Source organism: Diadema antillarum, unplaced genomic scaffold, assembly GCF_040938485.1.
Source record: "Diadema antillarum isolate AM-2024a unplaced genomic scaffold, OU_Dant_1.0 seq00000313_RagTag, whole genome shotgun sequence".
In the NCBI taxonomy this organism is placed as follows: Eukaryota; Metazoa; Echinodermata; class Echinoidea; order Diadematoida; family Diadematidae; genus Diadema; species Diadema antillarum.
Genome location: NW_027271333.1, coordinates 94,568 through 238,746, shown reverse-complemented (window position 1 = coordinate 238,746; position 144,179 = coordinate 94,568). Strand labels below are relative to the sequence as shown.

The 144,179-nt window shown below is 39.1% G+C and overlaps 5 protein-coding genes and 1 long non-coding RNA gene across 6 annotated transcripts in view; 2 read left to right on the top strand and 4 right to left on the bottom strand.

Annotated features, from left to right (window-relative positions):
* Positions 1-12,309: 12,309 nt before the first annotated feature.
* LOC139730448 (pre-mRNA-splicing factor ATP-dependent RNA helicase PRP16-like) lies at positions 12,310-44,445 on the top strand. Its single transcript, XM_071641291.1, has 24 exons — positions 12,310-12,647; positions 13,803-13,957; positions 14,849-15,082; positions 15,456-15,681; positions 16,415-16,512; positions 17,642-17,706; positions 18,329-18,484; positions 19,608-19,793; positions 20,205-20,363; positions 20,649-20,876; positions 21,603-21,764; positions 22,703-22,849; positions 26,931-27,029; positions 29,164-29,338; positions 30,754-30,909; positions 33,298-33,445; positions 34,128-34,290; positions 35,139-35,303; positions 36,276-36,424; positions 36,967-37,156; positions 37,621-37,746; positions 38,175-38,270; positions 43,198-43,319; positions 44,327-44,445. The coding sequence occupies exons 1-24, from the start codon at positions 12,310-12,312 to the stop codon at positions 44,409-44,411; spliced, it is 3,828 nt and encodes a 1,275-aa protein (XP_071497392.1). The 3' UTR covers positions 44,412-44,445.
* A 3,962-nt stretch (positions 44,446-48,407) lies between these two features.
* Positions 48,408-54,299, bottom strand: LOC139730452 (uncharacterized). The gene is made up of 6 exons (XM_071641294.1): positions 54,261-54,299; positions 53,268-53,367; positions 51,543-51,713; positions 50,597-50,781; positions 49,895-50,039; positions 48,408-48,917 (listed from the first exon to the last, which is right to left on the bottom strand). The coding sequence occupies exons 1-6, from the start codon at positions 54,281-54,283 to the stop codon at positions 48,408-48,410; spliced, it is 1,134 nt and encodes a 377-aa protein (XP_071497395.1). The 5' UTR covers positions 54,284-54,299.
* A 1,692-nt stretch (positions 54,300-55,991) lies between these two features.
* LOC139730451 (uncharacterized) lies at positions 55,992-78,199 on the top strand. The gene is made up of 11 exons (XM_071641293.1): positions 55,992-56,188; positions 56,915-57,050; positions 57,770-57,923; positions 58,238-58,314; positions 58,775-58,884; positions 60,277-60,373; positions 73,988-74,070; positions 74,237-74,423; positions 75,010-76,203; positions 77,461-77,559; positions 78,065-78,199. Exons 1-11 carry the CDS (start codon positions 55,992-55,994, stop codon positions 78,197-78,199), a joined length of 2,469 nt encoding a protein of 822 aa, XP_071497394.1.
* A 7,720-nt stretch (positions 78,200-85,919) lies between these two features.
* LOC139730449 (maestro heat-like repeat-containing protein family member 1) lies at positions 85,920-132,700 on the bottom strand. Its single transcript, XM_071641292.1, has 37 exons — positions 132,649-132,700; positions 130,725-130,870; positions 129,413-129,544; positions 128,723-128,885; positions 127,838-127,936; positions 126,826-126,977; positions 126,130-126,270; positions 125,202-125,294; positions 123,904-124,096; positions 123,137-123,210; positions 122,194-122,316; positions 121,238-121,345; positions 119,428-119,613; positions 118,812-118,953; positions 117,972-118,030; positions 117,361-117,468; positions 116,036-116,155; positions 115,132-115,254; positions 114,367-114,516; positions 112,689-112,891; positions 111,103-111,239; positions 110,220-110,323; positions 109,468-109,578; positions 108,432-108,567; positions 107,791-107,903; positions 106,694-106,846; positions 105,247-105,401; positions 103,915-104,080; positions 102,919-103,139; positions 101,712-101,852; positions 100,710-100,824; positions 99,677-99,823; positions 98,233-98,421; positions 97,206-97,361; positions 87,539-87,673; positions 86,712-86,880; positions 85,920-86,002 (listed from the first exon to the last, which is right to left on the bottom strand). Exons 1-37 carry the CDS (start codon positions 132,698-132,700, stop codon positions 85,920-85,922), a joined length of 4,998 nt encoding a protein of 1,665 aa, XP_071497393.1.
* LOC139730446 (uncharacterized) lies at positions 91,580-93,846 on the bottom strand. Its single transcript, XR_011710930.1, has 3 exons — positions 93,635-93,846; positions 93,073-93,216; positions 91,580-92,118 (listed from the first exon to the last, which is right to left on the bottom strand). It is a non-coding gene; the product is annotated as an uncharacterized lncRNA (long non-coding RNA).
* Positions 132,701-137,509: 4,809 nt separating the features above from the next.
* LOC139730447 (mitochondrial inner membrane m-AAA protease component paraplegin-like) overlaps positions 137,510-144,179 on the bottom strand; it is a gene marked incomplete at its 5' end in the record, with an annotated part of 14,120 nt that continues 7,450 nt past the window's right edge. Inside the window, 8 exons of the mRNA XM_071641290.1 lie at positions 137,510-137,956; positions 138,656-138,733; positions 139,361-139,521; positions 140,156-140,228; positions 140,708-141,018; positions 142,159-142,321; positions 142,796-142,925; positions 143,726-143,964. Coding sequence (XP_071497391.1) covers positions 137,741-137,956; positions 138,656-138,733; positions 139,361-139,521; positions 140,156-140,228; positions 140,708-141,018; positions 142,159-142,321; positions 142,796-142,925; positions 143,726-143,964 — 1,371 coding nt within the window. The remainder of the gene's footprint in view (positions 137,957-138,655; positions 138,734-139,360; positions 139,522-140,155; positions 140,229-140,707; positions 141,019-142,158; positions 142,322-142,795; positions 142,926-143,725; positions 143,965-144,179) is intronic.

The following is a 144,179-nucleotide window of genomic DNA, read 5'->3' as shown; positions in this document are numbered from 1 at the left end:
TGACTTAATGAAACTACAAACATTATTATGAAACAAAATTAAAGAAATCAATGTCAAATGACATAAAATCAACTTAGGAAGTAACACAAGAGGAAATAAGGAAGACGATTCACTTTAAGGAAGACCATTCACTAATTAATATGAAATGGAATAGTAAATCACAATGAAAGTGAGATTGTAATGATATAATGCGATTTTCTCTAATTCCCCGAAACAATACATGCACATTATCGTTTGTCTCGCAGAAAAACAAAACAAAACAAAAATGCTTATATTTAAGCAATTGAAAGATACAATATTATGGCAAGAACGAAAGTTGACATTTCAACACAACAAAGACTATGTAGAAAGGAGATGTAATACAGAAGGACCCATGCAGTTACTTCTTCAAGAAAACATGATCGTGAAATTAATAGTAATTAGTATTAATAATGCACATTTTTTACCCCGCTTGATACAAAGTTTCTAAACGTCTTACAAAATTTCATTCAAAACGAACACGACATGTGAGTGACATGGGTCATGACTATCACAACCAACCAACCAAACAAACAAAAATACATACAAACAATAATATAAATCAAAGCAAAAAGAGTCCCTATATGAGAACATAACACATTGGATACTCACGTCCACCCCGCTGGGTACGTAAAATCCGGTTTAACTTTGGAAGGACGTAAGAGTCTTCGTCAGCGAAATCAGATCTTGAGAGATCGACAGTGGAAACAAGGACGAGACATGCTAGTATCAAACTTGATGTAATCATCCTGGATATGTTTTTTTCCCCACCTACTCAGAGATTCGATGCTACGAAGAATAAAGTCGGTTTCAGAGATTTTGAAAATACAGGCAGAAAGGCGAAAGTGTAAGATTCGATAATCGCTTTTAAGGTGCTGCCAAGCTTACAAGCCAAAGCCGTGTTAATGCTGAAACTGAAATGTGTGGATTAACAACTGTTTAAATGTCGACGCAAGAAATGGTGGAACATTGCCGCGGGATCTAAATTTATGCTGTTTGTAAGGATTTTTTTCTCCTAACACCGTACAAATAATCAGAATTTTGGCGAAAAGCTCTGTCGCAAGGCAACAACGCTATGTATTATACGCATTGACAACCACTTTCATTTTTTTCTTCATCTATTATTACTAACCCGGAGCCGTGTGGAGTATACATCAAATATGTATGATGCTCTCTATGACCAATCCATTACTTTTAAACTGTCGTATTTACTACTTTGAAAGAGTGTATACTCTTCCAGGAAAACGACACGAACAAAAGCATTCTATTTTTCTTTTTCTTTTTCCTTTTTAAATGGAGGATCATTGGCAGTGCGGGAAAATGATGCAGGAGTCAAACGTTATGCCTGAAGTGATTTCATCGGAAAATTCATCCGGCTTTCACGGACACCTCAATTATTCATGATAGCTGATGATGTCAGAAATTTCGGGAAGGCATTTGCGTTCACTGTTAAGAGGATATAAATTATCGTGATAAATCTGTGTTTTGGTTGAGTGCGTTTAATACTCATCGGCTCTGATAGCCCAATCGTGTGGGTCCAGGTCGGGACGATTAAAAATATCGACATGGCAACAATGCTCAACAGCCAATCAAAATCAAGAATTCCAATGAAGTTACCACTGGATGGCAAAGTTACTATAATTGTAACTTTTATGCAACGGGCCCCTGGACGATAATGACAGCCAAAGCAGTAAGTCGCCATCAGTGCTGAAATAACAGGTGCATGTTTTACAAGTTGTCAAGATGAACGTAGGTCCGGTCGTGAGATCTACCGTAGTCAAACCTTGCCTTATTATAGCGGCCACCTGTTTAACGCGGTCATCAGGTACCAATCCCGTGGTAGATTTTCAACTGCAACTTGGATTGTGTAGCGGCCACAGACCCGTGACGGAGCCGCTGCCAAGTCGATAATTGTTGTCACAGCATGGTTTTCTGATTCAGTAGATAATTAATATTTACAGCATGCAATGGTTTTCTGCTTCTGTCGATAATTAATAGGCCTAGGTCTATTCACGACATGGTTTTCTGCTTTGGCGAACCAATGATCGTTGCAGTGTTGCTGTCAATCACTTCCCCACCTATCCCCCCCCCCCCCCCACATACACACACACTCACGCACACACACACACACACACCCTTGCGGGCAGGGTTCAGAAATTCAGTTCCATAGGTGGGGGTTGGGGATCCTCAAAAGGAGGGAAGTAATGAACTGTGATACTGTACAGAACATGAAGATTAAAGGATGAGTGCACCAAGATTTGGATGGGATGAGCACCGGGATGGGTAGAGAATCGCAAAGAAACTTACAAAGTGAGAAGTGAATTGTTTATCACAATCCAACTTCTTGCGATTGCCGATGGCATGGAGAGACACCCGGTCCGGGGCCGTGGTTTTTGTGATGGTTTCGTTCAGTGCAACGAGACACCCTTTGATTCGTTGCGCCAACTGGCTGTGTGAATAATTCTGATCCAAATTATTCTGAATTTCTAGTCTAGAGTTAGTAGGCAAATTTGAGCCTACATCACTCATTAACCGGGCTGTAAAATTATGTTTGTTAAACATAAAAACGACAAACAAACAAACAAATAAAAACATTAAATCAAGAATAAGCTGAACCTGGTATCCTTTGGATAAAATCACTGAGTTTTGTCATTGCCAAGCAATTATGACATTCTTATGGCAAAAAGTTGCAGATTGAGATGATTAATTCATGTAGAAGAAAAGTTATTTTTGTTGATACTTTTTGCCTAGGCCTATAGGCCCCTCATGCATACAGGCCTATATTATTATTGATGGTGCTAGACCGAAAAGACGCCGTACCGTGCCGTACCGTGCCGTGCCGTACCGTGCCGTACCGTGCGTGCGAAACGACTGTGAGAGAGCCTCAAAAGCTGGCGCTGTCCAGCGTTTCATCACGCATAAGTACGTCCTACGTACGTCTACATGCACAAGCTACCCATGGTGTTTATGTACGAACGGCCTACAGCAACACGTATGGAACGTAAGCTGCAGTAGTCCTAACAATGAAGGTATGAATTGCAGGCATTCTTAGTATCCCTCTCAAAAACGTGGGTAAGACTTTCAGTTGTTATTACCGCAAATATGTTGAACAAATTCACGTTGCCTTGATTTTGATGATACGTACGTAGTCACACTTGTAATAATGACACCGAAAGGCTTTAACAAATTGATTCAGTCCCATGTATTGTAAATTGTGTGTGCTTCCGTAAAACGCTTTTTATCTCCTCGTTCAAACTTTTAAACTTTTAGTTTGTCTGCTTGTCTTCTAGACAGTAATCACTACTACTAGATTGGTACTACTACTAACTAATACTAGCTTGTGTTGACCATTAGTTAACACTAGAGTAGGCCTAAACTCAGTCCGGGAAACCCGCTCATGAGGACCGCCCCCGCGTACGAGGATGGTCCCTCCTCATGAGGACCTCCCCCCTCCTCATGAGGCCCCCCGGGGAACGCCTCATGAGGCCCCCCCTTCACTTCTTATTCATCTCACATCTGACGTATAAATTGTCGCAACTTTGCACGGTGATTTTTTGTTACACACACATGTCCACTATCCATGATGAAAAGAAGAAAAAATCCTGTCTGTTTTTTTTTTTTAAATCGAGTTTTAATCACCCGATGCAGAGCGCCCATCAAAACACGGGCGCCAACGCGTTCGCACAATGCAAGACTGCCGCACCTAGCGGCCTGATCCGACTAAATATTTTCGATGCTTTTTTCTGCGGCTCTCACCTCTCCGCGCACGAATCAGCCTCGTGAAGCTGAAGTCTGACATCTTTTTACACAAATTCGTAACGAGAAAAATTAAATCAGTACTAACCTGATCTTGTCCATATATTCCAAATTACTATTCCACACTGATAGAGTAGGTGGGTAGATGACATACTCCAGTTTGTTAGCAAAATAATCACTTTGTAGGTATGACGAGTTCACTTTCTTCGTCAATTCCGCCCACGATTCCGCCGCCCGCGCCGCCCGCTTACCGTTTGGGCGCTTTCTCTGGAATCATCCCGCGACGCGACGTACGTCGCATCACATCACGCATCCAGCACATACCAGTCTGGTACTTAGTATGTGCTGGATGCGTGATGTATGCGACGTACGTCGCGTCGCGGGATGATTCCAGAAAAAGCGCCCAAACGGCGGAATCGTGGGCGGAATTGACGAAGAAAGTGAACTCGTCATACCTACAAAGTGATTATTTTGCTAACAAACTGGAGTATGTCATCTACCCACCTACTCTATCAGTGTGGAATAGTAATTTGGAATATATGGACAAGATCAGGTTAGTACTGATTTAATTTTTCTCGTTACGAATTTGTGTAAAAAGATGTCAGACTTCAGCTTCATGAGGCTGATTCGTGCGCGGAGAGGTGAGAGCCGCAGAAAAAAGCATCGAAAATATTTAGTCGGATCAGGCCGCTAGGTGCGGCAGTCTTGCATTGTGCGAACGCGTTGGCGCCCGTGTTTTGATGGGCGCTCTGCATCGGGTGATTAAAACTCGATTTAAAAAAAAAAAAACAGACAGGATTTTTTCTCCTTTTCATCATGGATAGTGGACATGTGTGTGTAACAAAAAATCACCGTGCAAAGTTGCGACAATTTATACGTCAGATGTGAGATGAATAAGAAGTGAAGGGGGGGGGCCTCATGAGGCGTTCCCCGGGGGGCCTCATGAGGAGGGGGGAGGTCCTCATGAGGAGGGACCATCCTCGTACGCGGGGGCGGTCCTCATGAGCGGGTTTCCCGGACTGAACTGCGACCAACTAGACTACAGACTAGATCTAGGCCCTACACAACTTTTACAGCCCTGTCAGTTGCTGTAAGTAGCTGTATTTATTCGCATAGCGTATTAACAGCGTCTGGTCAGGCTAAACTGCGACCAGCCCCAACGCTACAGTCCACAGTGCACAGTAGGATCTAACAGTTAGTCTAACTAGAGTAACTGCGGCAGTAAGCAACCGTGCGCCCGTTCGCGGCACATACAACATACTCAGTAAACCGCGAAACACAGCATTGGGCCATTGCGCTGTACATGCACAGTACACGTATCATCATCATCTCAATCATCATCATAATCATCTGCACGGGAGTTGAGGGTATCCTGTACCTGTAGTTCTCCTGGTCGAAATGCCTTCGATGCAGATGTCTCGAAAAAACTAAACTTTAACATTGTGTGCAGCGTGTATGGATGTCAGACATAATTGAATTGCTTATCTGCCCAAAATTTGTCAAGACCATTTGTGGAGATATTCAAACTTGAAGCAGTAACCAATTGTTCTGGCAAACTATTCCAAGCATTGATAGTACATTTGCTGAAAAAACTGCTTCTAAAGATTAAGCCTGCAACGGGTGCTGAAGAGTTTCATAGAGTGACCATGCGTGCACGGGTATGCTGATACTCTGCTCTCTTGAAGAAATGTTCAGTGCCATGGAGAATCTTATAAACTTGGATCATGTCACCCCTCTCTTGACAATAGTGGAGGGAAAGCAATTTAAGATGTCGTAGTCGTTCTGAATATGGCCAGGAACTCGTACCAGGGATCAAGTTTGTTGCTCTTCGCTGTATAGCCTCAATCTTGCGGTCATCAGTTACAAATCTGGGACTCCATGACATGTTACAATATTCAAGATGGGGGCGCACCAAAGTTTTGTACAATGGTATAAATGTATCTGCAGAACAGAGCAGCGCGTTTTGTTAGAGGTGATTACTCTAGACACAGTAGTGTTACAAAAATGAAGCGTGAGCTGGGCTGGGAGCTGCTGAAACATCGACGCAGAGTAGGCCGCATCACCACATTCTGCGAAGCGCTTGTGGGTCGCCTATCCATCCCAGTTTGAAAAGCCCTGCATCCAGTCCGAAGGGTTCTCCGGAAATCATCCACTACAAGCTTCATCCCAATTGCTACGAACAAAAACTGTTATAAATACTCGTTTATTCCAAGAACAATCATAGACTGGAACTCACTCCCATCAACAGTTTCTATCATCACAAGCAAGGACTCTTTTAAAGCAGCAACCCTACAATACATCCAGGAGCAAAGCAACTAAACCCCACACTTCTCTCTCCGCGCAACTTTAACACCAGCGCACCCCCTGTCCGGTTGGCCCCTACTAAGGGGTGTTGGACAGTACATACGAAGAAGAAGAAGAAGAGTTGACATAAATGAAAGTGCGCTTGATAAGCCCAAGCATCTGGTTTGCTTTGTGTATTGCGGCTGCAATATGTTTCCGGAAGGAAAGTTCTCCATCAATAATAACTCCTAAATCTTTCTCGTTCGTGACATTTTCTAGCAGTCCATTATCCATAGCATATGTCCAATTTTGGTTATTGTTTCCAACATTGGGAGTTTTGCACTTTTGTGTGTTTAATTGTAACTGCCAAGTACCTGACCAATTTGAGATGCAATCTAAATCATCTTGGAGTGCTGGCAAGAAATTTGGCTCGTTATTGGTGCATAAAGTTTGGCATCATAAGCATATAACTGAGCATGGCAAGTTGAGGTTATACATCCGGCAGGTCATTGATTTAAACATAACGAAGAGAGTAGGGCCCAGCACACTTCCTTGGGAAATGCCGCTTGTCACATTAGTCCACTCGGAGTTGCATCCGTCCACCACGACTCGCTGCACTCTTTGTGACAGGAAGGCTTGTTTCCAAGAAAGAAGATGACCACTAATTCCATATGATGCTACTTTCTTTAATAATCGAATATGAGATACAGAGTCAAAGGCTCTTTTAAAATCCAAATAAATTACATCAATGGAATCTCCTCGATCAATATAACTGGTCCAGTCCTCCAGTTGACATAAAAGCTGAGTCATGCATGATCTGCCAGAGACGAAGCCATGTTGAGCCTCACAAAAAAGGTGGTTCTGACTCATGTGATTAACGACAGCATCTCGAATAATGGACTCCATAATTTTCACCACCACTGAAGTGAGACTGATCGGTAGGTAATTACTGGGATCTTTCCTGCTGCCCTTTTTCGGGAACATTAGCACATCTCCAGTCATCTGGCAAGAAACCTATGTCCAGTCATCTGGCAAGAAACCTTTGTCCAGTGATAAGGAAAAGATGATTGATAACAGAGTACAAATCTGGTCGGTAAGTTCTTTGAGAACACGAGGGTGAAAAAGATCCGGTCCTGCAGATTTAGAATTCGTCAAAGCTATAAGTTTCTTTCTGACAACATCCGGTGTAAAAAGTACAAAATCTATATTCTAACCATCATAAAGTCACAACAGAGGAATGCAGGGAATGCATTGATAGCCAATCTTGATTTAATGAATAATCCGAATTTTCGAGGAACCTTCCTCTTCTTCAGGGATGACCATCATCCCTGAAGAAGAGGAAGGTTCCTCGAAAATTCGGATTATTCATTAAATCAAGATTGGCTATCAATGCATTCCCTGCATTCCTCTGTTGTGACTTTATTATTGCTATTTCTAGTACTGCCAATACGCGGAACAACTACAATGTTTCTAACCATCATAAGATATAGATGCTTCAGGAATATCATATACATTTTCATCTGTGAAGACTTCACTGAACTTGCAGTTTAAGAGATTGGCTTTTTCCTGAGCAGAAGTGGCTAAAGTTCCATCAGGCTTTGAAAGGTGTGCGATCTTTGATCTGCTTTTAGTCTTACTATTCACTTACCTCCAGAAAGCCTTGGGATTTGTTTTGACCTCTGAAGCAATATGAGTCTCAAAATCACTGCCCAGATCTCTTGTCATTTGTCGCAGATTATCCCTTTCACGAGCATAGGTAACATAGTCCCAGATGCTGTTTGTGCTCAAATATCTCTTCCACAGTCTTTGTCTCTTCTTGGAAAGTGTAACAACTCTATGTGTTACATAGATTTTCTTTCTCCTGTCTTTGTTTGACATCTTCCTAGAAATATTGTTATCCATTTACTTCTTTAATTTTTCTGCCATTATTTCCCATGCTTCAGCACATGTCTTGTTGGCAAGTAATTCCGACCAATTTTGGTTTTCAAAATCATATCTCATATTATTATAATTTCCCTTTTTGAAATCAAAGGTAGACTGTTTTTCCTCCACTTCATGTTCATACACAAGAGTTAAGTCGATTCTAAGACAGACGTGATCACTTTTGCCAAGTGGCGGAAGGTATTCAATGTTATTAATTATATCAATGTCATCAGTAAATACAAGATCAAGAACATTTGATTGCTGGCCTTCTCTATGTCTCGTTGGCTGAAGGATATGCTGGATGAGGAAAGCATCCTGCGTTGCCGTCAAAAACTGTTGTACCAGATGATCGTCATCAAATTTTGTATAACAGTTAGACCAGTCAATATCTGGATAATTAAAATCTCCAATTAAAAGTACATAGATGTTCCTTCCTTGAAGAAATGTCTCTTATCAATTTACACAGATGTTCATTGTTTGAGGCAGAAGAGGAGGCGCTGTGATAAATGCATCCGATCAGGATTGATACATCTTTGGAAAAAGTTACAGAACACCACACAGATTCAGCGAATAGCAAACAGGACTTCCGATATCGATGCTGAAAGTGACTGCTTGATGTAAAGAATAATTCCACATACTCCAGGTTTTCCAGATTGCAAATAATGTCATATCCATTAATATTGACTGATTGAGGCAGAAATGGAAAAAGTGACTTTTTAGCACAGGCTTCAGTTATTAAAATACAGTCAGGCCGTTGGAAAGAAACAAGCAGTTCAAATTCTGAAAACTTATTAATTAATGAATAACAGTTTGTGTACAGTACATTAAGACCACAAGAACGATTACCTTTCTTCGTATGGCAATTTATATTGTTCACAGTTCCAAGATTTCGTAGTCAAAGACCTGACGGAGCACCTCCACCATCAGCGTTTGAGGGTGAGGTGACATCCTTTTGACTGTTTTCACCATCACTGGAAACCACATTGTCATCACATACATCTGGAGACTGTCTTCTCTCAATGGGGGGCCCATCCAGCGACTGTGGGATGAAGTCTCCAAGCTTCAGTTCTGTGTTTGCGCATTTCTTTGACACAATCTTTCCATTTTAGATGAAAAGATCAGTTTTTTCCGAGATCATCTCGGCGGCTTTTTAGTTCTTTCCATAGATCATTGCATTCTCTTCGTTGAATCTTAGTCAAGTCCTGCGAGATGTCAGTGTTGTGCCACTTATCGGAGTCACGTAGTTTCCTGGCTGATGAAAAAATTTCACCCTTGCACAGATCATCCTGGAGTTTTACGAGTAAAACTCTTGGCTTATTACTATCCTGATGACGACCACCAAGTCTTGTCACCCTTTCCACTTTGACGCCAGAGATTTTCAAGAAATTGACAATTCCTTTTACGGCATTGAAATCCTCCTTTTCACAGTCAGGAGAGGTAACTGACACAGCTTCTGATAAGTTATATATAATGAGATTGTTTTTACGTCTATCTCTGTCAATGATTTCTTCCATCACATTGACACTCTCAGGAACAGGAGGCGTTGCTCCAGGTTGTTGTGGAATTTTGTCCATAAGAGATGAGTATGGTCCACTACCAGCATCACTAGCGACATGTGCATAAGATTTAACATCTTTCATGCATTGTATGTCATTTTTTCATTTCACCAGTCTCTTTCCTCACATCTGCAATCATGCGCTCGATTCTGGTAGATAAAGGTTTAATATCCCCATCAGCATCACCGGCATCACTTCTGCTGACACCAGGCTTATGTGCACTCTTTGCTGCTGCCGCAGCGCTAGATTCACATTCTTTACAGAACCAATGTAGGCTCGGGGAATTGCACAGTACACTGTACATTTCATCCGTTACATGCTGACATTGTAAACAGGCCCATCTCATGCATGCGTCACATTCTACCATCAATTTGATGTTAGTTTTCTTACAGTACACACATGTGAAATCTCCCTTATTTTGTTTGGAGTCTGTAGATTCCTGCTTTTTTGACTTTGCACTTGTCTTCCTTCCTCCTTTTCGGGTGTTTTCCTCCGACTTTTCAAGCGATCGTTTAACTTATCGATATTGATGGACTTGAGGCTCAGGTGCGGGTGCTTGATCCTCCTGATGAAGAATCCAATTAATCCGAGATCAAAGATATTCCTTCCCATTTTTCCTCTTCCTTCCCAAAAGGGGAGATTTTTGTAAGAGTCTTCTGTATTTTTTCCAGGGTAGAAATATCCTGACCGCTTGAGGTATCGTCATCCATCATGGTATAAAGATTCTCAATGACGAGACTGAAGCAATGATGATTTTGCGGCAAGATGGTCACGCGATCGCGATCGGGCATCCACCCGCGAAGTACAATCCAATGTACACAGACCAGTGTACAGATGATGCGATAGAAAAAAGGAGCTCTGAGAGGTTGTGTCCGTCATCCAACGCATGCTACACAAATGTGCTAGCACACTACCAATCAACAAACATCAACCAATAAAATGGGCACATTCTCCAACAAAAGTGAAATTTTCTCACCTAAATGACAACATAGCGCATCCAAAATTCCAAAATCTTAACATAAGATTAAGAAACAATGGTCTAAGAAACTGGATTTTTTGTTGTTTTCCTGATGTTCATGGATTTTGAAAACATATCCTCACGTAAAATAGAACTTTTGCAAGCCAATGTGGGCCGCCATTTTTTTTCAGAAAGTGGATGTTGCCATCGAAAAAAATGAGAAAAATATGAGAAAGACATCAACAACACCGCCAGAACTGCAATCCCTGTTTGCAGCCAGTGCATACCTGTATGCGCCCGCTATTTTCATGTGCTTTCACAATTGGAATTGGGGCTTACGCAGTGTTCGCGAGACATGAGAAGACGTTCAGCTGAAGATCGCGGGATTGTACATCGTGCCGCAAGCAGAGCTACTATGGCGCATATCGGCAAAAACTGTGCCGGGTTTTGCCCTGGTAAATCATGAAAACTGCGTTTGTCATTGGTCAATTTTTTATGATAACAATAGCCTTTATGAATAATATTGTCTATGATATATGAAATGGTTGAAAATAATTTGTTTACAGTGTGGAAAAACCCTTAAACTCCCACAAACGGGGTATTTTACTCTAAACACAGCCCAGTCGCTGTATATTAGAAGTGTACTAACAGCGTCTGGTCGGGCTTGATCTAGTCTACAAATTAACGAACGCCAAACCCCTCAGATACTCATGCAGGCACAAAACTGCACCCACAAACACGCACCATCACATACCCTTTGATATACACATATGCCACTATATACCACATACACACGTAAGCATACAGGCACACGTATACACACAAACAAACCACTACCACTATACAACCACCACACACGCACAGTTTCTACATATTGTATTATTATACTCCAAACACACACACACACACACACACACACACACACAACAATACGGAAACCCATACACAAGTCACTTATTGTACGCACCTACAAATCATACACATCACATACCATGCAGCTCACAACAAATACACACACACACACACACACACACACACACACATATGCATAACTTACCAGTCATACCCATCCCACCATAGATTATCACCGGAGTAATTACCCTGTGCCAAGGGCGAAATTCTTGACGGGGCGACAATCCGTGTCGCAACAAATTTTTTGCCATCATGGATTGTCGCCTTCGAGGTAAAAAACTGGGAACTGCACAAGCGTCACGGATTGTTGCCAGACGACAATCCGTGACGGGGGCGACAATCTGTGCCGCCAACTCCGTCACGGATTGTCGCCTCGAGCCGGGGGCGACAATCCGTGTCGCAACACTGTCCCCTAAAGATACAGGGTGAATCTGTGGGAAAAGAGGAGAACCTGTTTATGCCTAGAGAGGTTCTTTGTGAGTATTTGTTTAGTCAGTGAAGCACATGAATTTATAACTGCCCTCACTGAACTCAATATGTTCAATTCTTGGAGAGAATATCTTGTTTGTGTTTCCATGATAAAAATAATATCAAATGAATCTCTCGCAAAGAGAGAGGAGAGAAGAGAAAATTAGAAGTGTTATGATAGACATCCCATGGCTCTTGCTGCAATGTTGATACAGGGTTGAAACAAGGAACACTCAAGATTGCTTTTCACATTCCTTTTTGCCAGATTATGCCATGAATGCACCAGATCTACTTCTTTAGTCTATCAGTGTACACACAAGATATTGAATCTATACAGTAATCTGGCAGTGGGTGTGATGCCTATCTCTGTTACTCTGATCTTCTTTCTCTATGCTTTCCAGTTTACGTCGTAACAACTCAAGTACAAAGTGGAATATGTCCGATTCGGTTCACCGCCTTGAAGGCCTGTCCAACCAGACTGGTGGCCTGATTGTGAAGAAGAAGAAGAAAGCCGACCCAGAGGCCGACCACACATTCAAGATCCCAGCACAGAGGACCTCCCTGTTGGGCCTCGATGTGCTGGCTGCCCAGAAGCGCAGGCTGAAAGATGTGTCGGAGAAGGAAGTGGAGGAAGAGAGGAGCAAGAGGTCAAAGGTCACTTCCTACAAGGATGCCTGGGAAGACAGGGGGGATGACTCCAGCGACAGTAACAGTAGCGATGACTCTGACGAAGAGGACAGGAATGGCAAGAGGAAAAGCTCATCTCACGAACGGTAAGGCAGTGCTCGACACTAACGGGTACCCGGTGACCAGGGGCCACCAAAAATGAAAGTCAAGGGACCAAATTTCAAAAAAAGGGCAAATTTGGTGGCCCGCCTCGGGCCACCAAGTTTTTCGAAAGTTATGTCAATAAATTCATAACTTATTGCGCCGGAAATTAGCAGTTAAATTTGTTTAAAGGATGGATGAAAAGGACTGAATGAGTGCCTGAGAGTGAGTGTGAGTTTGTTGGGGTTTATATGAGTAGATATGTCCAACTTCCAAGTCTGACTATGATAAAACTTATATATTTGACTCATTGGAAAAAAAAAAACAGGACTTTTAATGTTTTTTATTGTTTTTTTCGGGCCACCAAATTTTTCTCTCGGACCACCAAAAGTTTGAAATTGAGGATTTTGATGGCCCCATCAGGCCACCAAACAAAAAAGTTAGTGTGGAGCCCTGGGTAAGGGCATCTCATCGTGGCATTTCTATAGAAATATCTCTATAAACAAAGTTAGAAGCAGCAGGGTGTGCATGACATGTCATGAATGTTTCAAAACAAAATATTTCAAAAGGTCCTTTGGTAATTTTTAGCTTTAAGTTGCAAACTGATTGAACAAAAAAACAACAAAATAACAATTGTTGGAACTAGTACACTAATGTTCAAGCCCATTTTATTTGCAGATCACACAAATGTATGTGATTGAGACTGATATCGCAATGTCATTAGAATTATGGAAGCATGACACTTCATCATTTCATAGCTTCCTTCATGCTTGTTCAATTTTGATGAATCAACAAATATTTTATTTTTTCTGAACTAAATCCTCTTTTTTGTTTAAGTCAATTTGGCAATGAAATGGAATTTTCCTAAACAGAAAAGTTAATCAAGGCAGGTTCATGTGCTTGCAATCCTGTTTGTGCAACTGTTACATTGGGAAGATTAGGACAGATACGGCAGAAAAAACATTATGAAAAGAACCATCTTTGTTTGAAGCAAATACCCTAACCCAAGCCAGATCATTCTCACAAACCTAATTGCCCACACTGCTGCGTCAATCTCGTGGACTGGGGAACTTATCCTGACACTCGGCTGCTGTAAGTGTTAAGCAGTGACATGGGAGCACTTTGTTTTAAACCGTCTCCGTCCACCGATAATTTGACAGGCACTACCGCGCACCCCGCATTGAGACGCCGTCCCACACGGGAGGGGTGAGCCTGGAGGCCAGAGAGAGACAAGAGAGGAGGGAGAAGGATGGCCGCAGGGGAGGAGTGTTCGCCTCCTCGTCGAGCGGGGCTGATAAAAAGGGTCGAGAGAGGGGTAAGTGGCCAAGAGACTTGATATCTTGAAGCAAAGTTGAGACTAGTTTGTTTGTTTGTTTGTTTTTGCAGTGCACTCATGTTTCTCTATATCGTGTACTTGCATTTCTCACTCTCATTTACAGAATGTCCCCCAAAAAATTACAACGGATTTCCGCATTGATAACTTTTAATGTGACTAAACTTTATGAATGCTATTGCAGGGTCTACAAATGTAACATTTTACCTATATTTGGCAGAAAACCCCATTCAATTTCGTTAAGCGGTCACAGAGAAATGTGGATTGTTGTAAAACATGTCGTGGGTCTGTTTCTCCCAAGTTTAGCACTTGGATGCTCTTAGAACTGCATATCAATGTGTGAACACATGGACAGAACTTGGACTGAAGGGATTCCTAACATGCTCTATCTTTGACCACTGAAGCAAATCAAATGTGGTTTTCTGTAAGACGTGGGCAATGAGCTATAGTTTCATACCCTGAAATTGTATCTCGATTGATTTACTGTTTTAAAGTTATCATTGCAAAGGGTACTACCGTTGTAATTTTTTGGGGGACATAGGGTATTTTGCTCGTGTGATTTTAATTCTTTGCCTGGCCTGTTCAGTTAGAGAGGGGATATTTTATGAGTGTACAGTGTGAGTGTGGTAGAATGAAACTTATGCCAGGTCATGAAATTATTATTATACTTCTACATTGATATGAGGTTGCTTGAAACTCTCTGTGTTGGTTTTATGAGTCCTCTTAGATCACAGCATAACACTGTTCTGGAAGAGCTGTGAGTCAGTTTTGCTGCAAATGTTAAAATACATGTTGGGCGTGGTGCAAACTTCGCGTAATTCTGTACTTCTTCATCTTGCAATGTCTTTGCTCCCCCTTTTCCAAATGGACAAGAATGGTACGAGAGGGAACGGTACAGGAACCATGACAAGGATCGGCACAAGGATGGGTCCAGATACGGTGGAAGGCATGGCGACAGACGAAGCGGCGACAGAGACCGCGACAGAGACCGCAACTCCCGGGGTTCTCGGGAGTCCGAGAGAAGTAGTCGAAGCCACCGTAGCGACAGGAGCAGCTGGGAGAGAACTCCACGAGATGAGGAACCATTCACTCCACGAATATCAAGAGGTATGTATCGAGTGTGGAATGTGGTCAGAAGGTGCATGTCCTGGTAGAAATATGTCACTTATTCTTTTGCTGAAAGTGTTGGGGTGGCAAATTAAAGCAGAAGAACCTTGGCTGATGCATCTAAAGACTGTTGTACCGAGTTGGATAAGTGAACAGTACTTTTAGTGACTATAATCAAACTTTGACAAAAAACTAGCAATATTGTGTGTTTTTTTTTTTCATGCTAAATTCAGTTTATCATTGATCATCTGGTTTACTCTTATTTAAAGTTCATTCATGTGTTTGGTATGCAGGCAGGTCCCGACAAACATTTAAAAGTGCAAATGATTGATGCAACTGACAAAAAGTGCATTGACCTATTTTGGAACCCTAGGAGTTGCCACGCCCTCACGCACAGCTTGGGATGAGGACGATGACGTGCCCAAGAAACCGGTCTCCCAGTGGGACCAGCCGACTCCACGCACCAGCCGAGAGAACGACTTCAGCGAGAGGCGGGAGAGGAGGGAGCGCAGCGAACGCAGCGAACGGAGTGAACGCAGCGAACGGAGTGAACGCGGCGAGGGCAGCGAACGCAGGGATCGCGACAAGGGCTCTTCGAGGTCATCGGGCCAACGAGATGGAGACAGGTATAAATGAGCGGATTTTTCAGTAAGAAATTTGTTGCAACTCTGGCTTGTTTTGTGTTTGTTATAGCTTTTAATAGTTCTTGTGCACAATTTTTTTTTCTTTGACCTAATTGGCTTGTGGGTAGTTTTTCTAATTCATCATAATGGACTTGATCAGGAATGAATGCATTTTTAAAGATATTACATGTGGTTGCATGATTTGCTGAGGTGTGACATTTGATCAGGTTCTTATCTTGCCACACAAGCTCACAGTATTGATGGCAAGTTACTAGGTGACCTGTTTGATACCCTTCATTGAAAGCTAATAATTTGGACAGATACATATGTGTGGCAATGGGTCAATATCAATGTAATAGGCCTTAGTTTGTAGTAATTTTGGAACGAGGAGGTACATTGTACTAGTGCTCAGCTAGTACCTCCTTGTATGGAGTAGCAAGTGTTTTACACATATAATATATATCCATCATGCAAGTTAATCACAGTCTGTACTTATGAAATGTACAAATCCCATTGGTTTACCACTTGAAATTCAGTCTGTCTCAAAGTGAATGGTGAGGTGGATAATTCTTTCTCTTGCCCACACTAATGTATGTTACGTGGAAGTTATCGTGGTGGAATTGCCTTCACCCTCAATATATATGCATTGCCCTCATGTTGATTCTTGGGTGAGTTAGATGTTTGTTCTTGCTCCCAGATCAAGGCAGAGACGGAAAGAAGATGATACTCCCTTATTAACGCCAGCCCACCGCTACAACTCCTGGGCTACCAACCGCAAGAAGAGTGGGGCAACACCCCAGGTCAAAGGTGAGCTACTCACACACCATTTCCTCTTCTCGAAAAAGCCTTTCTGTAGTTGTTTTTCTTCATAATGAATGCTAGATCCTCTTGGCACTACTTTGGAAAGTCAGCTCACATTACGTTATCATCTAATTCCTTATCTTTTTCTCCTTTTTTTTCTTCATTTTTCCCTCCAGCCAGTTTACTTGTATTTGTCTGAGAACTACAATATTTGTATCTAAACATGCATTTCATTGTTGGCACATTGGCTCAAGAGAATGGACAACTCCTGAGCAATACCAGAATAGAATGATAATGTTCACTGGTTTATTTTGTGTTACTGTAAAAGTGGTTTCTTTCACGGTGCTTTTAATTTCACGTTTTTCGCGCTTTGAGGTTGAACCGCGAATTTAACGTCACGCGAAAATGTTTTGAACTCGCCGCTTGTTACAATGCTATTGCGCATTTGCACAGATGAAGATTCTGCGCATTGAGTGTATTGATGGTCAACATACACACAGCGATACTGCGTAATGTAGGTACAAGCATATTATAAAGTACTCGAAAGATGGAATTTCAGATAAGCCTGCATTTGATTTTGATTTCTATTTGATAAATAGAAAAATAATTGGATTATAGTTTGGGTTTTCATGTGCAAAATTAAACAGTTTTTGCCGACTGTGAATTCACAGATTTTGCCGACCGCGAATTTAAACACACGCGAAAAAGTCGGCACTGATGGAAACCGCGAAAGTATCTGTATGCGAAAGAAACCACTTTTACAGTAACTCTTCTCCTCGAAACACAGATGTTGTTTGCTTGTTTGTTTGTTTTTTCAGATACTGTTTTCCATGTATATTAATGACACACTGTTCATGAAAAGGCAATGCAAAGAAGAGCTGATGGTGATTTATATAGAGATTAGAGATGATTGTTTCTATAGTACTTTGTCAAATATACCTGAACATAAGTCGAATAAATCTCAATATATGTGCAAGATAAACTTATTCCTGTGAAAGGCAGCATAAAGCATTGTGAGTAGTTTCCTTAACCCATTGAGCACCACTTGATTTTGCTATGACACATATTTTCCAATAAACGCCTGCCCATATATACTCTGGACTAGTCTTCAGCGGGTTAATTTTTTCTTTAACAGGAGGGGACACCGCAGCTCGATTCAGCTCAGAGGCTGACCGTGAGGAGTGGGAGGAAGAGCAAAAGGTTAGACTACTTCTTGTGCCAGTTACACCTATATTTGCCACTGAAGGTCACATCTTCCGGCTTCCACATTCGTATTGGTGCCTGATGACTTCTGGCAGTTCTCTTTTTCCATCAGGTTCATCCAATTGGAGTTTTGTATAATAGCATCTTTCACATTAGTTTGTGTTGCATATGAGTGGTAGCATCTCTGTCCTACGAGTCGATGCTGAGTAGCCCCGTGACATGTATGACATGAGTAATTACATCGTAGTCCAGCATTAGTACCAGTACCATTCTGCCTATATTTATACGAAAGTGAATAGTCGCATGTATCACCTACTATCAAAGGCCTCATCTCTATCTCTATCTGTATGTGTCTCTCTCTAGAGCAATCATTCGCAAAAATGCTCATCTATTGTATATTAATGTGCCTTTTGAATCATTTAAATAACTCTTCGATATGAAGGCCATTCTTAGTGTTGTATGGATGGCGTACATGACAGGCAAACATTTCAAATTAAATATATTGTTCATTTTTGTCATGCTGTGAGTGGAACCAGAGAATAGAACAGTACAGTCATCCCATTAGCGGTCAGCAGTAGTGTTGATGGGCAGTCTTTTCTGCTATTTGTTGTTCTACCAGAGATTGGACCGTCAGTGGTACGGCTCCGACGAGGGCTACGATGACACCAACAACCCGTTTGCCTCCGTCCCTGCAGAGTACGCGGCCAAGAAGGAGAAAGACCTGGCGACGCAGAAGGCCAAGAGAATGTCGGCCCAGCAGCGCCAAATCAATGTGGTAGGTAGCACACTTGTGTGGAGTTTGTAGAGGCAGGGCCTTTTGGCTGATGTTTGACGCTGGTCTAACTTCATTCGTGATGATTTAAATCACTCAGTATCAGGTTATACTTTACTGAATGGCAGATGAATGTGATGGCAGCCATGGTTTGGAGTTGAATGTTTGGAAGTCATTTTTGTCCTTTTTTTTGAGGAGCTCTTTCTTTGCATTATTGATATGCTCTGTTTCTGCTTTGTAGTCATTGTACAATGTTTTAACTGACAGCAGTAAATGGTGAGGTCACCAAGGGTTTTGATTTAAAAAGTTGTAAACGCTTTTCTCCTTTGCCAGATATTCAATGTATCAATAAAGATCTGTCACGTTATTATGCAGTATACAAATAATGACTGCAATGAGGGGCACAGTTAAAATTATGGGCCAAAGGTGATGTGAAAACTGTAACTATGCCCGAAGTGAAGCTGAGGGCATGGTTATGGTTTTCACATCACCGAGGGCCTACCTAATTTTAAGTGCGCCCCGAATATCAAGCAGTCATTATTTGTTTTATATACCGAAAATATAGATTCCGAAATGTAGATCCCGAAAATATAGATTCAAGTCTCTTTTACAGCACTTGTAATCAATGCTGATTGACAGCGCGGCGGTTGTATCATTGGTGCGTACATATGAGTGATCATTTATGTGTACAGTGTACGGGGTTGCGACTGTCTCCAAACCTGTCCTATTTACAGGGCACCAGTGACTGCTAGTCTCTTTTACAGCACGCTGATCGAATGCGCGGCGGTCGTATCATTGGTGCGTACATACGAGCGATCTATGTGTACGGGGTCGCGACTGTCTCCAAACCTATTTACAGGGCACAGTTGATTTACTGTGCCCCGGTGCCGGGCACAGTAAATCAAAAATGGGGCACAGCTATTTTCATGACTGCTTTTAACCAATCAGATGAGAGGATTCTATATATTAGGTATATAATAGTGTACACTCCCCTTACTTTGCCTTGAATAATGTCACAATATTCTTTTGTTTGGTAGAGGGGGTATCAGTGATTAGCTTTGTAGAACCTAACTATTGAAATCATTCCCATCATGCATCTGACTGAAATCTCCGCCAATCACGACAGGACAACGAGAAGTGGGAGACCAATCGGATGCTGACGAGCGGCGTGGTCCAAAAGATCCAGTACGATGAGGAGATCGAGGAAGAGACGGTGAACAGGGTCCACCTGCTGGTGCACAACATCGTCCCGCCCTTCCTGGACGGCAGGATTGTCTTCACCAAGCAGCCGGAACCAGTGGTCCCAGTCAAGGTTAGTGTCTGTACCTTGCCCATTCCTGTACCTTAATTCTTTTTCAGGGCAGTGATGCTTCAGAATTCACTACCCATCACAGGTTAGTGCTGGATACTCACAAGCCAAATTTATATCCATAAAGAAATTGATCTCAAAACTGATTAAGCCCATTCTTGTCAATTAGAGATACACTTGTATCTGGGATTAAAGCTGCTAAACACAAATTCAAAAGTAATTATACGAATAAGGATATTCTCAATCAAAATTTCAAGAATATTTCTTGTTAGGTATGAATGGAGAGGTCTAGTTTTGTTCTGTCTTATGATGGACTTAATGAATGGATAGTGTTTGTATGTGATTATTTGTGTGTATATATATTTCCATTTTATTTATTATTTTTTCTTTCTTATCTTTTCTTTTCTCCTGCAGGACAACACGTCCGACATGGCCCAGATTGCCCGGAAGGGCTGCAACGTGGTGAAGAAGCACCGGGAGCAGAAGGAGCGGAAAAAGGCCCAGCACAAGCACTGGGAGCTGGCGGGGACCAAGCTGGGGGACATCATGGGTATCAAGAAGGAGGATGAGAAGGTGAGAGGCATGGCTCAACTCGGCTCGGGGCTGGGTAGGGTCAATTTCTTGAATTAGAAGTGGCACATGAGGAGTTCCCAATGTGATCATCGTTTTGTCTTTCATTCCAGGAGAGAATGCTAGGAGGGTGAGAAGGTGAAAGGCACATCTCAACTCAGCTCATTTTCTGATATACTTGTGTATTGCAAGCAAATTCCAAATGGTTGAAGATGAATTTTGGGTCCTTCTGAGTCCGATATTTGAGCTTTAAAGGCCTTTTCTCCACATTACTTTTTCTGCATCCAGGGAAATGAGGAGAATGTGAACTACAAATCTCAGCAGCAGTTCGCCGATCACATGAAGGAGAAGACGGAAGCTTCCAGTGCCTTCGCCAAGCAGAAGACCATCCGGGAGCAGCGCGAGTACCTGCCCGTCTTTGCCGTGCGTCAGCAGCTCCTCAACGTCATCCGGGACAACAACGTGGTCATCATCGTCGGCGAGACAGGCTCAGGCAAGACGACACAGCTGACCCAGGTGATAATACTAACATCAGCAGTCGCAAACATCAGTCGCAAACATCACTACATTCGCAAATATCATTCCATTCAAATCTCACGAACCCATTACCTAGTGATAGGGCACTCTGTTCACCTCTCTGTATTAAATCAGAAAGGTTTTTGCTGGTATGCTTTTTAGGCAGTACGTGGCAAGATGTTTCTTCTGCACGTATTGCTAGTGCAGACTTGCCGCAAAAGTGGAAAGGAGGTGCTGGCTTCTGCATGTGTTGTTCGTTTGTTTGTTATAACATCTTCCTGTGTTCTGTTTGATGTAGAAACAAGTCTACTACTAGAGTGTCCTTCTGGCTTGTCAAAACGTGGGGAATGCTACGCTTCTATATGTTCGCATAATATATGAAACATTGCAATGCAGATGTTTTTCAACAATATTGTGGCAAAAACAAAGGAAGAAAAGAAATCATTATCTTGCAGGCCATGATTATCTTGCAGGCCATGATTGTGTGACATACTAGTATTCACATCATGATGAGTCGCTTTAAGTCTATCGGCTTTCCCCTCACAGTAATCTCCAAACCATAAATGCCTTTTGTAATATTACTTTAAAAAAATGTTATGTGTAGGTATTTCATGCTGCTATTATATACATTGTAGTAAGGAGTGCGTTTTCTCAAGGGGAGGGAGGAGAAGGGTAGCACTTGATCTCATCAGTAGTTTATGTTTGTCGTTGTTTTTCTTTTTCCAGTATCTTCATGAAGACAGCTACAGCAAGTACGGCATGATAGGCTGCACCCAACCCAGACGTGTGGCCGCCATGTCGGTGGCCAAGCGAGTCAGTGAGGAGATGGACGTCACCTTGGGCGAGGACGTCGGCTACGCCATTCGGTTCGAAGACGTCACGAGTGAGGTAAATGCCGGACGGGATTTTTTTTTTTTTTGTCATGATTTATCTTCAAGTAAGCAGGACAATAACAAACACGGTTTCAGGAATAAATGAGTTTCACTTTCAAGCAACGTAAATCATGATATTGTAGGTACTATTGTCATTCTTATACAGCACAAATTTACTGTTCTCTTTTCTGCAGTAAACAAAATTATTCCATACTGCAATATGTTGTCCATGTAAGGAACAGTTTTTAAAAACACATTTACTGTAGTTCTGCTGTGAATGGCTCTTATGTGTGTACATTCAAGTCCTGCATGTATTTTTATGTAGTGTTCTAGATGCTTACCTTTAAATGTGTGTGACCAGCACACACAGTGCTGCCTGCCACTGTATGGCACATTCAGTGCTCTCCTAAGTTCACCTTGTTACCCACCATTATACAAAGCACAAGTCATTAGCTGCTGGTGAAGTTCTGAAAACATGTTGCCAATCTTTTTTTTTTTCCTAAAGCAAGAATCCTTGTTTGTAAATATCAGCAAAATATTCGGAAATTGTGTAACATAATACTGAATTTTGGTAACCAAAGTTTGTATTAAGAATCTTTACTTGCCGATTTGCAAATCATGAAGAAAACAAAACCAAACCCTGAATCCAGAGCCATAGGGAATATACATAGTACCACCGTTCAGTGGAGTTTTTTGATTAACAAATATAGAAATAATGGGGGAATCATTGAAAAAGAAAAGAAAAGTGAAATTTGTTTATAATGTCCAAAATAAAAGTATGAAGACCATGGGAGTTTTTTGTTTTGATTTGTTTAAATGAAGTACGTTTTTAATAACATGAACTTGAATTGATTGCCATGTGTTTATATCGTGTCCAATTTTAGTTTGACAAAAAAAAAAATCAAATACCTATCCAAGAGATTGTCATGCATTGCCCGGACCTGTTCCTTTCAGAAAACTCTGATCAAGTACATGACTGACGGAATACTGTTGCGCGAGTCCCTGCGCGAGTCGGACCTAGACCACTACAGCGCCATCATCATGGATGAGGCTCATGAACGCTCCCTCAACACGGACGTCCTCTTTGGTCTTCTCAGGGAGGTCAGTGCCGTTTTCAAACAGATGCCCAGATCTCAGAGACATTAATCAGTTGCAGAAGGAGTATCTTATATCATCAATTTGTCATATCAAAAGACACAAGCACTGCTTATTGCTTTGTCCAGTGTGAAACAGTGAGATAGCATGAATGATCATAATGGTCGCAGTTTGAATTTGTTGCTGTTGTTGTGTTTTGGAAGGGGGGCATGGGGATGGGGGTGGGGGTGGGACAACAACAGGACAGCACCACACTCAATTTCAGCATGTACAATGTCTTGCTAGCAACTAGGGCAATATATTCTGGTGTTGTTTTGCAAGGAAGTGTTTTTTCATGTGTTCCCAGTAACGGATGGAATATGTCACTATGAAAGGACAGTGCATTCCTCAGACATTACTACCTTTCCAAACTTGAATTTTATAATCTAGCACTTAAAATGTATTGTCTCTCTTCTCTCTCTCTCTCTCATCTTGTACTTGTATCATGAAATGAGTTCAGCATCAAAGTGATTGCAGATGGCCTTTGTTTGATCACCCTTTGTCCGAACAGATTTGAATTTGAGCAAGTAGTTTGGAAGTCAACACTAGTTGGAATAGGCATTGTACCATGCGTCATAATGTGCAAATTTTAGTACTTTTTTATTCTGTGCAAAAAGTTGCATCATACTGTCGTTTTAGTGAGTGTCCCTTCATATGTGCCATGATTAGAGTAACATTAAAATGTTTTGATATATATGACTGCAATTTGACAATACGATAATTGCCCAATTTGTCATAGCTGCCCTCAAATATTTATTGTGGTGTAATCAGTGTAATGAGCGGAATATGATTAAAGATTGATGAGCTCTTTCCACAGGGCGCCAGTCAGGCTCAAAAAGGCGCATCTCCGCTTGACATACAGTCAAACTCGGATACCTCGAAGTCGTCGGGACTGAAGAAATTGGTTCGAGGTACGCGAATTTCGAGGTACGCGTACGTCGAATTTTCTTCGACTTATCCGATTTTTGTCGATGTTCAACATGGTATCTGTTACAGTGCCTACCGATTGTTTGTTAGCTTGTCAATTGGATTTGAATCGACTTTAATATGAATGAATTGAATGAAAATCGATGTTCTTCTTTCATCAGTGTTTTCTGGTGAACAATTAAATGACTTATCACCATAAAAACAAAAAGAAAATACCGGTACGTAATCGAGCGCAAGACAGGGTTGCAGAACATGCGTGCTGAATGTACATTGTCGCGTCGGCGTAGGTACCCCCTCGATCACTATTCGTTTTTCCTCCTTTTCTCTCTCTAACTCATCATCTCGTACACAATATCCAACACAAGAATCAGTCTTAGCTTTGCAAACTATTAAAATTTCGCACAACTATGGGTGTACATGTAGCTCACCAAGACTGTGTAGAGCTACAGGGAGCGACGGCAATGTCGCACCGCTACGCACCGGTCTTCCATGTGTCTACCAGCAGCACTCACAGTCAGCAGGCGATACCGTTAATCATTTCCAAATGTAAAAGCAACAATCAGTTATTTATTTTAGTATCATACGGAGCAGAATATTACTGTTATTCATTTCTAAATTTCCAAGCAAACATCCGACATTCGTTTTACTACCATACGGAGCCCAATATTACTGCTGTCCACTTCCAAAAGTGAAATGAATTATCTGACAATCATTTTATCATCGAATGGAGCTGAATGTTACTGTTATTAATTTCGAAATAGCAAATATCCGACATTTATTTTAGCATCGTATGGAGCAGAATGTTACTGCTATTCACTTCCAAATGTAAAAGCAATCATGACTGTGATATTTATTTTGGAATCTTCCGCAGCCGAATGTTCTTGCTATTTACTTTCGAAAGTAAAAGCAAACATCCGACATTTATTTAATCATCGTACGGAGTTGAATGTTATTGTTATTCATTTCCGAACGTAAAAGGGATCATTCGACATTCATTTTAGCCTATTCCGGAGCCCAATGTTATCGCTATGTACTTTCGAACGTAAAAGCAAACATCCGGCATTCATATATTATCATCGTACGGAGTTGAATATTATTATTTATTTCCGAACGTCAAAGCAAACATTCGAAATTTATTTTAGCATCTTCCGGAGCCGAATGTCATTGCTATTTATTTTCGAATATAAAAGCAAACATCATACGGAGTTGAATACTATTGTTATTCATTTCCGAACGTCTAAGGGATCGTTCGACATTTATTTTTGTATCTTTCGGAGCCGAATGTTATCCTTGTTTATTTCCAAACGCAAAATCAAATATCTGACATTAATTTAAGCACCGTACAGAGCTGAATCTTACCGTTATTCATTTCCAAAAGTATAAGCAAACATCCGACATTTATTTTAGTATCGTATGGAGTCGAATATTACTGTTATTCATTTCCAAAATCAAAAGCAATCATCCGACATTCATTGTAGCAACTTTCGGGGCCGATTGTTACCGCTGTTCATCTCCAAAAGTAAAGGCAAACATCCGACTTTTTTTTTTGGTGGCCCGACGTGCGTTTTGGTGGCCTCGGGCCACTGTAAGTGTCGAGCCCTGAATAAGTGCAGCACAGTACATTAAGGATGGGCTACTAGTGAGTGATATCGCTAGATCAGATTCCGGCTATGGCTTCTGAGGACAGTGCTATTGCTGTAATCATAAACATTTACCGAAGAGGATTGTTCGCATTAAAAAAAAAAAAAAGCGAAACAATCTTAGGGGGCCTTGACGATTGTGCTAGAAAAGAAAAGAAAAAAAAATACCGAAAACTCGAAAAAGATTCAATTCAAAACAGGGGTAAAATACATGATGATTTCTTTCTTTCTTTTTTTTTTTGTCTGAAAATCGTAAAGCGTATTATTCCGTTACTTCGAAATTTATCAAAATAAACTGTTGTTAAATCATATCTATACTATTCTTTATTATGCTAGGCCTATACTTCCAGATCATATACCACACTTATGCTTCATAATCGCATTGCTGGAAAAAAAAATATTCAGAGCTTGCGTTCTCGGGGAGAATTAATGAAACAAACTTCGTGAAAGGAAAAAAAAAACTAGCGGGAGATTGATGTTTGGACAGTGGACCTTGATTAATGCCAAAGATATAACTGTTAACACCTAAGCAGGTGCGCCACGACGGTTAAGAAATGTACGCGCACGGCATGACTATCACGATCGCAAATCAAAACAGAGCGTAGTGCTATTGTAAGCTCTCCATTTGCACGGCTGCTACAAGTATATGCATTCCGGGTACGTGTGTAGGTACAGTAGGTGTTGGGGATTTTCCTTATCAGCTGTGTATCGGGTATTTGAGCGCACGATCGTTCTGGGGCTCAGAATATTTACAATCGAGTGTGAAAAGATTTGTGACATGTCTTCGCTGTCCACGCGCGCTTCATCGGAAATGCTGAGTGATGTTTGCAATTTCAATTCGAGCAACATGCTGGGAAAAACAATAAGTTAATTAAGATCGGGACATGAGATTTCCTTTCGAGGTAACCGAACTTCGAGTTAGTTTTTTTCGAGCTACGCGAATTTTAACACACGAAAACTCCATAGGAACAATCGGGACTTTCATTTTGCCTTCGAGGTAAGCGATATTCGGCTTATCCGAGTTCGAGGTATCCGAGTTTGACTGTATGATTAAAAATGAATGCAGTCATAACAGCCATATCACGATTATGAATATTTTGTAAATGGCATGGGATATGTTTGTGTGTACCATCTGTATTTTCCCCTCTTGCATATCTCTTTTAATTTTATATTATCAATCAATCTACTCATTTATCCATCTAATGGTCTATCTGCCCTGCTGTGCATTTCATCTATGGGTTTATCTATCCATATATTTGTCTGTCTATCCATCTATCTATTAATTATAAAAGCACAGAAGAAAATATGCATTTGCTATTCAAAATCCAAGTTTTTATAGAATACATTGCTCTTGATGAATGCAGTTCCTTGCAAATTTTGTTCCTGCATGACTTTGAAGAGTGATGGCAAAGTATATCTAAAAAGTTTGAATGTACAGAGTTTTTGTTTTATGACTTGTCTTCCCTTGCTGCTCATTGTAGGTTGTAGCCCGCCGCACAGACCTGAAACTGATTGTCACCTCGGCAACAATGGACTCCGAGAAATTTGCCACGTTCTTTGGCAATGTGCCAGTCTTTGAGGTGAGATAGCTTGCTGTGCAAGAGAAGGTGTAGGTGGTGATTTGGCTCAGTCGATAGTGTGTCTGCCTCAAGATCCATGGGTGCCGTGTTTAATTGCCAAGCCTTACTGAGCAATGTTGTGTGCAAGCATTCAGGGCCCCTCTAGTAAGAGGCAAAACACTCTGTTTGCTCAGATAGGACATTAAATGAAGGTCCTGTGTATGAGTTAGACATGACTCACCTAAAGTCATGCATGTTAAAGATAAAACATAGTTCTCGTACGCCTGCAAAAAGTGAAATTTCGCTCCAAAATGTACACATATGCATAAGAAATGTGTGGAATGACACTGTAATAACAAGATACTGTAAAAGTGGATATTTTCGCGCAACGAATTTTTTGCGCTTGGCCAGGTAGGAGGAGTTTAGCGTGTTTTTAATTCCGCAGAATCAAGACATCACGCACAGGAACATATGACAAGGAAAAATGCGAAATGCGCGAAAATTTCAACACCGTGAAAATTTCCACTTTTACTGTATTCGTTGGGTAACGACAAAAATGCAAAATATTAATTAAAAAGGTTCACCAGAGTCACAATCTCAGGACTTACCTGATAGGGGTCAGGCAAACTCGGACTCGGGGACAACTCGGCCTCACTTTGACAGCGGGGCTGAGTTGTCCCTCTGAATTGTACAGTTGTACTATGGAAGCACTTCACATTCTGGCTGGTCACAGTTAGGGGCCGAGTTGATACGACGCGCGCATCAAGGAAGTTCTGGAATAGAATCTCTTTGGCGCACTTACAAAATGAACATGCACCTATGTATAAAATATGGCGATCATGAACTGCATGTAAATTGTCTGAAATAGGGCCGAGTTGTCCCCGGGTCGGAGTTAGCCTGGATCCTCCATGGAATAAAAGTCGGTAAACCAACTTTTATTATTCTATACTTTTAATTTCAAAATACTCCAAAACAACTCATCATCCTGGCAGATTGTGTCAGCCAGGTACAATAAGTTTCTTGATAGACCCTTATGTTAAATTCCAAGCAAATATGAAATGGTGCAAGATGGGTCCTCAAACTATTACCAGAACTATGTTTTACCTTTAAAGATTCCACTTCATTCATTCATCTCAAAGAGCAGGCCGCTTACCCAATGAAGTATTCCCCCTTCCCACACCCACGCATGAAAATGTGAGCGAATGATATGCCGACTCCTCGTGGTTCACCCCAGATGATTAGCAGTAATTAGCAAATTGTAGCAATCAGACACACTGTGTCATATATGCAAGAATAAATGAATCTTTTGGTGTGATGCCTGAGTGAGATTACAATTGCAGCGATAAAGTAATGCTTTCATGCTTTGCAAAACAGAGACATATATATCCATCATGGCACATGCACTTAAGCAATGAATTTGAACATCAGCTTCATATCGAGTCTCATAATTGCTTGTTAATCAATTATAGACCAAGGCAGTTCAACCCAATCAGTATAGCACTTTGCATTATTCAACAGTTATACTTCGCGGCACTGAAGATTCGTTCAGTTGGCTTTTGTATATTTTTGTTCAAAATAAAGAGAAAAAGTGTTGGAACATCATTAAGAGCACAGCATAAATTGAGATCAAATGAGTATAGTGATGATGTCAATGTGTTGTTGTTTTTGTTTCTTTTATACAGCAATTTGTCATTGAAGGATGGTTTGTGGAGCTGAATATTATTACTTAGGACTTCAGAATGACATGTGATACCCTTGTCCAGTTTGTGGCGTTGATAGTGAAAGAGAAAAATACAATTGTGAGTGATTTTATTCGAAAAAATAAGAATATGCCAGCTGATTAACACATTGCCCTACATCGATGTAAATAAGCACTGAATTGATCAGTGTTTTAGTAGTAGCAATGACACAAGAAATTATGGGCATACGTCCTCAGGCAGGATTCAAACCTACAACCTCCTGATAAGTAAGAATGTGCTTATGCTGTGGGTGTTATCAATATGCAAAATAATGCACTTACATGTACACAGTGGCCAATTAACGAAATAATTTCATACTAAAAGAGGAGAAGTACAAAGAGCATCATCTTCTTGGGATTAGAGAACGAAACAAAACCGAGCTGATGCAGTCAATGTCTATGTCTCGGTTGCCATAGATACCAGGCAGGACATTCCCAGTGGACACCCTCTTCAGTAAGAATGTGGTGGAGGACTATGTGGATGCGGCGGTCAAACAGGCCATCCAGATCCATCTTCAGCCGCCGCCTGGCGACATCCTCGTCTTCATGCCGGGTCAGGAAGACATCGAGGTCACCTGCGACCTCATTTCAGGTAAGGTCGGGGTTTGAAGGTCACAAAGAACGTTTGTTTGTTTGTTTGTTTGTTTGTTTGTCGTATTTTATTTAATCGCGGGATAAAGTGTCTACGATCAGCTAGGTAAGGCTGTATTTCAGAGAGGCTGTGAAAGGAATGTTACAACAACAACAAGAATAAAAAATAACCTTTCAAGACAACAATGAGCCTATCAGTCAAACCAAATTAACAACAAAAACAGGCATAGCATAATGAAATACATTGCCACATATATGATAGAAACTGAATACAACAATTAAAAAAGTACATAGACAAAAATTCCCTGAACACAAATTGCTGTAAGAGATGGTGAAACTCACAGTGATGCATAAATGCAAGCTACAATGTATTGCAGTAGCCTAGCACAATGCACTGTAGTGTGTGCTACATAGAGGGAAGAGTAGGGCACATAAAAGCATGGAAAATGCTGAGTTCGGATGTGATGTTACATTCATGATATGATAGATATGTTATGTGCATCATTTGGCATTACTTCAGTGTGTAAGTACAAAAAAAAGATCGAAAGGAAATTCCACTGCCTCAATTTTCCACTGCAGCAGAATTGTCTGTGTGTTGGTAAAGAAAACTCCAATTTCCCCTGCTTTCACATTGATACACAACCGTGAGAGGTTTCAGTAATCAGGCAAAGAACCTGTCTTGCTCAAGAGAATGATGTAAAACAGACAAAGTCCTGATTTATATGTACAGTATTCACAAAAAGCTTTATGATACATTTGACTTTCACAAGATGAGGAAGATAGTGTAAGAAATTATCTGAATGTACTGTAGGTTCAGAAACAGAAAGATGTTGACCACTTTATGCTGAACCACCGGGGATTGCCCCTCTAGAAAATCACTACCTACTGCCTGCTCACCACCCCCTTTAATAAATGTTGTGTGTGCATTGGTGTGGGCAAATGTTGGGTGTGGTTGCAATGTGTGTGTGTTTGTTTTGCCTGGGCCATATCATCACCTTATCACCCCTCTCTGCAAGTTAAAGTCCCTAAAGTCCCGAAAGGCACAATCAGATCATTGAAACTCATGCAAACTGGTTTGAAATTTACTACCTTCCATTAGTGAGGAGAGAGGGGTTGACAATGGAAGAAACCATAAGGTGCTTGAGGATTTGCAATGTTTGTTTGAAATATAGCTAGAAGTCATCTGGTTCTCAGCTATTGTAAAAGTTGTTTGTTTGTTTGTTTTTACAATGAAATCATAGGAAGTGTTTTCATCTCGAGGAGTATGTGAGCTGACCTGAAATGTACTGTACATGGCTATAACAGAAGCTCTTCCAGAATTTTCACTATGACATGTAGTTTTGTCAGATGTTTATTGACTCAGTGCTGTAATTGGATGTTCTGATGAAATGTCTTCCCTTCACTTCCTAAAACCAGAACGTCTTGGTGAGCTGGAGAATGCCCCTCAGCTGGCTATTCTACCCATCTACTCTCAGCTGCCCTCCGATCTCCAGGCCAAAATCTTCCAGAAGGCCCCTGATGGGGTGAGGAAGTGTGTTGTGGCCACCAACATAGCAGAGACATCACTGACAGGTGGGTTGGCCTCTTTGAATGGCTCCATTAATTCTTACTGTCTATCTATCTGTCTGTCTGTCTATCTATCTATCTGTCTATCTATCTATCTATCTATCTATCTGTCTGTCTGTTTGTCTTTCTGTCTTTCTATCTATCTTTCTATCTATCTGTCTGTCTGTCTGTCTTTCTGTCTATCTATCTATCTATCTATTTGTTTGTCTGTCTTTCTGTCTTTCTGTCTATCTATCTATCTGTTTGTCTGTCTGTCTGACTGTCTATCTATCTATCTATCTATCTATCTATCTATCTAAATTTATATTCCACATACTAAGAATCTTGCTATAGGATTGGTCAAGAGCTGATCACGTGATAAAGCGCAGTTTTGCCCATCACATCAACTGAGAAGAAAAGTTTGTTACACTCTATGATGATAGTCATTTTGTTTCGCTGATCTCTTTGTCCACACAGTCCTAACGTGTGATATAACTTACAATTATGAGTATGCGCGAAATAAAAGTGCGTTGCACTGTGGTCTATCATTTGACCTGGGTCAAGTGATAGACCACAGTGCAACGCACTTTTCTTTCGGTGCCACACGTGGGGCGCGGAGCAAATTCATTGTTTTGTCATCTACGCGCATACGTCTAAAGTAAGCTACCCAGCCTAAGCCCTGAAGATACCCTAAGAGAGCTAAAAACGGTTTCAGATGTGGAATAAAATGGGAATATGTAGGACCCTAGATGTGGAATATAAAGCAAATAATCAACTTTTAGTTTCAGGCAATGAGACAAACTATCACTTCCTCGGCGATCTGAATATGTACGCTATCTTTCCTCAGCTGCGCTTCGGAAAGATAGCTACATCCAGATCGCCTCGGAAGTGATAGTTTGTCCCATCACCTTAACCAACGTTGATTATTTGCTTACTATCTATCTGTCTATCCATCTATTTATCTATCTATCTATCTATCTCTATCTATCTATCTATCTATCTATCTATCTATCTATCTCTATCTATCTATCTATCTATCTATCTATCTATCCATCCATCCATCCATCCATCCATCCATCCATCCATCCATTCATCCATCTATCTATCTATCTATCTATCTATCTATCTATCTATCTCTATCTATCTATCTATCTATCTATCTGTGTATCTATCTATCTATCTGTCTATCTATCTATCTATCTATATCTATCTATCTATCTATCTATCTATCTATCTATCTATCTATCTATATCTATCTATATCTATCTATCTATCTATCTATCTATCTATCCATCCATCCATCCATCCATCCATCCATCCATCTATCTATCTATCTATCTATCTGTCTATCTGTCTATCTATCTATCTATCTATCTATCTATATCTATCTATATCTATCTATCTATCTATCTATCTAACTATCTATCTATCTATCCATCAATCTCTCTCTCCTCTCTCGCTACCCATCTTTATCCTTCTTTCTCTGTGTATGTAGTGTATGTCTCCATATTTCTCTATCAATGCGTGTCTCGTAACTGTTATATTCCTATCTTTCTTTTTTCTCTCTCTCACACTCCATTTCTCTCTATATCTTCATATCTCCCTCTCGCTTTTCACCTTTTTCTCTCTTGCTTTCTGTATACCTAGTGTCTATATGTCTCATTTCTCTATCATGGTGTGTCTCTTTCCATCTGTTATATATTCTTATCTTCCTTCTCTCTTTGTCTTACTTTCTTCATTCTTCCTATCTTTATCTGTGTCTCTCTAAAAATGCAAATGCTTACTGTAAGAGTATGTTCAGCTGGTAAAAAGAAGTGCACCATATCTGCAGAGACTCCAACCCCAAGCACCTTCTGATCTGGAGATTCTCCCGCCTGAAACCCTTAGCAAATGGGAGACTCCAAGTTGATGTGCGCTTGCACATCACGAGCGCGAAGTTCCTTGCAAGCTCAAGGGTTCTAGATGCTCTCTCGTGCTATCTAAGGCTTATTTTTCAACATACGATGGCAGTAAGTAAGAAATCCTTTCTAACAGGAGACACAGAGCCAGGGCGGGAGGAATTAAATCTCAAGCGGGAGAACGGGAGATTTTGCAAAAATGGGCTTTCGGCGGGAGATCTCCCACCAAAAGCAGGAGAGTCGGAGTCTCTGTATCTGATTTTGTTTATTTCAACTGAAGGAAACTAGCAACTACATGCAGACATTCAATTTCATCAAGAAAACACTCAACCCCCCCCCCCCCCCCCATCATGATTTGACAAGTAAAGTTTGACAAGTAAAAAAAGTGAATAAGAAGTATTAATCTTTGTGATTCAATAACTCCCCAGCAATAAACAAAGTAAAAAATAAAGGTAATGCTGAGGTTAATTCGAGTTTCAAGTGTGTAAACTCTGTGTTCATGCCTCCCTCTTTGCAGTGGATGGGATCATGTTTGTGGTGGATGCCGGATACTGCAAGCTGAAGGTGTACAACCCTCGCATTGGTATGGATGCCCTGCAGGTCTACCCTATCAGCCAGGCCAATGCAAGGCAGAGATCTGGGAGGGCGGGCAGGACTGGACCAGGGTAAGAGCATGATGATCTCACATATCTTTTTTTTTATTATTATTATTTGTTATTTTTGTCTCTTTCTTGAGCACAACTGTCAATTATTGTTCTAAAATGTACATTGAAAATGTATGCATAAGAAATGTAAAAAATATGCTGTAATAACACAATATTACTTGGGTAATGACAAACATGCGAAATATTAGTCGAAAAGGTTCACCACAAGTCCACAATCTCAGAGCTTACTCCATCATGGTTGCTATGTAATTTTTCATGATTGATTAACAGTAATCAACAAACCAGGCCACAGGGATATCCATCGATCTTCCGTGCTAGAGTGAATCGAATGCAGCTTTATGGAAAATACAGCTGCAAGGGCATGATCGATCATCACGTTACCCTGTACCATCCCATAATCCTGAATATGTGGTTAACAGGGAGGGCTCTTCTGGAAGAAAAGTTGGGTAGTATGATTGAAATTATTCCTCACTTTTGATCTCGAAACACTCCAAAACGACTTATCATCCTGGCAAATCTCATCAGCTGGGTAAGTTTCTTGGTAGACCCTTTGATATATTGGAAGCAAATTCCAAAATGATGGAAGATGAATTCAGAGCCCTATTGATAAGTATGTTTTGTCTTAAAACATGAAGAGCTGAGATGTTTCTTCTCATGTCTTGAACCACTGCCTGTCCTGCAGTCAGTGCTTCAGGTTGTACACGGAGAGCGCCTACAAGAACGAGCTGCTGACCACCACGGTGCCGGAGATCCAGCGGACCAACCTGGCCAACGTCGTGCTCCTCCTCAAGTCCCTCGGGGTCGACGACCTCCTGCTCTTCCACTTCATGGACCCGCCTCCACAGGTGTGTAGTACCACCAGCTGGAGAGAGCAGCTGTAGGAGAGTCACAATGACAAAAACGATTGTTGCACTCGAGTCGGTTATTGTGATAACCATTCTTGATGACAGGGATGTCGATGATGAATTCCACAGTGGTCATACTGAGGATGATAATGATAATAGTGATGACGGCAGTGATTATAGCAGAGTTACAGCAAGAATGGTTATGTGAGGTTAAAGGTAATAACTAATGATGTCAGAGAAGACAGTGATGATGATGATGATGATGATGATGGTTCCAGTGATGATGATGTCTGGTGGTGATAGTGTTACCAGTGATAATACTGTTACTGGATGTGATGATGGGACCAGTGATAAATGAAGCAGTGATGATGATGTGAATGGTTGTGATGATAACGGTGGTATTGATGATGATGTCAGTGGTGGTAGTGATGATTATGTTAGTGATGATGAAGATGATAGCAGTGATGATGTCATTGGTGGTAATTATAAAGGTAGGAGTGATGATGTCATTGATGATGATGATGGTAGCAGAATGATATCAGGTGCCGTGATTATGATGATAGCAGTGATTATGATGATAGCAGTAATGATGGCAGTGATGGTGGTGATGATGGTACTGGTAATGATGTCATAGGTGGTAGTAATGATGGTAGAGGTGTTAATGATGTCATTGGTGGTGGGAGCTGCAGTACAAGATGAAAATTGTAATTAACATGTGAATGGCTACATAAAATATAAGTTATCAAGTTGTGCTGATTGTGTAGGATGACACATAGGCTTCACATGACCAATGCAATGTAATCTTGATGTTATGTCATAAAACACCTGTTCTCTTGCTTCCTCTGCAGGACAACATGCTAAATTCCATGTACCAGCTGTGGATCCTCAGTGCTCTGGATAACACAGGTCAGCTGACCCCCATCGGGAGACAGATGGTGGAGTTTCCCCTGGACCCAGCCCTGTCCAAATTCCTCATCGTCGCATGTGAGATGGGATGCAGTGCAGAGGCCCTGGTATGTATGTCTACAAGCAATCTGAATTTCAATCCTGTGTAATTGTAAATCTTATGTCAGAAAATTAAGGGGGTGCTAGAACTCTGGCCAAGTCTCCTTTCTTTCCAGAAAATGATCCATTGGTGAAATTGATTACTCATCATTATTTTTTTTTCTGAAAAACAGATGTATTTTCTTTTACAAATAGCCTCTTACAGTTTCAATGATCAGAAATCTCAAGCATGTTCATTCAGAATGATGCAGCTTAAAGGGACTGTACAGTACTGGTTGAGGTAGGGATTCATGTTTTGAACATTCCTAAGTGAGATAATGAGAAACCTCTTATGAAATATGAAAGAGCATGTAATTTTAAGAAGGATTCAACGTTTATTTGATGAAAATTGGTTTTCAAATGGCTGAGATATCCAAAAAAGTGATAATAATAAAAGGCGACAGGCCACGCCTTTTATTAGGATCTCTTTGTTTCACCATGTTTTTTTGGATATCTCAGCCATTTCAAAACCGATTTTCATCAAATAAACTTTTGATACCCCTTAGAATTGCATGCTCTTTGACATCTCATAGAGTGGTTTTCGAATATCTCGCAAAACTTTTAAAGCTAAATCCTCACCTCAACCAGAACTGTACACACCTTTTAAGATGAATCAAGATGTTTATGATAGAGAGAGGATAAAGAGATTCCTACTTCAGAAGAAGTAGGATTAGCTTTTTAGCCATCGATAAACAGCTCTATTTGGCTATCTTTGTTTGATACCTATTTAAAAATTAACTCATAAGTCGTAACACACGTAAATTCATCTGCAGCATATATCAAGTTATGCTTTAAAAAAAAATTATAATAATGATATGCTTCACTTGGTACAACTTTCTGGACACCGTATCTTAAGATTTTGAATGAGCTTAAGATTTCTGTAAGCCATTGTTAGAGGTACCATTTTGTAAACTCTTCCATCCTGTATTGATGTCTTGCAGACTATCGTGTCGATGCTGTCCGTGCCGTCCATCTTCTATCGGCCAAAGGGTAGGGAGGAGGAGAGTGACCAGGCCAGAGAAAAGTTCTCTGTCCCCGAGAGTGACCATTTGACCTATCTCAATGTCTACCAGCAGTGGAAGAACAACCAGTGAGTGTCAAAAGATTTCATGTCCTGCTTTCCAGGCTCACTTTAGGATTTGTCTGCTTCTAAGCCTTGATCAGCTGTGAACATTTTTTCACTTAGCCTTTGTGGTTGCATCATGCATTTTAAGAATGGCTCGTGATTCGAGTGTCAAAAATGCAGTGTACAATACAGGCAACTTCTGGTGTAACAAAGTCCTCAGGACAAGCAATTTTCATATCAAAATTTCTTTATAACCAGAGGAAAATTTGCATCATAGACTTCAATGATAATAATTTTGGACCTGAAGTTTTACTTCATTGTAACTATATTTTGTTATATTCATATTTTTTATAACAGGAGTGCCCTGCATTTGAAAATTTCTGTGGTAATTTGCAGGGGAACATTTTGAGTTGAAAAAAAAAACCCCAGCAACAACCAAATGCAGCATAGCTTTTGTACTAATGGAGCCCAAGGATCATTTCATTCCCCTTCTAAGTTTGATACACTAGAGTCTTTGAGAAGTTGTCTCTACATGCACGCATTTCCTAAAATGTCGCCCTCTACAGCTACTCGTCAGTGTGGTCGTCCGAGCACTTCATCCACGTCAAGGCGATGCGCAAGGTGCGGGAGGTGAGGCAGCAGCTGAAAGACATCATGGACCAGCAGGGGATGGAGCTGGTCTCCTGTGGCTCTAGCTGGGACTTGATACGCAAGTGCATCTGTTCCGCCTTCTTTCACCAGGCGGCCAAACTCAAGGTGAGATTAAAGAAAACAAAAACAAAAACCTTGTCATCTGAGCCTTATCATTCAGCCTTTTGTCTTTTTTGTTTCGTCTGTTTTACTCATGTTCCTCTTCCTCCTCCCCATCTTCGTCCCTCTTCTTCTGTTTTCATATTTGTCCATTGCCTGCCTCCATCCTGCCCTCCACCTATTCTTCATCATCATTATCATCATCATCATCATCATCATCATCATCATCATCATTTTGCATGTGGGACAAATCCCTCACATATTTCCCTACAAATTGGCTGTCAGACAACATTAACTTGGGGACCACACGCACACACAAACAGACACACACATCAAAGAATGATCTAGAGATTGGTCATCCGTTTGCTTCTAATTTCCAACAGGACACATAGCTCGTGTGTTGATGGCTTATTTTGTGTTATTTACAATATATGTATATTTTTTCTTGTCCTTTTTTTTTTTATTGCCAGGGTATTGGAGAGTATGTCAACGTTCGCACGGGCATGCCGTGCCACCTTCACCCGACAAGCGCCCTCTTTGGCATGGGATTTACACCAGAGTACATCATCTACCACGAACTTGTCATGACCTCCAAGGTAAACTCTCCTGCACTTTGCTCTGCAGCTGATATTCCAGTTAATCTGCCCTCGTTTAGAATGCTGTTGCATGTTGATACTGTAAAACATGATATATTCGCGGCATGAATTTTTCGCAAATTGGAGCCGACAGCCTTTGTTGCGGCATGAAATTTTCGCCAACTACCACTGGCATTCAATGCATATAGTGTAGACAAGAACTTTCGCGTGCATTTTAATTTCGCAAATCTTGGCGCTCGCGAAATTCGCGAAATTAAAATGTTGGCGAACATTCTTCGTTTTACAGTATCTTGCAGTGGTACTTTGTAGCAAATGTCATGTGATGAGCAGTCGACCAATCAGATGGCCAGAATTCTTTGGTATTTTATAAAATATGATATCATGTACTCTAATGTAAATCTGTACATGTTGTGTGTGCCGTTCTACAGGAATACATGCAGTGTGTAACAGCAGTGGAAGGGGAATGGCTAGCTGAGCTGGGTCCCATGTTCTACAGCATCAAGGAGAAGGGCAAGACGAGAATGGTGAGTAACCATAGAAACCTTTTTGTTCCTCATCCAAATAGATTATTTCCCTCCTCCCCCACTGACTTATACATTTTTCCAAGCGCAAAGAGCAGAATGTGGAAATGAATCCCGTGAGCTTTAATATGGTCTTTATGAAGAATAGCCTGTGGTTATGCTGTTATCTACTCAACCTATATTAGTCCAGGCTAGAAGGCACCCAACCTTGTTTTTTGATATATACAATGTTTTTTGACGGTTTCTTGTCAATTCGAGGGTGCTGATTCCAAATCCGATTGATGCCACTCGCGTAACCTTGAGCATTTTCGGCAAAATGCAGAAATCCAAAATGGCCGCCAGATATGCTAATTCGGCCATGATAAACACAAAAATGTGCATTATATGACCAATTATTCCGTCAAACTTTGTACATTTCTGTTCCTAGAGTTACTCAATCTGCATTTGCAAGAGAATTTTCATTTCATATAGGTTCATTTAGTATTTAAAGATCATTTTTTATTCAAAATGGCCGCCATTCCTATGCTTATGTACTAAATGAATGGCAAAACATATACATGGACAGTCATATAGAACAAAATTACTGTATTTGCAGTCCCGTACCTACGCTATCATAAAGTGATGCAGGTGCAATACAAATATGTTGGGTGTCACTTACAATATAGAGGGCCTACATGTATATTTGAGCATTTAATATTCATAAACCTTACGATGTTTAACACAATATCTTATATATTCCATTTTGTCTCAACAATGAATATAAGTTCACTAAACGTCTCGCAAGAAATCAATATGCCATCATGTTCTACATGCAGGTTGAATATAAAAATATAATACTAACCAGGGAGGTGTCTCACCTCCCTGGCATACTAACACAATATATTAAGAAGCCTAGATACGCAGTATTTATCAAATAATGTTGAAAATGGAGGGGAAGCTAGAAAGCAAAGCTTCTAATATGCATTCCCCTAAAACCATGGTAACAAAGTACAGAAAAATCCTGTACAGTAAATGCAGAGAAACATGGTTTCAGACAAAAACACATCGGACATTAATGACACAGCTAAATACCCTTTACATTGTAGATTTTTTTTTTCCAGCAAGGAGTTGGGGAGGGAGGAGTCCCGAGGCGAGTTTGAAATGGATCATAACCTCCATCGCTTTGATATGATATAATTTAGAAGTACCGCCTTGATATTATCGAGCAAACATGATTTTCTTATTGAAGTAAAACAACAACAAAAACTGGTGAAGGCATAAACGAAACTGTCCAAACACGGCAATACCGTACAAAATATTCATTGAACATCAATCGAGGAGCAATGTGAGATACCTCTTTCAGTTCTCTCACAGTTCCCAAGTGTTGATAATATACACTTTGACATCATGATTTCATTCAGTCTTGTCTTGAAACTAAAACTGTCATTTTTATTGTCTTTAAAGAACCCTTTAATTGGATGTTTGGCAGTAGGCGACATCAGCCCCAAATTTGCAGAATTCTCAGACTAAAGATGCTTATTGGTCCTGCAATTTCTTTAATTGCAACCACATCTTATGATATGTTCAGCACTTCCTCAGGGGTCAGAGGGCGATTATTTGCCATAGAAACAGAATGAAGACATGAAGACTTGCTTGATCACCACCCATTGAAGCCCTATGGCTTTGTTGCCAGGCCAGAGACAGTGTTGTAGGTAACTTGGGTGGTATCAGAGATGACATCAGACCAGCATCTGCACCAACCTGTTTAGGGGTCAAAGCTTTCAAGTTACGGGAGGGAAATCTAGGCTTGTGGGATTTCAGACGCATTGATGGCAGGTTGTTCAAGGGGACCTTTCATGAAGCGTTTTGTCAGATCTTTTCTTATTGACAAACTGTTATAAGCTACTAAAATCCTTGCATCTGATTGGCTGAGAGCAACTTTGTCAGACAAAACGCTTCATGAAATACCCCCATGCTATCGTGTTTGGAAGGTCAGGGTATGCGTTGACGGCACTGGTGACACTTGCCATCCTTTCCTTCCAGCGTGAGGGAGAGTGATCGAGTGCCATTGAAGGAGGGTGTACTTCCTTAGCCTATGCTTGGAAGGCTTGCCACAGAGGGCTACCTTGAACATAGCGTTGGCAAGATGGTTACTAAGATGGAAGGCATGATGATAATCTTATAAAGATTGGGGCAAAGTCTCCAGAAGGTGAAGTACTCCTCTATTGTCTTGAGATGGGTCAGTACTCGGCTCATGTCATCCAAGGACTTTCTATGAAACGTAAAGGCAAGATCATGTTCAAACTTCCTACGCGAAGTGAATGTTATGTCACCATGTATATGTTAAGAAGAGCTCTAGTGGAGTTAGTTTTATACAGCCACCTTCAGGAGGCCATCATTCAGAGTCCTAACACAGTTGGTCTGGTTACCTAGAGCAATCCTGAATCTGCAAGTGCTGTAGATTAAAGACAAGCAGTGTGAAGGGGTGCACGTCACGAGACCGACACCCATGAGTCATACAGCTCACGAGTAATATAACCCATGAGTTATACTGCTCACGAGTCATACAGCCCATGAGTTCGACACTAAGCTAACAAGGCCCACGAGACCGACACATTAAGCCCCGTGTTGAGTCTGTCGAACTCGTGGGCTGTTTTTGCCGATTGTCGAACTCATGGGCTTTATTTGCCTAATGTCGAACATATGGGCTGTATGACTCGTGAGCTGTATGACTCATGGACCTGTTTTCAATGTCGAACTCGGAGGCTGTATGACTCGTGGGTGTCGGTCTTGTGGGATGACCCCGTGTGAAGTTGTTATAGCACTGCTTTCAGAATGAGGCAGCACTGTACATATCTCAGAGTCTCCGTTGACATCATATTATACGCAAACACATTCACTCCGAAAAAAAAAAAACTGGTGGTAAAATTCATCTACCATATATAATTCATCTGGGTTAACATGAAAAACTTTCGGCCATTGTTTTCATTTCAGAGATTTGACGACAGGAAGTGAGGTGGTCCCTTTTTTCCAATTTCCCCTGCCTCATGTTCTTTCTCGGATGAGGGGACTGAAAAGTTTGTATAATATCGCTTTTAGAAGAACAGGACAGTTAATTGGGAATTTCATTTGTGTCATCATCTAGGATTCAGCCTTTTCATTCAGTAGAGTGAATATTATGATGTTGAACATCTCAAGGCAATTAAGTGTCAAATGTTCATATCTAATAATTCCTGATAAACGATCTTGACGTTGGCATCAATTCAAGTTTTGGTGGATTTTTCCAAATTCCTAGGGGAAAATTCAGATTGAGGGAGTAAATTTGGATGTTTGCATCAAAATACAAAACAGCTTTTATTAGGATCAACCTTCTGATTTATAATCAGCACACAAATTGATAAACAGTGTACCTGAGTGACAGGAAAAAAAAGAAGAAAATTTGTTTATTTCCATGCACACTTTGCCGTCCATAATTGTGATGGGGTATGTGAGTGGCATCCATTTTGAAGTGTTGTATTAAGGATATAATAAGCCTAAAAACAATAAATTTTGTGCTTGTTTGCTTGTTTGTTTGCTTGTTTTGCTAGTGGCACTCATCAGATTTGCATTGCACATGCAAAACTTGATAAAAGCGAAGGTATGTGACTGAAAATTCGTCTTCTATTTGTGTTTTGCCATTCATAAACATGAGTATAGGAGTGGCGGCCATTTTGAATTGAAAATAAGCTTAAAATACTCAATGCACCTCTTCAAAAGAAAAAATTTCTTGCATGTGTATGTAGAATTACTCAAGGAACAAAAATTTAAACAACTTTGATGGAATAATTGGTCATAAAATTGACGTAACTGGGATTATGATGGCCAAATTAGCATATCTGGTGGCCATTTTGGATTTCTGCATTTTGCCGAAAATGCTCAAGGTTACGCGAGTGGCATCAATCGGATTCGGAATCAGCACCCTCGAATTGACAAGAAACCATCAAAAAACATTGTATATATAAAAAAACAAGGTTAGGTGCACTTTCTATGGAGCCTAGCCTGGACTAATATGGACTTTTTGGGTTTTTTCATGAGTGATGCAATGAAAATTTGATACATGCTTGTCTTGAACTTATATCATAACCAGTTTGAATTACACATATGTTGTGTCATTCACAATCACAATCAATGTAATCACAAAGCTGTGAAAGAGCAGCTAACATATGCTCAGCGTAATAAGACAAAATGAACAGAAGGAAAAATAAGTGTTTGTTTATCTCAGGAAACAAAGAGGATGGGCTCAATCTAAGCAGGATAGAGCTTGTATACCCCGAGTTTTGTCAAATCTGTGATAAGTAAGACTTTGCCAACTGACTTACACTATACGTCACATCACTGCACAGTATTTAAACTAACTACTTTTGTCAGTAGGTGCAGTATATAGCTTTGCTTGTTTGTTGTTTTTCAAAGACATCTCTTAGCTTTGGTGAGCGAGATTTAATGGGATCAAAAGTACATGTTGGAGTATGACTTTGTGACTGTCCAGAATTGGATTGGTCAAACCGTGTTGCAAGGGATTCTGTTACTTGTACCAGAAGTCTGGCTTGTCTTGAATTTCTGCATTTCACTTTTGTAATTAAGAAAGTCTGCGCGTTTTGAATCGATTGCAAGGGTTGTCCATAATGTGCACAACTTTTTAGTAGACCCCTCTTTTTTTTCTTTCTCAGAACATAGATGATAGAATAATTTTAGTACATGCTTTTCATTTGTTAATTACCATTAATTTTCATCTTCAAAATATATTATGCCAAAGACCATCTGTGTTTTTCTTATTTTTATGTTCTGTGGAAGAAATATGAAAATAATTTGAATTGAGGTACTATGCCTGAAAAGATGCCTTGATAATTGGAAGGTGGAGGAGGGAAGAGTGCGTTGACATTGTTCCTGCTTCTGTCATTTTCTATTTTTCCAGGAGGGACGACAAGCAGCCAAGGCTGAACAGTCCGCCATGGAGGAGGAGATGGCCCTAGCAACGGAGGAGCTACGGGCCAGGAAGGAGGAGGCTACACTGCGGCGCATCAAGACATCCAAGAGGTGGGGCATTCCTTTTAAAGACAACTAATGTAGCTTTGCAAACCCCGACACATACAAACCATAAAGCAGTTAATGATACATGAATATAATACAGCGGAAACTCCTCATGAGGAGGACCTAGAAATCAGGACAATTGCCTTGTTATTGCAGGTTTCTCACTACTGTACAGCAAGATACTTTCGCTGCTTGAAATATTTGCAAAATGCCACTGGCATTCAATGCATATAATGGAGACAGGAACTTTCACGTGCAATTCTAGTTATGCGAAATCAAACTGCACGCAAACACTTCTGGTTTTACAGTACATCAAGAGGGTTTTGTTATAACGCGGTTCAACTGTATACAAGCCTTCATTCATATGTTTTTATTTGGTTTCTCCAAACAATTTATTTGTCAAAACATGATGTTAAGAATTTGTCAATTCCAGTGGATACTGTGTCTTTATAAACTGCTTATATAAATTGGTATCATCTGCAGTGATGTCAAATTTATTATTTAGTTGATCAAGGTCTCTCTTAGCTTTTCTAACAATGCACTTACAATGTAACCCCCCCCCCCCCCCTCATTACTGATATCATCACTTTCTCAATTGTGTGTTAGGAACTAATATGAATATTTTGTGCTTAACATGTGAAACTTAAAAAATGCCAAAGCTTTTTTTTTCTTTTCTTTTTTTAATTCTGACATGCTATAGCTTTTTTGTTCTGATTTTGATATGGTATGAAATAACACTTACGTAGACACAGGCACAATGTCATTCAGAAAATCAACCACAGAAACTCTTCTTGTAAGCACTTGGAATTTCGATGGTTTTTGCCGATTGCTATTTTTAACCCCGAGCTTCTATTCAGTCTATAATATTCGTGAATTTCCTTGTCACTGCAGTTTTAATCAACAAACCACACGACGATACCTACAATACGGCCAGGTGTCCTGATTTTAGAGGTTTCTTCTGTGGTTACTCACTGGTCTGCTTTTCTGATTATTCATCTGTGTTTTCTGACTAGGTTGAAGATAGCCACCCCAGGGAGGAAAGAGGATTCCAGTCTTGCCACACCAAAGAGGAAGCTGCCATCATCGTTTGGACTATGATACCAGGGTGTGGTCAGCATAGGGGCTAAAATCTTACCCGACACTGATATAGATTCATACAAGCAAATTCCAAATTATGTAGTGTATGTTCTTAAGTTTGTAAACATTGGCATCTTCTTACATATTACGATTAACATGATGATATTCTTCTCCTGAAACTAGCGGCAGTGAATGACAAGACATGAACATTCACCTTTCCATTCCTTTTTTCAAAAGTAACTTGAAAATTAGAAGAAATTACTAGTAAATCTTACTGAAGGTGTATATTCTTCTACCTCTCCATCCTTATATTATGTGGGTTACCAAGGATTCAAAGTACTCAATATTGCAGGCCAATGTTTGAGACAGAAGCAAATCTTCCCAAGACATATTTTCTTAATGTCAGTGTACCATCCTGTAGTGCTTTTATGTCATTGACGTGGAATCATAGAAAGGAGTCGAAATTGATGTCCTCTTTACGTGTTCTATCGCTCCAGGAAGACATCAGTAAAAATGGTTATTACCCCCACCTGTACATCAGTGTCTCAGCCTAGGCTTGTCATCCACTATTATATAAACAAAGTTCCTCGTTCCCTACCAGATATCCACATGTCCTATAGTGTCAGATGGTATGAAATCTCCCCTGGCAACATAACTGCTGTATGTGAGGCTTTTGTAACAGGATTGCCCTTATTGGTATCAATCAAATGCAAAACAAATTTTCAGCTATTGGCAGTCTTACACATACTGTCACTCCTGATTCTTGAGTACATGCTAGTGAGTGTAATTGATGTCATGAATGCCAGCACTTTTACTGTCACAACTATGTGTACTTCCCAATCACTGCAATTTATGGAATTTCCTCCAGTGTAGTGCTCCGAGTTCTGAAGTGCAATTTGAGCGCTTTCAGAGCTTTGTAATGTCAGGCTGGTGACAAAGACACCTGCTATATTTTTGTGGTTTTCCGCACAGGAAAAAGAGACTGGAAGCTTGATCATTGTATAAAGTGTATTTTATTCTGTAAATTATAACAATCTGAATAAACATTTGTATGAGTGTAAACAAGGATTCAACAAAGTCTGGTTTTTCATTATCATTTATGTGTTAAAAGCCTGCTGACATAAAATTCCCATCCTGTGTCCATGATTTTGCTGATTTACTGTAAAAGTGGAAATCTTCGCAGTCTTAAAGTTTTTGCGCATTTCCTGCGACCAGAAGCTAGCTTGAAAATAAAAGCACATATCTTTGCTTGTTATGTGGCTCACTATTAAATGTCTTGATTCCACGGAATCAAAGCACATGAAATTCATCTTACCCAGCCCAGTGCTAAAAAAATTCCTTGTGCGAAACTGTCCACTTTTACAGTCAATGTGTTTACATCACAAATTCAGGAAATGTATTATTGATGTAATGAAATATGCAGCAAATCTTTTAAAAAATCATTAATATCAATTTTTCTGCACTTACTAAGTTGAACTCCTGGAAATTTTCTCATGGCTTTCATGATGTACTGGGTGATGTAGTCAGCTGAAATGTGAATAACAATACCCAGTGACATGCAACTTGCCACAAACTGGTGCTCCAGCTCACATAAGCTATGTTCAGACGGAGGCAGTTTTGGTCAGAGTAATTTCGGAGGAAGGGTCGGAGGAAGCTTGTTCGGAGTAACTTCGGAGGATAGGTCGGAGTAGTGCCCGTCTGGACAAGGTCGTTTAACTTCCTTCGATCGGAGGAACTTACCACGACCTCTTCCTCCGAACGAGATACTACCGAGTTTTCTCAGGAGTATCTCGCTACCACGACTAGCCGGTAGGAGTGAATTGCCAGTGCGGACAAGCCCTCGGAGTATCTATGAACTTACATACCTAACGTTACGACCTAAGTAAAACTTCCTGGGTTAAATCACAATGTTGACATTTTGCGAGTGCACATGCAATTTTAACCTAGTCGATCGCGACGAAGAAGCTAGCGCTCATGCAGAAATTTCCATCAACAAAAATGGAGAAGACAAATACTATTGGTAAAAAACAATCGCATGGTCGACGTGCGCGGCGCTACTTCCGAAAGTTACACCGACCCTCGCACGTAAATTGGTCAGAGTTTCTTCCCACTACCGTCATGTGGACACAAGGGTCATGGTAGGATATACATTTACATTGTATTTAAATATCAATTACCGTGCCATAAATTTTTACTCCGACTAGAAATACGTCTGAACATGGCTAATGGCGAGACAGGTGATACTGTGTCATTAAACAAATTCACATTGTTGCAGCAGATTGTCCACAGCCCTGCTATTAAATAGGGATTCCATCCCATGGGTATCCTTTTGTAAAGTTCTATGTTTAAGCAGGTGTGGCACCCCTGAAATTTGATCTGCTAGGCTCTCTGAGGAGAGGGGTGCCAGTGTGCCACACCATCAGTTTGCCCATGGACCTAGTACACACGGACATTCGTCGCTCGTTAATTAATTCGTGCACCTGTTTTTATCAAAAGCGTCACAAAAACATTTTGAGCATGCTTTCCTGCTTTGATCTAGTGTTGTCCACCGACAGCCAGCCTGGATAAAAACAAGACGGCGCTTTGAGAAATCTAAAAACTACATGCGCAGAAGATAATAGCTCTCTTAAATCAAGAAAAATGCATGTGCAGTTGTAGTGTATATAGCGAAATCATCGCTAAAGCAATTTCATTTGCAAAATACAAGAACTTTACAAGAGAAAGCAAATAATTAGGCAGGTTGAATGTCGCACATTGTTTTAGAGTAAACATGGACTGTAACAGTAGACGACATGCTTGTCTTACCATTCAGGGACGTTACATGCGTGGCCGCAAGTGTCCGCTTCGGTAATTACCAATTTTGTGACCCTAAATTTGTCCTTGTCTGAGGGTTGCTGCTCCCCATCATTAGTGTTTATTCAAAGGCAGTTGAGTCTGAAAAGGCACCTCAGCCAAATAGGACCGAAATGAGGGAAACAGTTCTTTTGACAGTGACGATGCACGATTACACAATTGTCATTGTCCAAACGTGTGAATGTACTCATTAAGATGCACATAATCAGGTGGCAGTGGTGAACACTGGATCTAAGAAAGACCTGCGTTCATAGTTCATATGTGTAGTAGGTCCATGGTTTGCCCAACATATCTTGTAAGACAAGGAGTGCTCGTACACCACCAGCATAAGAGAAAAGGCGGTGAAAACTTGGGAGGAAAAACATTCACGAAAACAGGCAAACTGACACCCACCCACCCACACACACACACACACACACACACACACACATCAGTTCGCCGCAGCTCTTGTACCAAAATGCAAGTTACTAAAGATATTAATTAGTGCCTGGACAGTAAAGAGATTGAGTGACTTGTGCTCCCAGTGACTGATGGGTAGAGAGACAGATTGGTGCACACCTGTATTGTGATGCTCATTTCAGCTGACCTTGTGCTTGATGATAACATGAAAGACAAGTGAATTGTTTTTAGGGGCAGACCCTGGTATGCAGATGCTAGTAGTGGGCACAGAAAAAATAGAAGGATTAAGATAGAAACAAAAACTTGTGATTACATAATATATTGTTTACACTGTTCCACAGATCGTGATTTGCAGAACTAGTCACATCAGCAGAAGTCAAATGTACTGGATGTCAGGGGACCTTTAAACAAACTTTAGAGTGTTAACATTGGGGGAAAAAAACACATGAGAAAAGATTTGACATCTTGATGTCATTAAAAATTCAATATTTGTCTAGCAAGTGTATTGATTATGTTCATTCTCCACATTTGCACACATGATGTCTATTCAAAATGTTTTTTTTCCCACATGCTATGACTTGACAAAGCAACCTTACATATACATGATCACCAGGATCAAACTCTATTAGATATGAAAGTCCATTCAATAAGTTACAAATTGTTTCCTTTAGTGGCAGGTGCACATTTGGTCAATGAAAAACCACACATCAAGTATTTTCCTCTGCTTCTCCAAACAGTCCCAATCCTCCAGAAGTACGTGAATGTCTAGAACAAGGTCTGTTTTGGCTGGTGCTTCCTCGCCAAGTGAGGGTTAAACTGGGAATTGTACCGTCCATCAAGTTTGTCGGTGATGCTCTGCGTCACAGGTTTCTCCTCGAGTGGTTTCCCCGACAACAGCCTTTCTGTTTTCGCCCTCTCGGCCGCCTCTCTCCTCAGCCGCTCCGCCCGCAGCTGTTCAATGCTCGGTCTGGATGGAGCAGACTTCTTTGCCCGTGGACTGTCGCTCTCTGTCCCACTTTCACTAGAACTCTCCTCATCACTGTCACTGCGCCGAGACCTTGATCTTTGTTTGTGCTTCTTGTGCTTTTTGTCCTTGTGAGATTTTTTGCGGTGTCCCCTGGAGTCTCTGTGGGATTTCCGGCTGGTATCATGTCGCTTTTTCTTCTTCTTGCTCTTATGATGTTTGTGGGAATCCTTCTCTTTGCTGCGATCACCCTCTGACTTGCTCCTGTATTTGCTGAACATAGACAGGATGCTCTCTGCACTTGATGTATCCTGAAAAAAAAGGAAACACGGATGCATTATTGCACAGTATCTGGTATAAGAATTGTAAAAGTATGTGATAACGAAAAAAAGAAAAAGAAAGAAATGTCCTGTATGATAACAAATTGCACACAACTGGTTCCACACCACTTCACATTGTACAGTGGTGTGAATATACATGTATATTGCATGAACTTGCCATTCAGTAGTTTCAAAAGTTGCTTGTGAGGGATGGTACAGAGATATCTGGAATTTCTTTATCCCACTGACAGGGCGCACCAGATTTAACAGCACAGCCATCTGTTACCGTAAATGTTGTGGGTGTACATACATGAGGAGTAATGCAATCTCTTGCTAAGGAAGACCAGTTGAGCCATAGTCATCATTTATTATTGAAAAATGCTGGAGAGTGTATTGCATTGTAATGTGAGCAGAGCATGCTCAATTAGCCATAATACTCATGTAGCATTGACATTCCAGTTGATATTCACAATCCACTTTCACAAATCATAGTTATCACTAGCATATTTGTTTGTTAATACAGAAAACTGCAACACAAAAAGAAGGTTTCACATTTTACCACACATACACACTTGATCATAATATCAATTACAGCCTAAATTCAAATCAAATACTATACAGATCCTCATGTAACTGATCGAAAAGTACAGAATATTTCACACAAACATAATTACCCATAAAATTGTCCAGTTGTCCTAATATTTAGTAGAGTAGAAAGGATACCATCACTGTATACCAGACTGCTACATTCTGCATACTATGTGTTTGCTGGGGAGTCTACCCCCTGAAAGTGTTATAGTATATAAATTTTCCTCCACAGAGGATCTTTGGTTTAATGGAAGAAAATTCTGTGATGATAACTGCAGCTTCTTTTTCACAGATATAACACATTGTGAAACTAAAATTATATTTCAGACAACAAAAACATGTCATGTCTACATTCATATCTATTGTGATTCTGTACTTGCCTTAGGAACTGATGTCTTTGTCAAGGAAGTAGTTTGATCAACAGTAGTCTTGCTCCCAGTACCATCCTTTTTAGATTTCTTCCCAAGAAACCGCAGCATGTCATTCATCGGATCCAGAGATGCTTTTCTTTTCAAGTCATTTGTGCTGAAATTGATAAATAAATGTACGAAAAGTAAAAATTGAGCATAATGCTTCCCACAAATTACTGCAGAATGTAGACTGACATATAGATTAATACAGTCAACCTTACTTAAGTCGACCTCGCATAAGTCGAATAATTGCCTAAGTCGAAGGTCTTTTTAAGTCCCTTCTCTTTATATTCCGTTGATTTGAATCCCTCATAAGTCAAAGCTATTTCTTCAGTCCAAATAGACTTTGGCATGGTTGAGTGTAGATGGATAGATCAGATAGAGAGACAAAAAAGAGAGGAAAGACACACATGTGCACATACGCATAACAAGTCTGACATTTGTGCAGAATACAACATTACACACACACACCCACACACACACACACACACCAACAAAATAGTGTGTTGTTATGCAAGGGAAATAAATTCCCTGCCAAAGAAATCACAGATCAGTGCACAAGGAGAATACCATTTCTTTTTAATCATGAAATTTACACATACATATTTTGTTTTCCCTCAAAACATATAATCATTTTGATATTGGTAGCAACTGAATCTCTTTTGATCTCACTCTATGTCGTTTGTTTCTGACTGGTCCTGTTCCGTTTGCCTCCCCTGTTGGTACCAAGGCTTGACGGTCTGAGACTCCGCAGAACTCTGGCCAAGGTAGGTCAGGAGACCAATCTTCTTCTCATAGGCCTCCTGCTCCTGCTTCTTCTCAGCTTCATTGTCTTGATTGGTTGTTGCAGTCTTACTCTGTGAAAACAACAAGTTTGCAAAATGGGTTAAGTACCATTTTCAGGTCTGCCAACATTCCCACATCAAAATCAGGGAGATTCCACATGGCAATCAGGGAGATATCTGTGTGTTATATGCATTTCAATGGGCGAAAATAATTCCCAAATCAGGGAGATTTTAATATTCTCTTATTCAGACATGAACAGATTTTGACATTATCAGGGAGACTTGGCAGCTCTGCATTTTCAAACAATTCAAAGCCCATCATCAGACAGCTAAAATAAAACCTTTCCAGCGATACCTCACTTGTTACATAACCAGGAATATTCTTGAAGTTATGATTAAAAATATCACATATTTTATTTTTATTTTCTTTCTATAGCATACAGAATGCAGTTAACTCATTATGCAATCAAACTCTACAAAATAATACAATCACATTTACTGCACCACTTTGATACATTCCAGTGAGCAACGACAAAAACAACTACAAAACTGTACAGAACTTCCCAGAGAAATATTGCACTTGCTTGACAGACTCATATTCTATCTAAAATTTTCCTATCCGTCTATGTATGAATCTATGTGCATATCCTAATATCTCCCTTTATGTACATGTACACACAACAAACATATTTCTTGCAAATATATTGCAATTTGGATTGGCCTACCTAATTTGATACAGTCAGCATCATACTGTAGAAGGCCAATGCACACAGTTGCAGTGCCACTCTGGAATTTATTTTTCGCACTGTGCACTTGACTCTTGGAAAGCTTACCCCTGACTCAATGTCCGCAAAGAAGTTGATATGATCCCCTAAAAATGCTTGAGTAGGTGGCACATCCTCTGCAGCTGCACTGTTGAGGGCTGGTGGTTGTGAGTGAACGAGACCTGCTGAGGGCTTGCTTCTAGCTCTCACTCGCAACAGTTCTGTCCGTGCCTCTTGTTCCTGAATTGAAAAAGAAACAAAGAGGAGATTTTAGAAAATAGGTTGTTTCATTATACGATCAAAACTAACATCAGGTTAGATTATAACTCTACTTTTAATTGAGATGCTAAAACACATCTGTAAATCATGTTACAATTCCGAAATCAAGAAAAAACAAGAAGAAGAAAAGATTTGTTCCCTGCCATTTGCACAAATCAAAAATAATTTATGATATTAATTTCATCTCAACATTTACTGCAAATGATTTTATTACTTTTTGATTAGCATAATGCACTTGTCAATGTAATGACTCATTTGGTCCGTCAAATTTGTGACCCAGGTGTGCGTCATTTTACCAGCTATGTCCGTCAAATTTTTGACCGAGAGGTGCGTCAAAATCCCATCATTGTTGTCAAATTTTTGACCGAGGGGTGCGTCATGGTACGTCACTTGGCTATGGAAAATAACACGCATTATTCTGAACCGAGGGGTGCGTCATGGTATGCACTTGGCTATGGAAAACTGCACGCATTTTTGCACGCTACCAGTACCGGATACACGTACGTACCGCGAGTGAATTTACGGTGAGCGCTTTCCCGCGGCAAGTGAAAATCAAAGTCGGGAAGCGTTTTGGAGTAGGCCTAAGAGGGAAAAATGCTTGCCCGAATCTGGCAAGCAAATGATTTAAAAGCCACCCTTTCTCCTCACATTTTCTTTCCAACAAACTCATGAAATCACGCATACTCAATCTCAAGCCAGACGGACTGTTTAGCTATATAACGATTTCAACCTCACAGTACTAAATAGAGATCGTATACGGAATTCCGTATACGATCTTTGGTATACCGTTGCGTGGTGCGTACTGCGCGTACCTGCAGTATATATTAGCAGGCAAGTCGAGTGTTAGTGGTGCGCGACTCGCTCGCTAACGCTGTCATGGCTGTGCAATTCGCAAGTGAGCAGCGTGCTCGTTATTCCTCATCGAACGTACATCGTCCATGTGTTGCATTCAACCGGACTAGAAATGGCCGCGCACATACAGCGCATCTGCAGACAAGTCATGGCCAGGTGACTATGGATTGCATGCACATACATTCGGAATATCGTAGCAGCAGAGTGATGTACGGTGAATGACGGTACGGTGCTTACAGGGCCAGGGTAAGGGAAACTTGCCGAAACTTTGACAAATTGTGTTTACGAACCGAAAGAAAATGAAATTGCGTGAATAAAGCGTATGCAAAAATCCTTTCAGTATTTACGGGGTGCGTGAAATGTACCGAGGATGTCCGTCAAGAGAGTGACCTAGGTGTTCGTCAAAAACCCTGTGTTGTCCGTCAAAAAAGTGACTGTGGTGTTCGTCAAAAACCCCGTGTGGTCCGTCAAAAAGTGACTGTGGGGGTGCGTCAAAAACCCCGTGTGGTCAGTCAAAAAATGACCATGACGCACCCATGTCCGGGGGTAGTGGGGTGCGTCATTACATTGACAAGTGCATAATTCAAATAAAAAATAATCCATGTAATACCATTAAATGTCTTTCTTGATGTCATAACATGAAGGACATAGTCACATACTCACAGCAAGGGCAATTCTTGCTTCCTTTTTCTTCTCTTCCTCCGCTGCTTGGGCTTCATCTCTCTTCACTCTTGTGATATTGTCTCGATTCCGCACATGCCAACTAAAAGGTAAGACAACAAGAGAATGGCAGATGATTTCACCGCAATACTTCAATTTGTCTACTTTTTACGACCATTCATAACAACTTTCTCCCTGATGACTTTGAAAGTACAATTGTATTTGATATTGGGACATACGAGCAAGGTGGTATAATGAGTTGCTCATACCATTACCAGCACTCAGAGCAGTGTGTACAGCCTAAAAATATGATGCTGCCATATCGTCTTTACATTTCTTTATAAGTAGTGTGAAATCTTGTTTATTTCACATGTAAAATTTTATTCACAGCATGTCACACAGCAATAGGAAGTCTTGTAAATTTAGTCTTTCATCAATGTGCCATGCACAGCGCAGGTAGAGACCAAATGTAACAGTCGACGAGGTCATTTCTTAATAGGCACCCTATATAACTTACAACTTAGACTCTACATCAACAAGATCAAGGACACACACAAGTCACAACAATCATTGATCAACACGTTTTATCATCTTGAGAAAATTTCGAAGACCCTTTGACTTCTACTGTTCTCATGGTTCTAGCGTTATAACGTAAATTTAGGTGAATTTCAACATAGGTTCTACAAAATAAAATGTACGCGAGGTTCACTATAACCAGTTTACAGACTCTACATTTTAGTGCTGTTGTGGCAGTGACATAGGTCTAGATTTATAGTGTTGTCGCTGACTGTTTTTATTTTATTTATGCAATTTCATAAACCAGCATGATAGTGAATGTATGGGACCACATCATGAACGTGAGTATGTTCTTTTGATAATTTTCAATTCGTAAAAATACGTACATTGAAACATCATATGGGTACTACTAATACTATGGCCAAAACTTCAGGCTTTTCAGTGAGTTTGTAAACGTGAAGTTCAAATAAAATCCCCTACCTTTTCTTCGGTAAAATATTCATTCTGCTTTTGTGATAGCGACGCGACGCTCTCCAGCTCCAGTCAGTTGGTTGATCCCATTCATCCCAGCGTAAATTTTACGTACTGTACGAACACAACTACACACTGTACGCACACACACACGGTACACACACACACGTACACACACCGATGTACTAGTAGTGCATTCACCAGTACACGTAGAACTCAACAGTAAGATGTGGCGCAACCACGCACGATAAGTACGCGATTTAGCAGACGACATGGACATGATCACCCGGACCCGTCGTCCAATTGACTTATTTGATACGTGCTGGGTAAGATAGACGGGATTAGCCAGCGCTGCGGACTGACTGTAAGGCCAGTCGTTCAACCAACATCCTGTTTCATTCTGATGTCGTAGAGATCGAGATCTATGTTTTTGCAGGTAATCGCAAGAAATGCATTCTATTACCCATGTGCTAAAACTGACTGTCACTCAATCCGCTCATGACATGTTTCACTGACACTGTGTGACAGCTGACTGTGCATGTATTGAAGGGACGATCACGATCGGTGTCCTATTTTTGTAACGTGTAAAATTAGTTTAACGTTACTCTAACAAGTTAGTTTGTATTACTATCTGTAACATTCCACTAAAAAATCTTTCCAACTGTTGGATAAAAGCCTGCGTTCTGTTTCATTAACATCCATATATATGTATCCATAGCAGAGACTCCAACCCCAAGCACCTTCTGATCTCAATAGAACAATAGAACATTTATTTCCAGATCAATTCGTGTATTAAACAGCAGTAACAATTCAGTAATGACAAACTGGAGGTGACAACTCAGTAAGCACAGCTTGAAGTGAGTGCACCTTTAACATTTGAAAATGTAGTTGAATCTGATTGAAACATAGCTAAAAAGACATTTTTTTTTTTTAATATACATATTTACAAGACGATCTGGAGATTCTCCCGCCCGAAACCCCTAGCAAACGGGAGACTCCAAGTTGATGTGTGCGAAGCGCGAAGTTCCTAGGATTCTAGATGTTCTCTGGTGCTATCTAAGGCTATTTTTTCAACATACGATAGAAATAAGTAAGAAATCCTTTCCACCGGGAGACACAGAGCCAGGGCGGGAGAAATCAAATCTCAAACGGGAGAACGGGAGATTGTGCAAAAATGGGCTTTCGGTGGGAGACTCCTGTCGAAAACGGGAGAATTGGAGTCTCTGCCATAGGTAACGTTAGACAATTTGAAACACACCAAATTATAGCAGCCCTGCAAATGGGTGCATTGATACTGTGACATTAACCCCGGCCCGGGGCGCTCCTTGCGCACAGTTCTAACGACTAACATTAGAACACTGTCACTGGGCGGCTGGCCCAAATGCTCACAAGATCTTTCATGGTAATTTTTCGTTGGAGCCTATGTTCTAGTACATTAGTAACATTAGAATCTGTAATAAAGGTGGATCTAAAGAATATAACGATTCTTTGAATTGATGGTCAAGGGAGCGCAGATTTTGTTTTAGGTATCAATATATCTAACAGTTAATGTTGCATTTATATTGTCTTGTATTTTGTTTGAAAATGAAATTCGTTTCTAAATTTGTATCATATAACCGTACCAGCGACCCAAATTACAGCACCCCAGGGTTTATATCACTGTTCTACTAGCAAAGATTATGGGACTTACTGAAGCTATCTCACCTCCCTCGATCCCTTTCTAATGCATACCAGGTGATAATGCCAGCCAACAACAGTTCAGGAGAGTCCTCCATATTCTTTGCCAAAGCTCCAGACCTCTGCCAGCTGTGCACCATCACCTGTAGGGTTTCTGACAGTGACAGTGATGCACCATCCAGTTTCAGCACGCAAGCATCTAGCAATTCTCATTCTCAGCAACCAAACAGAGGCAACCAGTCCACTGTACTCAAATGCAGGTAGATGCCAATGCCATGAAATAATCCTTGCAACAAACTTTTCTGTTTATCTGTTTGGAGTTTTTGTGTGCTTGAACACTAGTTTTGTTTGTTTGTTTTTAATTCAGTGAACTTTAACTCACTTGTGGATAATTTTTTTTTGTGTGTGTATGATCTTGAAATGATCTCAAGTCATGGAAATAAACATATTGATGTTTTGTAGTCTAACATCAAATACCGGAATAGTCATCCTAAGACAGGAAGTTGGATTATTTTTGACTAGAAATGAGATGTCATGGCATATTACTTGGTGTGTCATTATGGCTGGGAAGTAATTTTTTTTTATGGTTGTTTACCGGTATTTTTCTAGTACAAAGAGTAGGTCTTATTCATAAAATTCAGTGATGGTGTTTTATAGTGAAGGTAAGGCACATATCTTACTTGCTATCATATAAACAGAAGGCTAATACAGTTGCTAGTATGCCATTCTCATAAAGCTTGAGTAGCCACCCAACTGAAAGACTTTGGGGCTTGCCACATTTTTTCATTTGATGTTAATGCCCTCAGACGTAGTGTAATTAAATTCAAGTGTATAATGACCCTCGGTCAACATGTCATATAAGAAACTTAAATCCATAAAATACAAGACCCCTCATTTTTTTTATCATCCTCTTGAATACATCCTCAATGCTTAATGAGACAGGACTTCGGTATCAAGATATCAAATCCACTTGCTTCTGATTTCAGACAGTTGATCTTCACTGAGCCTCGAGTCTTAGCCTCACCATCTCTGCCAGATGGAGGCTACATCAGTGTTGTCTGCAGTCGGGCTTTTTGGTCGACGGGAAAACTGCAGGAAAAATGCCAGAAGATGTCTCTGCAGGTATCATCTCTTTATTAACTCTCATAGCAAAAAAACAAACAAAAAAACAAACAAAACAAAACAAAAAAGAAAGGCTACTGTATAATGCTCATCCACTAGTGATGAGCCAATGGCGTCCAAAGGGACCTGAGCTTTCAATCCTTAGATTTTGCCTGACAAAGACTCTGCTAGGATTGAAAGTTCAGACCCCTTTTGACTCCATTTATTAACACTTGATACCTTTCACCAGTGGTGTCGATGAATTGTGACACACCTGTACAACATTACAATCAGTGATTTTTCAAAGCCATGCTGAATTCATGCTGGTTTTATGGAGAGCCAATCATCTCGCAATCATGGATCATCTTTGTTAGAAAGGGCACTTGTTACCGATGACCCCCCTCCCCCAAAAAAAGAAGAAAAGAAAAGAAGAAAGAATGGATATTGAACCTATACTCAAACTTGGAAGGAAAAAAAATCTTTGTCGCTGATGAAGACAATGGTATCTCATCTTTATTCAAAAATGTTCTTTAAAAAAAGAAAATTGTGTTATTGATGAAGAAAATGTCATGTGCAGAAAGTACTCAATGGAATTATTCTTTTGAAATCTCTCCATTACCTTGTGTATAAATACATTCAATCATAGAGCAGTCGGTCATTTAGGATCACCAATTTGTTAGAATATATTCAAGATGGGCACAGAAATGGTTGCCTTTCTGTTGTGATTTTACCATTTGCAGTATGGGGAACCCAAGAAAGTGTATGCAGCAGTCTTCCAGGTCTGTTTCTGCTATACCCTGAAAGCCAAGCTTGCCCCTCTGTGGAACAAGGTCGGAGAGTACTATGTCCAGGGCAGGGACTTCATAACCAGCACTGGACTGCTAGGGGCTGTCAGTAAGCCAATATTTCAATCACTTTTACTCAGTATCCCAGCCATGGAGTGATCCCTTATAACCAACCAAACTTTAGCCAACAAAGCCGTATTGTAATTCTTCATTGAATGAAATTGTACCATACTGAAGTTTCTCATTACATGAGTGACAGAATTTCTTAACATGTTTCTTCTAGGTGACTGTTATTTGAAGACATTATGTGAGTAATTCACAGAGAGGATAAAGTGTATGGAGCACTATGTTTTCTACAAGTGCAACCTTGTGTCATAGGCTTCTTGAAAAAGACAATTATTTTGTTTCTTTCTTGTTCCACAGATCTAGAAATCAACATTTCAGAAGGTGAAATAAGTTTTGCCGTCAAACCACAGACAATCAAGCTTCCGCACTGCACTGTAAGTTATACAAGTATTGCCTGTCTGAAACTTAAGTTGGTATGACTATAAAGAGCACTGTAACAATGCAATTTATTACCAAAAGAAAATCAACATATGGAGCTAGGGGGAAACACCTTCTTGGTCTTGATTGTATGAAATAACCTACAAGCAGTGGCAAATGTTCATGACAACAAAACAAAACCAAAAAATTCTGTATTCGTTTGCAATATACCTGTAATGAGCACCATTTTTTGATTGACTATTGAGACAGCCTATAAAGAATTGTAAGAATCCTGTACAAAAAAAAAAAGATAAATAGATAAAATGCAGCATTCTTTGGGGGTTTGAAAAACTTATTTGTTGGTATACCTTGTTCTTCATGGCATGCATTGTAGTTGTTATTATTTAAAATGGATCTTGATGGTATGATGATGGAAAGAATGTCGAAATTTTGATTTTGATTTTAATTTTGATCTAGCTCCAAGAGTTTGGCATCTCCTCCCAGAACATCGCTCAATTTCTGTGTGACACAAGCTCTGTCATCTCAGAGTACTTCATTGGAGACAGGTTCTGCTTTGTGTTACCAAGGTAACCACTTTGATGTTTTTGAATCATTTGCACTAAACCCCTTTCCTGAAAGTACGGTAAAATTTGACTGGATTTGTGCTGTTGCAAAATGAGAAGTGTAAAACAGAGAAATGCTAGATTAAAAGTTTCAGTACCTTGAGCACCTCAATGATTATTCCAATGTTCCTGTAGAGAAGTCCACTCCTTTATTCCTTTATTATAGGTCATTCTTGATGTCCATCTGATTCAAATACATGTAGTACTATTTGAAGCCGATGTCTTGTTACCCACAAAAGGGATTCCAGATAATTTACACAGTGGAAAATCATAAATGCATGCAGCATGCCCTATTATCATCTATATAGGACGTTTTAGCGGCGCATTAAAAACGCGTATTGTAGTCCGCTCAATTTTTACCGTTCAATATCAGAGCTTATTGAACGAATCGCATAGACCAACGTATTAATTCCCCATAGGCTACCGTTGTTACTTTCCGTTCAAGATCACACGATATTCAATTATCTGTCTCGTTTATTGCGTGAGCGCTTGCTGAATGCGCAAACGCTCGCTACTAGTGCACGTCATTTTGTTACATTTTTCACAAGCGCGCAAACATCTTGCTAGTTGTTTGTTTCATACGCAGTTTGAGGGGCTTCCCCTTTTCAGCGCTGGGATGGGACTGCCGAGTCAACTTCAAAGACGAGTATATAGTAGCCGGGTAATTTTGTGCAGTTTATGCTTGCTCTGCTTGATTGTATAGATGATAATAATTATATTGGATGGCCTTGATTCATGGAAAACCAGGGAATATTGCACTCGTTAGGATCAATATTGCACTCATCTTCGATTCGTGCAATATTGGCCCTAACTCATGCAATATCCCCTGGTATCCCATTCATAGCCATCCAATATAATATAAATCCTATCCCCCCCCCCCCCAAAAAAAAAAAACAAACAAACAAACAAACAAACAAACAAACAAAAAAAACAAAAAAAAAACAAAAACCCAGCAACAACAACAATCCTAAAACACTCATACAACACACAAACACATAAACCTGCAGATCATATCTAATGAAGATGTGAAATGTGTTACATCGTACAAATCATACTGTGACTATTTTTTGTATGGTTTCTTAGTGGCACATTCTACATTATATGACCAGTTATAGGCAACAAGTAGATATTTTGTTGATTATACAATGTACTTTGGTGCTCAAGGTGGCAGTGATGTCTATATTAGGCTTTCAATAGATATACAATATTTTGTGTGTTATAAATATTCAATTGTCATAGCTGTCTCAAGTTTTTGTTGTGTGTGTGTGTTCTGCTCCAAATGTGCCATTTGTCAACGTGTTGTTGAGATTGCAGCAAGAAAAAAACATTGTGTCTTTGTTCTGTATTTCCATGTAGTATGAAGAAAGGAAGAGTGGTAAGCCTCATGCACAATTTACCAGCCTCGAGTCCCTTCAAGACTTATAGTGATCTCAGGAGATACTGGAAGAACACGGTAAAAGAATGTCACTTTGTAGTTCTTTGAAAAATTTTCCATGGTTTTATCTCACATAGAGAGTAGTGAGTATAGTTTGCAAATTTTAATAGAAATGGAAAGATGATAAAATGCACTGTATTTCTCTCTCTTTCATAAAACACTAAAAGAAGATAAGACATATTTCTAAGTAAAGCTCTTACAAAAATTTATTCAAGACCAAATATGACATCTTGCAACACTCAGAAAAGGAAATATTTTGTTAACTCATTAATCCAATGCACGCATGTTTGTGTATTTTCTCAGTAGTGTGTGGAAGTTTCCAAGTTATGTATGGAATGTATAGTTTCTGAGTAGTGTGTGGGAGTTTCCAAGTTCATGACGAGAACACCTCGTCTAAATTGAACTCACCGTTTTGAATGTTTACACAAGAGAAGCTGCTATCCTAATCCTATTAGGATTTAACTGCCATACCCAGCATTACCAACGGTTAGCTCTCTCATGACAGAGACCCCCCCCCCCCCCCCCCCTCCTTTGTTTTTATCTCAGTCTGGCAAGTGTAAAATGACTGCATGCATGGGTGCACGCACACATTAGAGTGCTTTGCCGCACATTGCTGTTGCTATGTTGTCATGAGTATTCTCTGCCATTTCTACATGCCGGGGAGGTTGGAAGGGACTTCCCCACCTCTCAGAATATGATTTCTTCATACAATTCAGGTTTTAGACCTTGCAATCCCCTAAAACAGTGTTGAATCAATCCCTAGACTAGAGTGGTAAAGAACTCTTGCAGAGAAAAAAAAAATTCCTGCACAAATAAAGATTGCACTTTCTTTAATACGTAATAAAAAAAAATCGTGCAACTTGTGTTTGGTAGAAAATTAACACAAAATTACGATGCCCACATCACAATCATGCAACAAGAAGTAATTTGGTCATCAGCAATGCATTTCCACTGCCGCAAATGTATAAGTGTCTTTGATGTAGACTACACATCTACAAACTGGTGCTGAAATAATCCTCAAACCCGAGTTGGAGGAGGAGTTGCACGTCTAAAATCTCTCCTAACTCGGGTCTGGGGATTATTTCGACACCGTTTTCTAGATAAGGGTAGTCTGAATTCCAGACCCTTCGCCAATTAGATCAATTTTGCCACTCGTGTATGGATTCAAAGGAGTACTTTCTTCTGTTATAGGTCAATGTTTGTACAAGGGATTAACTGTGTAGATAAGAAGCTTGGCTGGTGAGACAAAACGGTGTCGAAAACCCTAGCTAAGCATTGTTTTACTTGGGTTGCTTTAGACGGACTGTATTTCTAATGATTAACACATTCTGTCCATAATAAATGCCAACTTTTAAAGCAGTAGCTCTATTATTTCAAAAGTTATTAGAGTTGAAAGTGAAGAGTGAGGACAAGGTTTTTCAGAAATGAAAAAGGCATTCTAAAGATGCACCTAATCACACTATTCTACCAAAAATGTTCGAGATAAACTGCTAAAAAAAAACACTTTCCTGGCCTTTTTATGATACCAAATTTTAGCATAATGTAAAATAAGACCTGCTCTGTCAGAAAATATGAAAAAGTCAAGTTCGGCTAGGTTGACCCATTTCACTTATTTTCAGTCCTCACGCAAAATCAGTGTGTGCGATTTTATGTTCGTTTTGAGGTGCACGGTCACATATATAGACCATGATATATAAATTTATATTTATATATATGTATATATATATATATATATATATATATATATATATATATATATATATATATATATACATATTCTTTTCAACCATTATGGCACCATTTGCAATTCTTTGTCAATGCTTGTCTAAATGTTGAAAGCTGTTCTCTAGTGTTTGCGTTTCAGGATGTATGTCACTGTGCTTGTGTGAGTGTGCGTGCGTGTGTGTGCAAAGACAGAGAGAAAAAAAAATCAGAGACTGAAAAGACCAGGGAAAATAAAATATTTTATTGCATTGACCAAATGATACTTGCCCCCTGTGGTATTTGCAGCGATATCAGAATCTTACAGCGAAATTCACCCAACATTTTATATTTATCTATTAAAGACGGTTTACATCATTCTTGATATATGAAATATAATACATCTCCACAAATTTCTAGGAAAGCTGAAAATAAACTCATGTGTGTTCATAGGAGGAGATATAGAGGATACTCAAAGAGTGACGTGATCTCTCGCTTAGTCTAAATGTGCTGATGCGATATGCCGGAAGTAGGAAGACACGCCCATAGACTCTATTTGTAAGCACAGTCGCACGCGCCCGCCCGGCCAGGGACCGCGACTGTATAAAAAGGAGTGAAGATGACGGTGGTATCAATAGTTCCTCGAGAACGCGCTTTTAGGGCTGAGACAAAAGACGAAATCTCATACTGCCGGATTGAACCACGTGCACAACGAATCCATATCAATGCTATTTTAATTCCAAAACAAGAAGAAGAAAAATCAAGTTAACACGAGGACGGCATACTCTGAGAGAGAAAGAGAAAAAAAAAGCAACGGCAGATACGGGAGGAGAGTGTCATTTGAAACATTACACGCGGTGAAAGAGCATTTACAAGATGGTGCTCAGACCAACACGAGTTTGTGACATGCTCTGCAGAAAAACGTCTCCATCGTCGGCTCCAATTTCTCGGCCACCAACACGAGTACATTATTACTGTATCCCAATACAGAGCAGAAACATCAGTAATTGGTGGAAAAATGGTAAGTACAGATTTTCCTTTGACTCCGAGTCCTTTATATGACCATAAAATTGGTTCAAATGGAGTAGTTTTGAATAAATGATTAGATGGACGATGCACGTTTTATCTGACCTTAAAGATAGAGCTTACCTCCTTTCTGAGCATCAGAACATTGTTATATCACGATGCAGTGACATTGTCTTAAAGTAATTCCGTCTTTTTATTTTGGAAGAAACTCCCACTTTGAAAACGCCGACCAAAAAATCTCATGGTTACTGGCATTCTTTATTCCTTCAGCAAGTCAGGACGTCCGGTTGTGGGAAAAAATGAAACTATTAATCCTACTTTTATACAAATCTATCATGTTCGGTGACTGAGAATTTGAGTGATGTACTCGTTCAAAAGAAACGGAAGCGCGATGGCTTGCGGCTTGTGCATGCATTCCATACTATTGTGTTCCGTTTCGAGTGTAACCGTTGTGTAAACTACAGTTCGTCGGTTTTGAAAAGAAAATGACAAGTCCAAAGTTCAGCCTCGTATGAAATGATATTCTGTGTTCTCCTTCTTCTCTTTCCGTCTCGCTCTTTTGGTACCTTTGTGATCTCACATGCAAAAACTGGATATGCTTTAGTTGCCGAATGCTTTGAAATATCATGAGAAGCTGGCAGATTTTGAAAGGGTTTTAAACAATAATAGAATAGAAATTGAACTTCCGTGATTCAACGTCCGCACGGTTGGAAAAGCCGACGGTGGCATGCTTTTATGATAACATAATTCTAGACAGCATAACGGTACAGACTGTACTCTGTAGCAATGATAATGTTTGTACGAAGCCTGATATAGGTAGAAAGCGTGTCAACTAAGTGTGTATTATTCTATCACAGGTAGGCCCTAGATGTAAGGCCTTAGCGGATTTGTTTTATTCAAGATTATCAATTTTTGTATGATAACGCTGGGTAAAGTGCACTCTCAGAGGCCATAAATTATTATCTTATATTTGTCCAATTCCAAAATGTTTATCATGTTGTTTTTATTTCATGAATTAATGACTATAACAGCAATATCAATACACCTTCGCTGTATATACTCATGTACAAGTATACGAGCATGCCCCAAACGCCTTCGTTATCTTTTATATGCTTTATATTTACATGATATATGTTTGTACACAGAAGCATGGAAGCATGTTAGCAAGCACTTAGACCGATAAATATGCCTCTTGTTCGGTGGCCCTTGAGGAGCCGACCGTATTACCGACAGCACAGTTAACAATTAGAGGCCGACGAACAAGAGGAAGATTTAATGGTCCAGCATGTACGCACAACAACACTTCGTGGTTAATTTTGAGCACTCGTCGGCTATCTTCTCACTGAGTGGGAAGCGTATGTGGTTGCTGTATAATGATTGTAGTTTGATAGTGAGCGTCGACTGATTTGCGCCTTTATGTTCCTCCCACTTGGGAAGGTATAACATCCCTGGCATTCCTCATCGCTGCTGTGTCGACACTTCACGCCGCCGATGCCTCGCCGGTACAGTGGCACGGCAACAGACCGCCACACGGGTCCTCCTGTACTTGCGATCACAACATTCTACAAAGGCGAATTGATTCTTTGTGGCACTCAACAAACGATGTCTTCGAAAATTTCGTAAGTACTCACAATCTTTAATAGACAAGATAGCATTCTCTCTCACAAGTACGCACAAACAGAGAGAACTGCTCATGCGGATAGCGTGCATGGACACTTGTTTAACCCCTTTTGTGCCAATGAGCCAAATGTGAACAAATTCTGCACACATACCCATGGGTAGGAAATAATATGTCATGAAGAGGGTTAAAAGGAAATGGAGGGGTGAAGTGCTGCCCTCTACAGGTGCAAAGTATGGTTTCTTGCACAAATTAGATAGTGTCATGGTAATTGTGGTTAGAGAGAAGGTGAATAGCAGCTTTTAAAACAATATGGCTGATGGTATTGTGATCATAAAGAATAACAACATTTGTAATGATGATGGAAACACTAACGGTGACTTTAAATGTCAGTAAGCTCATGTCGACACATGCTAAGGAACTGGATAGCTTCAGCAATTGTTGTTTGTGTTTTCGTAGTGTTCTATCATCAAACTATACATGGGTGTATGCAAGGGGGGGTCGGGAGGGTCGTACGACCCCCCCAAATTTTCAAAAGGTCCACTTTTTGTAAAAGACATTTTTGTTTTTTGAGGGCTTTTTACTCTATATAGGCCTACAACAGGGAAAAAAAGTGACCGGTGTTCCAGCAAATTGTCAAAAACCTCGTAAATTTCGTAACTTAGTTTTAATATGCCATAATTTACCTTATTTCTAAGCCGCACTGCCATGCCGAAAAAGTCACTTTTGTATGCACCAAATGGCCCCATTTTAAGATACAAAATTCAAAAACTCCCTACCGTGGGAGGGGGGACACCCCCCTCCCACACCCTCCCCCCGCTCGCTCCGCTCCCTCGCAAAGGCAAAGGTCCAAAAATTTTGATTACGACCCCCCCAGAAAAAATCCTGGATACACCCCTGCTATACCAATTACAGTGATAAGAACCCCTCCTAATGGACGAGAATTATGTCAAGTTTCTATTTTGGCATGTGGGAAGAGAGATTCGGACGAATGCAAGTTAAGAGTTTGTGGTCCCTATGTGAAACCATACTGGTTACATTGATACAACTAAGCTTTTTTCCCACGATGCTTTGATAATCATAATTCCAAGTCTATGAAGCAGTGTCATTTAATTTTAAGAAGCTTACACTCAATGCAGTTGTCCACCAATGGCAATGTATGTAGGATCTTATTATCACAGTGTGCCACGTGTTTTGTTTCTTTGCCATGAAGAAACGAGATCGTCCATCGCAAGATTCGGAGGATAACGCAAGTGTTCGCAATCTGCCGGAGATCATAAATGAAAATCATGATGCAGTTTCAAACGTAAGAATCTTTTCACTTTCTTTTCCATATCTATATTATCACATAATATCTGTATGAGTCACATGGAAAGGGGAGAGTGCCGTAAATACATAGACTGTTATGCTTCGTTGTTCTGCATTTTTTTTTTTTTTTTTTTTTGCTCAGAGAAAGATTTTGGCCAAGATGCTTTAACTCTCAAATTAAAGTGAGCACTGTAATTTCCCTACAGAAACACTCTGTAGAAATGAATATCTTATTCATAATGGAAAAAAAATGCAATTTGTGCAGTGCTATATCAATCAAATACACGCACGCCTACGTGCTCCAAAAGCATTTTCAAAGTCAGTGCCAAGTCTCTTGTAACAGCACCCTAATTGTTAAAAGGGGAAAATCCAGATGATTTTTATAATATCATATCATGTTGTACATGAATCGAATTGAATATATAGATTTGTTGAATTCAAACGAGTTCCTTGAGCAGGTAAACCAACAATATGACACATGAAAACAGAGTAAAACAAACAACGATGATGGCAAATAGAAGGTTCTCATGCTTCAAAACAAAAATAATATGCTGTAATGTAATTCCATTATAATGACATTTGCTTAACAAGGTCACCTGTGAGAATTAATGCATGCTTATTTCTTTTGTTCTACTTCCTTGAGCCCCCACTCATGTTTTGTTTTTTTAGGCCATCATCCTTGCTCATCGTCATTGGTTATAAACTTTGGAAACATCACAATTGCTGAAAATTCTGTAACTCTGTACACAATATGTCAATTTCAGGCAATTTGTCAGTGAGTTGCAATAACCCATAATGTACTTGTTCAAATGCAAAAGTCTGAAAATAGTTCGGAGGTCTCATATAGAGACAAGCCATGTTGTACTTCAGACATTCCTTGACGGGAAAATAGTAACGGTTTGTAATTGATATCTTACACCTACAGATTCCAGTCAGGTATGGTCGTTACCATAGAGACCTTAGACGCTACCAGAGCGCCTATGAGCAGATGGAGGATGACGAACACTTTCTGCAGACCGAATCTGAAATCCGCTTCCATGAAGAGTTCAGCATTATTCAGGAACTGATCACAAATGTCGTACACTGCATTGAAAGAATCGTAAGTAATCATGGTCGTATTCGTCCAATGATGTCAGCTTTAAAAGAAAAGAAACACAAAAAAGCAACAACGGGAACAAATTCATCATAACAGAACTACAAAACGAAAAATGTGAAGTGGTTAGATATTTCCTATAGAACGATGCATACGGTGAGTAGACACCTGGTAGAGTAGAGTATCTTGTAAGATTTCATCAAAGTAAAATTTGTATAACTAAAGACATTCTAAACCTCTGTTTTTGGAAGCTTTAACTCCGATTGTGAAATGAATCTGAGTCGAGCTAATGACACACAAGGTATTAAATAACAACGTCCAACGGGGAAGATTGTTGCCCGTGATAAACACCGATATTTAGTATAGAGCCAGACTCGGTGACTTATAAACAGAAGTCTCCATTCATATTGTAATGGTTAGTGTTTCAGGACAAGGTGGGAATAAAGAGTAAGTGGAAGGGGAGAATCTTCGCTTACTTCCATGTTTCTTTTTGACATCATTTTAATGTAACATACTATATTTTATACCGATTATTTCTTTTTTTCCCATTTCTGTCAATATTTCATACTTTATAGTGTACCCTATTCAGGGAACTGATTTAACTTAAATAAAATCAAATTCAAGAGGAGGGGCAAGCCACCCTCCCCCGATAAGGACACATCTTATATAACAGGAATACAAGAAAGTTACCCGCCCCCTTTAGTTATATTCAGATATAAAATGTTACTCGGATGGTATATTTTTCTTTTATATTTGGACACGTACTGAATTCTTATTTCTAACGTTTTTCTGTATATACGATTCTTAAGAAAGTATCAAACCAGAAGGTTTAATGGCGCCTGATGTTTTCTTCTTTTTTCTTGACATGCAGGAAGGGATAGAAACGAACACCAGCGACATCGAAGCGCCTACCTTTCCTTCAGCGTCAACACCCATTACTATCTCACTGCGGTCACGTTTCGTCCAGAAGCATTTCCAGACATACTTACGGTCAGTGAAGACCACTGTGCAGTCTTTGATCGACGCTCAGGCTGATACTCACACAACAAGGCAACGGCGAACTCTGACTGACGACCTCTTCGCTTACCTAGGACGTTGATCACTCTCACTTGTCTTGAGTTAATTATTACGCTCTTTTCTGCGTTAATTTATTTATTTTCTTCTTCTCCGGTCGGTAAAGGCCTGTTCAATTTTTGTATGGCGATATTCGTCCATTTTGTTGTTCTTTCACTAATTCACCGCAGTTTACCTATCTATAGTGTTTACCTCGTTTGGCATGGTTTATCTTATTGTTCATGAGGGTGTGCCTTCCTCTGGTAAAAAAAACAATGACTATTTTCCCTAATCGCGTATTAATGTTAACTATGTCTTAGTATAATATTATGTATTATCTTCAAAGCACTTTGCTTGACGATAGTTTCACGTCTAATTTATGCTTATATAATGTTCGAAACAGTACTTAGGCCAATTAGAGATACTGTGCATAAGTTTCCACAAATTGGCAATGATATCCATGTATATATATTTATCTATTTATTTGTATGTTTCTGATGTCTAAAGACGCGAATCTTTAGATCCCCACATTTTCATAATCCAGCGAGTGACATGACATGGTGAAATTGTATTCAAATTTGATCGAGTACCTATTAATGGCGTAAATCATCAAATGGCTCTTTTGTAGTTAAACGTCTGCTTTTGCAGTAGGTATGTCATTGTTTTTCCTATATTGTTTTCTTCTATTGAGAGAATATTAAGAAACAAATGGATGCACAAGACTCTTCGTTTAGTTTTCTAAATTTATTCCAGTATTTTCACCGAAAACTTGAAGAAACTGATCATTTAGAAAGACTATCCAATCTATGTTGCTTAAACGGGGCAGAAAGGTAATAGTAAGTGTGCTGAATATGTTACTGCTTTAAAGGAAATTGTGCATTCTATAGTAATCGTAAAATACACGGAAATGAAACAGCGCATGCCAATGGTGACTGGATCATTAAGGTACGTTCTCATATTATCAGTGCTCTGTAATGTTCTTGTTTTCAAGCTAAAAGATGCGCGTCACAGTACTTTGTGTATATTTGATTCTCTATAATATGAAAATATATTCTATTTCTTTGCTTATGGCTTTTGTGATGAAATGATTATGATCGAGATTCAACGGTGTTGTAATTTCAATAATGAAATTCATAACGCCTCAAAATTACAATCGTATTTTTATTCTCTACTTCATTGAAATATTATGATAAACATGCATATATAACATATATATATATATATATATATATATATATATATATATATATATATGATAAAAACCTAAAATGGCGTTAGACTATTTTAGGGTTTTTTTGTGAGTGTATGAATTTGTAGGTACTTCTCCTTGTAAGAATGTAAGGTTGAATTGTGTATTGTTAAATAAGATTTTTTTTTTGGGGGGGGGGGTGGGGGTTTATTTCAAGCGTCGTTTGAAAGAAAATACATGTTTATCTTGTTCAAGTCATATCTAAGTAATTGTCAATTTACACTTCTTTATCAATTACTACTTCATCAATGATTACTCTCTTTACTCATACTGATGACAGTTGAAAGGGAAATGCTTTTTTTTCCTCCTAATGTGTACTCACATCAGATTTGATCTCTGTACTCACCTTTTGTATTGTTTTGTCAGCCTCATCGTATTATCTCGATATTAAAATCATATATTTATTACCGTAATTTCGATGCAACGTGTAATATTCCATTTGTCTACATCTTTGTTGTTCTTTTTTCGTAAAACTTGTTACGATATTTTTGTTTTACATGTTCAAGTGAGTTAACCACATGCATCGTATACTTTCATTTCATTTCATTTATTAAGTTTCCAAGCAAATCATACAGTGTTGTATTTACAACATCAATCCATGACAGTGTAAATTAACACATTATCTAGTTCAGTATAAAATTATACAAAAAGCATTTACATAGCACAAAATCAATTAAAATAATTCTGAAGGATACATTCATGACGGATAAATAAAATTGTGTGCGGAGGAAACCTACATAAAAACAGATGCTTGTGGCAGTACGATCCCCGAAAGAAGATAAACCTCAGGCTATCACAGTCACACACACACACTCTGGACGCACGCACGTGCATCTGGGGAAGTATGCGTGCGCGTGTGTGTGCGCGCGCACACACACACACACACACACACACACACACAACAAGGAGAAGAGAATGAGAAAGAAGAAGAGGAGAAAACACCAACAAGACCGTAATAGGGACAGTATTAATGACGGTACCTGCAGCTGCAAAAGGAAAGAAATATGAAAGAAAAGAATTGAAAATAAAACCATGTAGACCTGTTCTACAATCATGCCGAATATTCTACATCAGTATTAATGATTCTAAAGCATCTGGTAAATCAGTATTATTAATTCATATTATAACCAGGGTACTGCAAAAGAAGTTTAGATTTAAGCTTACGTTTGAATGAATACCAACCGGAAGTTCATTGTATTTCACTATCTAAAGAATTCCAAAATTTAGGACCATTGTAAATAACAGAAAATGATACTAGAAAATGAATAATCAAACGACTATACAATTAACTGTCGTAGGAAAATAGCAAAATTCAAAAATTTCCAGTTACTTCATGAAACCAAACTGTACAATTGTGTAAAAGAAAAATATCTTTTGCTCTTTCAAAAATTATAAGAAACTAAAGATTGACCACAGTGACCCATTTCAGGTAATAGTTGTTGTTGTTGTTGTTGTTGTTGTTGTTGTTCTTGTTCTTGTTGTTGTTGTTTTGAGTCCTCACAGAGAATCGGGGAGCCCCATTTTTCTTTTTTTTTTTTTTTTTTCTATTTTGGTTTTGTGATGCATTGTCACATTCGATCAATCTTAATCAATCAATAACAGTGTATATACAAGATAAAGTCTATTTCATAAAAAATTAGATACTGTAATCACATCAGAATCGTATTCATTTGTTTGTTTGTTTGTTTGATTGATTTATTTTTCTTCCAACACAGTTTCATAAATAAATCAAGATTCTTTTCATTGATATCGCATAGAATATCAGTAAGCAGATTACAATGTACATGATTCAAAGAAGGAAAATTGATGTGTAAATCAATTCCAGTAATAAAATATAACTCGTATCACCAAATTTCCAAATAATTACCTGAGAAATTATTTGGAAGAAGGACTGCCACTATAAGCAAAAGCCTGAACACGTAGCAGCCCAGGGACCTATCTACATAATACACATATATTGTTTGCGAAATGGGGAAATACTCCAAAATATAATATACTGTAAATGCATTATGTTTTATATTCTAGTGCATAGATAAAGTAAAGTGAATTATGATGAAGATGATGGTGATGATGACAGGGTAATGATGGGGGGAAATGTGATAATGAAGATGAAAGTGATGGTGGTGATTCTGAAGATGATGGGAATGAAATGAAATGATAGACACAGAAACATTGTCTTTTAATACAAGTTAAAAAATACATATCAGTGGTTGTTTCTGTTTAAATTGATATCCTTTTTCTGTGTACTAAGGAAAGACTAAAACTACAAAGGAAAGCATTATCATATAGCACAGAAATTACAAAGGAGTGGCCACGACTTCAAAACTGGAATATGTATTCGTAAATGATTTTCAAGGAAGCCGAGGGAATAGAACTTATTCATCAGGTATCTGATTCTGCAACTGCGTATATGTACTTTAAAGATAAAGCTTATCTGTACTTGGACATGATTCCAAATAGAAGATACAAATGGTTTGATATTTCCCTGCCATACAGTCGGATGCCAACTTCCGCACCGATAAAACCAGAGATGGAAAGCAAAAAGGCAAATATATATATATATATATATATATATATATATACATACAGATATAGATACATATTTATAGATTACACAAGTATATCAAACAATCAACAAAACGGAACATCCAAAATTGGTTATAATTTGTAGGGAATTTCAGAAACAAAATAGAGTCTCTCTTTTGTGTATTCAATGGTAAAATGTCCATAGGTATTTGGAGTTTTTGAAGTTTTTTTTTTTATCATCACCTTTTTGTCCGCCATTTTCACCTTTGTCCTGTCTTTCTTTTTCTCTCTCTATATGTGACACTGCACCTCAAAACAAACAAAAAGTCGCCAGACATAAATTTTTAGTTTAGACCATATTCTGAAAGAGCAGACTTTAAGCTTTAAAATGATGTATAACTCAAATCAAATGGACTCTCCTAACCTATCTAAATATTGGAAAGAAAGCACAAACTCAGGAAAGGTGTCAACTGAGAAAAGAGGCTCTGAAGTACAGTGTCTATTCAAGCGCTTAATCTTTACCAAACCGTGCTGGCTGTGCGATGAATGGGACAAAAAATAGGAAGTAAACCACCAGAGTAACAACAATGAAGGGATTATCAGATTAAACTGAAATTAAGCATACCTCATTCATGACGAGAACACCTCGTCTAAATTGAACTCACTGTTTTGAATGTTTACACAAGAGAAGCTGCTATCCTAATCCTATTAGGATTTAACTGCCATACCCAGCATTACCAACGGTTAGCTCTCTCATGACAGAGACCCCCCCCCCCCCTCCTTTGTTTTTATCTCAGTCTGGCAAGTGTAAAATGACTGCATGCATGGGTGCACGCACACATCAGAGTGCTTTGCCGCACATTGCTGTTGCTATGTTGTCATGAGTATTCTCTCTGCCATTTCTACATGCCGGGGAGGTTGGAAGGGACTTCCCCACCTCTCAGAATATGATTTCTTCATACAATTCAGGTTTTAGACCTTGCAATCCCCTAAAACAGTGTTGAATCAATCCCTAGACTAGAGTGGTAAAGAACTCTTGCAGAGAAAAAAAAAAATTCCTGCACAAATAAAGATTGCACTTTCTTTAATACGTAATAAAAAAAAATCGTGCAGCTTGTGTTTGGTAGAAAATTAACACAAAATTACGATGCCCACATCACAATCATGCAACAAGAAGTAATTTGGTCATCAGCAATGCATTTCCACTGCCGCAAATGTATAAGTGTCTTTGATGTAGACTACACATCTACAAACTGGTGCTGAAATCCTCAAACCCGAGTTGGAGGAGGAGTTGCACGTCTAAAATCTCTCCTAACTCGGGTCTGGGGATTATTTCGACACCGTTTTCTAGATAAGGGTAGTCTGAATTCCAGACCCTTTGCCAATTAGATCAATTTTGCCACTCATGTATGGATTCAAAGGAGTACTTTCTTCTGTTATAGGTCAATGTTTGTACAAGGGATTAACTGTGTAGATAAGAAGCTTGGCTGGTGAGACAAAACGGTGTCGAAAACCCTAGCTAAGCATTGTTTTACTCGGGTTGCTTTAGACGGACTGTATTCCTAATGTACTTATGGAATTCCATTTCTACTTTGCTTGTGTGCACCATAAGAAATGCATACAATGTAGCATTGTCCCAAAGACAAATCTGGTCAGTTTTGTTTGTTCTTAAGCCTACAATTGGAATGTACTGGCACTTCAGCAAATAAAAAAAACAAAACAAAACAATAAAGGGTAATATGAAGTCACCTCATGGCCATGAGTTTTGCTCTCCACAAAGGCAGTTTTGCAAGAACTGCTGTGTTTGATTACAGCAAATAATCATTTCCTTTCATTGCTTATCACTCTTTGCAGCAGTGAATTTGAGTGAATGAGAAGATTTAGCAAAGCTTTCCAGTGCCATATTCGATGGCTCATCTAACATTTGAAATGTGAGTCAATTGACAGCCATCAGGTAGTTGCTGTTTTGTCTTCCTTTGGTTGAAATATCACATAGAAGGAATACTGGCATGGCACTGGCACTAACTTGTGAATGTTTACTTCATTGTGTGCTGACAGTATGGATACCGACTACCAGAGAGTGGAGAAGGCCTTGTTTACCTTGAAATCTTCTTCCCAGCCATCAGAAACACTCTTTTCACGTATCCTTTGAACGCAGTGTGGCCAAATATTGTATGGGTGTATTAGCTGCTGTAGCATTAGATCTAAGCTCTGTTTGAAATCAAATATCCAGTACACTGTACATATATGTATAGTTTGAATGCAAACCTGTAGGGATTTTCCTTAGCCTAAGCATTAATGAACCAGATATCCAGAGTTCTGCATCAGGATGAAAGAACCGCAGCGGATCAAACGCGTCGACCCAGCCCCGATCCTGGCAGCGTTCCTGGCTGATGTCAGGAGAAAGTTTCCCTCCATGTGTGACAATCCCATGGAGCTGACTAGAAAGGCTATGTATACTGCTGTCACCATGTCAAGTGCCGTTATGGAAGAGGTTCTTCTCATTTAAAGATATTATGCAATAATTGGACATAGAGGAAGAGAAGGTGCAAAGCTCATGAAAAGTGCACAGTCAGTTTGTCAGAGTTTGTCATGTTTGTCAAATCCCCAAATGCTGCCAACATAGAAGTATTCAGGAACAGCTTTATATTTACTTTATATGGATAGTGATAGCCATTTTTGCTCTGTTCTGGAATTATATATGCAGGTGTAGATCATCACATGAGAGTTTGCAGCTAATACTTTGTAGAAAAGAGATAGTGGAATGTGCTTGTTTTATTTTGTGATTTCAGGTTTTTTTTGGTTTTTTTTATCCCCCCAGACAACTCAACCTGACAGATTCCAGAAAAAGAAATGTGTAGTGCAGGCGAAATCGGTTTCAAAATATTTAATGTGAAATAGTCTGCATAGTCAGGATGCATCAATTTGATGAAGTAAACATGTGCAATTTAAAACTTTATATCATATATAGAGACTTAGAAGGGATCATACATTGGATGTAGAGCAAATGACGCCTGGTCATACATACCCTAGGTAATTATCTAAATGAACATAATGACACCTTCCTTTCCTATATGCAGACCAGTCCAAGCAGTGTATCCTGTGTCAGTCTGGTCAGCCAGCCAGCCCCTCGGACTCGGCAAATCCCAACCCGCAGCCTTGTCTCTCTAGCAGAGTGTTACAAGAAACACCCAGATTGTCCACTGCCTTCCCACCAGCCACCTCCCTATCATTCCTTGAGTGGACAGCAGAAGAACATCATGCCCACCACAGGATACATTATCAAGACTCAACTTGACCAGCGAGACCATGCTACTCTGTCCCACACCCATCCACACCAAAGCAGGGTCCAAGAAAGGGTAGTATCTCCTCATCTGCAGGGGCAAAGACATGGTTGTCCAAATCAAGTACCTACCTATGCTGCTGCTACTGGGGAGCATTTCCATGGTCACTCTTCCACACCACATGACCCAAGGATCGCGCCTGACCAAGTTGGGATACAAAGCTCTGTAGCTTGTGGAAACCCGGAGACAGTTTCGATGGCGGTGTATAGGGCTGGCAAGGACTTTCATGTGCCTACCACAGCAGCTGCTAGTATGATGAAAAAGAGGCTGCCAGATAGTGGAGGAATTGGGAAGCAGCAGGCTCATACAATGTTCAGCATGGCTGCTCATCTTCAGAGTAAGTCTCAGCAAGATGCTGGTGATGTCCAGCGAAGCTTTGAACCTTCGACCTGCCTTCATGGGCAGTCGAGCCTGAGTGCTATTGGTTTGGGCCAACCCTGTAGGCAGATCCATGGACAGCTCTCAGATGGCAGTCAGAGACAAAGGAACCATGTCTTTGATATCTCTGAAAGCAGTTCAGCCAGAAAGCCCCCACCATTTGTGCCCATCTTCAAGCCAAAGCCAACCCTATCACATATCACCAGTGAGCACAAAGCTCCTGCAGGACCCAAAATCAAACCGACCTTTACTGCCCGCAAACCGAAGCGTGTCACACCATCTACCCGTACGGTGCAGCACAAAGAAGTGGCGGGACACCCCTCTGCAGTCCATCCCACACAGACATCTCTGCAGCCATCGGAAGATGTGATCCCACCAACCCAGCCACAGGTGCTCAATCATACCAGTGGTCTCATAAAAGTTGCACAATCCACTTCAGCTTTCTCTGCTGTTGGTCAAGGCAAATCTGGGCAGTTCATTAGAGGGCCATCCGTTCAGCAACCAGTCAACAGTTTAAGCAATGAAACCCCTGCCAGAAAGAGAAAAGTCCAGGTGAGCTAGTGTTGTCATATTGTACGAGTTGAATGCTTTGTTGCGCCAACCCTCCATTGATGTTGAGTCAGTACTCTTCTCCATCATTACCATTTTACCCCTACAAAGCTCATTCAAGTTGTTATTTAATGGGAGCTCTTTTTTTTTCAGGCTCAGTGAATTAACAAATTTACCACATTATCTCCTCCATCTTCAGATAGTAAAGCTGTATAGTCACACTTGTCACAAATTTGGGTATTCTAGCCACTAATTCTTAGTGTTGAAATATTAAACTGGAACGTGTATAAGTCTTTGAAATGTGTTGGAGGAAAATTGGGAGTCTGGTGCAGTTTTTACATCCTAAGACAAATTGTTTAGCCACAATGTCCTCCTTTAATCCCAGGTGTAAAAATGAATACCATGGGAATAATGCTAGCTAGGTAATAGAAGGTGCACAATCCTTTAGAGATAACACTAAAGAGGCTACCCTAGCTGGGTCATTAACCTTTGCAAGGTCAAAATCACCAATTGTAAAAAAAAAGAGTGAAAGTTTCCAAATTTCCTAACCATCAAAGTATGTGTTTTATCTGTTTTGATCATCATATTACAACTTGCCATTCATACTGGGTGATTTAAAGGGTGTGTACAGTTCTGGTTGAGGTGAGGATTTAGCTTTCAACGTTGTGCGAGATATTCACAAACCACTCTTTGAGATGTCAAAGAGCATGCAATTCTAAGGGGTATCAAAAGTTTATTTGATGAAAATTGGTTTTGAAATTGCTGAAATATGCAAAAACAATGTGAAAGAAAGAGATCCTAATAAAAGGCGTGGCGTGTCGCCTTTTATTATTATCACTTTTTTGGATATCTCAGCCATTTGAAAACCAATTTTCATCAAATAAACGTTGAATCCTTCTTAAAATTACATGCTCTTTCATATTTCATAAGAGGTTTCTCATTATCTCACTTAGGAATGTTCAAAACATGAATCCCCACCTCATCCAGTACTGGACAGTCCCTTTAAATGGAATATGCAAAAACAGATTTGAAAATGGTACTATTCAAGAATCGTCAAAAAGTAGCAATATTTGGAGCAAGTGGCCCTCATTAGTTTAGGTACTGATCTCAGTATTGTGTACAATTACATTGTCAGTATGACATATACATGAGTCATAATAGATTGAGATTATTCTAGTTGAAATATGCATAGTGTACATTTGTTTCCTGTTGTATACTATCAAAAAATTGTCAAAAAATTATCAATCTTTTATCCTATAGGAGCAAGGTGAAGCAGGAAAGGCAAAGAAGACAAAAGTTCGTTCCAAGCCCAAAATACAAGACCACAGCATGGTCCAGCTCTTGGCTCAAAATGACCAGGTAGTGATGCTAATGCACCATTCGGCAGTGTTTGTTGTTCTCATTTTGAGTGCAATGTAAGAAGTTTCTTTTGATATTACGTGGTACATTGTGCATTAATCCTTGACTCCCCCCCCCCCCCCCCCCCATCCTGCAGTCCCTGGAGTTTTATGTAAATTTGTATGCCTTTTCAGAAGGTTCCTCATATATTTGCAGGTGTTGTGGTAGAGTGGATAAGACCATGGACTATCCAATCATGAAGTTCCTGGTTTGAGTCCACTGACTGCAGCGTCTGTGCCTCTATGGGCAAGGTACTATACTCTCATTGCTTAGTCCTTCGTAGGTTATTGAAACCTGTTGGTCTCGTGATTGCTTGCGTTAAGCATTCAGTGCTTCCTTATTGTGGTCAGATATAAAAAAATGCAGATCAATTTCCCATCCAATCCAATCCAATTAATCCAATCCAATCCAATCCAATCCAATCCAATCCAATCCAATCTTCATGTCTGTTTTCTGTCTGCGGCAGCTGTCAAAGGTGAACTCTGTCACACTGGCTGCATGGTTGAAGGAGAAGGGTGTGCCAGTCTCCTCCAAGGACAAGAAGTCTGACCTTGTAACCAAGGTGATGACCTACATCAACTGCACCACCACAGAATCCTGAGACATCAAGATGACGACAGCCAGGTGACTATAGACATTTTCAGCCCAAAGAGACTTGTGAAATCACTGATAGTGATTTACAGCACAGAGAGATGTGTACTAGTAGTGATTTACCATCTTTCAAGATATCATATAAGCAGAGGGTGAACTTTGCATACATGTACATCTTGTATATCACAAATCTGAAATTAGGAGTGTATCTGACTTCTGCTACCAGGTCTTCAAACTGACACCTGACCTTTTGACAGATTGTCCATAAAAGCGTTGTCACTTACCTGGTTCTACAGCAATTTTCACCAGGTGATGATAATAATACACTGTATACTGTTTTGCATGAAAATATGACATGTTTTATTGTGGTCACATCATCAGATGCACAGCTAGTGCCAGATTGCAATATTTATCTTAGCTCCTTCATTGATAGATATTGAATATGATGGTTTTGTTTACAAGTTGCGCTATAACTGTGCATTCATTAATGTTAGCAACCCTCAGCTCCTGCACATAAGCTTCTTTCTGAGAGCTTATTTCAAATATTAGCTTAGGGTAGGCCAATTAAAAGCCACGAGAAGAAAATTGTCTTTCTCTGACATTGCTAATGCTTCATTTCATCAGATTATCATTGAGGAAGAGTGCTTCATAATAATTCATCAGTATGAGCTCCATAGTGGCCCAAAGCCGTCTAAAGTTGATTGTAAGAAACAGAGTGATCATTCTCGGACTAGCTTTGTGTGTGCCATCAATTAGTAATTTAATCTTGTGCAAATATGATCCTACTTTATGTGTATAGATGTATAAAGGTTGAGCTGTGTGTGTATATCCAAGTAAAGAAAATTGTTATTGTCATTATATATAGTACGGAGATAATATATTCATATTTACTTGCAGTAGTATATGAAATGATCCCTACATTCCTGTTTTTAATACTAGTACCATTGTTGTGAACTCAAGATTGGCACAAATAGCAAAATTCAATAATTGGATTTGGAATTAAGCCTGAAACTTTCAACATAAGAGTATTCATTGTTGCAAACTTCTGAACTTTGTGTGAGGAGAGCATTATTATGTACAGTGTGTATCTACTTCTGGTTACTGTTGCACATTACAACATTTTTTACTGAAAGCTAGTACAAAATATGATATAAATAGTGCAGCTTTGAAAACATGATAAAAAAATCGTAAGTAATTACAAACACTTCAGTGTGATTTTTGCAAACCATTTAGTGAATCTTTTGCCCCTTTATACACTAGCCATTTGTTCAGGAATTACATGCACTGTAATGAAACAGACTCTTCAGAGATATATTGAATTGTAATATATTGATATATTGATGTCCTTGAACACTAAATATCTGTATAATTTTGTTCAAAGAACCATTACTGGATCCTTATTGAGTACATTTACCAAGCTGGGTATGAAATATGTAGAGATTTTGTGGCTTGTCATGTCAGTGTCGTACCTTAAGTGGCAGTGCACGTTGTACATGTTTACGGCAACCAATGAGCATGAAATATACTTTCGATTTTAAATTAGGCATAGAAGTTTTTTTTTCTGTCAGACACAGTTTACCTGTATTTTTTTTTAATTGAACGGGGGAAATCCAGCCCCTCCCCCATGCAACTATGCAATGGCTATTACAATGTAACAGAATGCTGCAGGTAACTCACAGATATTGAGAATAAAGCAAGTCTTCCTAAGATCACACGGCAAAAATGAAGTGGTGAATGTGACATTTGTGTTCTGTCCTGGTAATTATATCATAAACTGCCGCAATTTTCCGTTAAGAACCAACACTTTCAGACAAAGTACACACGCTTACTACAATGAGGATTATGTCGCATGGCTTTTCTTTATTTACTGTTATGACAACTTGCTGCCGATTAACTTCAACTTCACAATGATGGACAAGAGCAAAATAACTCTCCTGTATGCAGATCAAATAATGACTTTAACAGGAGTGGCTCTGCATCACAAAAGGTTGTAGGGTTGTTGCCTTGATAGGGTTGAAGGGTTAAAGGTTCATAGGGTTGTAAAGTCATATGGTTGTTGGGTTGAAGGGTTGTTGGGCTGTAGGATCATCGTGTGGAAGGGTTGAAGGGTTGTAGGGTGGTAGTGTTGAAGGGTTGTAGGATTGCAGGTATGTGTAAAAGGTGAACTGCTGGCTGATCCACTTCCAAATGCTAGTCTGCTTTCAAGGCTTCTTTTAAGAAGTCATGGTCTGCCGATATGATCATGAAGAAAGTTTAAGTACTTGTACATGTCTAACTACTTAATATCTACCAGTGGAATTTCCAGTGATTTTTAAACTTAGCATGGGATGCAACATTTTGTCATGGTTTGCAACAAACACCATAATAAATACACAGGACAGAGCAGTAATATCTTCCATACACAATGAGAAGCTTCCCTCAGAACAAATTGTGCCAGTGATTACCTGATATCTCGAGTAAAACCTAAACATCTACAAAATAACAGATAGGGCATACATGCTTGGTGGAAAACTTATTGACTACAATTATTCTGACGTCATAGACAAGTAAATATTTACTTTATTGCGAATCTATGAAGATATAGCACAGTTGTTTGCAACACCGATCTGCAACAACATCAGCTCTGTTTCACTTACACGTACAAGTACTGCATAAGTATAGAATCACATAGCATGGCTTACTTTTTTTTCTTCTATAAAGGCAGCACTATCGACAGAAATAAGTAGAAGACCTGAAGTATTCTTTCGCAAAGTGAACATCATAGACTACTGTTTAAAAACATTTTTTTTTAAATTAACTTGATTTAAGATGTAAATTACATACTGATGGCTGATGATTGGAGGTACCAGAAGTACGAAATGTTTCATATACTACGACTTTATTTTGAAATAATCTGTCAAGGATGTGCATTTCAACTTAAGAAAAGGGGGAGAAAAATGTATGAGTAAACTTGACAGTTGAACTGGGAAATGTATATGTAAGTAAGTAACAACTACAATTGTAGGTCCCTGCATGAGAAGCTATTTTCCACGATGAAATCAGTTTACCACAGTATGACTCTACATCTTTCTTGAGTAGCACATAGTTTGAACAAATCTAGTAATCCTTTCACCACACATGACTCAGCATGCCAACTTGGATACCTTGTTAAGTAGAATGCCATGTATATAATGTGCCACAGTAACTAATGCCTTCGATTATTTAAAAAAGAAAATACAGAAGCTTTATTTCCCTATTTTCTGTAAAATAACCTAGATTAGATGAAAACTAACCAACAGCACATGGCTTAATGAAGTCTGCTACAAGACACTGTTTAACCACGCACTAACTGCATGCCTCTGCAGTAATACTTCGGTTACATAATTTAGGACAAGATACACAGGACATTCTTATAGGTAGTGAAATATACATCCATCACAACATTATCCATCGTAAGAATATCTGGACCATACTTATGGCATCTTCTTCACACAAAGCTCACCTCTAAATCTGCCACCATGATCATGGCATCTAGGATTTGATGTACACCAAACATTCCAAATGGATGCAATTTTTTCACTTGAAGTAAGATATCTTAGCATTGAAAAGTAGGGTTAGCAACTGTTTGCTTTTTAATGTAGTTTGCTCATTCTACTGGCAAAGTACCTTTTACAATACAACAGGAAACCATTCTGATGTTAATGATATACCACTACCTGATGCCCATGATTCTCCCAGAAGTATTAATTTACCCAAACCAGCAAATTAAATCTTAACTAAATTTTCCACTCCACAAGCGTGGAGCATTACACCTTGCTGATAATGTACCAGTAACTGATGCACTCTTCATCTGATGTATTCCTCAACAAAACCACCAAATAAAATGGTATATTCACTACTATACTGAAACTCACATCTTGAAATTCAATTTTTGCACTCTTTTGAGAATGAGAGTGAAAAAGTACAGTAACAGCACAATAGATTCCTTTAATACTCTGATTAAAAGACAATGGCAATCAAAACAATAACAATCAAGGAAACACATCATTTGCCTGTCACAAAAGGAAGAAATCTCAGATGGAGAAATATAAAACAAGAATAAACGAAGACTGAGGATGTGTCTTTATGTTGTAGAAGACCACAAGACAGACTTGAAGACAATGGAATGTGATACATAAGGAAAAAAATGTCAAGTACTAACATTTACATAAATTTGTCTGATGCCATGCTCCAGAATCTAGCTATATCAGAGTTGACTGAAAAATATATATGAACGTGCACTGTTTCTTCTCTGAATGATCTCAAATTTACAATGAATGATGCGCGCACACAGAGTAATTCTTGAAGCTATAATATTAACAAAACTATCTCCTATGTACAAGTGATCATGGACATGTCATCCATGGTCAGACAGTAGCATCTGAAATGATAAAATTGCACTACGCTCCATCCCTATCCACACAGAACATGCCATGCTATGCTCAAGAAGAGCACCATTAAGTAGAGATGTTTAATATCCCCTACTTTAATTTCCTTTGAAGCATGTCAACCTGTTTGTATGATCACGCATTGACAACACACAGGAATACAGATACAGTTATTCATCTATTTAAGTACAGCTGTACATTACTTGCCCTCCACATATACACACACGCACTAAACACCATCACACCTACAATCGTTGCAATTACAACACATGCAAGCCTCAGAAACGTCTTCCGAGATATGATCCTAACAGATACTGAAGCTATACATAATGTTGATCAATGCTGATAAAGAGAAATAGAACTTCAAAATAAGATACTTAATTTTAGATATGAAAATGAAGTATATTTCATTTTACTCTCAAATATGGCGATTGATAGATATCTCCCATTTTATGACTGTATGTTCAGTCAGTTCTCAGTTTGTCAATGACATTCATTTATCTTCCAGGCATCATCTTTCACTACAAAATACTTCAAGTGTTTTACGTCATCGATCAGCTAACGGGCTACATCCGTGGAGCCCGTTTCTTTCTTCCATGGAAAAATGTCAATCTGGTACTTTCTACGATCAATGGAACATCAAAACCATAATGACAGTAACACATTGAATGACACATGATTTATCGATGTTGGTCTGACATCAGAAAAACAAGTTTCATCGCTGGAATGGACACGAGAACATTTCTTTGAGTTGTACGTATCCAGCCTCCATCGTATTTAAAGTACGCTGAATAAGTCCAATCTACATAATAATCATAATTCCATCATGAGAATTTTACCAGCTATTGTCTTTGTCCCATAATACTGTAAAACGAGGAAAGTTCGCGTGCATTTTAATTTTGCAAATTTCGTGAGCGCCAAGATTCGCGAAATTAAAATGCACACGAAAGTTCTTGTCTATACTATATGCATTGAACGCCATTGCCAATTCGTGAAAATTTCACGCCACGAAAAAGGCCGACGGCTCCAATTCGCAAAAAATTTCGTGCCGCAAATATGTCACGTTTTACAGTAATCGTCTATAACCACTGGCTTAAAGCAATCTAAATATGCTTCAATCTACTGTATCATATATTGTCTATCAATTCTTTTGACACAGAAATCGTTCAAAAGATCAGATGAAATATTAATGATTGAAGCGATGAAATACTGATCTTCACACAGTACCACTTTACAAAATGATTGCACAGAAAAAGATGGATAGATAGAGAGATGGAGAGATAGAGAGATAGAAGAGAAATATAATCTGGAAGAAGAGAAAGATATAACATACTACACACACCAACTTTGTGTTATACTTCTTATAGTAATGCTGACAGAAATACCAGCTGGTTTAAGCATTGCGTGCTTTTCCATAGCACCTTTGCAAACATAGCACTTTGTGACATACTGCCCATGTCACTGGAATTGAGGTGCACCTACGTTATGCTACCTCCTCCACCCCATTGGGGGAGCCCTCCAGCTGGGATACCACATTTTTTTCTGTTTTTTTTTTTTAATGACCACGTGGATAAGTTCAGTGAACACTGTAAATACTATCAAATCCTGACAAACACAGTGCAATTTTCATTTTTATCATTTTCATTTTCATTTTTTTTTATTCACAGATCTTTTCAACACTAAAAAGAAAGTGAGTATGTTTGTATCTATAATCACAGTGGTCAGACAACATCACACTTGATAGCTTCTATCATATTGAAGTCTGCACTCATTGCTGTCTAGCATTGATTTGCAATCATATGACGACATATCGATAATTCTGAAAAAAAAAACACCTTACCAAGTATGTACTGCCTTGGACTGGCCTCTACGCAAGAAGTCGACACATACCTACAAAGTGGAATTTATTTGCTTCTCCGGCATGTTTCCTCAAAATTTTTGAAACTTACGTCATGTACAGAAATCTTGCTTTAAGTAGACACACATGTTTATTTACAGCCATTAGCTCATGTCAATTCTTCCATTGATTAGGCATACATGCATTAGTGGTTGGTGAGATATCTTCAACTATCTTGACTACAAATACAATTGGCAGTTCTGTGCTGTATGTTGCTGAATAAAAAGTTAATAAAAGACTTTCAGTAATTATGTAATCTCACAGGATGTATGACATTAAAATAATGTGTTGCTAGTTACTATGAATGATGATGAATAACTGAAGGGGCTCTTTTCTTGTTGGCTTTTTATCAAAAAACAGGTGATTGTAAAAAAAAGTAGAATGCACAATTGCATTGTGGCAATGAATTAAAAAATCCTTTTTTTTTTTCTGGAATATCGTACATGGTGAAAGAGCCAATCCAAAAAGGCAATGCATGTGAATGATTGATAACATGGTACCTACCTTTTTGAATGAAAGGAAGTATCCGACAAATAGGGAACTTTTCTTTTTTCCAAAAGTAATTTTAGTGCCTAATGCTGCCCATTCACATAAATGCTTCTTTAGACAATGGGAAAACACTTCTTATGGCATGAGTTAAGTTTTGAGAAATAAACAACAAAAGTTTTAGAAGTAATGCAAACTTCACTTTGCTTCAACTTTGCAGTGATGAAATTGCTGCCAATTCACATATTACTCAATAGGGGAGAACATTTCTTGTGACATGATTTATGTGTCAGGAAATAAGCACAAATGAAGTATAATGCAAAATTTCACTTTGCTTTATCTTTGTGTTGGTGAAAAGAACAAAAAACCCATAAGATTACATAAGCAAGTACCATTTTGATGAGAAAATAACCTTCAAGTACCAGATTTATGTTTTAAAACAATCAAGTCAATTGGCTATACTTAGGATGCATGTAATAATAGTATTTGCCAATCATACCCAAATCTTTGTGGATATTCTGGAGAATTCGGGTCTCCATCAATAATGTGTGACCTACACGATTATTTAGATTAGATACGGTAATTTGTGTCATCAACCCTGGGAGCACAATATTGTCAGCTCTTCTCGCAGTAGATCTTGTCGCTAAAGTTTCCACTAAAGCCTAAAGACTAACGGACCCATTTCAAGGTGTCTGGGGCTAATCCCTATGAGAGGATGACGTACATATTGCTCCGCTGTCCACTTGTCTAGCACTAAATGTACTTTGAGCATCAAATGGGATGTCCGCTAGAATTATGCCACTTCCCTCGAAAGGAATCCAACAAGCTTCTTTTCTCCTAGGACGCTAAGTTATCTTCCTTTTTTTTAGCATGAACCTGCCTGTACCTGATTATAATCTCTGGTCACATGACAATATAATCTGCACAGCACCCCAAGGTGTTCAAAAGAGGAACAGGAGGCTCATGGCTTCCGATGCTTTAATCCTTACTGATGGCTCTGGGTCCTTCAGCAGCTGTATCAGGGCTACAAGAAGAAAAAAAAGATCGAGGGTGAACTGCAGTTGTATGTACCAATGTATTCATACAGCTTTTAAAATGTATCCACAATATACATCCCTGAAATTAACTAGATCATGTCATCACTGGATCCCCATTGCTATCCAATGATAAAATCAAAATAACCTCTAATTTTCAATTGGAAGATACTCTTGAAAACTTAGCCTTTGGTGATGTACACAGTACCCCCAAAAAATATACAATATTCTGTAAACAATGATAATAATAATAAAAATAACTGAGCAGCTTCACAATAGAAATTAATACACTGGATACTTTCCTTTTTCCTGTACATTGTGAAAACACATACATGCAAGCAGTAACCAATCACTATTAGAAGAGACATCTATGTTTCTGATATTGAATGATGTTGGAAATGCAGGCACTTCAAGCTGATGGGTGCTTTACACATGTCCATTGTTCATATTGTTAGCAATCTTCTTTTGTGTATCATTATCCCAGTTATTACACTTATAAATATCATGACTATTATTGTCGTCATCACTATCACCATTATTGTTAGCATAAGTGCTTTAATTGCTGTTCTCCAGCCATTTACATGTACACCCAAAACATAAAAGACGACACACTACAACACCACATGCATGGATGATCTGACACTGTACATGCACACTACACGAAACCAGGGCAGAGTCGGTTTAGAGAGGGACACCAACCTCCACAAACGTGGTCTTTGCTGATGAGACTGTGGTTGTCCTTGGGCAAGTTGCCAAGTAGGAAGCCCACACACATGGCCGCGTTGCCCCGTATGTCCGGCCAGCTGCTGCGGAAGAAGGACACGTTGCCCATCACGTAGAAGTTGACCTTCTGCAGCAAGTCCGCAATCTGTTTGGGTTTTTTTTTTTTTTTTTTGGGGGGGGGGGGGGGGGAGGGGGAGAACAAAAAACAAATTATCTCCAGATTACTTGATATGATGCAAAAACTGACGCCACTGTTGCAGACAAAGTACTGATACACTCTTGAGTCAATTTCATCATTTCAAAAGTGAAGCATGTACCAGTAATACACATTCGTGGATGAGGATGAGATCGAGGATTCAAGTCTAACCTAATATGACAGTTTATGTTTAATATGATACTTCAAACATTGAGTTTACGCCTGTGTAACTGCAGAGATCTCATCAGGGGTGTGAAAGCATACATTGCTAGAAACTGATCAGCTCCTTGCTGCAGTTTGGCTGCAAGAAAGGATAGGCCTTCTGCAAAGCACTGACGACTAGACCAAATTCCATGTTCATACATCAAGAAATAATGTTACGGTTACAGCATGCTATAAGTTGTGATCTGTGAACATTGCTGATTACATTCTTTTCCCTTACACACACTACATTAATATCCTGCTACATTCTCGACAATGCAATTAATCTTAGAGTAATTTACTGCACACCTTTATCCAGGAATATAAGACTTGAACTCTGATCAAATATATCAATCACTGTGCCCTAGCCATCTGGGTTACTAATCATGTGATGCAGAACACTTACAATAACCTTGGAGAGGTCATACATGAACTCTCCATAGTTGAGTTTCCTGTCCTCAATGAGGTGTTTCTGGAACATGTCGTTCATCGATGCCGAGCCCATGAGAGGTCCAAACTTCCGCAGGGCCAGCTTACAGGCCTACAAAATGGGAACACACAAGGTCTTACAGTCGTCAGGAACATGGCCTAGAGTGGTTCTATTATCAATTACTTTCTTTAAAAACCGTTTGATATGCCATTATACATTTCATGGGTTTTAATTTTTGCGAGCTTTGCACATTGGGTGCTATTCATAAATTTAAGAACATGCCAAAGTATTAACGCTGATCCTGACATGAATGAATGCAACATACATGCATACATATACAACTAAGCAGTACACAGTACATGAACAAGGTACATGTATGTGACAATACTGTATTCCACAAATGCAAATTTAACCACTCTGGGAAGTTGTCGGGAAGTCAAGATTTGCGAAATATTAGACTTTGCAATAATGGTGTATATAGTATTTCTTCACCACGGGACAAATGAATGCTTTTTTTTTTCACACTGACAAGCAAACAGTCTTGAAGTAACCCCTGCCAATTTCTACTATGAGACAGTTGTAAGTGTCATGATCTCAATGTACTTATTCAACACCCATAATGGCTGTGCAATGGTCATGACATTTGTGATGCTCTGGTAATCCTTCCCACAGGGGACTGGGCTTAAAAGCGTATACAACAACGTTACTGCAAAGTAAAGGCGACAGCTGAGTCTCCAATAACATTTCAATCCCTACGTTGAAGCTCTTCTTGTTGGATTCGCCTTTCACAATTTCAACTTCCGATGTCCCTAGCAAAAGAACACAATATATTGTGTCTTATATTATCATTACCAGGTTATGGGATTTTTCTAAAATGCCATGGACTTGTATTAGTAGGCCAGCCAAAACGATTTTTTTTACTTTGGACGGCAAAATTTGTTAATGCTAAGTTTTCCAGCTGAAAGTCTTCCAAAAATACTCAAGTTTAGCGTACGGCCGGATGTCAAGCGCGTTTTTGCCGAAAAATGCCTTTTTTAGCACAAAATTTGAAAGAATGTAAAAAATCACGATTTTTATTTTTTTACCGAAACAAGTAATGGTTGATAAGTATCTTTCAAACTAGAAATGTGTTATCTTCCATTTCAAGTTTGGAACCTGACTAATATGCATTTGAATGTAGAATTTTTACACGCACATATATGGCGCAATGAAACATAAAAACTTGATTTACTCAAAATTGTACTTTGTAAAATCTACCAATATTTCAAAGTTTTTTTAAACTACCTAAATCAATCTATTCAAAAGTTTTTATTTTTCCGAAATATAATATCTATTCTGATATCTTATGCAGCAAAGAAATTACAAGATAAGGCGAAAGATAACTCGTTTTATGTTATCCTAAATGGGACGATGTATTTTTACCGGACGCGCATTTTGAATGAAAAATCGAATGTATAGCGTAAGCCCATATATATTGTACATGGTATAGTGCGTGTAGGTATTTATCTCCCATAATTGGCGAAGTCAATGGACAGGTTGGATAGCTGACTGCAAAACCCTTTGTGACACCTTGATATGATTGAAATGTGCATCTCCCCCCCCAAAAAAAAAATAAATAAATAAATAAATAAATAAAATCAGTAGTGTTGTTACCATGGCAACTGATCATCATTAGGTCACTCCCTGAAAATTTCAAATATTCATAATTGTAAAGCGTACGAAAGTGTTGAGACATTTTGTGTGTGTGTGTGAAAAATGTATCAATCTAACTAATCTATGTTTAACAATGAAACCTAAGAGTTATATATAAATTGTTTACTATGTTCGGAAATGGTTGTCATGGAAACCGTGATAACAAATCACGTGTTACTGGGAAAAATTACGATACCAAATCTCCCATCCTGCATACTCGCCCCTTCCCCCGAGAATGCTTTGTAATTCATAATGCTATATAGTTTGCAATCTCAGGCCCTGAAACGGAGCCCTGCAAGGGATAGGCACGAAATCACTTTTACTTTTGTAATGTTCTAAGGCGAGGTGTTTGCATTTTATTTTGATTTATTCTCCCGCAGGAGACTTATACTAAATGTTTCTTTTATGATGGTTGATTGTTTACATGAACGTTGTTTGGAACGCACACTTAGTGGGCGACATAAAAATGTTATTATGTATCCCGGATTTGTGTGAAAAAGTAAGGCAAATATCACCCTCAAAAGAGAAAACAAGAAGTAAAAAGGAAGTAGAAGTGAAATGCGTACAATGCAATAACAGCCTCATTTCCCCTTCCCATCATTAAGTCGGTTACTAGTATATCATCGAGTCTATATTGCAGATTATATTAATCCTTGGCCAAGTTCTATGTCCTTGGAGCAGACATGTAACAACTTGTTTGTTTGCAATTCGATTTTTTTTTCTATATTATCACAAATTTGTGAAAAAAAAAATCATTTCAGTTATCACCAACACTCTAAATTCCCAGTCAACCAACAAAACGTACTACACAATGTGCACACGCCCGCAACCACCGTCTCAAACAGCGTTCACGAATGAAATACAGTAAACAGTAAACGAGGCAATTTCTCTTTTTTAAAGCAATGATTTGCCATTAGCGTACATTTATTAGAATAGCAGCACTTGACATCTATGTTGCTGGCTACCAAAATGCTGATTAGAATACCATACACAGTAAGAACATGCTTGAATCCTGCAAAATATATATAATTATTTCTCTTAAACAGTATTTCGTTTTGAAAGGTAAAGAACCTCAGTCTCCATTTGTGGACATCTAAAAACAAACCAAAAAATCCATCTGAAAGCAATCTTCTTAAATGATTAAAAGCATTAGAAAAGAATGAGTCCTCAGTGAAAATGTCTTTCATGAACAAATCTCAGTGACATACATCCAAAGAGTTTGAAAAACAATACAAATTGCGCTGACTACATTAACTGCATTGATAGCCTCAATTTTTTTTAATGTGACATATACTATAATGTGTCCAGCATCACAAACGTCTCTTTAAGCAATATTTCAATATCTCTATCTTTTCAACAATTTGTGGTTACATATCCTAGCTAATTATGACTGTACGCTGCTGCATTGAACTTTCGTCAATGTACAACTAAATTAGAATGGTGACTGCCAAATTTTTAAAAATCTCCTTTTAGTCTGATATTATTTTTGTGTTCTGCAGACCAGTGTGATAAGATATCTGTACTGAATGCTCGTCTCTCAGTGAAGAAAAAAAAAATCACCTCTCCAAAATGCATGGGTACTGTTTCCCTCTAATACTTTCCCTTATTCCAAGTACCAGAATACATTGCTGGGGCCCTGAATAGCTAACATATATTACAGTATTACCAACATCATGACAATTATGGAACATGTGAAAGAAACCTGGCAAAACATACATCTTGACCAGTAAATTTTCTTTTCACTACTTCTTGTACTTGGCGTTTGGATTGAAACATTTTACTTATGTTCGTTCCTTTAAGCTACATACTATTCTTTCATATCTTAAACTAGAAAAGAAAAAAACATGCTCTATGATATTTCCCTTCAGATTCACCAACTGATACTTTGTGAAATTTTCTTTTTAAGCACTTCAACGTGCAGTTTTTTTTTCTAACATGTCACATATTTTCCTCCATCTGATGAAGAAAGGCAAAGTTCACTTCCCTTTTGTTGCCCCCCCCCCCCCCCCCCCCCCCCCGCATAAAAACAAAAACAAAAGACATTCCAATCTGACAGGATTAAAAAGTTGGCGTTTGGGCTTCAAAGGAAATAACAGGATCAATTTCCATGAACTACTAGTATGCGGCTTGTAACTCTGAGTCTCGAAGGCATGGTATAGTTTTGGTTGAGATGGAGATTCAGACTTTCACGTTTTGCAAGCAAATAAAAACAACTTATGAAATATGAAAGAGCATCAAATTCTTAGAGTAATTTGAAGTTTGTTTGATTAAAGTTCTTGGTTTTGAAACGGCCGAGAATTTTTTTTTTTTAAAGTGACACAGAATGATAATAATTAGAAGTGGGTGCCACCTTTATTAGGACCTCTTTGTTTTGGTACATCTCAGCCTTTGAAAACCAATTTTTAACAAATAAATTTGGAATTCCTCTTGGTATTGTTTACTCTTTAATATTTCATAACAGGGTTCTCATTATTTTACAAAATCTCCATCTCAGCCCCCATCTCAACCAAAAGTAGACCATCCCTCATCCCTTTAATGCTGCCATCAAAATTGGAAGTACACTGTAGATCTATATCAAATCATAATGCTCTTTGCCAAGTAGTGTTGTGCACATTTTGATATCATCACTAAGGGAAAAAAAAGAAAAAAAAAAGATTAGAAAAGAAGCATTTAATCTGGATTAGTAGAAATTTCTAATATATACACATGTCTTTTATATATTCAACTTCTATAATAGTCCTGAAAGCACATTGTGATTATATTTGAGAAGTTTAGATGGATGCATTCCACATGTAAGTTCAGGTTCTGATGACATCCTTCATACGGAATCTGGATGCGGACCGGATAGCCTGGCAGGGTTGTTTCTGGAGAGAGACAGAGAGAGAGAGAGAGAGAAAGAATGGTGTATCTGTCTTTACTTGATGAGGAAAGTGACATGGGCATTTTAATCTTTGGTGAAGACACAGTGACATATACGCTAATAAAGACATACGGTTACTTGATTTCCTCTATATGTAGTGTTTCCTTGAAACTGTAAAGTATATTATTTTATACAGTAGATCCTAATTGTAGCAATTTAACCATGAGTACACGATGAAATATAAAATGTAGGAAACTTTCATGATCCAAATATCCAATTCTTTCCATTAAGCTTTTTATTCCATTCAGAAGAATTTCAAGGTAGTGCTTGCCTGATACTGCAACTGGATACATTCAACACTTTCGTGCATATAATGTCCCCGTGACCTTTCACATCAATACCCTCATAACTGATCAAAGTAAAATTGCTTAGAGGTTATGGTAACTTTGCCATCCGAAGGTAAATATAATGTCATGGTAGCAATGCTCTACAGTCAATAAAAATCAGGGTTTCCCTGTAATTTACAATCAGCAGCAAAATCACAACAATAACTAAAATGCTACTTGTACAAGGCTCAGCAGGTTCAGAGACGTATCTGGAGATCATCTCTTCTGTATAAAACCAAAGTTGAAGATGATCTGCTGAGTAAATGTTAAGTTATTGCAAGATGAGAATAGGACAGATGTGCGTGTGAATGGATGACTGCAACAACATAAAGACTCCTGCAACCATCTTTGACAGAGGCTAAAAAAAAAATAATCAGCTTTAATTCATGTAAATCTTCGTTGTTGGAGTGATTGACTACATGCATATGCAGTACTGCATTCATTTAGCAAAACATGCGTTAATTTTCTGCCCAATGAACGATCGACAGTCAAAAATTTGGTCAAGATGTCAAAGGCTTGACAAAATATTCCAACATATTTGGGGTTTACATTTTACATGTATTATTGCTTACCTCCCATATTTCCTTTCGAAATAGAGTACAGGATGCACAGATTAGAAGTTGGTAGTCAGGACATCTGTCTCTTTCTTTTTTTCTCTCTCTTGTCCGTAGTTGGCTGTGGTTTGCAGGGTCCATTTTGTCCACTTTGTGCTAATTCTGGTCGAAAATACAATTAACAAAAACTTAAATAAGTTATCATTTTTATGAGTGAAACAGGATAATCATACTGCAACAAAAAACAAACAAATTCATCATGTATTAGAATTAATCATCACGATCTCATGAATCCCTTAGTATGAGATTTTGGATCTTCAGGTCACTGTCAACATTAATTTGTCTTACATGTAATACATTAATCATGTCATTGTTATTATCATCTTTGATGCTCTAAAGCCATATCTTACTGAAAATGAATTATGTAGGATGGAAGTCATCTTGACACCTGTAATTCCTGTACACAAATATTTGATTGTATCATGCTCTCATTTGTATGTGGATTAGGATATGATTTCCTTGCATAAATCGGTTTGTATTGATGAGATGATATTCCTAATTTCAAATCGTTGACACTTACTTGTGAGCTGGAAAGGGCATTCACATCGCAGTCAAGACATCTTTCTATCTCCCCCTCACTCTAGTGGATGTGATCTCAAACTCAGCATGTCCATTTGTTGCTGACACCTTGATAAAAATAAAGAACAATACATCACAGCATATCACCCTTACGTCATACTTAACGCAACATAATAACAATGGAAAGTTAATTGATTTGTGACTACAGACGTATTTTCATCTGTGCACACATTAAACACTTGTGCCAATTGACATGGTTGAGAAATATTTCATTACATATGATATATTACTTGATTACATTTATGTTTGATTTTTATATGATCTCATCTTCAGTAGATAGAATACCATTCTTTCATATGATCCTCTACAATAGAACATGCAATGAATTTACAAGAAAACAAGAATACACATTTGATCATAGATTTGCTCCCCTTCTTATATAAATGGAGATACACGTGTATAAGATCATTCTTCTCTTTTTGTTTGCAAAGTACTTGTACAATGCATTGTAAAGCAACTGTCAAAGTGAAAATATGCTTGTTACAATTTATTCAAATAGAATAGGAATATTTGATACTCAATGTATTTAGATTTGGCATTATTTTCAACTGGGCACTGAAGTGATACATTTGATAATCAAACACTTAGTAAGTTGGTATTGAAAAGATATTTCAAATTAAACCGCTATTTAAGACATTTACCGTTTCTTACCTTCTGGTTGTTCTGCACTTTGTTGCAGGCAGAAAGAGCTCAGTGTTTACAATTAGATTTTGGCAAGTCAGGATGGCCTATGTCTCTCTCTTTGGTGAAGTTTGAAGACAAGACTCAGTCTGTCCACTTGTTGGTACATCTAGCTGAAAACAGAAATCAACATGACTCAAATAATTTTTTCATCTTTAAAGCAGAACATTATAAGCTAACAGTGAACAAAAAATAAAATCAATTTGAAATTTGATTGTTTTGAAAAGGCATCTTGATATTGACATAATTTTCTTTGTTCCCCATGCAAATCAATTATAACTGAAAATATATCTCTTTTATTAAGATGATATATATTTTTAGCTTTTTAAAAAGTTAAAAAAAGAAGAAGGAAGATATTTAGGTTTCAGTGAGTCGGTATAAATGATCCATTAAAAATGTAATATTTACATTTTTTTCAAATGAACCTTTATTCTTTGAGACATTAACATAAGAACTTGGTACTTATGAGTAAAGACTAGATCTATTTGTAAACTAGAAGAGTACATGTAAATGATTCACAGATTAGAAGAGGTTGGCAGTCAGGACTGAACACTTTCTCTCTCTCTCTCTCTTTCGGGCATATTCGAATGGCAAGATCACTTGGTTGTAGACTCGCTTTTATATAAAACACCTAGGTCTACATCCTAGACTCTTTTTCTGAACCCACAGGTCTACAAATACCAGAAAGAGTGGAATCAACCTTAATAGACCTCTGCTCTAGAGACTAACATTAGTCTAGCTAATTCACATTAGAGCTAATGGGTAATGTTCGGATCTTCTAATGTTGGATCTAACATGAACTTTTTGATCAAAGTTAGCCTACATATATAGTATAATTATTATGCATAGATTTTAGAACCTCTAGATGTCTAAACTTAGGTCTAGCTAGGCCTAGTAAGCTAGGTCTTTACAACAAAACTGCCTAGATATGAGTAGTAGGTTACTAGAAACCTCTAACGTTAGGTAGAATCAGTGGCCCAGATCTTGACTAAGGTTGGACCTAGATCCTAATTCCAGACACCAGCTATTTATGCTTCAGACCCTGGCCCTAGATTTTATATTGTAGGTCTAGTATATTAGACTCTAAACGTTGGTAGATCTACATCTACACCTTCTGTATAGACTACAGCCCCTTGCCCTGGACCTGGCTCTAGCCCTACAAATACATCTAACCAGCGCAGTAAAACGTTAGTAGTAGTGGGCCTGTACTGTCCACGTTATACAACTGCTAATGTGCTAACGTTAGGTGTTAAGTTCATTGTGATTATACTATCATAGGGCCTAGCCCGATTGAATTGTTTTGGCATAATAACAGGAGTAGCCGTACATTCTAACACTAACACTAACGTTAGAGTGACACTACCCCCTCTAGCTAGAATGTCTAACACTTACGTTAGTACAGTTGTATTAACAGTTAGAGAGAGTGTAACCGTTAGATAGATTAGACCTAACAGTAGACAAGGATTCAGTCCAACTGCACGTGATGAGGCCATAGATTACAAACCTAGATCGAACGAACAAGACACCTAAATCTAGACGTAGACCTGTTTGTTAGGCCTCTTTTTGCACCGTGTCAAGACGTGCTTTACGGAATTATCGGTGTTCCACTAGCAAGCACCGCCGGCACGGTCGGGTGGCGGCCCGGGGGTTGGTAGGCATGCCCGCGCCCACAGGATCGGTGCGAAATACAGTAATTAAGGACATCGGCCTAACGTAGTACTAGCGCTTGAACCTTGATATTAACCAAGTCTCAGATCAAAGTTGTATATCTAACTGTTAGATCAAAACAGATTTTTAAGTTCCGTTATGCAGTGCAATAAAGAACTATGTATTTATTTACTAAGTTACTTACATTCGAAGGAAATAGTCCCTTTTCCAGTCACCACGTTTCCAACTCAACGACCGAAACATGCAGCTCTCGCGCGAGAGATGTTACCTGTAGCTAGCTCGTAGGGGTAGACGTACGCACACGTATTAAGTATTTGCGCGCACACAAGCTGCGCGGGGCTACTGGAAAATGCTCGAAAATGCATTTTCTGAGTTCCTGCAAGTTCAGAGTTTTGATTAAAAGTAAAGATTTCTTCAAGAAAACTAGAAATAATATTGACACATTCAATTAAAGAAGCACTTGTAGTTTTATAAAACATTAAATTACTTTTGGAAGATCATCTAATTAGCTTGGAAAAGCAAACTTTGCAGAACGTTAATTAATCTGTGAATATTATTTCGAAAAAACAACACCCAAACATTTGAGAGCCCCATATATGGCTGTACAAAATGACTTTTTAAATTGCTAAGGAAACACATTTAAATCGTAATTTCATTAAAAGAGACAATTGAAACTCATGATCTTTCAAATATCAATTGAATGCAAGCAAAAAATAAAAATCGTGATTTTTGACATGCTTTTGAATTTTGTGCTAAAAATGACATTTTTCGGCAAAAACGCGCATGACATCCGGCCGTACACTATTCCTTAGTATTTTTGCAAGACTTTCAGCATGAGAACGGAGCATTAACAAAAAATGCCGTCGAATCCTTATCTAGAGCCTTTTTTGAGGTTTGGCTGGTCTACTATATGATCAAATGACTTCAATTTGCTTTTGCAGAAATGATATTCTACAAAGGTGGAAATGATTAGCAGTTAGATTACTCTACACTTACCACATGCCAATATTTTTCATAATCATCATAATCATTTTGGTCAGCATTACCAACCTTATTTTTTTTTTCTTAATCACTTACTTTAGATCCCATATCTTTGTAGCAGTCTACATGGTAACTATGGCAACCAACTATCACCAGTCATCCTGTAGACACAGACCACTCACCGCCTTGACGTCATCATCCTCGTCATTGAGGTGAAGCAGCAGACTGACAAAGTTGGTGTGGATCTGCTCCAGGAAGGGATCCCGCGAGGGGCCGTCGCCAAACCGACTCAGGTTCCCAAACAGGGTGAACGCCGCAGCTCGCACCGAGGCTCGATCCTGGCCATTCAATGAAGAGAGAGAGAGAAAGAGAGAGAAAGAGAAAGACATTGAAAGAATGACAGAGACAGGGACAGACTTGGCAAGAGAGTCTTTTCCCCACGTCACAGAGATACGGCAAAACCAGAAATTTTTGCATGCATGAAACTTTCGCGAATTTAGCTGGGAGCCAAGACTTGCAAAAGTACAATGCACACACAAAAGTGGTTTTCTACAAAATGCAGTGGATGCCAGTGGCATTTCTCAAAAGTTTTTTTTTAAAAGGCAGTCAGCTCCTATTGAAAAAAATATTCCAAAGTTTTGAACATTTCTGGTTTTACAGTATTCACATCCTTCTCATAATACCTATTTGTTAAAGGGACTGTACAGTACTGGTTGAGGTGGGGATTCATGTTTTGAACATTCTTAGGTGAGATAATGAGAAACATCTTATGAAACATGAAAGAGCATGTATTTTTAAGAAGGATTCAACGTTTATTTGATGAAAATTGGTTTTCAAATGGCTGAGGTATCAAAAAAAGTGATAATAATAAAAGGCGACATGCCCCACCTTTATTAGGATATCTTTGTTTCATCTTGTTTTTGGATATCTCAGCCATTTCAAAACCGATTTTCATCAAATAAACTTTTGATACCCCTTAGAATTGCATGATCTTTGACATCTCATAGAGCAAAATTCTCACCTCGACCCGAACTTTACACACCCTTTAAATTCTGAAAATCTCTAAGCAGCATTTCCCTTAAGGAGATATAATTTTTGCTTCTGATTTTGGTCGTGCTACTGCAAAACAAAAAAGTATTAGGTTTCTCTTGTTGTCAGTATATCCCGGCATGGTCACTCCTCACATTCCACTGTAAAAAAATCTCTCACCTTCTCGAAGCAGGGCCGGATGCGGAGGGTGACGTTGATGAGCACAGGTCGCACGTTGCTCTCCGATATCTCCATGAGGATGCGGGTGAGACCAGACATGGCCTCCAGGGTGATGCTGTCCTCGGGGTCATCCTTGTCATCCATCCCGGCCATCATGGAGGAGAGCACCGTGGTGGAGTACTTTTGGACCTGTGGAGGAAAGAAGCAAACCATTAAGCCTTTTCATGGATTGAAAGTTGCTGGTAAAGTACTGTAAAAGCTGTCATTTTCTAACAGACATACAATTTTGTGAGATGCTGTTTTCCCGTCAGTGGACTAGTGACAGCTTTTCATGGATTGAAGTTGATTGCAGAGTATTGTAAAAGCTGATATTTTCTTGAAGACATAATTTCGCAAGATGCTCTTTTTGCAAATTTGACATTGAGGTTGCTGTCAGTGCACTAATGCCTACGCTTAATTCATGGGTTGTAAGTAGATGGCAGAGTACTGTAATAGCAGTCATTTTCTCGTAGAGATAATTCTGCACAATGCTGTTTTCACAACTTGTTACTTGGGCTATTGTCAGTGCTCTAATACCTGTCCATCCTCAATATTTTCGAATGTTGTCAAATTTGCGGCCCAACAAGAATTTGAAAATTTGCAAAAATAACAGCTTCAACAGTACTTTTGGACCTATAGCAAACCCAAAGATTTAGCTTTTCATGAATTTAAAGATGGTGGTAGAATACTTTTGAACCTCTGGCGAGAGAAGTAAAAAGACTTAGCTTTTCACAGATTAAAGAATGGCCAGTGGTAAACTATTTAAGGACCTATAGGGAAAGAGCAAAAGATTAACCACTGGTAGCATTTAAGGACTGAAAACTGGTGGTAGAGGATATCTGGACCTATTGCTGAAAAAGCAAAGATTTAGCTTTTCATGGATTAAAACTTGGTAGTAGAGTACTTCTGGACCAAAGACAGATGCCCTGAGATTACCTTCTTAGGGATTAAAACTTAACAGATACTTGTCGATGTCTAGAGGAAAAACTAATACACGAGATACGTCAAAGGCAATATGAATGTAGCAGCAACATCTACACGGGTTTTTGATATACATAGAGATAATGAGAAGAGGATTGTAATTAAGGGCACTGAGAAATCTAGAAGAGATTTTTAATGGAGACTTGGAATGTCTTAAGGAAAGGTGTGGGAAAGATGTAACTTGGTAAAGTGAAAGTAACATCAGCTACAATTCGATTAAAACATTTTTGTTCTCACATGACATCTCCACATGCAAATGCAAAACATTGTCGCTCAGTTTTTGAGAGCGCTATGTTGAAAATAATATGTTCACAGACTTCCACTATACATGAAAGTGATGAACCTCACAAACAATAAACAATAATCAATCACTGATCTCTGCTGTCAGTGATTTATTTACTCTTTTTTTTTCCACGAAGCTTACCTGTGCCGACCCTAGACTTGCAATGTTGCCGAGCCCTCGCACGCACAGTTTGCGCACGACAGCATTCTGGTCCACCAGTCGCCCGAGGAGGTTGTTCATGATGATCTCCACTTGGGAAATATCGCCAGCACACTTTTGGTTCACAAGCTAGCAAATGAGATCAAAAGTGCATAGACCTTTATGCATAAATCCTTGTCAACAATTCAAATGGATGATTGGCATTCATTAGCTGAGCTAATCTGAAATGGGGTTTTAAAGAAAAAAATCATATGCTTCCTAAGTCTCCATATCAGAGAAATTATGTGGTAATCTTGACAGAAAGCACAAGATTATAAAGTGCCAAGGATGTTCTACAGATAAGTGTAAATTGCATGCATAAACTTTGAGAAGAAATGTTACATCACATTTCAAAGTACACAAAAGTGTACACAAAGAGCACAAAATGTCCTGCACAACACACTGCTTGCACTGTAGAGCAGCAGTATTCTTCAATTTCTTGGCAATCACTACACATGAACAATCTCTGTACATTCCAGTGAAAAGATTGACAAGAAAAGTTCAGACAACAAGAACAAAATCAGATGGATAAGCCTTATACATTTGAAAGAGAAATACTTTCAGGGATGTCATGGTCATCAATCCGGTTTAGAATAGGAAATTATCTATGTGAGGAGCTCTTGTGGCCAAGAGGACAAGACCAGGGCTCTCAATAATGAGGCTCCTGGTTCAAGTCCTATAACAGCAGTGGTTGTGCCCTGAGGCGAGGCATTGCCTGGTCTTTTGGAAGGGACTCACCCTTGGTAGCTTGCTCATAATCATTTACAATTGTAAGTGCTTGATTAGGTGGCCATACTAAATAAAGCCAATCACACTTAAACACACACCCACACACCATCATGTTTTCCTTGAATGTATAATAGAGACACTTACATTGTAAACGATATTTTACTTGCAATTGCACTCATATGACATATAATGAGTTTAGTCACTTCTGCTGATGTGATGAAGTTCTAGGATCATATTTGGTGATTACCTCAGCAAGGAAGGCTGTTGTAACAATCCTTTGAGTGTCAAACAGACTGTTGAGATTGGGTGAGAGGGCCCCAATGATTCTTGCTACGTAATTACCACGGTGTTCAGCAACGGCCCTGGATCAATGAATCAAACCAGAGGAGTCTCATTACCATGCATCCATGTATCATGATGTTTATGCAAAAACACACTGCAATTTGCCTTGGCATTTACTTCCATAAATAAAATACTATAAACGTAGCTTTGTAGACATTATTCGCAAATGATACAGACTTTTTGCATGTCATATTCAAGGTGAGAAGACAAGGAGGCGCATGTGATTTTGCTTTCCACAAATCAGAGCAGCTGATATTAACAGTCTACTGTTTACAGTGAGCACACCTTTTCTACGTTTACCTCTTTTTTATTTCAAATATCACTTTACTTTGGCTCTTATTGTCCCATATAAAGACAATATATACTTATATACATACATAATCATATTAATATATTATTTTCATTTTTTCCAGCATAATGACAGAGCACTTGGTTTACCTCTTTCAGAAGGCAGGGGGAATATTATTACCCTTAACATATGCCAGTAACAAGTGGAAGGAATGTGTATTTTTCATTTTTTTTTTTAAAGAAATTTCATGCAATTCTCTTTGCATTTTCTATATATCATTGTTTTCCTGAGACATAACAAATTGTTGTAGTCTTCTTATGAAGCGATGTAAAAACAGCAAAAAAAAAAAAAAAACACAAACACAAACAAACAAACAAAAGCTTTTGAATTTATAAGTTCTAACAGATTGTCCGATTTTGTTTTTAAACTTCACTGATATGTTCTAGGAATATTTCTGCATTTACCCAATCCATATAATCTATATATTTGGGTTTCATTCTCCTGTACCTTCACATGCCACAACATGTGGGCTTTTCATAAACGTGTATATGAGGCAAGTATATCAAGGGAAGTTATACCAAAGATCTCAAAGAATAAAATGCTACACTGTTCACTCACCTTCCAAGAATCTCGACACCTTCTTCATACTGATCTTCCTCCTGAAGCTTGTTCCACACCCCTTCTTTGCTCAGAGAGTCCATCAGGTCCGCCGAGTTGGGGCCCCTCGCTAGCAACGCCTTCATCGCCTCTGTTGCAAGGCTACACAAAGTTTGAAACAAAATATGGCGATATATTCTAACTTCATAGATTAATGTCATACATCCTCTCTTCAAAACTACTACTTGGCAGCAAGAATTTATTGTAATGAAGCTCATCAGAATATTTTTTCAAACTTAGAAGATAATTCTTTTTGCCCAATGAAATAGATATCTTCCAGCTCACTTCAGCACTTGTGACAATCCTGACATGCATTACAAATTGACACAAACTACTTTCACAATCCTGCAGGTAATCTATTCATAATCCCTGATGACAACATGATGTTCTACCCAAAATCCTGATCAGCATTTTCCACACAGTTAGGCAATATCAGATGAACACAGTTGATGATATACAAAGACAAATGACACACAAGGCACTTCCTTTTTGTACAGCTATTTCTATACATACTGACAATGACACATACTGTGGATTGAATTGGTTGATATGATCAAGGAGGTATGAGAGAACCTCCTTGATATGATCCATGATTTTGTAGCATTCCACATAAAGATTTAAAAACAGGTAGATTTTATAAATATTCTGTAGCAATTGTGAATTTCATTCCATAGGGATGCATTTAATATGATGTTTGAAAATGTCACTACCTGAAACAGACTCAGTGAAACTTTGAAGGCACCCATAAGCATGATCAGTGCAAGTCTACGGTAATCAGACCCCACTTAAAGGTACTGTTTACCATTGGGAGCAGTGAATTAAAAAATGTTCGAGATATCACATTTGATGCATATGTGTAGGTCAGTTGAATCACAAAACATCCTACAATGTAAAATTTTTGCAATAAAGCCTGAAATATAAGGAGATATCACTATTGTTCTCAATAAATCATAGCTGCAGATGGTTTACTCTGGGACCATTTTTATTATAGCTATTGTTCACATTTTGTATATGTAACAATACTTAACATTAATTATACTGATCAAAATTTGTACATTGGTTGTGTCTATCCTTAACTCACATTTTAGAACTATTTTGAAGCATCAAAGCTGAGTTTTTGTTTCATCTGCAAATGGCATTATGCCTTTAAAAAGACAAACAAACTCACAAGCCAGGGCAGATGATGGCCAGAGCCTTGTTAAAGGCCTTGACGTCCTTCACATTGACCATCTCCTGCTGGATCTGGTCTGACTTCAAGCTGGGGGGCTTGACCTTCCCCACGCAGGAGCCGATGTAGACCAGCAGTCCGGAAAAGAGCCGCGGGAAGTTGTCCGAGACGACGTCTTCCGATTCCTCCACGAGGAACGTCTCCGTCAGAGCAGACACAACCTGAAGAGATTCGGGGTAGAGGCAAAATTCCTCGCTTTGATAAATCAGGAAATGGTAAGTTTTGATGTCATTTTGAAATAGCTATGACATTCAGAAATATTACTGAATCTGTGTAAATCAAATGACCCTGAATTGAATGAGACAAAAATTAAAGTGGGATAGAGAGAAAACTAGATATATCGCTATGGCGACTGATATGCCTCCGCCATAATGCATGGTTCTCCTAATAGGTCTATAGTACAAGGTCTTGACAATGTGTGATGACAGTTTCACACAATTGGTTCTTGAGATATTGAAGAAAACAAAACGAGACGGACGGATGGACGGACGGACGGACGGACGGACGTACGGACGTACGGATGGACGGACGTACGGACGGACGGACGACCCGAAAACATAATGCCTCCGGCCACTTCGTTGGCGGAGGCATAAAAAAAATGAAGACTTTTCTTCGTGACAGATGTGGGAAAAAAAACAAGCAAAGAAATTACAAATGATTACATATATAATAAATAATAAAACAAAAGTAAAGAAAATGTATGACTGTGAGCTAGGAGGCTTTAACAGATTACTTACTGCAAAAGTGGATATTTTTGCAAATGTACATAGCAATAATACCGCTTCAATATACCTATCTTAAATTCAAAGACATAAAATAATATTACATATAACAACCAAAACATTCGCTCACTTTTATTTTCATGCTTGTTTCATGCTGCACGCAATGTGCAAAAATCTCCACTTATACATTATATAGGGCATCAATGACACTCACAGACAGTGGCAGCAAATTGGCAATCCTGGAGAGGACCTTGCGAGACTTTGGATCGACCTTCTCCTCGACGTGGACGTTCCTGGCCATCAGATCGAGGCACCGGTCAAAGATGGCCTGCAGTAGGCCGGCATCTCCGGCCAAAGTCCGCCAGCATTCCATGATGTGCCTGCATCAGAGATGGACATGAAGATGACCATGTACCAAGCTTTTCATTAACCGAGTCATGCCTGACTGATATTGACATTGCCCTGCGTATGGGACTTTGTGAAGGTATTCTTGTGCTTCGTCCTTGGTAGGCAAATGCATCACTTCTTTCATTGCATAGAAACATGAATCCCAGCCACAATCAGTACAGATCATATCAATTCATCACAGACTCCTTTATATCCACTCAATGCAAGCAAGCTGGTGACACAAATAGTAAATACAGCATGGTGCATGGTGCATGATTGACAGTATGGCAAGATGACTCCATGGAGGTCGTATACACTGGTTCTGTAATCACTGTATACGCCATATATTTCGCGAGTCTAAATTTTCGCGAATCGGGACTTCCCGACGATTTCGCAAGTGGTTGAATTCGCGATCGTGGAGTCCTGTACTAACCGGAGAGGTGTGCACGCATACGCCACATTCACATTGGGATCAGAGTCAATATTTTCGTGTGTCTTTAATTTCGTGAATAGCACCTGACTCACGAAATTCGCAAAAAAAAACACCTCGCGAAATATTCGGCGTATACAGTATTCATCCTAATCATTTAAAAAAGCTGTTTACCATTGGAAGCAGTGATTTAAAAGATGCTTGTGGTACCAGAATTAATGCATATGTGTCGGTCATTTGTATCACAAAACATCCTAAAACATCCTATAAAATGTTTGTAATTAAGCCTAAAATATAAGGAGATATCACCATTTTTCCCTCTAAACCATATCTGTAGACAGATTAGCCTAGAAACATTTTTATTACAAATATTGTTCACAGTATATATATCAAACAATATTTAATATTGATTAAAAAAATACTGATTCAAATTTTTACATCTGTTGTTTCTATCCCTAATTCACATTTTAGAAATATTTCAAGGCACTAAAGCTGGATTTTTGTTTCATCTGTATATGGTAAATAATGCCTTAAGTGGATTTTTGATCAATTCTATGCCAAAATGGCTAATCACCAAAAGTCATTTGAAGGTATTTGATTGGCATTGATACAATCTCAGCAAAGAGGGGGAAAGGTCTGCTTGTGCACCCAGCTCAACATTTAAGCCATGGAAAAAAAAAAAACACAGGAAGCTGTCTAAACACATTTGGTGGAATTGAGTATACTCACTGGTCGTATGGGAGGGGGAATCTGAGGAGTGTGTTGAGGACCGGTTCTAGGTGGGTGGAGGCCAGGGTGCGGATGGCCCGCAGCGTACCTGTCCTGGTCTGAGGGAAGGTGATAGAACTCAGCTTGGTGTGCAGTGCTGCCATCAGTTTCCTTACCTACAGAAAGAAAACAACAAATAGGCACACAATTATCAGTAGCTGTGACACCAAAAATTACACTAATGATGGCAATAACAACAACAACAACAAAATAACAATGATTATCATCATCATCACCAATATACCAATAGAGTTACTAGTATCATGATTATGCATTTGTCATTTCTTGTGCTATGAAAGATTTTTATCAGTTGTCTCCCTCTGTATAAAAATGTATTTGTAAGATCGCAACTACTGATCTACATTCTAAAAAACACATTGGAATAAGGAACCGATGGGATGTGAATCTGTCATCTACTGCTTTCTGGACAGCGATACTACCACCAGGCTATCCCTGGTTGCCGGCGGTGGCACAATGAACTTGGAACGAATACCAAGGCTCTGAAATTCCGACTTTGTTATGTTAAACTGGAAAGCAGAAGATGACAGGTTTGAATCCCACTGGTTCCTTTTTTTTCAACATGTTTGTTAGAATACAGATCAGCATCTTACAAATACTGTACATTTGTACAGAGGGAGACAATTGATAAAAATCTGTCATAGCACATCCTCATCCCTCTGCTTTAACTCTTTATGTATGTGCCATGGTGGAAACCCCCTGCGTGCCACATTATTCTGAGACACCAATGTAGTCATGCATTGAGAACACATTCTGTCTTCAAAATCTATGCTAACTTTTATAGATTTATATTAAATTATAGAGAAAGTGAGCAATGTTCTAGAGATAATGCTAAGCTTTGCATTGATGTAAATTCTATGACAAATCTACATTTGCTCTTCTTTCAAATGCCCAGTAGCCACATTACTGTAAATGTATGACATTTGCACACTAAGCAGTTACAGAAACTTAGTATTTTGCACGCAAATCTAGTATGAAACACTGTTTTTTAGTCAATCACCACATAAAATGCAAGCTATGGACGCGAGGAACGGAATCGCTAGAAACGCTTTCATTGTACTGTGGCATTTGGCGATTTATCGATCGGTTTGGGTGGGTTTGTGTGTTTGAGCGGAATATGTGAAGATGGCACGCCATCGACTGAGTTGGATGTGCGAATGTGGCACATAAAGAGTTAATAATCTCATCCCATTATATCAGTATTATAGACGAGCTCTACTATACATCACGTGCCACAATCTAAGAGACTCATATTGACAGTTCATACCCAACCTTGATCATATAGGTTCCAGATACTCACCATCACCACATGACAAATGTCTATGAGAAATCTGACTTATTCTGTATCACTCAAAGAAAAGAAAAGATCATCTTTTTATCTTCTACTCACTGAAGGAAGGAGCTCCATGCCTCTTGACTTCAGGATGGTGTTGAGGACGACGCACGCTCCGCTGGAACAGTGAGACTGTTGGTCGAGGAGACCGTCAATGAGCAGAAAGACGAAGCCTTCCAGCTGCTCACTGGGAACCCGCCTCGCCAGGGCCTGTGGGGGGGACATTACATTTCAAGAAGGCATCCATTTAAGTACATTGTGGGGGGGGGGGGGGGGAATGGGAGCGATGGAAGGGTGGTGGAAGGGGGAAAGGGTGTGGTAAAAAATCATCCTTTACTGCAGTGCAGCAGTGACTCATTACTTGAACATGTTATAGTATCAAGTTTACAGTCACGGCATAAACTTTCACATGAGAAACGTACTCTGCTTTTTGACAGAATATAGAAATATTTTATATGGTAAACACAATCTTTAGCAACATTAGGGAGGAGTCATATTGCAGAAATAGGTTTATTTTCACTGAAAACGAAGATTCACATCATGATTAACCCGTTGAGGACGGACTGATTTTGCTACAATATGCATTTCCCATACACACTAACCCGAGTATACTCAGGACTCGTCCTCAACGGGTTAAAACATCTCTTTTGTTTTAATGATGAATGAAATAGATCGAAACTGAAACATCAAATCTTTTATAACTGCATTACATTTACAGGACAAAGCCAACACATGTACCTGAAGATAAGAAGCAGAAGGTGTCTCGATCTTTTTTTTTTTTTTTTTGAAAAAAGTATTTCTATGCTATCATGAAAATGTACGTGGTTACTCCAAGCAGCCATCTTCAGAAAGAAATTGACAAAAAATGTTGTGCCAGCTGGCGATGAAACGACAATTTCCTGAATGAACCGAAGAAATGAGTTTGGGGATTGATTAACTGTGCACACCTTGGAGGCTATTTGACCTCATTTTGATAAGTTCTACACTTATATTTATTTTTTTTTCACTGCTCTTCCATACATGTACATGATGAAGATTGTAACCACAGGTCAAGTTAATTGTCTAGTCACGTTACTCAGCACCAGCTTAAATATATTGCATTCATTATCATACTACTGGAATGGCATAAAGATACCTCTGTCAACATGACTCACCTTGGAAAGGTCACTGATGATACCAAACAGGGACTGGGCGTCGGTCGCTGAGCTTCGCTTCCTCAACACAGAGAGAGCTTCCACCATGTTGTCTTTGTAGTCTCTTGCCCTCCCTGAAGCAAATTCAGTAAAATTCAATTCAATTCAATTCAATTCAATTCAATTCAATTCAATTCAATTCAATTCAATTCAATTCAATTCAATTCAATTCAATTCAATTCAATTCAATTCAATTCAATTCAATTCAATTCAATTCAATTCAATTCAATTCAATTCAATCTAGTCCAATCTAATCAAACATAATCCATTCTAATCCAGTCCCATGCAATGCCATCCAGCTGAATCTAAATCAGCTCAACTCACTTCTATGGAATTGATGTATACAAAGACATGTACAACATGCTCTAACACTTCAAGAGCTCTGGCACTGCTAGTCAAATGTTACTGGGAAAAAAAAAAAAAGAAGAAGAAGAAAAAAAAAAGACCTTACCCACATCCGGCCATCCATCCATCCACCCATCTATCTTGTTTACCTATATCATGTTTATTTATTTTATGAATGATAGACATTTTGCTCACCAAGTTTTGCCCCTCCCCCATTAACTCACACAAAGCTCAATGAGGATAAGATGTACCAGTACCTTCAAACAGGAGGGCTAACTTGAGAGTGATCTGGATACCCTCAATGGCCTGTGACCTTAGGTCAATGCAGGGGTCGGAGCAGCGGGGCACCAAGTGAGCCAGAATCTCACCCATACAGGTGAAGGCCGGTGGACCCTGTCAATGAGCAAATACTATGTTAACCCTATGTGTGACTCAGGTGCTGATTGGCACAGGTAACCCCACAGCATTGTACACATGGTCCAAAACCTGTGGCGCAGAAAGGGTTATTGAACCTATTTACATTGATACAAATAAAATGAGAGTATTGCCAAGTCTATGTAAACCTAAAAGGATGCAAAAAAACCCCAACTTTTCTCTTTTATTCATTACATTCTTGCACACATTTTTTACTGGTATCCCTGCGATTTACTGTAGGAAAAAAAAAATGCAACTCAGTGAAGAAAAAAGAATAATAAAAGATTAACCGGTAACATTTACAGGGAGCCAGCTATCTTGGTATACCTACAGAAACAATGTACATGTATCACTTGGAATCATTCCATCATCAACTCATCACTTTTGAATTATGCTGGTGAAAGTCACGTTATATAAACTCCTCCTGTAGTGAAATACTTCCATTTTATTTTCAGCGAACTGCACTTCTGGACCCATTTCATAAAACGTAGGATAGTAACTCTTGCTGGAATGGCAACTTCAAATAGCAACAGCCAATCAGGAAGCTGGATTCTTGTCATTACTATGACAATTGCCATTCCAGCAGAAGTTGCCATCGTATCAACCTTTTCTGAAATGTGACCCAGATATACTGCTTAACAAAACAGCAACCACTGATTCATCATGCATACATGTCAAATATCTGCACAAACATAGCTCACGTCTAACTCCTACCATAATGATTGAGGCATGGTACAAACATTCATCATGCTGCTGAGCTAACTTTGTGATACAGGACACTAGATTTTTTTTTTTTTTTTTTGCACACTGATTACACAGAGCAATCCATCAGCACACATCCATCAACACAGCATGGTTCAGTTCTTGAGTCTTCCTCACCCCGGTCGTGTCCACGATGTTCTCAAAGAAGAAGAGGAGGAGGACGGAGGTGGCTTCCACGGCTCGCTGCCTCTCATGACCCTCGATGGACAGCATCCACGGATGGAGATGCTATGGTGTTCACAACAAAATGGTAAAAATTATTTTCAATCTAAATCAGTTTTGAAAAGGAGAAATGGTCTTTGCAAGTACAGTTGTAGAGGTCATACTAAACATCATGTCATATAGAGTACCGAAGTGTGATGTCAAGCCATTCATTGTTTATATGGAATCTAGTTCTAAACACAACCGTTGCTAACCATGCTCAAAGCTGGTTCCAACCCACTGTCCGAAGCCATGTGCAAGGATATCTTGTTTGAAACCAGCACAAAGCTATAACAAAAGACTGTGACATCTTCACATCAGTACTTATAGATTAATTGCACTGGGATATTAGCACTATTATTGCTATTAGCATTCATTCATAATCAAATCATGTTTGAAGTCTTGTAAAACATATACTTAAAATACTCTTAGCAGGTTAGTAGAGTTATTTTACGTCCAACACATGAATTTGCCTTAATGCTGCTCTTTACTTCTGTATCAAACATATGTTCTTCAAACCACAAATATATATCTACAATTGTATCAAACTTGAAATTGCTAGGCTACTGTAGTTTGAAATTCTCACAAAGCACAGTCACATACTCTGGTCAATCACACATGGAATGGGGGAGAAATTGGGGAGAGGTTTATCCTGAAGGTTTTTTCACCTTAAAGATGTTCTGGAAGCCGATGGGTGTGAGATCTTTCCTTAGAAGTTCCTTCAACATGTCATTTAGACTATCCAGGGATGTCTCAATCAAGAAGTCAAACTCTGCATGAAACATTGAAAAGTAATCCTCAGTTTCAACATCCACCGATCAGATAATCGAACTAGCCACTATTATCAATCGATCTGAGATTTGCGATGAATGACTTAAAATTTTCTAAAGAGCAACTGCATAAACTATGTTAACTTTAAAACACTGCAACCTCACAGACACTTAAAGTGACAAGTTGAATATGACTTGACTGCATTAGTTTGTTTCACAACCTCACATACCTTGGCAGTGGATACACACATAGAGAGGTGCCATTTCTCTACAAATTAGACCAAAAAAAAAAAAATACAGCCACTAAAAGGTTGGGAATGTTTACACGGACTTGGTCATGATGTTGATGTTGAAAATAATAAAGACGACGACGATGATGATGACGACGATGATGCTAAACCTGAACGTTGATGATTATGAGGATGATAATGATGATGATGACAGTGTGTCGAGTAAATCAGGGCCCTGTTTCACTAACATGGGAACTATATCAAGCGAAACAATGAATTAAAAGTTGGGACAGATACAGATCAGATCTAATTGGGAAGGATACATATACATTCAACATGCATTCTATAATGTTGCAAAGAGGGCCTATTAAAGATATTGTTATAAAATTGTTATAGTGAAACAGTTCCTAACTTTTAAGGACTGATTGATCCCAAAATCGTCCCTATAAAGATCAGTTGACTTGAACTTAGGATTGATCTTAGAGCTTTAATACTGGAACAGACCGCTGGGCATTTTTTAGTCCAGCACCATCCCCTGACCAGACCCTCACCTTTGATTTCCTCCTCCTTGACCTCCTCCTTCCCCTTAGCGGAAGACAGCGGGTAGTTTGGCAGCTTGAAGAGGCAGTTCACACCTGTCTGGATCAGTGTGAATGCATCAGCATCACTCAGCAGGGGGTCAAGTTTCCTGACAGCATGGTGTCAAGGAAGATTCCTGAATCTTTTCTCATTTCTCTCTCTTTTCCATGGATATTTCACTACATGAAATAAACTAGAAATGTCACTATGGCGACTGGTATGCCTCCGCCATAATGCATGATTCTCCTAATAGGTCTATAGTACATGTGGACAATGTGTGATTACATTTTCACAAAATTGGCAAAATATTAAAATGACATGTTTGTCACAAATGTATTGAATGTTTACCTTCCTTGACCTATGTTTAATTGGATGAATAGGAGAGCATGTATTTGGGGATTTAAGAACTTTAACTTGACTTTGACCATTTCATAAGTTTATGCACTGAGTAATTTTCAAGGTATGGAGAAAAAGCGCAATTTCTGTATTGAACAGTAAATTGTTATCATTTTCATCTGGCCTTTGATTTATAAGAGAAGCACTGTCAGGCAGAACATACATAAATTCAGCATGTACTAAGTTTCAAGATAACTTGAGCCACTTCCAAGATATGGAGAAAAAAGTAAGTTGAGCACTTTCACTTGATCTTTGACCTTTTGACCTTTGACCTTCTTGGCAAAAAAAAAATCCCAGAGAATCTCTATTGGGTTAGACATGCATACATCAAGTTAAAAAAAAAATATCCTGCTGGCATTGCATAAATATAAGGAAAATAGTAAGATTTTGAAGTATTGCCCTTGACCTTTGACCCCTGACCTTTGACCCCATGAACCCTAAATTCCCTAGATAACCACTGCCAGTCAGTAGATGCATATACACTATGTTCCATGAAGATACCTTGAACAATTTCCAAGATACAGAGAAAAAAGTGAAATTTTAACATTTTACTTGACCTTTTGACCTTTGACCTTTTGACCTCATGACCCCAAACTTTCACCAGAGAATCTTAATTGGGTAGTACATGTATACACTAAGTTTCAAGAAAATATCTTCAGGCATTGCATAGATATGGGGGAAATAGTAAAATTTTAAGCATTTGACCTTGACCTTTTGACCTTTGACCTTGAGCATGTGCACCCAAAAGTTGATAGGCACAACTTCATCCCCTAATACACATACATGCCAAGTTTCATTAGGATACCTCAAAAGGTTTTGGTAGTTACCCTGTCCACAAAATTCATTACGGACGGACGGAAGGACGGACGGACGGACAACCCGAAAACATAATGCCTCCGGCACCACTTCGTGGCGGAGGCATAAAAAACACTATGGGGGAGGGGGTTGACTCCACCTTCATTAAAAAAGATAGATATATATGATAATTATACATTTACAGATATTGGAAGATGGAACAATTCACATATATTCATGAAACACAAGAATTTCTGGTGATGTTAGTACTTACAATCACAGAATGGGATTCAAATCTATATGCTGTGTGACACACACACACACACATAAAAGATAAGACCAAAATGACAACCTGTAGAAAGGATACACCAGGGTGGCGCACGACTGCAATGCCAGAGATCTCGTTTCCGTGGTGATCTCCTTGGTGCTGTCTGCCTTCATGAAGGTCATCATGTGACCCAGGAGGTCGGTCTTCTTGGCGAACGAGTAGCGAGTCTTGAGGTGTTCTGGGTGCAGAGCCTTGCCGATCAGGTCCACGGCTCGGATCAGGTTCTGCTTTACCGCCGTGTCCTGGAAACCAAAGTTCAATACACTCTCCTTTTATTTGGTACAAAATACAAATGGGCCTGATATCCTACATCTTCAAATTTGCTTCCTAATCTGATAATTGATTTATCTCCCATCTTCAACAATGGTGATTCTATAAAGAGGAAAATTAGACATTGATGGAAGAACATCAAATACTGTGAAGCAAGTTTTGGTACAGCACTTCATTTCACTATTAGCAGTCATACTCTGAGGGCACATCTCAACATAATTCCCAAAAAGAGAACTTTTACAAAGCAATTCTGAAAACATGAGTCACAGTCATTACTAGTATCACTCCCTGAACTACTGTATACGCTATATATTTCGCGGGGGTTTTATTTTCGCGAATTTCGCGAGTCGGGAGCTATTCGCGAAATTAACAACACGCGAAAATATTACCTTCCAAAATTAATCCCTTGCCTTGATGATACAAACATTTCAGTACTAGTATACCATGTCACGGCTTACCGAACAGACCATACTGGCTAAGCTTGTTTACGCACGTCCACGTCTACTTACGAATACTGTAGAGAGCCAATCCATTATCGCAAGGGGACCACTCGTCAGAAATCTAGGGGACCACTCGTCAGAAATCTAGCGCGATGGACTTAACCACTTCAAAAATGTTGAATTCTAACTTACTAGTTCGCAGAGTTTGGCAAGTCTTTTTCATGCAGTGTATAACTAGTATCATTCTTATTTGCTAGTAAGTTGAGAATTCACACTTTCTTTGCCACTTTATATATTTTCTCTGGTCCCCCAATCACGAATTTAACCACGCACGAAAATGTGTGACAGCGACAATTCGCGAAAATTTATGTACGCGAAAATTATAGCGTATACAGTAACTAAATCTGAATGAAGTATTGTTGTATGGCATACTGACAAACGAAGGTTAACAATGTCTTACTCATGATCAAAACCAGCTGCATGGTGCCATATGACATTGTACCACTGATTGATAGCTTTGGGATCCACAATGAATTCGAAAATAAAATAATCTAATCCAAGCACTCAGAAAAGTTGCACTTGATGTGTGAAGATGAGTTTACTTCAGCATACAAGAAACAAGGAGCATTTACTTCATGAAAATGAATAAGGAATAAAGCCCATCATTACATAGAGCAAAATAAGCCCTTTCCAATGATACCTCACTTATTGAAATTCTAGCAGTTATGACAACAAAAATCTTGTTATTTTCTTTGTGCTTTTTTTTTGCAGGTTCAATCACAGATATCACAAATTGACAAAAATGGAGTTAACTCGATTACAGTCAAACTCCTCAAATATGTGAATAAAGAAATAAATAGATTAAAAGAGATAAAGAAAGAAAGACAGACAGACAGAAAGGAAAGAACAGAGAAAGAAAAAGAAAGAAAGAAAGAAAGAAAGAAATCACATTCATCGCTAAATTTGGAGAGATCTCCAACGGGAGCGGATGACATCACAGAGCTCACCTTGACATTCTGGAAATGAGGGTTGATGTTCTTGAGTATGTTTGCCTCCACCCTGGAGGCGATGATGTCCGTGGGAGCGTACAGTGTCAGGTAACCATAGCAGAGCATCACCGTGCTCTTAATCTTCCCTGTGTCCTCTCCGCCTTTGTCCTGACGATGAAGCAACAGAGATGGAAACAGTTCCTTGTATAGATTACTTGACATATTTTCATTTTCACGTAATTGAATTTTTGCTCTGAGCGACTCAAAAAATGCAATCACTGGTTCTTCAATTCCTTCATGCTGCACAACTGCTTACTCGTATTTTTTCATCCAATACCCAAAAAGGACTGAAATTGATTTGACAATTCCATGCATAAAAATTGACATATTGCCCAATTGTCATGGTGTTTAAACAGTACTTCATCCAACAAGTAACATTTGGAGAGGGAATAGACTTGCAAAAATATCATACAATGTCCTTGAAATTTTGCTAGTATTATTGACATCAGTTGTCGCAGGATACAAATCAACCGGTTTGAAATGTGCACAACAAATTGTGAAGATATTATCGGGGGTTCTAGAATCTGTGCTTGCCAAAAGTAGCATGAAATACATGAAAATGAATATATATTTCTGCATTTAGAGTACTCTAGGAGTAAGACAGGGTGCTCAATTCTTAAGATACACAATTATAAAGTAAATAATACAAGAGAAAACAAATTGATCAGTACTTCAAATGTTAGCTCAAATACAAAACAGACAAAGAAGCAAAAAATGTCAGACCTTCCCAAAGTTGAAGAATCCACTGGACTTTCTTGACATCTCTCCCTTGACCACCGTCTCCAGCTTGGTGAGGGCCAGGTCTAGGTGGGAGGAGGCACAGAAGCCCAGACCAATGGCACAACCCTGTGAAGTGAGGGCAGAGCAAGTCATTAACTCTCTGAGTGCCACATTAATATCCTGTCTATAGGTATGCCTGTGAAATCTGTGGACATAAAAACTCAATGGTACATAAAGGGTTCAGGATTCTTCTTGTCTCTTGCTGCTGTTCAATGATATATATGTATATATAATTTTTTTTTTTTTTTTTTTTCTGGGGGGGGGGGGGGTGGGATGGGGGGTCAAGCTCTGATTAAACATACCCTGACAGACGAGGTGTTTAGAGTGAGTTGGTTCTTTATCCCTTTCTGCGCAAGGGACTATGGACAGTGTACACAATGCTATGGGGTTCTCTGTGCCAAAGCACTCAAAGCATGAAAAGAGTTAATCATAACTTTGTGGAGGATTCTTCAAGAGAAATGCAATGTATCTATATCCTGTATTTGTAGCATCTGAACTGGTGGATAATCATGTGCTTTGCTGAAGGTTTAGAGCAATGATGATAAAGCTGTAATGTCATTAAGACAAGAGTGCTCTTTTATTCCCCTTTCCATATCAATTAGGGACACACTTAAAAGTATTATTCCAAGCATATAAAGATTCATAACTAAACTGTGATCTGTGTTGCTATGAACTATGATCTTACTATAAAATCCCAGTGCTTCAAAATATCAGTTGCATTTTTTTCTTCTACTTTGACAAAAAGATTCAGCCACATTTAGACAAACACACACACACACACAAATACATACAAACATGACTGATTGAGTTTGTGTGGTAGTTAGACACCTAAAGATGATTCAATTACCTCTCTCTCCACTTGGCTGCTGTGTTTGATGGTGGAAAACAAAATATCGAGATGTTTCTGGATGAACTGCTTGTTGGTCACTTTTCTCATCACAATGCCTAGACATTTGTACATGAAATTCTGTAACAAACAAACAAACAAACAAACAAACATGAGTTAGAATATTGTACGCATGGTGTCAGTGACCGTGCATACGGGCGCATCTCTACAGTTTCAAGCTTGGTTTCACAGTAAACTCTGATTCTTCCACATACAAAATCACCTAGGTAGTGAAGAGTAATACAACTGTATCAGTCTAATATTTTGTAAAATCTCACCCATTATTAAAGCATGTTTGGTTGTGGTAAGATAAAATTGAAGAGAAGAAAGAGTACTCTTCAAACATACACGGTAACGTTGGGTTATGATTGTAGATGTAATGTTATGATTTAAAAAGCAGCAATACATGATGTGTCATACTACACAGTTATAACAGGAAAATGCCAAGCTATAATGGTATACACCCATCATCATAATACAAAGTCATTTTGTATTGCTAACAGTGTTAAGTTGATACTGACCTTTGACAACTAATGGTATCACATAGTGGCCATGAGTGACCAATGAACACAGGTCAGGGTCATACACTCTAACATCTCCCATCAGTGTATGTCAAACGATCAATGTTGTCAGAGACAGAATGCGTAAATGGAATACGAAGAATTGAGTTTTCTCACTCCAGTTTAGGACAGGGAACCAGAATTTGAATCAGAAAAATACAGTACTCTCCGCGTAATCGGGTATCACTTAAACGGGTACTCCGTTTAATTGGGTAGATATGTCAAAGTCAGTTCCAATGCACATTAAAATTACCTGTTAATCGGGTTGCCTCTCCGCATAAATGGGTAAATAATTTTCGTCTAATCTACTTTCTAACCACATTTTATCACAGATATAACACTTTAAGAAATCATGCATGTCCAATTTTCCACGTTAGCGAGGAGTCTATAGTCGAACCACAAAGTTTTATGAAGACATATTTGTCCATAACAACAGTGTAAATTATTGCTCCTGACTGAGCAAGTGTAAGGTATGTATAATGTGCCTTGCAAGCACGCGTGTTAAGCATACAGTGTAGATGTTCGGTGCGGTGTACAATACATGTACATACACATTGTGTGTGTCAAATGTGAATGAGACGTGTTCTTCTGTTAATCGGGTACTCCGCTTAATCGCGTAAGAAACGCTTTGCCCGAGCCTACCCGATTATGCAGAGAGTACTGTACTTCTATCCTACTCCCATTTGGAAACGGCAATTGTTTGAATTGTGGCAGTGGTTGCTTTACCTTCTCTTCTGGCATGTTCTGATAGAGGGCCACTTGTTCTCCGAAGCTTGCTCCCAGTTCCCCAATCCAGTCCTCACTCTGCGCATCGTCCAGAGTTTTGGACAGCAACTGAAGCACAGGAACAACGTGTGTGATACAAGCAAAACCATAAATTCACCCAATAAAGAGAATGACTACACACACCTCCGCAGCACTGTCTCCCACGGACACACAGTAAGTGTGTCATTATATAATTCTTTCACTTCACTTTTCTTTCTCTGATGTATATTTTTTCTGCTAAACACTTAATCCTGCATTTTACATTCTGCTCAGAGTGCTTTGAGATTTTTGTGATTATATCACTGCCTTTGAATTTTGACTTTGTTATCAAACTTTATTTCAGACTAACACATAGTTATTGTACAGAAATAGGGGGGAAATCTAAAGGATCTTAGGTAAATACACATTCACATTGTAACAATTTTCTTTTCTAAGAATGTCTATACAAGGAGCACCACCCCATTACATGTACATCATAACAACATATCCTGGATACAGCATTAATTTTCACAAAGAATTCAAAGTGGAATAGTTGCCATGGCAACCAGCTGGTTCTCACAGCTGGTTCTCACCTTGAGGAGGAGGTCCTCCCATGACTTCTGGGACCACTTGTCTGGGTCATCAAGATTATCTAACACAATACAAAAATAAAGTATCAAAAAATTGAGACATTTTGAAAAGGTACAAACTGACGACATGTATGTATGTATGGATATGTACAATATGCGAGTGCATGTGTGTGTGTGTGTGGGTCTGTTGCTGCATGCGTGTGTGATTTTCACTTGGAAATGGCTCGTGGAATGTTTATGCCTCTCATGTGTCAAATAATCTGAGATCACTACCATCCAAGAGACAAAATAAAATATCTATATTATATTGGATGGCTATGAATGGGATACCAGGGAATACTACACATGTTAGGGCCTTTATAGTATGAACTGAAGATGAGTGCAATATTCCCTGGTATTCCATGAATTAATGACATCCAATATAATCATTACCATCTATAATCATTATGCACAGAAAGCGTAAACTGCACAGAAGTACCACACTTCTACTGGACTTTGAAGTTGAGTAGCAAGCATACGCGCACTCGGTAAGTGCTCGCGAAACAGACGAGACAAAATACGGTGTATTATTGAACGGCCAGTAACAACGATAACCTAAAGGAAATTAATACATTGGCCTATACATTTCGTTCACTATGCTCTCGTATTGAAGAGTAAAAATTGAGCAGACAGCATTACAATACACATTTTTAATGTGCCGCTAAAACGTCCTATGTAGATGATAATTGACCATAACTGCACAACATGCTTCAAAGGCTTCATGCGTCACATGTGACATTATGCAACAGACAGGTGGAAGACACTTGTCGAACTAAGGTTTTACTGCTATTGACAAAGTCTCACCGTCTAAATACTGGATCAGTTTTGGGATGACTGTGTCCCACATGTCAGCAATGTTTTCATTCAGAATAGGTCCTAGTCCTTCCAGCACTTTCAGGACGTGAACACCACGTTTACGACCATTGTCAGGACGACCGGCCAGAACCTGGAATGGGGTGATGAGACAACCAACATGTAGGATACTGTCACAGCAGCGTAAGGTTCACAATAAAGATTAGTTGTGAATCAAAGAACTCTAGTTCTTCTGTAATCACAATACATTTTATATGCTGCTGTCTGATTTTAAGAAGCTCAAGTTTATTCGGGGAAATTGCAGAAAATATTGTGCAAAATCATATCTTTTACATCGCTGTGATATGACAAAGAAATACCACAGATATGTGTTCCCCTTGGTCAGAAAAGTAATCACAGCTCCTCCTTTGACCTAACTGAGTAAATGACTGATTGAATGACTGAATGACTGACTAAATAGCTGACTGAGTAACAGTCTGACTGACTGGCTGACTAGCTGATTGAGTGACTGATTGACTGACTCAGTAGCTGATTGATTCACTGACTGACTGACTGACTGACTAACTTTACACACAACAGAGTATTCAAAGACTTTGGGTTTTCTTACCATGAGTCTAGAGATGATCGCACACGGCTTGGGTATGTTGACTTGAGTCTCAAAGTCGATCTGGTAGTCCTCATCCTGAGCCTCGCGTTTCTTGGCAGCGATGTAGGCCAGGTTATGACAGAGTGGCATTATGCCATCCGTGTACTGGGGCAGGGCCACAAACTCCAGCATGAACGGCCAAAGTACCTGCCAAACGATGAAGCAAAAAGCAAAGGCAATTGACCTCTTCTGACAAAATAAAGAATTAACACTTCTTTAAAACATCTGCAAGACATCGACTGAAAAAAAAAAGAAGAAGAATGTTTTGGTCATACCATGGACGTAATACAACATGGACTATTCACGGCAGTCTTTCTTTGATGTAACGATCGTCACCGACACCTGATTATGTGCATCTTAATGAGTACATTCAGGTGTCTTGACAATAACGACTGTGTAATCATGTATCGTCACTAACAAAAGAATCGTTTCCCTCATTTCAGTCTCGTTTCGCTGATGTGCCTTTTTCAGACGGAAATGTCTTTGAATAAATACAGATGATGAGGAGCAGCAAACCTGAGATCATTACAAATTTTGTGTCAAAAGATGGGTAATTGCTGATTCACACATTTTCGCACACACGCATAAGACCTTGCCTAATGGCAAGATATATCTGTTCTCTACCCTTACAGTCCCTTTTTGGTCTGGAATAAGCTGGAGAAAAGTGAAATATTGAGATCACAAATGACAATCATTCTGCCAAAATGTTAGCTTTCTTTTAAAAACTGCCTGCTTCTCCCAAGCGAAATTGTTTGAGGAATGATTTCCTAACATACACCACAACTGCACATTCACTTTACTTGATTTTTGTGAGTTATTTTCTTCTGCGCATATAGTTTTAGATTTCTCGAATCTCCGTCTTGTTCTTCTCCCGGCTTGCTGGCGGTGACGATCATGGGATCAAAGCAGTGAAGCAAGCTAAAAATATCTTTGTGGCGCTTTTGAGATGTACGGGTGCATGAATTAATTAACAACACGATGAATGTCCATGTGTATTAGGTCCATGGTCATACCTCCTGGTTATCTAGTGACTACTGCTCTGAATAAAAAATAATGGTAGCTTTGGGTATTTCTGTGTTACTTGTCTTAAAAAAAGAGAAACTCAACAAAAGAGGAAGATGAAGAGAGAAAGAAGAGACCCAAGACATTCGACACTTAAAAAAAAGGAAACTGGGAGGCATTTCATGAAGCGTTTTGGTCAGATATTTTTCTGACAAACTGTTACAAGCTACTGAAATCCTTGCATCTGATTGGCTGAGAGTAAAATTTTCCAACAACTTTGTCGGACTAAATGCTTCATGAAATGTCCCCCTGATCACCTGCCACTTTAAAAATTCAATATCATTAACTCAAACACATTTGTTCACATGATATATACAGCACAGATCAAGGCTATATGGTAATATAGGAACAGCAAACAACTGCTCTGAAAAAAATGATCCATTCCAGTTCCGACTATTAAACCTTTATTCATGCCTATGGGAGCACAGCGGAAGAAGGCAGGAAGAGCAAATGAAAACAAAGACCCCAAAAGCCGAGTATTGTCACATCTACAAACTCCTTTGTTTTAGACAACAGCGTGTGACATAATAGAACCATTATGGCAAAATAAAGTGCTGGGGGGAATATTAAACCTGTTGAAGACAAGCCCCGAGAATACTCGGGCAGGTGTGTATGGGAAGTGCGTGTTACAGCAAAATCAGTCCATCCTCAACGGGTTAACGAGATGCCCCATGGTCAGGAGATATACAATATATTGTATCAGCCTCACCTCTTCCATGCTGGCTATGGTGGTCGTGATTAGATGGAGCACGTTCTCACACATGGCTCTCAGGGCCTCATTACTGACATACTCCGGGTCGGTGATCCTCCTTCCAGTCTGTGGAACAATAAATAAAATAGTGTTTAAAAAATTAGAGTTTGATTTTCTTTTCACAATTGCACAAATAAGATATTGTTACGAATAGAAATTAAGGAACCATCAAAATCATTCTTAGTGTCTTTTTGAAGTCTAAAGGACAAACAAAATATAGCATTTCATTATGGATTTTAAAGACCTATAAAAGAAATCAGGTAAAATAAAAATTGAATTGATTTAGTCCAGGCATGAGCAGTACTTTCTGCCCCAATCCCAGGAAGCCTTCATTAAATCAATAAGTCTACATAGACACTTACTCATCAAATTTTTGGGGAAAATCACGCAATACAACATAAATGCTTTCTTTGATATGACTTTTGCCTTTTCAGTCACAAAGAAAGACTAAACAAAACTGACATATGTGAAGTAAAAAACAAGACTCTGGAATAAAGTACTCATTACAACAAACATTCAAATATCACTGAAGGATTCCCAGTGTGCTTGTGGAAGTTTTTTCTTCTCTCACTTTTTACATTCTTGCTTATTACATTCCTCCACTACCTAGGAAGGCACTGTTTCAGCCTTAAAAAAAAAAAAAAAAAAAAAAAAAAAAAAAAATTGTATTTGTTTAATGTACCGTATATCTGTTTTGAAGCTGATTTCAAAATGACTTCTATTTTCATGCTGCACAGAATCACATGTTCATATCTGACTTACAAAATAAAAACAGAACTACTTAACTTTGCTCACTCTATCAAGCTCATTGCAGCATAGTGTTATTATTTTTTCCCATTTTGGGCTTTCCATACTCCTTATGACCCCTATGACCTCTTGACCAATGTGATGCCCTTGGGTTCAATGACTCTCACCTGGGGGTCTGGGGTCAAGGTGCACTGTTTGATTATAAATTCCACCATCTGATACCCGCCCTCTAGTGACAGGTAGTCGTGGTCCGCCATGGCTATCACGACCTGAGCAAACATCTTCTTCACCTGCAAGAAAGTGTGTAACACAAATACTTGAGAATACAAGACAAGCATCAATAGTTAAATAGTGGCATGGACACCAAGATGACCAGTAGTGGAAATCGTAGTGAGTATCTAATCCTTTAGGCATCCAGACACTTTAGGGTTAAGGCAGCTCATTCACTTCTCACAGAAATTTAATGATGGCAGGCAATGTCAGATTACAGTCAATATGACCACAAGTGCCACCTTCCTTGTACATTGTACCATAATTGTTTTTGTTTTATTTTATTGGCATCACATGTGAAACATCCTTTTATGATGCATTTTCTAGTTACTTAAATCTCTACAAGTGATTGCTGCCCTATGACTTGAAATTTGTCATTAGACATATCTTTTTCTTTAACAAGTCGAATGTAAGTATGTTGACAATGTCGGACAAGTGTCAATTTAGATTAAATCTTCTTCATCATATGTAAGAGATCATCAATCGTAAATGGTACTTCATCACACATATTTTGAGAATCTTTGATATTGATCTACATAAGTTCCACATGTTCAAATCATCCACTGATATACACACCAATTTATCCTTTATTTTGTGTCATATCTACAATTAGAGTCCTGTCCCACCTGCTTTGAAAACTGCTCTCACAACATATGAAGAGGTTTTTCCACATCTGAGAAACATGGAAATCACAGCACTGCTCTTCTGCTGTCTGTATATATTCTATATTTTTTACTTGCTGAGGGAGGCCCCCGTTCAAATGAGAATGATTCTGATAAACCTACATACAGAAATGCCGTTCTATAGGAAATACAACCCATAAAAGTGACTGTAATTTACCTTATTATTGTTTTCCTGTAGCACAATCTTCAGACCTGAGAGAATCAGAGGCTTTTTGTCCTCCATATGTGGACCTGGAGAGAAGGCAGAAAAGTTTAGAGAAACTTGCATCAAATGAAGATATGGCCACACAATACTCTAAGGCTGTGTTCATGAGACTTTGCGTACCAAGAAACACCATTTTTTAAACATGGTTTTGAAACATGAATTGACAGATGATCATTCTTAGAGTTTCTCCCGACTGCGTTTCTAGCTAGGCTCGCTCGGATTGTGCAATTGCTCATCTTAATATGCACAGCTTATCCCTTGGCAACTTGGTCAAACAGAATGGATGTGTACAAAAGTGACATCATTTAAACCGTGTTTGAGATTTATGTGTAAGACTTTCAAAACCTTGTTTCTAGTCATGCAATTGTAGTAGCCTATGCTGTATAAGGCAGACATATGAGTCAAAACTTCAAATTCTCATTAGCTAAGGCAATGATAGCCAAACACAAAATAGCAGAAATTAAACTGTTTTCATTACTTTTTCACATTTAGCCACTATGGTACACCTTGAATTCAAATTAAAGAAACATCTTCATATGTAGTGATGTCACAAGGCTGCCAGTGACTGCCAGTACAAATTAAAATGTATAAAAGCTTCTGGATACACTGACTGACACCACCTGATCACCTGATTCTTGATCGATCATAATTGTTCTGTCAATGCATACACACAGCATGGACGAGTTGTCATGACAAAAAGAATTCCATTCGCAGCTTACCAGCTGAGTTGATGAGTTGTTTGAAGACGGCCAGCGTGCCGATGCGGATCCGCTCGTTGTTGTTGTCCAGCTTGGTGAGCAGGAAGGTGACCACTCTGTCCGGGAAGGATTTGGCGAGAACGGAGAAGCACCGCCGGACCTCGTTGTGGTTCTTGAGACCCATTGGGTTGGTGTAATCGGCCGGCACACACACCTACAAACAGGAGCACGGACAGAACTTGTGTATGACCGAAGCAGATGCAATGAGTCACATATTTTAAAGACCTGGTAGCGTGGTGATACGATACCATGGGGTGGGAAAGCTGGCCTGGTTTGAATATACAATCAAACAAGAATCAATACACCGAAGAACTTCAACTTGAGCTGGAGTCCACTGTTACTGATGAGTGTACGCTTTGATGCACATTTTCACTGACCGGTGCTATTCATGGTTTTCAAATGTACCCAAATGAGCAGAGTAATGCATTTGGCCATCCATGAATGCTCGTGCTACTATGTCCTTGAGGTGAAATCTCCTATCAAAGTCATTTTGAATGAAAAACCAGTCAGCATGCACTTGAGCAACATTGGACAAATGATAACAATCATGGCACATTCATTTGAATGTCACGTGGGCCCTGTTGCATTTAAAGTTGGGATCAAACATACACATTTGTAAGTCAGAAACAATTTGACATTTCTGAATACTCAATTCTGATTGGCTGATACCTGACTTATGTTTGACTGCATCTTTTTATGCAACAAAACCCAGATATCACAGAAAAAACACAGTATGGGTCTCTGTTATGTCGACATTGAAGACACCATAAAGCAGTACTTAGTCAGCAAACACAGTACTCCATTGAGTGTCTTGATTGGCAGAACTTTTGCAAAAGTACCAGATACCTATAATCAATGGATGGAAAGAGTTCTGAGAGATGCACATCTTTATCAGTTAAATGTGGACAAGATACTTTATATCTCAGGTCTAGATCCATGAAGCAAACTGAAACATTTGCAAAATGCAACAATTACACTGTCCATGGTAGCAGCAGCTGGGTAACAATCCAATGAGCTGACAGTATTTCATTTGTTACTATGGCGACTGCAGGCATTGTCTTGCAATGATGACCAACTTCTTCATGAAGCAACCTCCATCCCCCCCCCCCCCCCCCCCGAAATACATACACACTCCACATATATTCACGAAGGCAAAGTGAGCATAGAAAAGGATGGGAGATTTATTCCTAAAAGCCACAGAGCTGAACATTACCAAACAATGAAAAAAAGGTCGCTGAGTTTGGAATGTTTTTCCTTACCTGTGCGTGTAGTGTGTTGAGAATGGTCTCCAGCTGTGGCTCCAGGATTATGCTGCCCTCTGCTGCTGCCGCATCTAGGATCATGCACAGCCCCTGGCAAGAATTATGGAGTGTGAGGGTATAAGACACACACTGACGGCAATGCATGCATACACAATGCCCACTGATGTCACCCGCATCTGACCTTTGACCCCACCATAAAAAAAAAAGTCGCTTCCACATAAATCCATCACTCCCGATGCACAGTCGCATTTAACTCCTATCTACTTTGTAATTTACAGAGCACACTGGTCAGAACTTTGTACACTCACACACAGTTCCATCTGGGTATTTCCACAGTAAAAGGGGCCATTTTAGGGATGACAGGTTATTTTTGGTTTCCAGTGTGCATTGCTCCCCAATATATTATGATCTTTTAGAATATGTTAATGAGACATAACTTCACCCCACAATTGCTCTAAACAAGCGATCTTTTAGAAGTTTTGCCAAAATGAAAATTTGGGGCATACATAATTATGTTGTGCTGGATTGACATCTATGTACTAACATATGAAGGTTAAATAATAATGCTCACTGAAAATTCGATATTTTTCAACTGAATGGCCTGATGTTGATTAGAAAAGATAAGAATAGCCCTATAATTCCATTGAACATTGTGTCTTATACCACTTCCGAGACTTGCTGCTGAACATATTTTACTTGGACTGACCAAACTGTTGCACTTTGAGAAATAGCAGAAGATCACAATCTGTCCTCTTTCTTTTCTGTTTTAAACTGCCAAAGTTTTCTGCCATTGAATCACAAATAGGTCAAATGCAAGTTCTGAAACTATGAACCCGCCACAGATTATATCAATACAGGAATACACAAAAACATAATGAATGTTTTTTTATTAGATCATGTGGATGATGGTTTTAAATGTGTTTACCTGCGTGATAAAGAACGGCTCCTGGTGCTTCTTGTACAGAGCCAGGATGGACGGCACCAGTCTGGGTAGCTGCTCGTCCAGTTTCTCCCTCGTCATGATGTGCGTCATGGGACCCATTGCCTCCACCACGATGAGACGGAGCTGGTTACCATGACAACAAGCGAAAACTTCACAAATTAAAGGATGTACTTTTGCTGCATCTACTTAGTTTTGCACATCTTTAACATTCAGCATGGAAAATGAGAGGACTTAAAATCAATAAATGTAGTCGTACTAATAACAGGCAAGAACTTAAAATATTATTAAAGGGATGTACTATTGCAGCAGCTATATAGTTTTGCATAGTTTACATCTTTAACATTCAACATGAAAAATGACAGTACATAAAATCAGCAAAGAAGTTGTTGCTGAAGGTGTTTAGTTATTATCCATAACAGGAACTTCACTCATAAAGTATTAACATGTTGGGACAAAAAACATACTGCATCAAAAGTTTTGCACCCATTGTAACAGATAACATAAAGAGACGAATCAATCGCAAAACTTTTGTGAGATCAGTCACAGAGCATAATGAAATATCAGACATGCTCATTGCAGGACCTTACAGATGTGCCTTTAACGGTCTCATGGCAAATACAGCCAAGCCACGCCAAACTGTGAATACCGCCACACCTGTCAGGTGAACAGTCTGCTTACTTTTGCCTCTTTGGACGGAAGCCAGAGAGAGAAGAGGACATCGAAGCCGGAGAAGATCTGATCGGCGTACGTCTCCTTCCTGACCGTGTTGTCCGGTGCCGTGTCAATGTTTGCCACGTAGTGGAGGATGCTCTCGCTGAACCTGGCAAAAGCTGGTGGAAAGATATTTGAAACGTCCATAAAATATTCACAGTTTTGGCAAACTGTTGAGACTACTTGGATGATATTGAGTGAAGAGTGAATTGGAGGATGGGTATGACTGAAACAGAATGAGTAGTGAATGTAATGGGTTTGCATAAGGAATGAAAGATGAGTAGATGGAAACATCAGTGACAAAAAAGAAATGGATAAATGTTCAAATATGTGTATGATAGATACATGTAGCTAGAAGATGGTGGGATGAATGAATCAATAACTGAATGGATAAAAAACAAATTGATGAATAGGCACATAGATTAGCAAAGAACCATTCATCACACAAGAACTATGGATGAACAAAAGTGTGACAGAGTAGTTAGGACATACATTAATGTGTATGAATGAATTATTAACATATTGATTCATTAAAAAAATATTAAGACAAGTTATGTTTGAGCAAAACAGCTCATTTTGCCAATTTGACCTTTAGAACGAATGCCACAATCAAAGAACAGGCACCGAAAGTAATTATTTTCACCTTTGGCAAGATGAGAATTTGGGTCTCTTGGTGATATGCTGGACAAAGACTGCCATCATATTTTGCCCTGAACTGCAAAACTTTATGGGAAACTGTCAACAGTTGGTTTACTGCAACTTGACATGAGATTGGTCATCAAGTGAATTCATCCAAAATATAGGACATGAACCAATATGTAAGCATTACAGGAAGTTACCTGGGCAATTTTCCAACTCCAGATGACTCAAAGAAACTCATGATGACTATCTATACAAAATTCATGACATATCATTAAAACTGGGGGGGGGGGGGGTGGGGGAGATAAGTGAGCAAAGATTATGCCAGTACATGGCTTACCAGATGAAAAGACCCACTTCATGTTGTCATGTTTGGCCATGCCCACCATGGGGATCATTGTACTCATCACAGCACTCAGGTGTGGGACGAAGCCAAAAGCTGCATGGGAAAGAAACAAAAATGACAGAAAAGGCTTTTGTCAGGTATCTCGCACAGCCATGCCATATCCAGCTGTCTACTGTTACAATTCTGTGCTGTGAAATTCTTAGCAGAGCAAAAATTATAGTCAGACTTACACACAGTTGCTGTGGAATTTAACAGGGAATATGCAAAATTAACAAGTTCATTTCTAAATGGTCTCATCAGAAGGCATGATTTGAAATGCAACTACAGTGTATCTTTATCAAGTATGACTGAGGAGTACACAATAGATATAGCTAAAACTAGAAGCACCCACAGAGCACTACTAAGGTCATAAGGTCACTATGGCCATAAAATGAGATGCACACATCCTTTAAAGAAAAAAAATAAGAAATCCTGGAACTAGACCATGATCCAGATAATGACAGCATTACTAATCACCTGTTCCTTTTAAAACAACAAGCCTATCCTAGAAACTACATCAAATTCTGTTCCTTTCTAATCATATTGCTACCTGACAAACAACAAACAACAAACAAACAAACAAACAAGCTAAAAAACTCATCAGAAAAAGAAAAAACCCCATAACTGCCTTTATGGGGGAAATGGCATCTTCACTAAATAGTGTGACATTGGTTTCACATGGGCTCGAACTTTAACATGCCAATCATAACTGTTCCTTCATCTAGGTGAAAAAATAAATAAACAAAGGGCACACACAGATTTCAGCCACAGACAGACCAGCTTCCACTCTACTCATACCAAAAGTGATAAAGATTTGGTGATGAGACAAGCGAAACTTACGATTAACGTTGGCCAGGTTGGCGAGGGTCTGAACAACAAAGAAGTGGGGGAGGGCACCCGGTTGAAACTTTGTGTACAGATTCTCCATGACGTCGTTGCAGAAGTTTGTTCCCAGGGCAACGAGGACGTTGCTTGCTGCCGTCTGCCACTCTGGTTCCACATCCTGCAAGATGATGGCAGTCATAGAAATTAAGCAAGATGATTGTTGATACATTGATCATTACTCTCTTTGTCCTATAAATTACAGTTACTGAATGTTTATAGATTGATTGTGACTTTTTTTAGGGTCATATTTTCATTTGTGGCAAGGACAAATGCATTACCTATTACCATCTGTGTGCAAAACAAGTTGCATTTATTAATCAGGTGAAAGAATGACTGTCAGCAAAAAAACAACAATAAAGTGACATTAATGTTATTCAGATAGCAAAGGAATGCTAAGATAATTCCTTACACATAAACACTCAAGAAACCCACTTTTTACTTTTTGTCATTACTTGTGAGCAAATTGCTGCGGTCTTTTCTAATTTGAAGGTTCAACACAAACAATGGGGCATTAGTACAAAACCTCTCGCAATGATGCACACTTGCACATAATGCAAAACAAATGAGAAGCTCAAAAGTAAGCGTAGAACAGGCAGGCCGGATATTTGTGCCTGAGCTCAGGGGCAGACTGAGAAGCAGCACTACCTTGGAGGCTGTCATTTCATCTGAAGCGAGCTTGATGAGGTCAATGGCCTGGGCTCCGGGAACGTTGGTCGGGCTCTCCTTAAGGACGCGTTCCATGGTCTGCAGGATCACTGTCCTGTGGTCCTTTGGCAGCTGGACAATGAGGAGGGTAAGAACCATTAATCTTGTGTGAGCAAATCTTCACCATAATTCCCCATTTCCAGACATGTGCGAGCCTGGAGCAGTTAAATGCAGTTGTATTGTAAACTTTTCCTATGATTTTTTGTTTTGTCTTTTTTTTTTGGGGGGGGGGGGGAGCATGGGGATGGAGGATGAGCAGGATGCATACATACTTTGAAAAAAATCCCTGCTTTTATCTCAAAGACCTATCAGACTCAGATAGATCAAGACACTCCTTTTCTTTCACATACACATGCAACACTTTGTACATACCACTCAAACAAGTACCGGTGTGCAAGTTTTTTCCTTCAGATATTTGTGGTGTTTAGAAGATGGAAGATTCTCATTGCAGCTATTATTCATTTAATAGAATCAAGAAAATATGCCTTTAAAGGGGCATAGTCCCGGTAGTGTAGAGGGCGCTGTTGATGATACTGCCGATCATCGTTAGCATTGATACGAAGATTACCGAAGTTGAGCTGTCATCAAGAGTAAAGTGCGTAGCTGTTGCTAAGTAACGTTGCCTTCGTTGTCTTCTCTGCGCATCGCGCAGTCTGTAGTAATGCCAGGGTGCGTGCATATGTGCTTGTTATTATGACATCACAAAAGAAGTTTGCTAAAGCTGTCATCCCCCTCAGCCGAATCATGAGCCGAACTGTGATCTGACCACTGACAACAGTGAATCGGACTTCTTCAGACTCGGGGAAGTGGGCCAAAGCGTAAGCGCTAAAGAGGAGTCGATAGCGTAGGTCTCTATAGGAAACTTGCGCCGTGCGCCCGCGTACGCATTTGACTAAAACACCGGGACCATGCACCTTTAATCAACAATTTTGATGACTAATTTGAAGTAGTAATATGTGTGTTCCTCAAACCATTACACTGATACACCACAAGGTGGCCTGCACTTCATTGAAAAAAGAAGAAGAAGAAGGAGAAGAAGAAGAATCATCACAGAGACATATCTTGCAGCTGTTATGCAAATATCATAGTAAAAATAAAATGAAATCAGCTCAGGTATACAACTTAAAATCAAATGTTATAATCGCTAGTACTGCTGTGCAGCTCAAAAAATAATAAATAAAATAAAGAATGATAAGCTGAAAAGAAAGAATAGAGGAATGAGAAGAGCAAATACTGGTAGACTAAATCCAACCTTATTGTGCTTCCTGAGGTAAGAATGGCATGAGCTCAGGACAAGTTTGGTTTTCTTCTTGCCAATATCCACAAGTGATGAAATAATGATTCGCCGCACATCGCCTTTCTTGTCATAGGCAGCATCGATTAATGACATCACCATACCTGTGCATTTGAGAAACAATAAGCTTTAGTCTGTATCAAAACTTTGGATTTACCTATGTAAATATACTCGTACTAACCGTAGACACCTACTACTAGTTGTAGCAATATGAAGTTCATCTTTTCTTTGTAATATAATAATATTAAACATCTGTTTATTTGATAGCACATAAATTACACCTGCAATCAGCACAAATATCTCAATATTGGCACATATTGCATCTCAAGTTAACTTAAAGGATACCTTTGTCAATACAGGGGAAACTCGGTATAACGAACACTGCTATAACGAGATATCGGTTATTACGAGGAAATTTTCCCGGTCCCAAATTTCCTTCCACACAAGTCTATGTAAAATGCTACTCTTATAGCGAGATCGGCTATAACGAAATAACTGCTATAACGAGATAAATTTTGTGACTTCCAAACAAAGAAAAACATAGCCAATCAAACCTGTTATAGCGAGGTAAAGCAAAATGTCCTCGGGTAAAGCTTTACTTCGCCTGTGCTATCACCTTTCGAGATTGTAAAGCTCGATGCGCCAAAAACTGTCTTGTACACACATATTTTCTTCAGTGCACTCCAGCTAGCACCGCATGTTGTACGTGTATGTGTGTGTGTGCGCGCACACTGATATATACATGCAGAAAAGGTGGGACGGCCATTACATGACATCATCATGACGTTTAGCAGGTGTGAGGCAATCTGATGCTGTGATTGGCTTTCCTACGTAGGGAATTCCCCATCTTCACACACACACACGCAGTCATAATGTACATACAGAATGTGTCACATACACACACAGCATTGTGCAGACCATACCATATATTCCACACACCCATACCATAACCACATACTAATCCACAGACGATCTTGACACAATGGCATGCTATATAATTTCAGGGCTGCCAACTCTCACGCATTCAGCGTGAGACTCACGCATTTTGGTCCTTTCTCACTCTGAAACTTTATTTCATTTGCATGCATTTCTATTGATCTCACTCATTTTGACTCCTAAATTATAGCATTGGTCTATGGGAGTCTCACTCTCAACTAGTTTCCAGTGTTGGCAGCCCTGTAATTTACAGATTCAAACATCTACAATTAATAAGAAACAAATTCTTGATATTGGATTTCATTGGCGAAAAACATATTCTTACCCATAAAGGTGAGTAATTCCCTCACACACATTATCAAGTTATCAGTATTGATTGAAAGATGATGGGTAGTCCCACATGTGCAAATTAATGTCTTTATGTTATGCTTTCTTTTATGCCTACTGATATAACGAGATATCGGCTATAACGAGGAAAATGACTCGGTCCTGACCATCTCGTTATATCGAGTTTCCACTGTATCTTAAAACCTGGACTCTTGAGGGAGCGGATCGCTGAGTGGCAATGTAGAAACATCACAACTCTTGAACCGATGAAGTAGACGGGTTCTATAATAAGGCGGGTCTAACTAAGCTAGATCCACTTATTTGTCATTTGAAATATTGTATTCTTATCTGGAGTCTACGTCAGTAGGCCTACCAGGATACTATCTGAGGCAAGAGCCAAATACATATGACAGTGAAGGTCAAGAGAAATAAACTCCAAATGAATATACTCTCACTTTAGCGTTCTCAAACGACAACGCCGACGTCAACGCAAACGGGCAGCGGGACGTAATTTTGCCACTCCCACTAATTGACAAACGATCACATGCAGATATATACACATGGGACTACAGCACAGGACAAAACACTGCAAAGATGTGCTCAAATCCATCAATCTTACCATCAATCTGGCCACCGGTACCAAGTACCGGTTCCTCACTTGGATTAGGCATGATCATGCAGTCAAGTCGGTAAAATAAGTTATATCTCAGCGTATGTAAGAATTCGCTAATGTCTTTACGATATTAGCAGCAGGGTTCTCATTCGCACAGCTGTCGCCCTGTTGTCCTGATTCATGGATCTCGTGATAATGATCGAAATCTTTGGCTAAAAACATTTCCAAAAATAGCATGACCCCACAACAAAAAAGCCAAATGGCAAACATTACAAGCGTGTCTGCCGGTCAAACTTTTGTTTATCTTGTTTTGATGGAGGGTTAGAGGGGGAGACAAAGGGAAAATGCATTTCTCTGTGACGTTCTAAAATTGTTTGTGGGTTTGCTGTATTTTGCTCACTGTTCTTCCCTTCATATATTTGCTCATTCACTCCTTCTTTCATTCATTCAACTTTTCAGTCTGTCATTCAACTCTTCTTTCCTTCATTATTTATCTTCTTATCTTCTCATTCATACATCATTCTCATTCCATCAGTCATTCAATTTTCCTTCATCTGTTTATCCATTCATTCATTTATTCATTCATTCATTCATTCATTCATTCATTCATTATTTAGAAAACATATTGTTGCTAGAAGTGTTGTCTTGACTCTTATATGAATATGTAGCTTTTAATTGTTTTCTGGTTTCTACATTGTTTCTTGAAGTTCTAATGCTGATATGTAATCTTAGCAACAGGTGCAAGACATATTTATAATTACACTCCACATCACTATATGTATGTATATATATATATATATGTGTGTGTGTGTATGTGTGTGTGTGTGTGTGTGTATATATATATATAGATAGATAGACAGATAGATAGATAGATAGATAGATAGATAGATAGATAGATAGGTAGATAGATAGATAGATAGATAGATAGATAGATAGGTAGATAGATGGATAGATAGATATGGGTAGGTAGGTAGATAGATAAATACATGAATTTATATGTGAGCCAACAATAAGATTTGCAGGAGAACAAACATTTCTTGCAAACAGAACATATATCAATTCAGTCATCTCCATCAATAAATAATATCATCATCATCATCATCATCATCATCATCATCATCATCACTATCACCCCCCCCCAAAAAAAAAAAACAAACAAACAAACAAACAAACAAACAAACAAAAAACTGACAAAGAAAGGTATTATGACCTGTTGTAGAAGCAGGTTATTTTGTTAAATTCTGATCAAAATTTTCTATGTTGTGTAAAACTTCTGCAATTTCAGCATAATCATGTGTCTGCACATATGCATGCTAATTATCATTATGACTCTCTCCGGAGTGTAGATTAGTGTAGAGGATAGAGACTTTCAAGCATCCACAATCATCATGTTGGATCCTTTTGTTTTTATTGTACTACTGCCATGTATCATCATCAGTTACCAAAGAGTCAATTTTTATTTTTATTTTTATTTCTTTTTACATTTTGTTGGCAACCATTCTGTATGGAAATTTCTAATGCATGTAATTATGTTAGAGGTGTATTATGTGTAGTGAAATTTGTTGAAATTGTACAAAATATATACCAATATTCTGTGTAGTACTGTATTTGTATACATACATTATAATATCTGATGATATTGCTGAAAATTGATGGATGTGTGAAGCAATGCCATACAGAGAATAAATAAATCAAATCAAACCAAAATCAAATAATACTAGTTCCTGATACGAAAACTTTGGGTGTATATCTTTTTCATCATTTTCTTCATTATCTAAGTCTAATGTTTTGGTTAGCATACATGGTATCATGCGCTTAATCATAGTTTCTTTACAAAAAGTTATTCCTCAACAATACCTTGTTTTCTATATATTATAAGCTTTGCTCATAACAAGCTTCTCATTCCAAATTTTGACGTGCAATATTCATTTTAGATATACAGTTCTTGCACAATTATACATCAAAGTCCTCAGAACTGTCATTTGTTATTATAGAATGGGTAGCGAGAATCCTGCGATCTCAATGGTTGAGAGCTATGTGTTGATTTCTACTGGCCGCACGCTGAGTCACAGTGGTAAACATGTTATCGCGCACTTGTAACAAAGGTTCGCGCACTAAGCAAGCGTTCATGCACTCAGTACGAGATGCCTATTGGCTAAAACAATCATGCATCAGTTTTTACCGGATGCATGGTTCTGAAGAAAAACCATGTGTCCAGTAAAAACTGATGCATGGTTTTCGGGCTCTTGTCTATGGCAAGCCAAAAGGAAATGCATCCATTAAATTTGTCATCGGGTAACACGATAGAAAAATGGAATCTTGGCAAGAAAATTACCCATTCTATAAAACAGATGACGCACATGTCTTTTCGTGCGTCAGTCGGAATATAGTGTGCATGCCTGATGCGGTAACTTTGGAATTTAGCCTAAACCCACTCGGCTTCGCCTCATGGGTCAAGCACTCCATAGTTACCTGAAGCACACAATTCCGACTGATGCACTCAGACCTGTGCATCATTTGTATATTGGATTTACCCCTGCCATGTGTTTGCATGTATTCTTTATCGTTCCATTCATTTTGTTCTCCTTTCTGCAATCAAAATGATTAAACAAAGACATCAAAAAAAGAACTTTGAATTATATTCAAATCAACAGGTATTTTTATTGACAATTGTACATGGTGCATGTGCAGAATTCTGCAAAATACTCGTAATTGCAATACAGAAAATAGCTGTAAAATTCACTGCTTTTCCTTCCTTCCCCATCCCCCACCCTGCCCCCAATATCACAGTTTGACGAGAAATTAACAAAACTATGAAGAAACGGGCATTGCTATGGAAGATTGCAATACACACAGCTAATGAATGAGAGAGGTGCTGGCAGCAAAAGTTTGTGACAGTGTAAACATACCATTGATTTATCACTTCAATAATGCAGTTGCAACAACTTTGGTATGATACCCATTATGAAAGGCTGGAAAGAACATGTATATTCCATGATAGTACGAGCCAATAAACTTTTGCTGCTGATACCTTCCAACACATTTACGAGGAAGAGGCATATTTTCCCAGCCTTTTACAAACTGGGCATTCCATTTAAGTTTCACTCTGTTCCCGTGCTTTCAGGCGATACAAACTCATGAGACGAGCATTATCTCCCAAATGCTACAGTACAGGAGACAATGTGTCACACAAAAAAATTACTATAATAATCATCATGGATGCCATTGTTCTACTGTATTGGTAATGTCACACAGTACTTTATGCATAATTTTCTCTGCTGTTTGTTTGTTTGTTTGTTTGTTTGTTTTTTCTTAATTATTGTGGAGTGCAAGTTTGGGCAAAATTACAGACCCTGGTACCTAACATATTCGGGTATGAGAGAATTTATCCATACCTGCAGTGGCAAGTAATAACTGCCACTAAAATAAACTAGAGAAGCACTCTGAGAGCGCAGACCTCCGCCAAGCATGCAGCTAGTTTCCACCACTGATCTTGTTCTTCCATCGAGGCATCAGTGATTTCCACCCATACGTACTTTATAGCATTGAGTGCTGAAAGTCACCCGATTTCCTAATATAGAAGCCTTTGTTACGTCATAAACCCTCAGCTGCAGGGTGCGCCTCGCCCTAGCAGAAACTACAGCACACACTTTAGTGCACACATGCAAACCTCACTTACGCGCAGCCTGAACTCCTAAGTTCATTGACTCTACCTGCCAAAATATCAAAAATCCTTCATAAATTCCCAAAAAATTCTCGGATCACTACCAAAAGCTAATAGTTTGTTACTTGTGTCATTCTCAACCTTTCCTGCAAGTTTTATCCCAATCCGTTCACTACTTTTTGAGTTATTTTGCACACGGACAAACTAACTAACAAACGAACAAACAAACCAACAGTAATGAAAACATAACCTCCTCCCTTGGCAGAGGTAATGACATCTATGGTTCGTTTCCAATTATCATGAACTTTGTAACATTCCATCCTTACAGCGATGACTATACGACTGAACACCAGGAGAGCTGTCATCTTAAAACATACAGGATTCACATGTATGCTCTATTTCTGGTGCACATTCATGTCATCTATTCCATCCAAACAGACATTACATATGCAACATTCAAGATACTCTTTACGGCAGAACATTACTCATCTCTTCAATATAGCCCAATGATGACCATGAATGTTACATGTAAGTTTTTCTGACGTACTGAGTTATTGTCATCACCTACTTTAAGGCCGGTGGAACAGGGGGGGGGGGGGGGGGGGGGGTGGGATTCAGTTTTTTTGCAAAATACATAGGAATACATAGGGTGTAACCACTTTGGGCCCCCCCCCCCCCCACATTTTTCATCCCGGAAGTGGCATCAGAAGTAATAGAATGTGGTTAAGCTTTTGACGTTTACCAGCCAATGAAGCGCCGGAGCAGCCTTTTTTTTTTTTTTTTTTTTTTTTTTTTTGCTTGTCAGCTGAAGAAACCCGGAAGTGGCAGCAGAAGTTGCCGGTGAAGGCCTTTTTCTCTTCCTTTTTCTTTTCTTTTTTTTGTTGCTTGTCAGCTGAAGAAACCTGGAAGTGGCACCAGAAAATATAAAGTGCCCCCCCTCCCACTTTTCAAAACGTGGCACTGGCCATGTACTTTGCTTGATGACTTGATGCTTCTTGGCATTCATTTATTTATAAAAGGTATAGTTTGGTGGAAAAACAGTATTTTTCCCTTTCCTGCAATAGACTTGGGTAGTAAATACGCAATTTGGGGAAAAACAGTATCTTCCATGAAACCTGCAGTATTTTTGGCAAAAAAAAAAAGAAAAAAAAATTGTACGAAAAACTGCAAAAAAAAAGTAACAGTTGATATCTCTGCCATGGTGTCCATGTTTCATGTTGGTACTCATTTCCTGTGCCAGAGTACCTTATCCTTCTTCTCCAATTCATACAGCAAACAAGTTTGTCTGGTCTTCAACAACAAAACAAAGGTCGCATCATTGAAAATCTTGGCGTGACCCACTTTTTCTTTTCTTTTCCGCTGGAAGACTCTACTCAGGACGAGGATGGGCAGTTTTAAGTCATTGCACATTTAGCCGTAAACCAAGGTCCATTCTCATCTGCTGTCATCATCCTCCATCTCTTTGCGTCTCCGTTCTTCCTCTTTCCTCCTCTCCTGGTCCTCGACGTCCATCTCGTCGTCGCTGTAAGAGTTCAAGAGGTCGAAGTCGCCGATACCGATCTGCTTCTTCTCGCCGAATGGCGGGGGTCCCAACAGAGCCTCCACATCCTTGTAGTTCAGAACCTCCTTTTCCAGAAGCTTGTTGGCCAGCTTGGGGAGAAGAAAGGAGGGAAAAGATTCCAGTAGGTCAGCAGCTTGCTTGAACAGAGGTGAAAAGGAGCACACACACACACACACAAACAAATGCTCAAATATAAGTATGAGTGTGTTTGTGCATGTATGTATGCACATATTTCTGTAAAAATGCTTGCAAACATGCAAAGTATGTGTGTATTGTGAGTGTGAATGCGCACTTAGGTTGTACATCACTACAGTGCACTCCCATTAAAACAAACACGGATATAACAAAATTCCAATTACAACGAAGAAAAAATTGAGGCCAAAAAAATCATCCACTCAATGTTTTTTATTGCTTTTTTGTTCAATTTTAACAACATTTTGATATAATGAAAGAAAACTGCCGGTCCTGAGGACTTTGTTATAACAGAAGTCCACTGTACATATGTACTTAATAGATGGGAAAATGTGGTAGTCAATTGCACCTGAAAATTACGAGCAAAATATTTCACAAAGGTGTATAAAGAGAACCAAACAAGTGTTATTTCTCTATGCTAAATGAATAGAACTTACGTTAGTGTCAAGGAGACACTTGAGTTGTTTTTCACATATTGTTCTCATGCACGATTCATACAAAAACATATTGCTTCTCACTTTCCCTCAATCAAATGGCTTAAAACACACAATGCATCTATCACTTGTTTCATCATTTCACTCCCTTAAGTGTCTCACCAATTTTAAGTTCTCAGTATTATCCGACAGCAGCTTCTCCGTGGCCCGGTAGGCCGAAGTGACCAGCTTTCTCGCTTCCTGTGATAAAACATCGAAACAATTTGTTCGACAGACATAAGATTCAATCCAGCACACTCAACACAGAGCCTAACAGCATGGAGAGCTTTCATTCATTCGTAAGTCTGACTATACATAAAAGTAGAATTTACACATATGCCCTATAGTGCAATATCACCAAATGGTCAACCAAAAATTGCACGCTCAACAGCAGCAGCATGCAATGGTATTTTAAAACACACGTCATCTGATGAGCACTTGGCCAATCAATTCAAATCAATTCAATTCAATGTGTGTGTGTGTGTGTGTGTGTGTGTGTGTGTGTGTGTTTCCATACTTTTACATTTGTTATATTGTAAGTTCAATCTATTGAGTGGCCCACACTTCTACAAGCTCAACTTTTATGTGGGTCCCTCTTTTCCATTAAAGCAATTAGTTTGAACAAATAGTTCCATATTATATGCATTTTTTGTGGTAGTACATTGTACATTTTGTTTTCATTGAATCTGTACGACAACAAACATGTGTTATTGGAAACAAATTTAATTTGAATTGAAAAAAAAAATCAGACCACTGGAATCTATCTAAGCAATGTATCATTGCAAACACCTTTTTGGAAATCAGGTCCTGGTCAATAGTGTGACATACCTCATCAATGACTTGCTGCAACCTCTGGCTGTAGGGCCGCTTGCCCAGCTCACTGGAGTTGCCCTCCGGGAAGGACACGTGGCCTACTTCATCGTTCATTCCCAGTGATCTCACCTGGGCGTAGGCCATCTTGGTGACCCTGTTCAGATCGTCCTGTGCTCCTGATTTCAATCACAGTAAAATTGAGCTCTTCCTGGTTAGCACACTTTTAACCCGTTGAGGACAGACTGATTTTGCTACAACACACATTTCCCATAGACACCTGCCTGAGTATACAACAATACTCGGGACTCATCCTCAACGGGTTAAGAAAGACCTTAATCTATCTAAGCTACAAGTTATTTCTCAAAGCAAAGTCCCATCAGGTCATTCAAGTTTGGTTTAAACAGCTTCCTCTGTGCCTTACTGCTTAGATGACTAATCATTAAAAAAATATATATATATATGAATACTGCAACTGCTAAGGTGACTGCATCTTGGCAGTCAGGATTCATATTATTGTAAAAATCTATCTAAGCCGATTTTTCTAAACAATGACACTCAGAAGACAATTGACATGAGAATAATATACACAATTTTCTCGTATTCAACAGTAGCAATTACGTGACATGCATTTTTGAAAATTCTCAATATTTTCATCAAATATTTGCATAATCTTTGTTGGTTATTCATCCAATACATCATAGTTAGATATTTATCCGATTTGGCAAACTAAAGCCTAATGTGGATTAAAGCCTCACTCTTTTCAGGAAGACTACTAGAACCTTAATGCAAAACTAGTTTCGACAAACCCACCTGTTGTGACTTTGTTGAAGATGATTGCTTCAGCCACTCTACCCCCAAGTGCCATGCACATTCTGTCAAATAACTGGGAAGGGAAGCAAAAGTAAAATGAAGCACAAACCCATGATGTGTCATATGCTCTATCAAACACTTCAATATCTCAATAACAGTTCTCAGAGCATAAGATATACCTGTCAGTACGCATAATAAAGTATTTGGAGCACATACTGTGTACTAGGGTGGTCCACAAAGACTCCCTGTCAGCTACATATATTATATTTCCAATATCAAAATACCAACTACAAAAAGCAAATGTAACAGAAATTATACGAAAATACATGAAAGCAGAAAAAAATAAGACCAGCAAGTGCATAACTTATGTCAAACTATTTAAACAAAATTAATGTGTCATTTGAAAAGAGAGGCCCACATAAAAGAAATGCTGTAAAGATGCAGGACACTCAATTAACTGGAAATAAACATAAATACATAAAAATAAACTGGTTTTGATATCAAAAGAAGATTCCATCCAGTGGAAAACACAGTGAAGGATTTTATCTTTACCTGCTCCTTGGAATACAGTTTCTGATCTGACGGGAGATACTGGGCGAATCCCAGTGCGGCATTGGCCCTGGGCACGATAGAGATCTTCATCAAGGCATCAGTGTGCTCCAGCAGCCAGCCAGCGAGGGCGTGGCCGGACTCGTGGAATGCCACCACCTTGCGTTCCTCTGGTGACATGACCTTGCTGGCCTTGGCCGCACCGGCAACAACCCTCTCCACCGCGAACTCGAAGTTTTCGATGTCGACGACCTTATGGGACTCCCTCGCTGCATGCAGCGCTGCCTCGTTGCAAATATTTGCGATGTCAGCTCCTACCGAGGTAAAAGATTTCAGTCAGAGACGTAAAGAAAATGTTCAGTATCACTCTTTTATTACTGACAGATTCATAACATCCATGTTAACAAATGTTGCTAATTTGCAAGACACCTATTAGTTAAGCACCTGGTAGTAGCTATTCCATGTAATTTCTTGATATAACGTAGTGTCTAGGACACTGGAATCTGACTCTAACAAAAGGCAGTCTCCACGTAGCAATGCTAATCAATCCTGCTTGATGTGTAACTTCCAACAGCCCGGTAGATTTCTAATCAGCTGATTTAATGTGACCGTGCATTACAAAACCAACAAAAAGTCGCACCCCTTGATTTTATGCAAGGACTTAATATAGGTGAAATGGGTCAACTAGGTCAATCTTGAGTTTTTCATATTTTCTGAAAGAGTTGTTCTTCTTCTACATTATTCTTAAGTTTGGGATCATAAAATGAATTGGAAAGTGTGTTTGCAGCAGCTTTTCTATAACCCCTTTTTTGTAGAGTAGTGTGATCAGGTATGTCTCAGAGGCCCCCTTTCATTTCTTGAAAATCCTTTGCACATCCTTCACTTTCAACTCGTGATAACTTTTGAAAGAATAATGCTACTGCTTTGAAAGTTGGCATTAATCATGGATATAATGTGGTAATAGAGCATGCTCACTTTCAGCTTAATCTGATAATCCCTTCATTGTTGTTGATACGCTGATTTACATCCTAATTTTCATCCCATTCATCGCACAGCTGGCACAGCTTGGTAGAGATTAAGCGCTTGAGTAGACTTTGTACTTCAGAACCTCTTTTTTTAGTTCACACTTTTCCAGAGTGTGTGCTTTTTTTTTCCAATATTTAGCTAGGTTAAGCGAGTCCATTTGAGTTGAGTTATACATCATTTTAAAGCTTAACGTCTGCTCTTTCAGTATCCGCCCTTAACTAAAAATAGATGTTTGGTGACTTTTTGTTGGTACTGTGATGGAAGGTCACAAAATTATGTACGCTTCAATAAGCCCCTCAGTAGCACGCTAGCGATGCCCACAATCCAAGCAACACAAGAGAGGAAGTTTTGGATGGATTACAGTCCTGAAAGTTCCAGAAAGAAGGACAATCAAAATTTCTTGGTTGGGTTTTACTGTCGAGTCTTACCACTCATGCCTGGGGTGAGCTGTGCCAGGCGGAGGGAGTAATCCTCCGGCCTCCTCTCCAGGACCAACTTCTTGAGGTGGACCTCGAAGATCTCCCTCCTCTCGATCAGTGTGGGCGTGTCGATCAGGATGTGCCGGTCAAACCTACCCGGTCGCAGGAGCGCCTGTGCAAAAACAGATGATATTGATATCAACATAGCCAATGTAGACAGCAAAAGGCACAGATTGTTCAGGTTGTTCTTGCCAACTAAGATGATGATTACCCTCTCACTTGTGAACGTACACATGTTAATACAAAAAGTTGACTGCACTCACTGAAGTCATATCTTTCATGTTGCAATGCATGGTAGGCCTATGTAAAAGGGTAGGATTTCATTGTTCTATTAATGGGCAAAAATGGCTGGCCCACAGTGGAATATTATCAAATGACAGGGATCTGTTCATCATTTCATGAAGCAAATACCGGTAATACAAATTATTTCGGACATTAGTACTATTACCAGCACTCAGTACTTTTGAAGCGGTCCAAAGACCCTCACCTATCACCCTTGGCTTGTTAGACTGTTCCAATAGTATCTCATGAGGATAATTCTTACTGATACCCTCACTGGTATGTATTATTTGTATAGTAATCGCACCTTGTCCAGGATGTCGGCCCTGTTGGTGGATGCCAGCATGATGACTCCCTTCTGGGTCCCCATCCCATCCATCTCCACCAGCAGCTGGTTCAAAGTCTGCTCCTCTTCCCCCGAGGACTGGAAGTTTATCCTGCATCCCATCAACATATCACAGATACATTGTAAACTTGAGGATACTATTCACATGGCAGAGATAACATTCGTATTGTAATGATACTGTTCACACCAGCAAGGATACAATTTACCTTGTACAGATACTTTTCACTCTGTAAAATTACCATTTACTCTGCAACTTGGCAATACTGTTCTCACATGACCACAAGCATTTGTCTATGTTAAAATAGAACAGCTAAGGACTTACGTGTGTACACAGTACTGAGTAGTACTTACAGCTTTGGGTCACTGAACTATGTACTAGACAAAATATGTTATCACTGTCAGAATAGCAAATCAGATATACTGTAAAAGTGGATATTTTGTGTGTGTAATTTTTTTGCGCTCGGCCAGGTAAGATGAGTTTCACTTGTTTTTAATTCCGGGGTATCAAAACATGAACTGCTGGAACAGGTAACAAACAAAAATATTTGTGTGCTTTTATTTTCATGCTGGCCCCAAATGCATGAAAATTTCAACACCAGAAAGATTTCCACTCTTACAGTAGTTTGGCTCTTCAGTAGTACACTACACTAAAACCCAAAATCACTTTGTCACATGACTAATTTGTGAAATACTGGTTTGTGAGGTGAACATCTTTCTTTGGCATCAAAATACTTTCAAACAAACTGGGAACACTATATCAGAAATTTGAAGAGTTCCATTTCATATTTGTTTCTCAGGCAAACATGAAATGCATCATTGTGGACACATAAAATGTGCCTGTTATGTGATGATTGATTACTCTACCACAATATGGTAATTTGATAAACTCACGATTCTGATCTTTTCCTGCCAATAGCATCCAACTCATCGATGTAAACAATGCAGGGCGCCCTCTTGCGTGCCTCCTTGAAGAGGCTGCGGACTCTGGCTGCTCCCAGGCCCCCAATCATCTCCACAAACTCCGAGCCGGCCATGGCGAGGAAGGGCACGTTGGCCTCGGTGGCCACAGCCTTGGCCAGAAGGGTTTTACCGCAGCCCGGGGGCCCCAGCAAGAGCGCACCCTTGGGAACCTGGCCACCAAACAGAATGACATCAGATGGTTCACAGTTGCATTAAAATCCCCTGCATCCTGCACATATGCATGCATTGATAAGCCAGGGCTCGACATCAGCGATGTTAGAGAAAAGAGAGAGCTAAAAAATAAACTGTAATCTGCAAACCTTAACAATTGAAATCTGTCACATGCTCGTAACAATTTTACAGTATTCTTTTCTACATACAGATA

What these genes read in the sequence shown, in the direction of transcription:
- LOC139730448 (XM_071641291.1), top strand. Translation starts at nt 12,310, where the DNA reads ATGTCCGATTCGGTTCACCGCCTTGAAGGCCTGTCCAACCAGACTGGT. An exon ending in GCGGGCAGGACTGGACCAGG is followed by an intron (nt 33,446 to 34,127) that starts GTAAGAGCATGA and finishes CCTGTCCTGCAG; the next exon opens with TCAGTGCTTCAGGTTGTACA. An exon ending in ACCAGGCGGCCAAACTCAAG is followed by an intron (nt 37,157 to 37,620) that starts GTGAGATTAAAG and finishes TTTTATTGCCAG; the next exon opens with GGTATTGGAGAGTATGTCAA.
- LOC139730449 (XM_071641292.1), bottom strand. Translation starts at nt 132,700, where the DNA reads ATGCCTAATCCAAGTGAGGAACCGGTACTTGGTACCGGTGGCCAGATT. An exon ending in CAGTCGTGCGCCACCCTGGT is followed by an intron (nt 111,240 to 112,688) that starts GTATCCTTTCTA and finishes CCATGCTGTCAG; the next exon opens with GAAACTTGACCCCCTGCTGA. An exon ending in TCATCAGTGACCTTTCCAAG is followed by an intron (nt 106,847 to 107,790) that starts GTGAGTCATGTT and finishes TCCCCCCCACAG; the next exon opens with GCCCTGGCGAGGCGGGTTCC.
- LOC139730452 (XM_071641294.1), bottom strand. Translation starts at nt 54,283, where the DNA reads ATGAATATTTTACCGAAGAAAAG. An exon ending in AAGCAAGAATTGCCCTTGCT is followed by an intron (nt 51,714 to 53,267) that starts GTGAGTATGTGA and finishes TTTTCAATTCAG; the next exon opens with GAACAAGAGGCACGGACAGA. An exon ending in TCAGAAACAAACGACATAGA is followed by an intron (nt 50,040 to 50,596) that starts GTGAGATCAAAA and finishes TATCAATTTCAG; the next exon opens with CACAAATGACTTGAAAAGAA.
- LOC139730451 (XM_071641293.1), top strand. Translation starts at nt 55,992, where the DNA reads ATGCCAGCCAACAACAGTTCAGGAGAGTCCTCCATATTCTTTGCCAAA. An exon ending in GGAGATACTGGAAGAACACG is followed by an intron (nt 60,374 to 73,987) that starts GTAAAAGAATGT and finishes GTGTGCTGACAG; the next exon opens with TATGGATACCGACTACCAGA. An exon ending in TCTTGGCTCAAAATGACCAG is followed by an intron (nt 77,560 to 78,064) that starts GTAGTGATGCTA and finishes TGTCTGCGGCAG; the next exon opens with CTGTCAAAGGTGAACTCTGT.